The sequence below is a fragment of the Oryctolagus cuniculus genome, chromosome 11 (genome assembly GCF_051225735.1).
Source record: "Oryctolagus cuniculus isolate XC-2025 breed Fujian yellow rabbit chromosome 11, ASM5122573v1, whole genome shotgun sequence".
NCBI lineage: Eukaryota > Metazoa > Chordata > Mammalia > Lagomorpha > Leporidae > Oryctolagus > Oryctolagus cuniculus.
Window position 1 is genome coordinate 49885972 of NC_142877.1, and position 144179 is coordinate 50030150.

The 144179-nt window shown below is 44.0% G+C and overlaps 1 protein-coding gene and 1 long non-coding RNA gene across 4 annotated transcripts; one reads left to right on the forward strand and one right to left on the reverse strand.

The window, feature by feature from the left end:
* Positions 1-311: 311 nt before the first annotated feature.
* NANP (N-acetylneuraminic acid phosphatase) lies at positions 312-6032 on the reverse strand. Its single transcript, XM_002721544.6, has 2 exons — positions 5787-6032; positions 312-2966 (listed from the first exon to the last, which is right to left on the reverse strand). Exons 1-2 carry the CDS (start codon positions 5874-5876, stop codon positions 2310-2312), a joined length of 747 nt encoding a protein of 248 aa, XP_002721590.1. The 5' UTR covers positions 5877-6032; the 3' UTR covers positions 312-2309.
* Positions 5962-87378, forward strand: LOC138844342 (uncharacterized). Of its 3 annotated transcripts, none has more exons than XR_011380036.2 (3): positions 5962-6086; positions 22562-22682; positions 87221-87378. It is a non-coding gene; the product is annotated as an uncharacterized LOC138844342 (long non-coding RNA). The 3 variants fall into 3 exon arrangements; XR_016216080.1 differs by lacking the exon at positions 87221-87378 and adding an exon at positions 85045-85246; XR_016216079.1 differs by lacking the exon at positions 87221-87378 and adding an exon at positions 50299-50785.
* The last annotated feature ends 56801 nt before the right edge of the window (positions 87379-144179 follow it).

Here is a 144179-nt window from a genome sequence, read left to right on the forward strand (position 1 = left end):
CTGTAAGTGCATTTAAGGGGTTATGTTGGAAAATGTATCTTTTTGCGGATTGCAAAGAAGTCCGAAAAGCAGTAAACTCCTGTGAGCCCAACACCCTGCTCTCCCACAGCAGCGAGCACCGCCAGATCTAGGTCATCCGTGTGCCGGTGCGTGGACATGGAACCAGGACACATCCATCTCCATCAGTTTCCCACACAGTGCTCCCTATGCCCACTCTAGGTCTTCTAGAAGAGTGATGCTTGGGAGAGGATTGCTGGCTCTGTACCAGCCACTATGGAGGAAGCTATGAAAAAATACAGATGACAAAACACTGCAGTTACATACTTTTTTAATTTTAAGGAATAAGATTCTAAGCCAAAACATTATTAATAAAATCACAAATCTATCTCAAATATTTTAAAATATCTTCTGTAACATTCCACTCAGAAGGTAGAAAACCACAAAGTTCTTCCTGAAGGAAGGTGCAAATGGAATGTAAGATTGCATTACTGTACTATACAGAATATAAACTGTGAAGACAGGGAAAGTCAATTATTCCCTATTCTCCCCCCAATCACTGTTGCTGAAGAACAGCTCACCCTAGGAGCTATCTTGTTGAGGTCTGTCACCATGATGTAAGAGTTAGTGTAACAAAGGTGATGCGGCCTGCACCCACCCTGTAGCTGAAAGGACAAGCACTCAGCATCACACATCAGAGAAATCATGCTCAATCTTTGCCCAAATCTTCCAACCGAATGATTTTTAAATAGTTAAAGGACAACCAAGGTCACATGGACACCAGAGCTGGAACTATAAACATACTCTGTTCAGACATTCAGTTTTACAGCAATAGCACCCAGGCAAGGATACAATCATATTTTTAAAAATTGAGACAAATAAACACAAAAGGGCATTTGTATAAGAAAGAGAATTTTGTTCATGGTACAAGAGAGGGAACAACTGGCTAAAGAAATAGGTTCTCAGACGGGCATCATCTAGAATTTGATTCTGAATATCAATCTTGGAGCCACACTTAGGCATATCCCAAAATACTTTAAATTAGCACTTGTCTCAAATAAGTCTTAAAAATCTACACCCTCCAAAAACAACCACAACAACAAAAAACACACAAAAACCCACTCACCCAAGTGAAATCATGTTTCCTACTTTAATAACCACTTTTTCCCTTTATTTTTTAACCACTTTACTCCAAGTTTGGTGAGTAGAATCACAGACAGTTTAGGGCAAATTTTACAGAGCTGTTAATTATTAAGCTCAACATGAACCCTGAATTGGATATAGAAATTTGTGAAGTGATGTATTCACAAAAGAGTTAAGGCAGAACGGAACTCCAGGAAGAGTCACTGAAGTATTAAAATAGCACTCGGGAAATGATTCATAGCAAAGCCTAATCTTCTGTTAGTTTCATGATGGGGTGAAACCATTCAGCCAATGGGAGAGATGAGCCTGCCCGGTTAGGCCACATAGGGTAAATTATCCTCTTATGGATCCATACAGGGAAAATAACTTCTGGTGCCATGGCTTGCATTTATCCCCAGCAAAATAGCCCAGCTTGCTGAACCCTACTGTGTGCCTGGGAAAGAAGTAAAAATATCTCCTCAAAAAGTAAAGGCTACAAGGAAGTTACCAGCTCCCTCTGGAAAGGTGTGGAAAAGGAGCACCACAAGTTGATTGATTATAACACTTTCCCATGGAGGAATGTATCAGTCATGTACACAGCATTGATAAACTGACCACCAGAAAAGGTCATGCAGAAATAGATTCAAAATACTATCCACCCAAAGTAGGTAAAAACTTTACACATTTAAAAGGGAAATATTCAAAATAGTTTCACTATGAAATGCCTGGATGACTTACTACTTATTTCGTATCAGCCATATTCAGTTGTTGTTTTGGTGATTCTCTATTTACATACAACCTAGAATATCTTTTTTTAATATCAATTTTAAACCATAAAACCTATACCTATGCAATCATGTGTAAGTTACCCTGCTTAGTATCACGGAATCAAGATACTAAAAGATTAATAAATTAATTCTCAAAAATTTAAAGTCACAGACTAACAAATAATAATATTTCCTCAAGTTTCCTGAGCTACACTAATAGTAACTTGTGTTAATGCAATCTGGATTTCCAGATACCAACACCAGGCAACAGTTGGCTGTCCAAAGCAGCAGGATTGGAAAGACACTCACAATAACGGCCATTGTATCGCAAGTGAAACTACTCTTAGAACTGCACCACAGTAACGGAACGCCTCAGCACTTAGTTCCAGTGCTAGGGATTCACAACTGTGGCCTGTGTGCGCCTCAGGCCGACTTACTGAGTTTACAGTCTATACTCGGCAAGAGAGCAGGCAACTCCAGCACCGATGAAACCATGTAATGGGGGACAGGGGATGACTTCATCGGCACTATTCCATTTTTATTTATCCAGACGGTGGCTTTCAGCCCTGCGTTGAGGCCTCCTTGTATGTCGGTTTCTAACGTGTCACCCACCATCACGCAGTCTCCAGGCTGGACTCCGAGGAGGTCACAGCAGTGGTAAAATATTGAAGGTGCCGGTTTCTCCTCTTTGTGCTCTCCACCTATAACGATGGCATCAAAGTAGGACTGACAGGCACAAGCCTCAATCTTCTCCCTCTGGGTCTGCCTGTCACCGTTTGTCAGTAAGAGCAGGCGGACCTCCTTTCGAAGTTCAGTAAGCATGGCCTTGACGTCTTCTGCTAGTGTCATGTGCTGTAAACGGGTAGACTTCCACAGGAAATAACATTCTTCAGCCAATTTCCTATTGTCCGTACCACCTTTTGTTTCCCGGATTGCTTCTTCCCAATGTGACGTCCTCAGGTCAGTAATGCATGTATTGTACGGATGAAAACACTCCTTGCTGAGTTTAACTTGAACTTTATCACAGATGATTTCAGCTTCTTCTTCATACTGGTATTTTGATTGTAAGAGCTTTATCACCTAAATAAAGGAGAATAGACCCATTAACACTTCGCACCTTGGGTAGCCACGCTCTGGAGGAGCTGTGCTCCTGCAGGTGGCTGAGGGAGTCTAGCTCCACTCTTCCGTCCTAGAGCTGGGCCACCCCCATGCCCTTTTTGGTGGGATTTGGTGGTATTCTGAGAGACACCAAAATCAAGATCTTCCATTCGCTCTAGATGACTAATTTATGTGTGTGTGTGGGTATTTTTTTTTAACCAATTTCTCTCCTAAGAAGATTCTTCATTCATACTCAGTAACCACTCTTCATTTATTTATTTTTTATTATTTATTTATTTGACAGGCAGAGTGGACAGTGAGAGAGAGAGACAGAGAGAAAGGTCTTCCTTTTTCCATTGGTTCACCTCCCCCAATGGCCGCTGCAGCCAGCGCACCATACTGATATGAAGCCAGGTGCTTCTCTTGGTCTCCCATGCGGCTGCAGGGCCCAAGCACTTGGGCCATCCTCCACTGCACTCCCAGGCCACAGCAGAGAGCTGGACAGGAAGAGGAGCGACCGGGACAGAATCCGGCACCCCGACTGGGACTAGAACCCGGTGTGCCGGCACTGCAGGTGGAGGATTAGCCTATTGAGCCGCAGCACTGGCCCCATTCTTCATTTATTTGGCATACTCAGTAACCACTCCATTTAGTAAAATTTGTGCTTACACTCAATATAACTGTAAATTTCTGACAATCATTACTTAGGTTCTTCTCAGAGAAACTAATGCTACTTCATCTTTTTTTTTTTTTAAAGATGTATTTGTTTATTTTGAAAGAGTAACAGAGAGGGACAGATGGAAATCTTCCATCCACTGGTCCACTCCCCAGACGGCCACAATGAAGCCAAGGGCTTCACCTTAGGTCTCCTACATGGGTGGCACATGAGCGCTGGTTGGAGTCCTGGCTGTTCCACTTCCAATCCAATTCCCTGTTGATACACCAGGGAAAGCAGCAGATTATGACCCAAATCCTTGGGCCGTGCACCCACACAGGAGACCCAGATGAAGCTCCTGGCTTTGGCCTAGCCCAGCACCAGCCACTATGGCCATCTGTGGGGTAAACCAGAGGATGGAAGATCTCCCTTTCTGTCTCTCCCTCTCTGTAACTGCCTTTCAACCTGATAATTTAAAAGAAACCTGAACTCTTGGTCTATGGTTATGGTTAAGAATTGGCCTAAAAAACTTTAATTGCAACACACTGAGGTTATCTTGCTAATAAACCTCTTCATCACTCCATCATCCACATTTCTAAAACTAATCACCTCTACTTCATCATAGCCTGACATTCATATAATCATTAACCCCGTTAACAAGGCAAATATGTACTTCAGCACAGGGCAGTGCCCAATGCCAAGGTCCAGAGTAAGAAGATGGAAGGTGCACCTCAGTAGACATTCAGACAGACTGAAAATGTCCACTGACTCGGGTACTTTGGAAGGGACGGGCTGACCAGGCAAATTTATTTCATTCTAGGAAGCAACACTGCAATGAGTTTAGGAATAAAGGAGGTAATGGTAAGGATTTCTTTTCCACAAAGAAAGGTATTATCTACAGCAGGAAGATCCCAGGAAGATGTTATTTTAAAATGCTTTTAGGGGCTGGCTTGTGGGATAGCGGTTAAGTCACAGCCTAGGGCACTGGCATCCCACATCAGCTCTGGTTTGAGACCCTGCTGCTCTACTTCTACTCCAGCTTTCTGCTAATGTGCCTGGGAGAGCAGCACAAGACGGCCCAAATACCTGAGCCCCTGCATCCACGCAGGGGACGCCACAAGAAGCTCCTGGCTCCTCCTGGCCCAGCCCCGGCCACTGTGGTTATTTGGGGAGTGAATCAGTCGAAGACCTCTATCTCTTGCTCTGTGAATTCCGCTTTTCAAATAAACAAATAAATCTTTTTAAAAAATAATTAATACAATGTTTTAGAAGTATGAGACGGGGCAGACATTTGGTGCAGCAGCTCTGGGACACCTGGTATCAGTGCCCGGGTTTGACTCCCAGTTCTGCTCCTGGTTAGTATCCTGCTCATGGGCATCCTGGCCGGCGATGGCTCAACTGGCAGAGGGAGACCTGGATGGGGTTCCCAGTTCCTGGCTTTGCTACGTTCCAGTCCCAGCTGTTCTGGGCACCTGAGGAGTGACCCAATTGATGGGAGCTCTCTCCCTCTCTCCACAACAAATACAATAATACAAATTTAAAGCACGGGGCAGAGTGAACATGCAGCAAGAGTGAAATGCAGGAAAGAACAGGATGAAAAGGCTGTAGATCAGGAAGAGAAAAAGACACTCAGGGTTGAAAGACTTTGTTTTGAAAAGTTTTTTTCACACGTGCTGATCTTTGACTCTCTTGGAAGCCAAAGGCAGAGGGAGAAAGCAGAGGGGGATCAGAGCTGGAGGAGCAGGAGGAAGGCCTGGGCACGAAGCGATGCCCGCACGCAGCAACGCCCCGCACCACGCGTCCAGAGCAACTCCTGCGGAGAAAGCGCCGAGGCAAAGCTCAGCCCGGTGCACCTCGGCCAGCGGTGTGCCTCGGGGGTCGAGCGTGCGGCCGCCCCCGCCGCCGCGTCCGCCCTGCCGCCGTGGCACTTACGGACATTCTTCCGGGCCCTGACCCCGCTCCGCGGAGCCTCCCGGAACGCGGCGTGCCCAAACCCCGACCCTCGCCCGCTCACCCCTGGGCCACGCTCTCCAGCTCCAGGACGGCAGCAGGGTCTCGAACGCGGAACGCGACCCGCGCCAACAGGCCGGGGTGCCGAGCGGACCCGAGTGCGCGCGGAGCCCGCCCGGAGGGGCCGGGGACGTTACCTCCAACATGCCTAGCCTGCTCGCGCCGGCGGTGTCGATGAGCGTGTTGTCCAGGTCGAAGAAAACGGCCTGCACGCGACTCAGCCCCATACCGCCGGCCGCCACAGAACACCAAAGCGCCAACTCGCCGCGGCCACAGCAGCCGCCCGCGCATGCGTGAAGCGGCGGCCCGGTCTGGGCGATGTGGGCCGACCCCTGAGGTCACCTGACTGTCGTGCGCCGCTCGAGAGTCCCCGCGGGCGCGCCGGAGTCTCACCGGGAATCCCGCGAGATGTCTCACACCCGAACGTCTGGGAACCGGTAGGTGTCGCGAGACTCCCGGGTCTGGGTAGGGAAGCGCGCGAGGCGGGCATCTGTCCCGCAGTGGCTGGTGGCGGAAGTGGTTTATTCTTCCCGTTTAGCCGCTTCCCGCAGCTGGCTATAGTCCCTCTTTCCCCTCCCGGCGTGAGTAGGGTTTGGAATGCGGATCTTGAAACTAATGTGCTGCTTTAGTGGGTAACTTTACTGAGATTTAGCTACCTGGTTATCATCGGTGACAGGAAATGATGTATCACAGGCCAGTTTGGGCTTGTCACCTGATTTTGTGGAGCTATGAGCTACAGTACATTATTGAATGGCTGATTAAAAAAAGCATTTTGTGACATACAAAAATTATATGAAATTCAAATGTTGGTCTCCAGTTTTATTGTGTCCAATGTGGCCTAAAACTGTGTGTGTGGTAGTGGCTTCTGTCCCAAAGTGGCCTCCCAGCTCCATGGGAACTGAGTCCTAGCTGGGTGTGTGAATAAATTGTAGCCAAGCAACTTAGCCAATGAAACGCGACAGGAAAGTCGGACTGCAGCCTATCAGTGGTTTCTATAGGTTACTTCCCTGTCCATGGCCGAGAACAGCTTGCACACGAGGTGTGATGGTGCATTCTGAACCAGCTTTTGTCTGGAATGCTGCCTGATCCTAGAACCTTTTCCTTGCCCAAACAAATTAGCCCAAATTAACTCAGCTCAGGTTTTTCTTTAACAACTGGAACACAACATAGTCATTTATGTCTGTGCTGTCTTGCTGCTTTTACAGTACAGTGGGAGGCTTGAGTGGTTACAAGTGAGTGTGACCACAAAAGATTACAGTATTTGTTATCTAGACCTTTACAGAAAATATTTGCCAACCCTTGAGGCATATGATTAACAATAGGGCTTTTTTTTAAAAAAAGATTTATTTATTGTTTGAAAGGCAGAGAGAGAGAGAGAGAGAGAGAGAGAGAGAGAAAGCGAGAGAGAGAGAGGTCTTCCATCTGCTGGTTCACTCCCTACATGGTGGCAACATCTGGAGCTGTGCCCATCTGAAGCCAAGAGCTAGGAAATTCTTCCAGGTCTCCCACGCAGGTGCAGGGGCCCAAGGAGTTGGGCCATCTTCTACTGCTTTCTCAGGACACAGCAGAGAGCTTGATCAGAAGTGGAGCAGCTGGGACTTGAACTGGTGCCCATATGGGATGCTGGCACTGCATGTGGCAGCTTTACCCACTGTGCCACAGTGTCAGCCTCTGGGCTTTTTTTAAAAAGTTATTTATTTATTTACTTAAAAGAGTTTTATATTATAAGAGGTTTATGTTATATTATTTATTTAAAAGAGTTGGAAGGAGAGCAAGTGCAAACTTCTGCTGGTTCACTCTCCAAATGGCTGCAACAGCTGGAGTTGGGCCAGGTCAAAGCCAGGAGCCAGGAACTCCATCCAGGTCTCCCATGTGGATAGCAGGGGCCCAAGTACATGGTACATCGCATGTACCAAGTATATGGTACACTGCTTTCCCAGGCATATTAGCAGAGAGCTGGGTTGGAAGTGGAGCAGCTGGGACCAGAACCAGTGCTCATATGGGATGGTGGTGTTGCCGATGGTGGCCTATCCCACTACACCACAATGTCGTCCCCTCAGCTGGCTTCTTTCTCTGTTAGTAGAGCTTTCTTCTGTAATGGCAGACTACCTTGTATTTCTGTCATGCAGCAGAATCATGATTGACATATTGCTACTTTGGTGCTATGGTTTGGGTGGTGCCCAGGACTCCACTGTGACACATGATCCTCAGGGTGGTGCTGAACCTTTGGAAGGTGGAGCCTGTTGGGAGGGCCTTAGGATAAGGTGGTTCTCATGCGACTCCTCTGGAGCTCTTGCAGTAGGGTGTTTATGAAAGCATGAAGTCTGGCTCCAACTTAACTCTGTTTGCTCCTGGTTGGAGATGTAATTTCCCACACTCATTTCATTGCCATCTGTGATTTGCCATGAGATGATACAGCCATTTGGTGGCTGTTGAGCCTGCTCTATGCTGTTTGGACTTTGAACCTGCAAAACTGTGAGCTAAATAAATCTCAGGCCACCAATTATGGCCATTTGGATTAGCAATCAGGCAAATTGGGGAGGCATTATTTGGAGTTGCTTATTTTTAGTTACCTGGAATGTCAGAAAAAATTTAGCATAAATCTGCTTATAGGCATGAAGCTTATAGATTGGAGCAGTGTCTTTTTTTCTGATGTGTACATAGAATGTATTGATTTAGGCACAAATCTTAGCTTAAATGAGGTACAGACGAATATATCAGCAATCCTATTAGTGGGTTGAGTTATTTGACATGTTTCCCTTTGTGACAATACGTCTAATGGCATTTCATGACCCGTCCGCTCTTCTACTTAAAGGGCTATCACAGCCAGATGGGGTACATCCTAGCAGCCTTAATGTTTCCTAAATGTAAGTGTTTTAAGGTTTCCGATGCTACTGGTAGTTTTTGTGGACTAATGAGTTTTCCTGTGACCAGATTCCTCATTATAGATGGAACTATAGTAGTTAAACTAGTTACTAAGTAGTTAAACTAGTTGTCTTGACAGTTACTAGTAGTTACAGGAGATCTTTACATTTTTGGGAAGTAAAGTCTAAGTGAAAGATGTGTAGTTGATCCAAGAACAAATAAAATGGAGACTAAACGGTAGCACTTGCTTCTCTGAACTCTGCACTCTGCAGAACTGCACCATTGCTTCAGGATGCTGATAGCAACACTGAGCCTATCCTTGCCTACCTTAGGGAAAGTCTCTCCCTGCCCTTCCTACCTTCCTGTTTGTGTAAGTTCAGTACAATTCCATGACCTTCAGAATTTTTCCCTCGAGTTTAACATTGTCTGAGACATTACTAGGTGGATAGGGATGAGCTGGAAATAACCAGAAGAGTATTTCAGGTTCCCATATCTGCCCAGTAACTATCAGTCAGTCACTAATTCACCTGCTTTGTATTCTTAAATGAACTTCCTCTATTACTTCTTTTTTTTTTAAGATTTTATTTATTTGAAAGTCAAAGTTACACAGAGAGAGGAGAGAGAGAGAGAGAGAGAGAGAGAGAGAGAGAGAGAGGTCTTCCATCTGCTGGTTCACTCCCCAATTGGCTGCAACGACCGGAGCTGAGTCGATCTGAAGCCAGGAGCCAGGAGCTTCCTCTGGGTCTCCCATGCAGGTACAGGGGCCTAAGTACTTGGGCCATCTTCTACTGCTTTCCTAGGCCATATCAGAGAGCCGGATCGGAAGTGGAGCAGCTAGTCTTGAACCGGCGCCCATATGGGATGCCGGTGCTTCAGCCCAAGGCATTAACCCACTGAGCCACAGCGCTGGCCCCCCTCTATTACTTTCTGTGGCCAGCGTTTTCTGCTGTTCACTGGATTCCCACTCTTACTTTGCGAGCTCTTTTCAGCAATTCTTCACTTCACTCTTGCATTTTCAGCATTTTCCCATCTGTTGAATCTGCTCTAATCAGCCTTTTACTCACATCATTCCACTAAAACGACATCTGTCAAGCCACCAGGGACCTCCTCTGTGCAATCCAACAGCTGTTCTCTGGCTTCATCTCACTGTTTTAAAGCAGTGATCAGTCCAACTTGTCATTCTTTTCTCCTAGATGTACTTTCTTTACTTGGCTTTTGGAATATCACCCTTTCTTAATTTTCTTCCTTGCTCACTGGCTGATATTCATGGTCTCTGCTGGTTCCTCCTCCCTCTGATTTTCTGATTTTGGGGTGTCCCAGGTCTGCCTCACTATGCTTACTCCCTTGGGAATCTCATTCACTTTTTGAGGCTTTAAATATCATACATGAGGGTACTTCAGAAAGTTCATGGAAATAGAATTAAAAACAAGCTTAATTTGATATAAAGTTTTGAAAAGCCATATTTATGGGCTTTTGCACCTAAATTAAATTTATTTTTAATTCCATTTTTATCAACTTTTTTTTTTTTTTTGACAGGCTGAGTGGACAGTGAGAGAGAGAGATAGAGAGAAAGGTCTTCCTTTGCTGTTGGTTCACCCTCCAATGGCTGCCGCGACTGGCGCGCTGCGGCCGGTGCACTGCGCTGAGCCAATGGCAGGAGCCAGGTACTCATCCTGGTTTCCCATGGGGTGCAGGGCCCAAGGACTTGGGCCATCCTCCACTGCACTCCCTGGCCACAGCAGAGAGCTGGCCTGGAAGAGGGGCAACCAGGACAGAATCCGGTGCCCCGACCGGGACTAGAACCCGGTGTGCCGGCGCCGCAAGGCAGAGGATTAGCCTAGTGAGCCGCGGTGCCGGCCCATTTTTATCAACTTTTTGAAGTATATCGTATATACAAGGGTGTGTGTGTGTGTGTATACTGATACTCAAAGTGACATCATCTCTTAATTCCTAACAGCTTGGCCAGAGGATAGGAAAATAAATACAACTAATGAATATCTGAAATGTGGTTAATCACAGTCATATTTTAAGAAAGACAAATTCAGGGTATAATAATATACCATTTTCACATGTGGTGTAAGCAAACATTAAATGTTTGAGAGCCAGACAAGGTGACTATGTAGGAAAATAAGCACTTGCATTCTGGCTCAAGAAGTATAAATTGTTGCAATTTCCTTTGAAAAGAATTCATGTCCATCTTTTGGCCAATCGTTCCCATTGCTAGGAATTTACCCTTGGACATTTTTTAAAAAAATTTTTATTTTATTTTATTTTATTTGAGAGTTAGAGTTACAGACAGTGAGAGGGAGAGACAGAGAAAAAGGTCTTCCTTCCATTGGTTCATTCTCCAAATGGCTGCAACAGCTGGAGCTGCACCAATCCGAAGCCAGGAGCCAGGCGCTTCTTCCCGGTCTCCTGTGTAGGTGCAGGGGCCCAAGGACTTGGGCCATCTTCCGCTGCTTTCCCAGACCATAGCAGAGAGCTGGACTGGAAGTGGAGCAGCCTGGGCTAGAACTGGCGCCCATATGGGATGCTGGCACCACAGGTGGAGTATTAACCTATTGTGCCACAGCGCCGGCCCCATGGACAGTTTTTTTTTTTTTTGAAGATCTGTACAAGATATAGATACTGGAGTGTTCTCAGAGGCAATGGAACTGCAAACACCCTAAACACAATACTTGGGGACCTTGGGACTGGGACTGCTGTGGTTTGGATGTGGTTTGCACATTGAATGTGGTTCATTCGTTGTGTGCTAGAAGTTTGGTTACCAGTATGACCCGGGTGAGATAGTGGGACCTGTAAGCAGTGGGGCATAGTGGTAGGTGCTTAAGTCACGGGGACTCCATCCTCATAAGTGGACTAATGCTGTCTTGTGTGAGTAGTTCCTGTCTCATGGATCTGGATCTCCTCTCAGTTGCTATAGGCAATCCTGGTACCTCCCCTGAATCCCTCTTCTGCGTGCACTGCTCACCTCTTCTGCATGTGATTCTGCCATCGTGATGCCATCTCTCATCAGAGATGACCAGATCCTGGCACCTTGCTTTGGAATCTCTAAAACTGTGAAGCTAAATTGGGGTGGATATTTGCTGCAGGGGTAAGAAGTCTGCATCCTGTTTTGGAGTGCCTGAGTTTGACTCTTTGTTTCACTTAAGCTTCCTGCTATTGCTCACGCCACCCCCCACCCCCCCAAGCAACAGGTGACAGCTCAAGTACTTGAGTTCCTGCCATCCACATGGAAGCCCTGGATTGAGTTCTAGGCTCCTGACTTTGGTCTGGTCCAGCCCTGGCTATTGCCGGTATATAGGAAGTAAAACAGTGGATGGAAGATACAATTTACTTAAATTTTAAAAGTAAATAATTTTTCAGAAAACATCTTTTATTTATGAAGTTCCCAGCCTCTGGCATTTGCTTAATTTTTTTTTTAAGATTTATTTATTTGAAAGGTGGAGTTACAGAGAGGCAGAGGCAGAGGCAGAGAGAGAGGGAGAGAGATCTTCCATCTGCTGGTTCATTCCCCAAATGGCAGCAACAGCCAGTGCTGAGCTGATCTGAAGTCAGAGCCTGGGGCTTCTTCTGGGTTTCCCATGTGGGTGTAGGGGCCCCAGGACTTGGGCCATCTTCCACTGCCAGGCCATAGCAGAGAGCTGGATCAGAAGTGGAGCAGCTGGATCTCAAAACAGCACCTATTTGGGATGCTAGCATTGTAGAAGGTGGCTTTACCTGCCCTCCCACAGTGCTGGCCTGTGGTATTCGGTTATAACAATAGAAAACAGATGAAGACAGGGACTGTCCATTGAAACTGGCCTGGATGGAACACCATGTAGACTTGAAAATGTAAATAATGGGGTTTCCTCTGAAAGTTGGGATTCACAGGATTCACAATGATTTATTGAAATTGCTAACCAAAGATTTCCTGGGGGTAATTTCTCCAGAAATAGGATGAAAATGCCTTGCTTTCTTCTTCTCATTTTAGTCTTCTCCTTGTTATGCATGGGTGAGTGAGGGAGAACAAAATACAGAGGCTGGTTTTCTTAGTCACTAGTCTGGCCATGGGCAGTCTTGAGGCACAGCTTCAGTGTGCTCTCCTCCAAGAAGTATCCATTCCATAATCCTACTCTGCCATCTCCAGCATTACCAGTCTACATATATCACCCTCCGATTCCGATGACAGGTTTTTGAGAGCACGAATCTTAGAGATCTGTGACAAATACAGAATAAGTTTCCAGATAGGTTTTGAAGTCAGAGGTGAAAATTAGAAGATACTAAGTGGTTCACAAAGAGGCCAGAACACATCTAGGTTAATAGCAGTCCCCCAACAGTGTTACCCAAGGATTAAGACACGCTGATAATCATCTCTCAAGCTTACGTGCCCACAGAGTTTTAGTATGTGTGCATAATCTCTGTACCCTGGGGGCTGCCGCTGTAGCCTAGTAGGCTAAGCCTCTGCCTGCGGGTGCCAGCATCCTACATGGGTGTCCTGGCTGTTCCTCTTCTGGTCCTGCTCTCTGCTATGGCTTGTGAAAGCAGTGGAGGAAGGCCCAAGTGCTTAGGCCCCTTCCCCCATAATGAAGACCTGGAAGAAAGTCCTGGCTCCTGGCTTCAAATCAACCCAGTTCCGGCCATTGCAACCATCTGGGGAGTGAACCGGTAGATGGAAAACTTATCTCGCTGTCTCTCCTTCTCTCTGTCTATAACTTTTTTGTTTTTAAAGATTTATTTATTTTACTTGAAAATCATAGTTATACAATGAGAGAAGGAGAGGTAGAGAGGGAGGAAGGGAGGAAGGGAGGAAGGAAGAGAGAGAGGTCTTCTATCCTCTGGTTCACTCCCCAGTTGGCCACAATGGCCGGAGCTGCACTGATCCAAAGCAGGAGCCAGGAGCTTCTTCCTGTTCTCCCACGCGGATGCAGGGGCCCAAGCACTTGGGCCATCTTCTACTGCTTTCCAAGGCCATAGCAGAGAGCTGGATTGGAAGTGGAGCAGTTGGGTCTCGAACTGGCACCCATATAGGATGCTGGCACTGCAGGCAGTGGCTTTACCTGCTATGCCACAGTGCCGTCCCCCACCCCCTTTTTTTAAGATTTATTTATTTATTTGAGAGACAGAGAGAGAGAGAGAGAGAGAGAGAGAAAGCTAGGGCACTGCAGGCAGTGGCTTTACCTGCTATGCCACAGTGCCACCCCCTCCCCCTTTTTTTTAAGATTTATTTATTTATTTGAGAGAGAGAGAGAGAGAGAGAGAGAGAGAGAGAGAGAGAAAGCTAGTTTCCATCTACTGGTTCATTCCCTAACTGGCCACAATATCCAGGGCTAGGCCAGGCCAAAGCCAGGATCCAGGAGCTTCTTCCAGGTCTCCCATGTGGGTGAAGGGGTCCAAGCACTTGGGCCATCTTCTGCTTCTCTCCCAGGCCATTAGCAGAGAGCTGGATCTGAAGTGGAGCAGCTGGGAAACAAACTGGTGCCCATATAGGATGCCAGTGCTGCAGGTGGAGGCTTAATCTCCTACCACCACAGTGCTGGACCCCTGTCTGTAATTCTACATCTCAAATAAATAAATAAAATCTTAAAAAAAACTCTCTACCCTGCCTTCCCTATACTTCAACTATCTAATTAAATTGCAAGCAATGATAGAAGTATCTTTAGTGAAGATTATTTTAAAGGCCTGGAGTTGTATTACTATAACCACTGTTCATTTTATTCTTTAGATTGATCCTTGGGTTGATGCCTTCACTTTTTTTTTTTTTTGGCAGGCAGAGTGGACAGTGAGAGAGAGAGAGACAGAGAGAAAGGTCTTCCTTTGCCGTTGGTTCACCCTCCAATGGCCGCCGTGGCTGGTGCGCTGCGGCCAGCGCACCACGCTGATCCGATGGCAGGAGCCAGATACTTCTTCTGGTCTCCCATGGGGTGCAGGGCCCAAGCACTTGGGCCATCCTCCACTGCACTCCCTGGCCACAGCAGAGAGCTGGCCTGGAAGAGGGGCAACGGGGACAGAATCCAGCGCCCCGACTGGGACTAGAACCCGGTGTGTGGCGCCGCAAGGCAGAGGATTAGCCTAGTGAGCTGCAGCACCGGCCTGCCTTCACTTTTTTTTTTTTTTAAAAGATGTATGACTGATTGCTATGTTCTTTATCAAACATAACTGTCCTTACAAATAGGCAGATCACATCAAGAGGGTACTTCAAAACATTCTCTAAGTGTGTGTGTCTCTGCCACTCCACATTTTAACTATATAAATACATATTAACCAATATGGAAGTTTAAATTAAGGGGCCAGTGCTGTGGCATAGCAGATAAAGCTGCTGCCTGCAGTGCCAGCATTCCATATGGGTGCTGGTTCGAGTCCCAGCTGCTCCACTTCTGATCCAGCTCTCTACTGTGATCTGGGAAACCAGTAGAAGATGGCCCAAGTCCTGGGGCCCCTGTGTGCACATGGGAGACGCAGAAGAAGCTTCTATCTCCTGGCTTTGGATCAGCCCAGCTCCAGCTGTTGAGGCCATCTGGGGAGTGAACCAGTAGATGGAAGACTCTCTCTCTGCCTCTGCCTCTCTGTAACTCTGCTTTTCAAATAAATAAATAAATCTTCAAAAAATTGAATTAATAGATATGCTTGTTTTGGTGCAAAAATATTGAAATACATACATAGTTTTTTCATAATATACATTTTCATGAACTTTTTGAAGACCTTTCATGCATGTGCATTTAAAACATTTTTAAATCAAAATAAAATTTTTGAAATATTTATTTAAGAGGCAGGCAAAGTTACAGAAATAATTAACAAGGAGAGTTTCCACTCACTGGTGCCTGTGATGGCTGGAGCTGAACTGGGCTGGAATTGCAATCTGGGAACTCAATCCAGGTCTCCCAAGTGTGCAGCAGGAACTCAGCCACTTGAGCTATCACCTACTGCCTCCTGGGGTGCCCATTAGCAGGAAGCTCCAATTGTTAAATGGAGTTGAGAATTTAACCCTGATGTGGGATGTGGGCATCTTAACTGCTAGACCAAACACCTGCCCAGTAAACTTATTTTTAATCCATTTCCCATGGACTTTTTGAAGTACCTGCATATTTGGATTACAAGTGACAGAAGGTTCTTGATATTATATGATACTTTGCATTACTTATTTCTAATAAAATTATATAATTAATTTTATTATTTTCTTTGAAGGGAGAGATAGAGATAGAGAAATAGATGGGGGGAGGGAGGGAGGGGGGAAGGGAAAGAGAGGGGGGGGAGAGAGAGAGAGAGAGAATATGAGAATGAATCTCCTATCTGCTGGTTCACTACCCCAATGCCTATAACAGCCAGGAGTCAGGAACTTCATTTAGGTCTTCCACATAAGGGAGTCAAGTACTTGAGCCTTCAACTGCTGCCTCTCAGGGTACCCGTTTGCAGGAAGCTGGAATAGAGAGTGGAGCAGGAACTTGTACCTAGGCACTCCAGTATGGAATGCAGATGTCCTAAGAAGTGGCTTACCTGCTTTGTCAAATGCCTGCCCCATAACCAGTCAATTTTAAGTTGACAAATGACAGTGTTTTTAGCTGTTACGTAAACATGATGTTTTGAAATATGTTTAAATTTTGTTATGGTGAAGTCAAGCTAGTAGACATGTATAACTTAAGTACTTATATTTTTTGGATAACATTTAAGTATATTCTTACTGATTTTCAAGAATACAGTATGTTGTAAACTGTAGCCACTAGGCTGTATAATGATCTCTTGAGACTTTTCCTTGTATTTAATGGAAATTTTGTATCCTTTGACCAAAATCTCAGCAGCTGCTTCCCCTCCCCATGTGCACACCATTCTACTCTACTTCTGTGAGTTCAACTTCTTTTTAAAAATATTTATTTATTTATTTGAAAGGCAGATTTACAGAGAGAGAGAGAGACAGAGAGAGACAGAGAGACAGAGACATATTTAACCCACTGGTTTACTCCCCAAATGGTCACAATGGCCAGAGCTGGGCCAGTTCGAAGCCAGGATCCAGGGGTTTCTTCTGGGTCTCCCACATGGGTACAGGAGCCCAAGCACTTGGGCTGTCTTCTGCTGCTTTCCCAGGCACATTGGCAGGGAGCTGCACTGGAAGTGGACCACTAGGGATCGAGCCAGAGCCCATATGGGATGCCGGCGTTGCAGGTGTCAGCTTTGACCGCTAGACCAAAATGCTAGCCCCTGCCATATTTTTTTTTTTAACTTTTATTTAATGAATATAAATTTCCAAAGTACGATTTATGGATTACAATGGCTTCCCCCACATACCGCCCCTCCCACCCACTACCCTCCCTTCTCCCACTCCCTCTCCCCCTCCATTCACATCAAGATTCATTTTCGATTATCTTAATATACAGAAGATCAGCTTAGTATACATTAAGTAAAGATTTCAACAGTTTGCTCCCACACAGAAACATAAAGTGAAAAATAATAGATGATTTTTTTTAAATGATGATGAAATCAGATCAGACCTATTGTCATGTTTAATCCCAGTGAGAATCAAGTTGGGAGTTGATAATTTCTTTTCTTTTTTTTTTTTTTTTTGCAGAGGATCAGTTTAGTATACATTAAGTAAAGATTTCAACAGTTTGCACCCCCATCGAAACACAAAGTGAAATATATTGTTTGAGTACTCGTTATAGCATTAAATCTCAATACACAGCACATTAAGGACAGAGATCCTACATGAGGAGCAAGTGCACAGTGACTCCTGCTGTTGACTTTACCAATTGACACTCCTGTCTATGGCATCAGTAGTCTCCCTATGCTCCAGTCATGAGTTTCCAAGGCTATGGAAGCCCTCTGAGTTCTCCGATTCTTATCTTGTTTAGACAAGGTCATAGTCAAAGTGGAGGTTCTCTCCTCCCTTCAGAGAAAGGTACCTCCTTCTTTGAAGACCTGTTCTTTCCACTGGGATCTCACTCGCAGAGATCTTTTCCTGCCATATTTTCTTTAAGCATTGATCCATCAAAGGATGCCTAGGTTGTTTCCGTTTCTTGGCTGTTGTGATACTGCTGCTACATCAGAGTGCAGATACCTCCTTGGCATAATGTTCTAATTTGCTTGGATGTTGTCTTAGGCCATTTTGTATTGCTGTAACAAAATCCCCCCAGACTGCACTGTCTAAAGAAAAGGGAGTTATTTTGGCTCAAGTGGTGGAAGGTGGAAAGTCTGAGATCCCTTGTCCCCTCTGGTGAGGACCACATGCTGCATCAGTTCATGGTGGAGAAGCAGAAAGAAGAAACAGCTGCAGAAGAAGAGGAGTACATGTGTAAGGGAGGCGGGAACAACAGGACCAGCCCTGTCTTTTGGAAAGGAATCCTGCCAGGGTGAGAACTGGCTCCCAGGAGAGCACTGATCTACTACTCATGAGGCCTCCAGCGCCGGAATCTGAACACCTTGCATTGGGCTCCACCTATTACTAATACTGCCTCATGGAGAGATTCAGCCTCTGCCTGGTTTTGGTTAGGACAAACCATACTCACACCACAGCAGACAGACTTCAGTAGGAGGGTTCCTGGGTCGTACGGTAGATCTACTTTAAATTTTTTGAGGACCGTCCATACTGCTTTCCATAATCATTAAATTAATGTGCATATCTTTTTTTCTTTCTCTTGCCTCATTGCTCTTACTGGGACATTTAGTGCTGGATTGAATACAAGTGTTAGAAGGGTTCATCCTTTTCTTGTTCCTGATCTTAGAGTAAAAGCTTTCAGCTTTTCACTGAATGTTATGTTAGGTGTGGGATCGTTATATAACCTGCATTGTTTTGAGGGATTTTCCTTGTCTAGTTTGTTGAGATTTTCTTATGAAAGCGTACTGGCTTTTGTAAAATTGTAAAATACTTTCTATGGGTCCTTTGAGGAGAGCATATGGTTTTTGACCTTAAGTCTGGTAGTGTTGTATACCACATTTATTTTCCACATGCCAATTTTCATTCTGTTAATGTGGTGGATGAATTGTATTTATTGACTTTTCATATGTTGAGTCATAGGTATGCTGTTGAATTTTGCTGGATGATATTTTTTAAGGATTTTTTAATCTATGCTCAGTATGAATATTGACCTGTAATCTTTTCTTTGGCATCCTTGTCTAGTTTTAGAATCAGAGTAGGGGAAGGCGCCATGGCTCATTTGGTTAACCCTCCGCCTGCAGCTCTGGCATCAAATATGGGTGCTGGGTTCTAGTCCTGGTTACTCCTCTTCCAGTCCAGCTCTCTGCCATGGCCCGGGAGGGTAGTGGAGAATAGCACAAGTGCTTGGGCCCTGCACTCCCACAGGAGACCAGGAAGAAACTCCTGGCTCCTGGCTTCAGTTCGGCACAGCGCCGGCAGTAACAGCTGTTTGGGGAGTGAACCAATGGAAGGAAGAAATTTAGCTCTTTCTCTGTCTATAACTACCTGTCAAATTAAAAAAAAAAGAATCAGAGTGATGTTGACCATGTAAACTGAGTTTTGGAGTGCTGTTCCTTCCTCAAATTTTTGGAAGAATTTGGGAAAAATCTGTATCAGTTTTCAAATGGTTGACAGAATTCTACAATGAAATCATCACATCTTGCACTTTTCTTTGACAGTGGAATTTATTAGTGATTCAGTCCCCTTACTTGTGGTTCAGTGGTGTGTGCATTCTTATTCGTCTGAAGACATTTTAAAATCACCATTTCTTTTGTCTTTGACTCACTGATTGTTCAGGGTCAGTTACCTTTATTTCCCTGTTGTGCGTTTTCCAGTATTCCTTCTGTTATTGATTGTGGCCTAGAACTTGTGTACGCAGGGTTGGGCCCTGGAGCACTGGTGCGTAGTGACTGACTCAGCACTAAAATCTTCCGTGCTGGCCCTGGGTCCTGGGTCTGTAAGACCAGACGTGGACATAGGTTACTGGCAACTGTGGTCACAGGTGCTGGGGCAGGCATGGAGCTTGAGCTTGTGCTAACCAGTGTAAGGTCTGTGGTCACAGGTGTGGCCGGCTGCCTGGGCCACGAGGGGTGATCTGCAATCTGGGGAAATGGGGAGAGGCCCGGATCCTGGATCCACAGGGGTCATTTTGGAGGCTGGGCCCATGAGAGTGGGTTTAAACCTTGGGGCTTTGAGGAACTGTGTAGAAGCAGAATGCATATGGGGTGGAGTGTCCTGGAGCCTGAGTGCAGCAGGTTGGAGGAAGGGTTCTACTAGGAGGTCTTCTATCTAGGTTCTCTTGAAGCAGGCACACACCCTTGGTCTCTTGAGCATGGGACCTTGGGTCAGCCTGGAGGTTGGGGTTACAGGGCAGGCCGGGAGGCTGCTCCTGTGGGTGCTGGGCTGATGTCCGGTGTGTGGGTGCTGTTCTGATGTCTGGTTTGTGGGAGCTGGGCTGATGTCTGGTCTGTGGGGCAGGGCTGATGTCTGCTCTGTGGGTGCTGGGCTGATATCTGATCTGTTAATGCTGTGCTGATGTCTGGTTTGTGGGAGCTGGGATGATGTCTGGACCATTGGGTCTGGGCTGATGTCTGCTGTGTGGTCCTAGGCTGATGTCTGGTGTGTGAGTGCTGGGCTGACGTCTGTCTGTGGGTGCTGGGCTGATGCTGAGGTATGTTTGAAGCCTGGACTGTGAGATCTGGTCTGGTGCTTTTTCCCCTCTCTTCATCTATTCTTATTTTTTTGCACTAAATAGGTATTTTATGATTTTAATTTTCATGTTGCCTCTTTCAGTATAAGTAGTGTTTGTTAATGATTGTCTTGCATATTAGCACTAATAACTTTCTAACAATCTAGTTTGGATTAATAACACATAATATTACGTAAAATATATAAAATATATAATAACAAACAAAAACATGGTTCCTGTACAACTCATATTCCTTCTCCTACTTGGTGCTGTCATTTTGATTGACATTGCATCTTTATAAATTATAAGCCCGTTTAGCACATCTTTATGATTGTCGTTTGTTCTTTATAATTGATATGGTAGTCTGGTTTTCCCAGGAAGCAGAGGCAGTGGGACGCGGGGACCTCTGAGATATGTGCTGGGGAACTAGAGGAGACTCTGACTAGGAGGCACTGACTGTAGACTCAAGTCTGAAGGACTCCAGGAAGAATCCCCCCTTCCGACCGACACTGCAGTCCGCAGCCTCCTAAGGGCTGACCTGACTGTGTAGGGCTCCCGTGGATTCCGAGGGGCCGTCCCCGATGAAGGCAGGAGAGGGACACACAGCAAGGACTGGGGGACACTGGCTCAGTGAGTGAATGAGTGAAGCAAGCCGTGCTCCTTTCCTGGTGGGTGGAGGTCTGGGGTCCCTGTACAGGCCCTGCCCAGAGGCACAGAGCACGTCTGCCTGTCCTGCTGAGCCCCCTGACCTGGGACAGACTGTGGCTCTCGACCTGCTTCACTGCTCCTCAGTGATGCTGACGGCCTGGTGGCCAGGCTGCAGGAGCAGCCACATGCGAGGTGCTTCCCAGACCCTGTGCCCTGCCAGCAGGCAGCCCCTAAGGGGCCCCACTTCAGGGAGAGGATCCCATCAGCCCCATCTCAGGGAGGTCTTCTGACAACCCACCAGGCAGGTCTGCATCTTTCTTGTTCCCTGGATGGGAACTGAGGCCCAGAGCTTATCTGCGGTCATAGCTACAAAGCGATTAGTAAGACAAGGACCCTCGTCTCTGACTTCCAGCCTGGGCTCTGTCCTACTTGACTTCCCCCAGAGAGGCCTCTCCAGAGTCAGGGGTCCCAGCGTGCTCTGACCTTCAGAGAACTGGGGTCAGAGCCTGCCCCTCATGCTGAGTGAAGTGTGGCAGCCGGGGAAGGGCCAGTGCAGGCCTGGCTGTCCTGGTAGCAAGACCAGCTCCTGTGTGTGCAGGACGAGGTTTCTCTCTGGGACCAAAGATTCTCAGCACCGCAGGGTGCAGAGCTCCCTCGTGGTGTGTCTGGGTGCAGCCTCTTTGTCAGGCCTGTGTGCCAGAATCTGGCAGGCTCTGGGTTAAAAATCCAACTCTGCCACTCTGTGGGACATGGGAGCAGGTTCTGGGAGCCTCAGTTTCCTCCTGAGCACAGCGGGTGGTCAGCCATCATTTGGACACCAGTTTCTCAGACTCCAAACCCCAGTGTTAACGGCTTGGTAGCAGACGGTGCAGGGGGAAGAGGCTGGAGGCTTCGTCCAGTGGATGATCCAGAGGTAGACTTTGTGAGGTCCAGGGTCACCATGGCAGAGGCATTAGGAGCTCATACCCAGGAGAAGGCTCCTCGTAAAAATTGCAGGGGTACAGGATCCCTGTGACCTGGGTGCAAATGTGGTCCTGCCTCTACTCCTGTGTGCCGACCCCTGCCTCGTCAGGCCCCAGCCCATGGGGTGGTCCCACCAAGGACTGCAAACTGCAGGACCAGGAAGTACAGAGCTTTCCTCCCACATCTGAAGGCTGCTCTTGGTATTTACAGAGAGCAGTGTGAAACGGCTCCCATGAGACGACCACCCCCGCCATCCCATCCCCGAGTGCCCAGGAGGAGGCAGTGGGAGACCACAGGGAGGACAGAAGGCCCTGCAGGGACTCAGACACCCCCAGCTGTTGACACTGACCTCACACCTGCAGCCTGCAGCTGCCTTCACCATGAGCCACTGTCTACTCTGTCCCCTCACCGTGCAGGCCGACTCACTCCACCTGCTCTGGTCCTTGGGTGACCCAATGTGCACCCCAGTCGGGGGTTCACTAGCCTGAGCTACCATTGCTCCAACCTGACCCCTTAGTTCTTTGGCAGGAAATGATCCCTGGTTCTGTCTGTGTGTCTGCAGACATGAACCATCCTGAGTGCTCCACAGCATGGGCCAGATGTCAGGGTGATCTTTTGGGTGGGCTCCCTGCCCCCTACAATGGCCAAATGGAGCTGCCCTGTGTCCCCAAGACAGGTGCACCCTCCCAGACCTCGGGCACAGGTGGCAGAGCCTGGGGACCTGGCGGGGGGTGGGTGGGAAGAGATCCCTGGTTTTTCCCAGAGATAGTCCTGTGTGGGTGGGGACGCCATGGTGTGGCCCAGGAACTCCCACAAAGCACGCACCTGCCCAATTCCCACTGTCTCCACTGTTTGCTCCATAGGCCACTGCGAAGCCTTGTGAAAAGTTCAGATTCCATGAAGAACCTCTCCACAGCTTTCACCATCTTCAGAAAGACAAAAACCCCTGGCCGTTGACCTCCCTGAGCCTTCAGGCTCTGAACTGTGAGTTTGCATGCAATTTGCTAAGTGCAGCAGGGAGAGGGGAACCACCCCTGAGTTGCTAGACCCATGGTGGGCAGGGGCTCCTCTCAGAGCTGTTTGCACATCTGTAAAGTGTAGGTGTCCACGGCCACTCTCAGGCGAGGGGGGGCCCAATGCTCGGCCAGGTGTCAGGCACAGAGCAGCAGTCCATGCAGGGAGTCGTCCCCCCAGTCAGGGACACTGCACAGACTCCCATTTGCAGCCACAGTGCGTCTCGGCCTGGATCCTGTGCGGTCTGTCAGTGGGGGTGGTTCCTGGCCTGGCCTGGTGTCTCTCCTGTGCTGTGGACACCACTGCCTGCACCATCCAGGCCAAACACTCCTGGGCTCCTCCTGTCACAGCCCCATCCGTGGGCACGGGGATATGGGCTGTCAGAGCTCAGATCACAGTGACAGATGGTGACGTGGTTCCCCAGACGACGAGGCTTACCCCGGCTGGGAGAAAGGCCGCCCTGTCCATGCGGAACCTGTGTGAGTCCTCACCCAGGAGCCAGGAGCTGAGGAGCTGGGAGCTCGTGGAGTGCGCAGGGAGCCTCAGTGAATCTCGTTCTACCTGGCTGCATGGGGCCCTGTGGGGAGGGCTGTGAGCCCATGTCACAGATGAGAACACTGAGGCTCCAGTGAGGACACCAGCCACTCTGCCTACCCTCAGAACCCGTGTCCCTAGCCATGAGGGAGCACTGACCCAGCCCATGGTCGCGCCCATGGTTCCCCTGGATTTCTCACTCTCTGGGCAGTCAGTGAACCCTGGACACACAGGGGCTTCCTCCTCCCTGCCCCAGGACAGCGGCGGGTGCCCCCCAGGTCCCCGTGTGCTCAGCGTGGGGCTCCCTTGTGCAGCAGGGAGAAGGTGGCTGCACAGCACAGGTGGGGACTCAATGCACTGGCATCCACACAGGAGCATGAAGAGAGCTATATTGGACTACATACAGAGGGGGACTTAAATAAACTGTCTGAGAGAGCAGGAGAGGGAGCTATAAGTAAACTGATGGTGAGGGGAACAATGGCTCTGACTGGAGGTGGCCCTGGGAGGACCCAGGAGCTGAGCTGTGCAGAGCCAGGTTTCCTGCCACCACAGATGTTTCACTCGTGGCTGGGGCCAGAGCGGGGCCCCGATGAGCGGATGGGGAAACAGCTTAGAAGGGTGCGCACCCAGCTGGGTGAACGACGGTGGGGACGGTCCTGATTGGAGATTGTGCGCTGCCCACGCCGGCGGCCCCAGGGCCAGCGCCGCTTCGTGAACCAGGGCTGGGGATGCTCTGGCTCTGGTTTGGCTTCTGGAGATGCAGGGGGCTCCAGGGCCTCCACAGCTGGCACAGTTGCCAGGGACAGACAGGCTTCAGGTGGCTCTGGCTGGGGAGCAGATGCCGGGGTTGCCACCAAATCTGACCCCAGAAGTGCAGCAGCCGCTGGGAGAGGCGCCTCCAGGTCTCCTCCTGGTGCTGGAGCTACAGGAGGAGAACATGTCATGAACACCACTGCCCCTTCCTGCTGTCCTTGCCAAGAGGGAGATGTCCCTGGCTTCCAGAAGAGCCCCAGCCCTGTGCCCACAGCAGAGCCCTGGGCGGAACGTGCTGCAGCCCTGGGACTCTGAGCCTGGTCTTCACTCCAGCCAACACCAGCCTTGGAGCCTCCTCCCAGTGTGGGGCAGCCCCGAGACCCTCTCAGGCTCCCACGCACACACCCCAGTCGTCCTCACCCTCGGGCTCCGCTTCAGCCTCAGCCTCCTGGGGCTCTGGATCCTCCAGCTGCATCAGGAGCAGCTGGGCTCGGCATGCCAGGTCTGAGCTGGGCATCTGGAGCTGGACGTAGGCCAGCAGCTGATTCAGGCTGGCCAGGTCCTGAGGCTGACAGAAGTGCTCCGGGTAGCGGTCCCGCCAGGTACCGAGGAAGGAGCAGAGGGCACTAGGGGTAGCAGGAGGTCAGCAGAGTCAGACACCTTCTGCCCACAGCCTCCCTCACCCCTGTGACTCTGGGTTCTGGGCTGAGGATACACGGCCTTGTTTGCAGGTGGGCATTGAGTGGTGGCGCATGTGTGAGCCGGCTGCTGCCTGCCTCCAGGCAGGCCCCTGAAATGGGAAGGGGTGGGCCAGCCTGGCTTGAGTTGTGCTGTGGATGAATTCTCACCGTTCCCCAGATGCCCAGGAACCCAGACAATTCTGTTCCCTGCTGTAGGCAACGTCATGGACCTCAGCCCTATAGCATTAATTACAGAAATGTAGGAGATGGGATCACGGTCAGTCCCCTAGTGGCAGGCACCCCCGTGTCCCTGCTGGGGAGAATGGAACCTCCCTCCTGACCCAAAGCCCACTCACTCCTTAGTGCGGTCGTCCTCTTCGCAGTGAGGCTGAAAGGATGCATACCTAGAGGAGGACAGGAGGTGTCACCTGTGGTGTCCTGGGTGCCACCTGCCAGGAGGTCTGGGGGAGGGGCTGACTTCCTGACTACAGGGGAAGCAAAGCAGGGTAGAGACAGTGGTCTGTGTTGTGCACTGAATTTTATTAAGCTCCTGGACATGTGGCTGCACACAGTGGGCACTTCATAGTGTTTGCAGTGTGAGCTTGTGAAGTCAGCCTGCTTGTCCCCAGGGTCTACGTGGGCCTGGGCCCCTTTATCACCCTCTGGTGTCTCAGTTTGGGTCACTACCAGGACAGAGAACCACACATAGGATCTGGAAGGTTCTTTGTGAATAGGAAGGCTGCTTTGCCTGAGGCCATGGGTGGTGAGGCCTGAGGGCGCAGAGCCTCATTGGTGGGTGAACATAATGCTAAATGAGACCCCTGTCCTTGGCAGCCCACTCCTCAGGGAAGCACTTTCTGGAGCTCATCCCATTGGTCCCGAAATCACCAAGGGGCTTTTCCTCTGAGCACCAAAACTCTGTGTGAATAATTTATACCACAGGCAGGGTCTGGGACATCACCAAGACCCAGTCGAGAGGTACTGAGTCATCCCATTCTTGTAGGTTCCGGCCCTCACCTTTGGAACAGCAGGTGCAGCACCTGTTGGGTGGTGGTGAACCTTTGATAGATGTTCAGGAATGTGGGGACGAAGAAGGGGTCCCCTCTCTGCTGGGCAGGCACCAGCTGATTCACCAGCTTCTCCACCATGCCTGTGTCCAGGGTCCCGACCCTGCTGGCAGCCGACAAGGAGGGCACCGTTCCCACGTCTTGTTCCTGGTGGGGTCCTGCCCTTGGTTCAGCTGCTGGACCCTCAGGGGCCTCCAGCGCCTCTGCAGCTGAAAGATGGACTGCCCGGGGCAGCGGTGGTTCAGCCGACTCTGGTTGGGGTGCTGCTGCTGTGGTTGGCGCTATATCTAAGCACAGAAATGCAGGAGCAAATGCAGAGGGGAAAATATCAACACCACAGCCTTTCCTGCTCCTTGTGGTCAACCAGGAGTTTCCCTGCCTTCCAGGGAAGCCCCAGCCCTGCCCACAACAGGACCCTGCCCAGATGTGGTGAGCCCTGAGGGCTCTGAGCCTGGTCTTTGCTCCCAGACAACGCCAGGCTTGGAGCCTCGTCCCAGTGTAGCTCTGCCCCAGTGCCCTCCCAATCACCCACGTACCCAAGCCCTCCTCACCTTTGGGCTCAGCCTCAGCCTCCTTGGGCTCGGGGTCCTCCAGCTGGGTCAGGAGCCGTTGGGCACGGAGTGCCAGGTCCGAGAAGGGCATATGGAGCTGGACGTAGGCCAGCAGCTGATGCAGACAGGTCAGGTCCTGAGGCTGACAGAAGTGCTCGGGATAACGGTCCAGCCAGGTTCCCAGGAGGGAGCACAGGGCACTGGGGACAGGCAGGCGGGCAGCAGAGTCAGACGTCTCCTGTCCACACCCACCCTCGCCCCTGTGACTCTGAGATCTGGGCAGAGGATGCTCAGCCCTTGTGCAGGTGGACAGAGAGGGGTCATGTGTAGCCCGATGCTCCCACCTCCTCTCGGGTTCTTGAGATGGGAAGGATTGGGCCAGCCCTTCTGAGAAGGGTTGTGGTAGGGACAGATTCCCACTGCTCTCAGGATGCCTAGGAACCTCGTGTGTCTCTCAGGTTCTTCAGGTAACACCCCTGACCTCAGACTTCAAGTGGAAAACACAGGAAGGGTGCAATCCTGGGTCAAGGTCAGTCCCCCAGTTGCACCCCATGTCCCTGCTGTGGATATTAGAAACCTCCCTCCTGACCCAAAGCCCACTCACTCCTTAGTGCGGTCGTCCTCTTCGCAGTGAGGCTGAAAGGATGCATACCTAGAGGAGGACAGGAGGTGTCACCTGTGGTGTCCTGGGTGCCACCTGCCAGGAGGACTGGGGGAGGGGCTGACACCCTGACTACAGGGGAAGCAAAGCAGGGCAGATAGGGTGGTCTGTGCTGTGGGCTGTCTCTTGCTAAGTTCCTGGGTATGTGCCTGCACACAGTGGGTGCTTTCTTATGTTTGCTCTGTGGGTGAATTGAGCTCCTTCTACGGTGTCTAGAGGTCTGAGTCCCCTCTACCAGCCCCTAGGGGTCCTATTCAGGCCATGATCAGGACAGGGACCCCCAGAGGGATCTGGACGGTTCTTTGTGAACAGCAAAGCAGCTTTGCCTACGGCTATGAGAGATGAAGCCTTAGGTCCAAGGCTGTTTCATGAGCCATGGGAGGAAATCTCTAAATCAGACCTGCTGGGCAGCCTATTATCACCCTCAGAGACACTCCCCTGATCACCAAGATGGTGCAAGAACACACTGAGGCCCTGAAGGGGAGCAGGGTGTCACCAAGTTCCAGCCAAGGGTGGCGCGTCCCCCCTGCGCCTGCAGGTGCAAGCCCTCACCTTTGGAACAGCAGATGCAGCACCTGCTGGGTGGTGGTGAACTTGTGATAGATGAGCAGGAATGCAGGGACGATGAAGCGGTCCCCTCTCTGCTGGGCAGGCACCAGCTGACTCACCAGCTTCTCCACCTTGCCTGCCTCCTGGGTCCCCACGCTGCTGGCAGGTGACGGGGATGGCACAGGTTCCACTGTTGCTGGTTCCTCAGGTTCCAGGATTGGTCCTGGCCCCATCTTAGCTGCTGCCATCTCGGCTGGGGCCGGCTCCACTGGAGCTGAATCAGCTGCTCTTGGCGAGGGCTCCCCCTCCAGCCTGCCTGCCACCATGGTCCCCACTCTGCTGGTGTCCTCCAGGGGTGTGGCAATGTCACTGTCATTCTGGGGTGAGACAAGGAGGGTGGTTGTAATCCTGGCCCTGATGTTCTGCCCCCACCCTCCTGCGGTTGTCATGGGACCACCAGGTCCCCATCCCACCCCCCGTCCCTTCCCATGGGCCACTACCTCCCCAAACTACCCCCTCCACACCACCCAAGATGGATGCAGGGCCACCCAGGAGGATCAGAGGGGAGGTCTGCCCAGGGGTCCTGGCCTGGCTGTCTGAGATCACCTTGGTTTCCCTCTGAGAGAATTGCCAGAGCTGCTGTGGGCGAGGGCTGACCCAATGTCTGTAGCTCTGGAGAATATCCGCAGCCTGGGGCTGGCCCTGCCCTGGGCCTTGGGATGTTGGGAGACAACACGAGAACATGTCTGCTCGATGGCCTCTGACCAACTGAACTGGCTGGGTCACCAGCACCACATTGTGGGTGCCTGGTAACCGGGGTTCCAGGTTCTGTTGTGGCCATCGTCAAGGAAGTGAGGTCACTTCTTGAAGTCCACTTAGCTGACCTCCCCTAAGGTTCTGTGGGCTGCTGACTGCCACCCTCCCTCCCCGTCCCCCGTCCCTCCTTCCCGGGACAGATGCCGTGTGCACACCTGCACACGGTTATGCCAGTATCACCCATCAGCTCCCTGAGGGAGGCCTGGGCCAGCCAGAGCCCACCACTGGGAAGTCATAGACCTGTTGCAAAGTACAGGGTTTTTTTTTAAAGCTGAGTAGTATTCCACAGTGTAAATACACCAGAATTTCTTTGTCCAGTTAGCAGTTGATGGACATCTGGGTTGAGTCTATATCTTAGCCATTGTGCATTGAGCCGCAGTGAACATTGGAGTGCAGATAACTCTTTCATGTTCTGAATTCCTTTTCCTTTGGATAAACTCCCAGGAGTGGGATGGCTGGGCCATATGGTAGGTATATATTCAGATTTCTGAGGTATGTGTCTTCAACAGTGGCTGCACCAAGTTACATTTTCGCAAATAATGGATTAGGGTACCCTTTCAGCCACATCCTTGCCAGCATTTTTGTTGGTTGATTTCTGTATGAAAGCTATTCTAACTGGGATGAGGTGAAACCCAATGATGGGTTTGATTTGCAGTTGCCTATGGCTAGTGATCCTAAGCATTTTGTATGTGTCTGTTGGCCATTTGCTGTCCGTCTCTTGAAAAATGTCTGTTCAGATTTTTGCCCATTTCGTAAGTGAATTGTTTTGTTGTTTCTGAGTTTCTTGAGTTCTCTAGCCATTCTAGAAATTAATCTTTTATCAGTTGCATAGTTTGCAAACCATTTCTCCCACTCTATAGGTTGCCTCTTCACTTTGCTGAGCATCTTTTTGCAGTGCAGAAGCTTCTCAATTTGGTATAATCCCATTTGTTAATTTTGGCTTTGCTTGCCTGTGTCTCTGGGTCTTTTTCAAGCACTCTTTTGACTATATCAATGTGCTGCAGGGTTTCCCCAATATTTCTAGTAATCTGAAGGTACTGGGTCATAGTTTTAGGTCTTTGATCCACTTTGAGTGGATTTTGTGTAAGGTGTAAAGAAGGGGTCTTGCTTCCTACTTCTGCATGTGGAGATCCAGTATTCCCAGCACCACTTTTTGAAGAGATTGTGTTTGCTTCCTTCAGGGATTGATTTTAGCTCCTTTTTCAAAGATCCGTTGGTTATAGATGCATGGATTGATTTCTGGAGTTTCTTTTCTGTTTCATTGGTCTGCACATCTGATTTTGTGCCATTACAGGGTGTTTTGATAATTATTGCCCTGTGGTATGTCTTGAGCACTGGTATTATGGTGCCTCCAGCTTTGTTTGTGTTGTTTCAGATTGCTTTAGCTCTTTGGAGTCTCTTGTGCTTCCATATGAATTTGTGCATCATTTTTTTCTAGATCTGAGAAGAATGTTGTTGCTGTTTTGTTTGGAATTGCATTTAGTCTACACTTCACTTTTGAAAAAAGATTTATATATTTATTTGAAAGGCAGAGACAGAAAGAGAGAGAGAGAGATGGAGAGAGAGAGAGAGAGAGATCGTCCATCTGCTGGTTCGCTCCCCAGATGGCTGCAATGGCTGGAGTAGGGCTGAAGGAAAACCAGGATCCAGGAGCTTCTTCCAGATCTCCCATGTGAGTGCAGGGACCCAAGGATTTAGGCCATCTTGTATTGCTTTCCCAGGCCATATCAGAGAGCTGGATCGCAAGTAGAGCAGCTGGGCCTTGAACTGGCATCAGTATGGGATGCAAGCACTGCAGGCAGTGACTTTACCTGCTACCCCACATCGCCTGCCCCTCTTTCAGTCGAATGGACATTTTGATGTTATTTATTCTTCTAATTCATGAATATGAAAGATTTCCCACTTTTTAATGCCTTCTTCTATTTCTTTCTTTTATGTTTTGTAATTTTCATCGTAAAGTTCTTTGATGTCCTTGTTTAATTTATTCTATGGTATTTAGCTTTTTTTTTTTTTGTAGCTAATGTGAGTAGGATTGATCTTAGAAGTTCTGTCTCAGCAATGGTATCGTTTGTGTATACAAAGGATATTGGTTTTTCTAACGATTTACTTATTTATTTGAAAGGCAGTTACTGAGAGAGAGAGAGAGAGAGAGAGAGAGAGAGAGAGAGAGAGACAGGTATTCCATCCAATGGTTCACTCCCTAGATGGTCACAATGGCCGGAGGTGTACCGATCTGAAGACAAGAGCCAGGAACTTCTTTCTGTTCTTGACATGTGGGTGCCTGGGCCCAAGGACTTGGGCCACCTTCCACTGCTTTCCCAGGCACATTGGCAGGGAGCTGCACTGGAAGTGGAGCCCTAGGGATCGAGCCAGAGCCCATATGGGATGCCGGCATTGCAGGTGTCAGCTTTGACAGCTAGACCAAAATGGTAGCACCTGCCATATTTTCTTTAAGCATTGATCCATCAAAGGATGCCTAGGTTGTTTCCGTTTCTTGGCTGTTGTGATACTGCTGCTACATCAGAGTGCAGATACCTCCTTGGCATAATGTTCTAATTTGCTTGGATGTTGTCTTAGGCCATTTTGTATTGCTGTAACAAAATCCCCCCAGACTGCACTGTCTAAAGAAAAGGGAGTTATTTTGGCTCAAGTGGTGGAAGGTGGAAAGTCTGAGATCCCTTGTCCCCTCTGGTGAGGACCACATGCTGCATCAGTTCATGGTGGAGAAGCAGAAAGAAGAAACAGCTGCAGAAGAAGAGGAGTACATGTGTAAGGGAGGCGGGAACAACAGGACCAGCCCTGTCTTTTGGAAAGGAATCCTGCCAGGGTGAGAACTGGCTCCCAGGAGAGCACTGATCTACTACTCATGAGGCCTCCAGCGCCGGAATCTGAACACCTTGCATTGGGCTCCACCTATTACTAATACTGCCTCATGGAGAGATTCAGCCTCTGCCTGGTTTTGGTTAGGACAAACCATACTCACACCACAGCAGACAGACTTCAGTAGGAGGGTTCCTGGGTCGTACGGTAGATCTACTTTAAATTTTTTGAGGACCGTCCATACTGCTTTCCATAATCATTATACGAATTTGCATTCCCACCAACAGGGAGGGAGTGTTCCCTTCTCTCTACATCCTCACCAGTACTTGTTCCTTTTTGTCTTGGTTTGCAAACTGGCCGTTCTAACATGAGTGTGGCACTATTTCATTGTGTGTGTATGTGTGTTTTCAAGATTTATTTATTTATTTGAATGAGTTACACAGATGGAGAGGGAGAGGGAGAGGGAGAGGGGAAAGAGGGAGCGGGAGAGGGAGAGGGAGGGGGAAAGAGGGAAAGAGGGAAAGAAGGAAAGAAGGAAAGAGGGAAAGAGAGAGGTCTTCCATCCACTGATTCACTCCCCAGTTAGTTGCAATGGCTGGAGCTGCGCTGATCCCAAGGCAGGAGCCAGGAGCTTCTTCTGGGTCTCCCACAGGGGTGCAGGGGTCCTAGGACCTGGGCCATCTTGTACTGCTCTTTAGGCCATAGCAGAGAACTGCATGGGAAGTGGAGCAGCCGGGACTCAAAGTGGCACCCATAAGGGATGCCGGCACTTCAGGTGACAGCTTTACCCTCTACACCAGAGACACAGGCCCCTCACTGTGGTTTTAATTTGCATTATGATGAGAAGTGATGTTGGGCATTTGTTCACATATCTCTTGACCATATGCATGTCTTTTTTGTTTGTTTGTTTGTTTGTTTGGAGAAATGTCTATTCAGGTCCTTTGTCTAGTTTTTAACCAGGTTAATTGGTTTTTGCTATTGAATTGGTTTCAGGTCCTTATATATTGTGGATATTTACTCTTATTTGAGAGATGATTTACACATATTTTTCCCAATCCATTTATTGTTTGTTCCATGTGTTGACTGTTTTCTTAGCTATTTTATATTATTTTTAGCTTGAGGTAAATCCCACTTTTCTTTTCATATTTTTCTTCCTGTGCTTTTGGGGCCATATTAAAAACTCATTGCCCTGATCAATGAATGTCATGAACCCTTCTTCTAGTAGTTTTATATTTCCAGGTGTGTTAAATTGAATTTTTTAAATGGTTCATTCTCTTGATGTAGTTTTACTGATCCAACGACAGGAGGCAGGAACTTCTTTCCAGTCTGCCATTTGGGTAAATGTGCCCCAGGACTTGGGCCACCTTTACTGCTTTTCCAGGCTACAGCAGAGAGCTGGATCAGACGTGGAGCAGCCGGGACTTGAACCGGCGCCCATATTGGATGCTGGCACTGCAGGCAGCAGCTTCATCTGCTACTCCACCATTCTGTCCCAGGTCATTAATTTTTTTTATAAGAAGATTTACTTATTTATTTGAAAGTCAGAGTTGCACAGAGCGTGAAGGAGAGGCAGAGAGAGAAAGAGATCTTCCATGCACTGGTTCACTCCCTAGATGGTCGCAATGGCCGGAACTGTGGTGATCCACGCCAGAAACTAGGAGCTTCTTCTAGGTCTCCCACGTGAGTGAAGGGGCCCAAGGACTTGTGCCATCTTCCACTGCTTTCCCAGGCCACAGCAGAGAGCTGGATAAGAAGTAGTGCAGCTGGGACTCAAAGCAGTACCCATATGGGATGCTGGCACTGCAGGTGTCAGTTTTACCTGCTACACCTCAGTGCTGGCCCTGGCTATTGATTTTTTTTTGACAGGCAGAGTGGACAGTGAGAGATACAGAGAGAAAGGTCTTCCTTTTCCTTTTGTTCACCCCCCAGTGGCTGCTGTGGCCAGCACACCACACTGATCTGAAGCCAGGAGCCAGGTGCTTCTCCTGGTCTCACAAGCAGGTTGCAGGCCCAAGCACTTGTACCATCCTCCACTGCACTCCCAGGCCACAGCAGAGACCTGGACTGGAAGAGGAGTAACCGGGACAGAATCCGGCGCCCCGACTGGGACTAGAACCTGGGGTCCCATAATTTTTGATATGCTGTGTTGACATCTTCATTTGTTTCCAGAATTTTTTTGATTTCTCTTTTGATTTTTTTCCATTACTTACTGTTTATTCAGGAGCATGTTGTTCAGTCTCAATGTGTTTGCATATGATCTCGAGATTCCTGATTTCCAGCTTTATTCCGTTGTGGTCAGAGAAGATGCATGGTATGATTTTGATTATTTTGAATTTTCTGGGGACTTTCTTTATAGCCTAGCATGTGGTTTATCTTAGAGAAAGTTCCATGCATTGATGAGAAGAATGTGTAGGTTGCAACTGTGGGGTGAAAAGTTCTGTAGATACCTGTTAGGTCCATTTGGTATATAGTTTTGATTAGCCCTGATGTTTGTTTTTTTCTTTCTGTTTGAATTATCCATTGATGAAAGTGGGGTGTTGAATTCTCCCATTATTATTTTATTGGAATTTTTGTCTCTCTTTAGGTCTGTTAACATTTCTTTTAAATAGCCAAATGCCCTGTAATTGTGTGCATATACATTTATTATAGTCATCTCTTCCTGTTGAATTGATCCCTTAACCATTCTATAGTGCCGTTCCCAGTCTCCTTTAACAGTTTTTGTGTTAAAGTATATTTTGTCTGATTTTAGGATAGCTATGCCAGCTCTTTTGTGCTTTCTGTTCACATGGAATATCTTTTTCCATCTTTTCACTTTCAGTCTGTATGTATCTTTATTGTAGGCAGAAAATAAATGGGTTTAGATTTTTTTTTTAATCCTTTCAGCCAGTCTGTATCTTTTAACTGGAGAGTTGAGGCCCTTCACATTGAAGGTGAGTATTGATATGTCGTGATTCGACCCTGTCATTTTGCCATAAATATTCCTATTGTTTATTTTGGATTTCCTTAGTACTTTTACTGAAGTATTTTCTGCCTTTGTCTATTTTCATAGTGATGACCATGTTTCTGTGTCTCTGTCTGTAGCACGTCCTTAGGTGTGTAAGGCTGGACAAGTGGTGACAAATTCAATTTCTGTTTGTTATGGAAGGTCTTTATTTCACCTTCCTTTGTGAATGAGAGCTTTGCAGGGTAGTGTTCAAGGTTGACAGTTTTTTTCTCTTTTGTTAAAGATTTATTTTATTTATTTGAAAGACAGAGTTACAGAGAGAGAGGTCTTTCATCCACTGGTTCACTCCCCATATGGCTGCAATGGCTGGAGCTGAGCCGATCTGAAGCCATGAGCCAGGAGCTTCTTCCGGGTCTCTCTCATGGGTACAGGGGCCTAAGGAGTTGGGCCATCTTCTACTGCTATCCCAGGTCATAGCAGAGAGCTGGATCAGAAGAGGAGTGGCCAGGAATAGAACTGGCACCCATATGGGATGCTGGCACTTCAGGCCAGGTCTTTAAATTGCTGTACCACAGCCCCAACCCCAGTTTTTTCCCTTAGACTTGGAATATATCTCGCCATTCTCTCCTAGCCTATAGAGTTTCTGATGGGAAGTCAGCTGTGATTCTAATTGGGAATCATTTGAAAGTAATATGGCTTTTTTCTTGTGCACATTTTAGAATCATTTTTTTATGTTTTATTGTGGAGAGTTTGACTACAGTGTGTCATGGTGAAGATCTTTCCTGTTCATGTCTATTAGGAGTTCTATGTGTTTCCTGTACTTGAATGTCTCTTTCTCCAAATTGGGTAAGTTTGCTGTGATTATTTCACTAAATAGGCCTTCTAATCCATTCCCTCTTTCCACACCTTCAGGAACTCCTAAGACCCCTGTGTTGGATCATTTGATAGCATTCCAGAAATCTCTAAATAGTATTTTTAATTTTTCTAATTTCTTCTTTTTTTTGGACTGACTGAAAAATTTCTAAAGATTTGTATTTTAGCTCAGATATTCATTCTCTGCCTCACTGATTCTGTTTTTAAGGCTTTCCAACTTTTGATTTGATCTATTGAGTTCTTCATTTCTAATAATTCAGCTTGAATTCTCTTTAAAATCTCAATTTTATGGGAAAAGATTTTCATTCATGTCATGTATGTTTTTTTAACTCATGAATTTGCTTCTGGTAACTCCAGAGTGATCATAATATTAATTTTTTGAACTTAGTTTCGGGAATTTCACCAATGTCTTCATCTTTGCATTCTAATGTTGAAGTGTTGTGTTTCTTGAAGGTTTCATGTTGTTTTCCTTAATCTTGTTGCTTGAGTTTCTGTATTTATTTTGGGCATTTGAGAAGATGCTTGTATACTTTTTCCTCTGTTGGTTTGTATCTTTGAACTATGCCTGTGTTGTTTTGTGGAATGTGTGCTCTTACAGTCAATACCCAGAGGTGTGTTCTGGGTGTGGCCAGGGAGCTCTGGTCAGTGCTCCAGGGTGGGGTAAGTATGGAGGGTGACACCCAAGTAAGTTGTGGTAGATCTCTTGCTAATAGAAGAGGGGGTATGGTCATCTCTTTGGCTTCACCATACCTCACCTTCTCTCTTTCAGGGTAATTAGTGCCTGGATGTTAGCCCTCAGTGGGTGTAGTATTCATCCATATTTAGCATGGACTGCACCAAGGATCTGTACAGTCCTCAGTGTAAGCCCAGATCCTGTTGAAGTGAACAACCCTAGGCAATCAGGGAGCTCTGTGAATGTGAGTCACTTAACATTGATTGCCCAGAGACCCAGCCACACCCTGCACTCTCTCACTCCATCAAAGTGTTTCCCTAGTCTCAGCACCCAGGCTAGCACAGTCAAGAAGTGCAAGAGGATCCACTCTGCCCCACTAGTCTGTCCCATCTACAGAGACTGAGGTGTTCTCAGAGCTGCTGCCCATGTGTGTTCTGCTCCTGTGGACTGAGCCTGATCCTCCCCGCCAGCCTCAAAGTCAGTGGGGAATATGGATTTTTCCCTCTGGTAAAATCCCTGGATCGCAGGTGTGCACAGTACCCACCATCCACAGCCCCACTTTGTCGCTCCTAGCTTTCATATCTGAGTCACGGCACCATTATGTCGCTCCCCCTCTTCGCGGAGGAACGACACTAAACCCTGCGCTGTTCTTTTGTCTGCTCGGCCCTCCCCGGGTTTTCTGCTGGTCCTTCCCGGGTTGGCTGCCGATCCTTCCACCTCCGTGGAAGGGCGGCTCCCCCTGCCACTTTCCCCACTTCTGTGGGGGAGCGGCACACCACCGGCCGGCTCTCTCGGGGGCTGCTCAGATGTTATCTGGATGTTTCCCTTAGATGTTCCTGGTGCATGTTGTCTCTCTCCTCCTTTATAGTCCTCTTCCACCAATCCCAACTCTGCTACCCACACGCCGAGTACGCTGCTCTCCTCCAATCAGGAGCAGGATCAGCTCCTGCAGGTTATTGGTCGAACTGGAGGCAGCTGTGTAGAAGTTGTTTACTCCTCTCCCAGCGCCATATTGTGGGAGAGCAGATGCATAGAATAAGTCTTAATTCCAGTAACTTAGTCTAGTCCGAGTTGCTCCCCACACACTTGTTCACAGTTGTGATGGGTGCCTGCAAGTGTTCCTGCATCAGGATGGCTCCCCCTCCCCACATGTTGCCTGATGTGTGCAGTAGAGCTGTGGCTGTTGCCCAGCTGACAAGGTGGAGACCATCCCCACCTACCTCACTCCAGCTGATGTGGTTGCCCTGCCGACAGGATGGAGATTGTCCTCACTAGTTACTGGGTGTGCACCCAAGAGCTGGAGCGGCTGCTACTTGTTTATGTCCAAGTAGCACCAGCACACCCACAGCTGGCCACAGGGTGCTGATGTGCAGGTAGGAGATGGGGAGAGAGAGAGAGAGAGGTGCTGCTTTTATTTCGCCTTCTGAGTGAGCAGTTGCCCTGTTTCCCTCAGGGTTCTGGGCTGGACTCAAGGACAGTGTAGTCCACTAGGCTCTTCCTCCAGCTGTATCAACTCGGCATGGGCTCGTGTGTTCTGACTGCACCTTGCTCTCCAGAGCAGGTGCTCTGGGCTGCAGGGTCCTTTGTTTTGCCTGTGCTTGTTGCTATGCATCTGCACCTTCCAGGTCCAGGCCATTTCCTCTGCTTCCACAGGTCCTCCCACAGCAGCTTTCCCTCAACTTTCCCCCAAACATGTACTTTATTTTTTATCTTTTTTTAAACTTTTATTTAATGAATATAAATTTCCAAAGTACGATTTATGGATTACAATGGCTTCCCCCACATAACGTCCCTCCCACCCGCAACCCTCCCCTTTCCCACTCCCTCTCCCCTTCCATTCACATCAAGATTCATTTTCGATTCTCTTAATATACAGAAGATCAGTTTAGTATACATTAAGTAAAGATTTCAACAGTTTGCTCCCACACAGAAACATAAAGTGAAAAATAATAGATGATTTTTAAAATGATGATGAAATCAGATCAGACCTATTGTCATGTTTAATCCCAGTGAGAGTCAAGTTGGGAATTGATAATTTCTTTTTTTTTTTTTTTACAGAAGATCAGTTTAGTATACATTAAGTAAAGATTTCAACAGTTTGCACCCCCATAGAAACACAAAGTGAAATATACTGTTTGAGCACTCGTTATAGCATTAAATCTCAATGTACAGCACATTAAGGACAGAGATCCTACATGAGGAGTAAGTGCACAATGACTCCTGTTGTTGACTTTGCAAATTGACACTCCTGTCTATGGCATCAGTAATCTCCCTATGCTCCAGTCATGAGTTTCCAAGGCTATGGAAGCCCTCTGAGTTCTCCGACTCTTACCTTGTTTTGACAAGGTCATAGTCAAAGTGGAGGTTCTCTCCTCCCTTCAGAGAAAGGTACCTCCTTCTTTGAAGACCTGTTCTTTCCACTGGGATCTCACTCACAGAGATCTTTCATTTAGGTCTTTTTTTTTTTTTGCCAGAGTGTCTTGGCTTTCCATGCCTGAAATACTCTCATGGGCTTTTTAGCCAGATTGGAATGCCTTTAGGGCTGATTCTGAGGCCAGAGTGCTATTTAGGACATCTGCCATTCTATGAATCTGCTAAGTATCTCACTTCCCATGTTGGATCACTCTCCCCTTTATTTATTCTATCGGTTAGTATTAGCAGGTACTAGACTTGTTTATGTGCTCCCTTTGACTCTTAGTCCTTTCATTATGATCAATTGTGAACTGAAATTGATCTCTTGGACTAGTGAGATGGCATTGGTACATGCCACCTTGATGGGATTGAATTGGAGTCCCCTGGTATGTTTTTAACTCTACCATTTGGGGCAAGTCAGCTTGAGCATGTCCCAAATTGTACATCTCTTCTCTCTCTTATTCCCACTCTTATGTTTAACAGGGATCACATTTCAGTTAAATTTCAACACTTAAGAATAGCTGTGTATTAATTACAGAATTAAACTAGTCATATTAAGTAGTACAGACAAAAAAAACTACTAAGAGGGATAATGTATTAAGTTGTTCATTAACAGTCAGGGCTATGCTGATCAAGTCACCGTTTCTCATAGTGTCCATTTCACTTCAGGAGGTTTCCTTTTTGGTGTTCAGTCAGTTGTCACCAATCAGGGAGAACATATGGTATTTGTCCCTTTGGGACTGGCTTACTTCACTCAGCATGATGTGTTCCAGATTCCTCCATTTTGTTGCAAATGACTGGATTTCATTGTTTCTTACTGCGGTATAGTATTCTAAAGAGTACATATCCCATAATTTCTTTTTTTTTTGAAGGTCAAGCTAAACACACTTTATTGATACTCTAGGCGACTAGGAGGAGAGATCACTCAAGCCTACTCCTGCAGGCACTAGGCATTATGGACCAGGAGCTTCTCCCCACAGGCACTAGGCACTATGGACCAGGGAGAGAGGCTGAGCAACCTCTGGTTTACAGTGTCTGAGGGTCCCCTTATATACAGTTTCTAGAGGCTAGCCCCGCCCACTTTCAGACCCCCCCAGTCGACAGTTTGTGGTTAGGCCATCTAGTTAGGCCCTCCGTTTTCAAATCTTACCAGCTAGGGTGGTTACCACTCTACTTTTCTTTCAAGCTGTGCGCTACTGCGCAGTTACTTTCCTTCTTTTTTTTTTTATCTTTTATTTAATGAATATAAATTTCCAAAGTACGACTCATGGGTTACAATGGCTTCCCCCCCCATACCGTCCCTCCCACCCACAACCCTCCCCTTTCCCACTCCCTCTCCCCTTCCATTCACATCAAGATTCATTTTCGATTATCTTAATATACAGAAGATCAGCTTAGTATACCTTAAGTAAGGATTTCAACAGTTTGCTCCCACACAGAAACATAAAGTGAAAAATAATAGATGATTTTTTTTTAAATGATGATGAAATCAGATCAGACCTATTGTCATGTTTAATCCCAGTGAGAGTCAAGTTGGGAATTGATAATTTTTTTTTTTTTACAGAAGATCAGTTTAGTGTACATTAAGTAAAGATTTCAATCGTTTGCACCCCCATAGAAACACAAAGTGAAATATACTGTTTGAGTACCAGTTATAGCATTAAGCCTCAGTGTACAGCACATTAAGGACAGAGATCCTACATGAGGAGTAAGTGCACAGTGACTCCTGTTGTTGACTTTACCAATTGACACTCCTGTTTATGGCATCAGTAATCTCCCTATGCTCCAGTCATGAGTTTCCAAGGCTATGGAAGCCCCTTGAGTTCTCCGACTCTTATCTTGTTTAGACAAGGTCATAGTCAAAGTGGAGGTTCTCTCCTCCCTTCAGAGAAAGGCACCTCCCTCTTTGAAGACCTGTTCTTTCCACTGGGATCTCACTCACAGAGATCTTTTTGCCAGAGTGTCTTGGCTTTCCATGCCTGAAATACTCTCATGGGCTTTTCAGCCAGATCCGAGTGCCTTTAGGGCTGATTCTGAGGCCAGAGTGCTATTTAGGACATCTGCCATTCTATGAATCTGCTGAGTATCTCACTTCCCATGTTGGATCACTCTCCCCTTTATTTATTCTATCGGTTAGTGTTAGCAGATACTAGACTTGTTTATGTGCTCCCTTTGACTCTTAGTCCTTTCAATATGATCAATTGTGAACTGAAATTGATCACTTGGAATAGTGAGATGGCATTGGCACATGCCACCTTGATGGGATTGAATTGGAATCCCCTGGTATGTTTCCAACTCTACCATTTGGGGCAAGTCAGCCCGAGCATGCCCCAAATTATACATCTCTTCCCTCTCTTATTCCCACTCTTATGTTTAACAGGGATCACATTTCAGTTAATTTTCAACACTTAAGAATAACTGTGATAATTACAGAATTAAACCAGTCATATTAAGTAGAACAGACAAAAAAATACTAAGAGGGATAATGTATTAAGTTGTTCATTAACAGTCAGGGCTATGCTGATCAAGTCACCATTTCTCATAGTGTCCATTTCACTTCAGGAGGTTTCCTTTTTGGTGTTCAGTCAGTTGTCACCGATCAGGGAGAACATATGGTATTTGTCCCTTTGGGACTGGCTTACTTCACTCAGCATGATGTGTTCCAGATTCCTCCATTTTGTTGCAAATGACTGGATTTCATTGTTTCTTACTGCGGTATAGTATTCTAAAGAGTACATATCCCATAATTTCTTTATCCAGTCTACCATTGATGGGCATTTAGGTTGGTTCCAGGTCTTGGCTATTGTGAATTGAGCTGCAATAAACATTAGGGTGCAGACCGCTTTTTTGTTTGTCAATTTAAACTCCTTTGGGTAAATTCCAAGGAGTGGGATGGCTGGGTCGAACGGTAGGGTTATCTTCAGGTTTCTGAGGAATCTCCAGACTGACTTCCATAGTGGCTTGACCAGTTTGCATTCCCACCAACAGTGGGTTAGTGTCCCTTTTTCCCCACATCCTCGCAAGCATCTGTTGTTGGTAGATTTCTGTATGTGAGCCATTCTAACCGGGGTGAGGTGGAACCTCATTGTGGTTTTGATTTGCATTTCCCTGATTGCTAGCGACCTTGAACATTTTTTTCATGTGCCTGTTGGCCATTTGGATTTCCTCTTTTGAAAAATGTCTATTGAGGTCCTTGGCCCATCTCTTAAGTGGGTTGTTGGTTTTGTTTTTGTGGAGTTTCTTGATCTCTTTGTAGATTCTGGTTATTAACCCTTTATCTGTTGCATAGTTTGCAAATATTTTTTCCCATTCTGTCGGTTGTCTCTTCAACTCTCCTGACTGTTTCTTTTGCAGTACAGAAACTTCTCAATTTGATGCAATCCCAATAGTTGATTTTGCCTTTGACTGCCTGTGCCTCCCAGGTCTTTTCCAGAAACTCTTTGCCTGTGCCAATATCTTGAAGGGTTTCTCCAATGTTCTCTAGTAACTTGATGGTGTCAGGTCGTAGAATTTAGGTCTTTAATCCATGTTGAGTGGATTTTTGTGTAAGGTGGAAGGTAGGGGTCTTGCTTCATGCTTCTGCACGTGGAAATCCAGTTTTCCCAGCACCATTTATTGAATAGCCTGTCCTTGCTCCAGGAATTGGTTTTAGATCCTTGATCAAAGATAAGTTGGCTGTAGATGTTTGGGTTGATTTCTGGTGTTTCAATTCTGTTCCATTGGTCTATCCATCTGTTTCTGTACCAGTACCATGCTGTTTTGATTACAACTTCCCTGTAGTATGTCTTGAAATCTGGTATTGTGATGCCTCCGGCTTTGTTTTTGTTGTACAAGATTGCTTTAGCTATTCGAGGTCTCTTTTGCCTCCATATGAATTTCGGCATCATTTTTTCTACATCTGCGAAGAATGTCTTTGGTATCTTGATTGGGATTGCATTGAATCTATAAATTGCTTTTGGGAGAATGGACATTTTGATGATGTTGATTCTTCCAATCCATGAGCATGGAAGATTTTTCCATTTTTTGGTATCCTCTTCTATTTCTTTCTTTAAGATTTTGTAATTCTCATCGTAGAGATCTTTAACGTCCTTGGTTAAGTTTATTCCAAGGTATTTGTTTTTGTAGCTATTGTGAATGAGTTGATCTTAGCAGTTTTTCCTCAGCCGTGGCATTGCTTGTGTATACAAAGGCTGTTGATTTTTGTGCATTGATTTTATATCCTGCCACTTTGCCAAACTCCTCTATGAGTTCCAGTAGTCTCTTAGTAGAGTTCTTTGGATCCTCTAAGTAAAGAATCATATCGTTGCAAAGAGGGATAGTTTGACTTCTTCCTTCTTGATTTGTATTCCTTTGATTTCTTTTTCTTGTCTGATGGCTCTGGCTAAAACTTCCAGAACTATGTTAAATAGCAGTGGTGAGAGTGGACATCCCTGCCTGGTGCCAGATCTCAGTGGAAACGCTTCCAACTTTTCCCCATTCAATAGGATGCTGGCTGTGGGTTTTTCATAAATTGCTTTGATTATATTGAGGAATGTTCCTTCTATACCCAATTTGCTTAGAGTTTTCATCATGAACGGGTGTTGAATTTTATCGAATGCTTTCTCTGCATCTATTGAGATAATCATATGGTTTTTCTTTTGCAGTCTGTTAATGTGGTGAATCACATTGATTGATTTGCGAATGTTGAACAATCCCTGCATACCAGGGATGAATCCCACTTGGTCTGAGTGGATGATTTTCCTGATGTGTTGTTGTATTCTATTGGCGAGAATTTTGTTGAGGATTTTTGCGTCTATGATCATCAGGGATATTGGTCTGTAATTTTCTTTCAGTGCTGCATCTTTCTCTGGCTTAGGGATTAAGGTGATGCTGGCTTCATAGAAAGAATTTGGGAGGATTCCTGTCGCTCCCCCTCTTCGTGGAGGAACGACACAGGACCCTGCGCTGTTCTTTTCGTCTGCTCGGCCCTCCCCGGGTTTGCTGCTGGTTCTTCCCGGGTTGGCTACTATCCCTTCCACCTCCGTGGAAGGGCAGTTCCCCCTGGCCGCATTCCCCACTTCCGCAGGGGAGCGGCACACCGCCGGCCGGCTTTCTCGGGGGCTGCACGGGTGTTCCCTCAGATGTTCCCCTTAGATGTTCCCCATAGATGTTCCTGGTGCATGCTGTCTCTCTCCTCCTTTATAGTCCTCCTCCGCCAGTCCCAACTCGGCTGCCCACACGCCGAGTACGCTGCTCTCCAATGAGGAGCAAGTCCTACAGTTTATTGGTTGAACTGGAGGCAGCTGTGCGGAAGCTGTTTACTTCTCTCCCAGCGCCATATTGTGGGAGAGCAGCTGCATAGAATAAGTCTTAATTCCAGTAACTTAGTCTAGTCCGGGCTGCTCCCCACAGATTCCCTCTTTTTCGATTGTTCTGAATAGTTTGAGAAGAATTGGAGTCAGTTCTTCTTTAAATGTCTGGTAGAATTCAGCAGTGAATCCATCTGGTCCTGGGCTTTTCTTTGTTGGGAGGGCCTTTATTACGGTTTCAATTTCTGTCTCAGTTATGGGTCTATTTAGTTTTTCTATGTCTTCATGGTTCAATTTTGGTAGATTGCATGTGTCCAGGAATCTGTCCATTTCTGATAGATTTTCCTGTTTGCTGGCATACAAGTCCTTGTAGTAATTTCTGATGATTCTTTTTATTTCTGTGGTGTCTGTTGTTACATTTCCTTTTTCATCTCTGATTTTATTGATTTGGGTCTTTTCTCTTCTTTTTTTAGTTAGTTGTGCCAATGGGGTGTCAATTTTGTTTATTTTTTCAAAAAAACAGATTCTTGCTTGGCTGATTTTTTGTAATTTTTTTTTTTTGGATTCAATCCTGTTAATTTCTTCTCTGATTTTAATTATTTCTCTTCTCTTACTAGATTTGGGTTTGGTTTGCTGCAGTTTTTCTAGGTCCTTGAGATGCGCTGAAAGCTCATCTATTTGGTGCCTTTCCAATTTCTTGATATAGGCACCTATTGCTATAAACTTGCCTCTCAGTACTGCTTTTTCTGTATCCCATAAGTTTTGATATGTTGTGTTGTTATCTTCATTTACTTCCAGAAAGTTTTTGATTTCTCTTTTGATTTCTTGAATGACCCAGTGTTCATTCAGGAGCATGTTGTTCAGTCTCCATGTGTTTGCATACTTTCTAGGGTTTCCTGAGTTACCAATTTCCAGCTTCATTCCGCTGTGGTCTGAGAAGCTGCATGCTATGATTCTAATTCTTTTAAATTTGCTGAGAGTTGCTTTATGGCCTAGTATGTGATCAATCCTAGAGAAGGTTCCATGCACTGCTGAGAAGAATGTGAAGTCTGTAGATGTAGGGTTGAAAGTTCTGTAGATATCTGTTAGATCCATTTGGGCAATAGTGTCAATTAAATCTGCTGTTTCCTTGTTGATCTTCTGTTCGGATGACCTGTCTATTTCTGAGAGTGGAGTATTGAAGTCCCCCAGTACTATTGTATTGGAATCTAAGTCTCCCTTTAAGTCCCTTAACATATCTTTTAAATAGACCGGTGCCCTGTAATTAGGTGCATATACATTTATAATAGTTACATCTTCCTGTTGAACTGAACCCTTAATCATTATATAGTGTCCCTCTTTGTCTCTCTTAACAGTTTTTGTATTAAAGTTTATTTTGTCTGATATTAATATGGCTACACCTGCTTTTTTTTGGTTTCTGTTGGCATGGAATATCTTTTTCCAACCTTTCACTTTCAGTCTGCATGCCTCTTTGTTAGAGAGATGTGTTTCTTGTAGGCAACAAATAGTTGGGTTGTGTTCTTTGAGCGAATCAGCCAATCGGTGTCTTTTAACTGAAGAGTTAAGAGCATTAATGTTTAATGTGACTATTGATACGTAGTGACTTTGTCCTGCCATTTTCCCGGATATTTTCTAGTATATGCTTTGAGCTTCCCATGCTCTTTTACTGGTAGGTTTTCTTCCTTTCCCTTCTTTCATATTGATGGCCGTGTTTCTGTGTTTCTGAGTGTAGCACATCTTTAAGTATCTTTTGCAGGGCCGGACGAGTGGCCACAAAGTCTTTCAATTTCTGTTTGCTATGAAAGGTCTTTATTTCACCTTCATTCACAAATGAGAGCTTGGCAGGATATAATATTCTGGGCTGGCAATTTTTCTCTCTTAGCACCTGTGCTATGTCGCCATTCCCTCCTAGCCTGTAGTGTTTCTGATGAGAAGTCTGCTGTGAGTCTGATTGGAGATCCTCTGAGAGTAATCTGACGTTTCTCTCTTGCACATTTTAGGATCTTTTCTTTATATTTCACTGTGGTAAGTTTAATTACCACGTGTCGTGGTGAGGATCTCTTTTGGTCATGTTTATTGGGGGTTCTATGAGCTTCCTGTACTAGGATATCTCTGTCCTTCTCCAAACCTGGAAAGTTCTCTGCTAGTATCTCACTAAAAAGGCCTTCTAATCCTTTCTCTCTCTCCATGCCTTCAGGAACTCCTAGAACTCGAATGTTGGTTTTTTTAATAGTATCCTGTAGATTCCCAACAATATTTTTTAGATTTCTAATTTCCTCTTCTTTTCTTTGGTTTGACTGTATGTTTTCCTGTGCTCTGTCTTCTAAGTCCGATATTCTCTCTTCTGCTTCACCCATTCTGTTTTTAAGGCTTTCTTGTGTGTTTGTCATTTGATCTATTGAGCTCTTCATTTCATTTTGATTTCTCTTCACTATCACACTTTCCTGTTCTACTAGTTTCTGCGTTTCATTTTGATTCTTCCTTAAAATTTCATTTTCACGAGAGAGATTTTCAATCCTGTCCAATAAGGATTTCTGTAGTTCAAGGATTTGCTTTTGAAAACTTCTAAATGATCTTATCATAAATTTTTTGAAATCTGTATCTTGCATTTCTTCTATCTCATCGTCTTCATAATCTTGGCTTGGGGTGTTTTGTTTATTTGGAGGCATCATAGTGTCATCGTTGATCTTGTTCCCTCGATTTCTGTGTTTGTTGCTTGGCATAGTTAATTCTTCTTTCGTCACTGTGTGTGTTTTTTTTTTCATTTTTTATTTTATACTATGTCTGTTGTAAGTGGACTGCCTGCTGTTGGAGGAGCCTTGGAGGCTTGAGATGGGTGTGGCCTGAGAGCTCTGCTTGGGTCTTCTGGGTTATGGGTGTGCAAAGGTGACACCCTCAGGTTATGCATGGTAAATCTCTCTCTCTCTCTATTTATTTATTTATTTATTTAATTTATTTATTCAGGAGGTAAGTAATACCGCACCGCACGGCTGTGCAGAATTGATGGTATTTAGCTTCTGATCTCTGGCTTCTACCCCAAGAGTCTGTGCAGGCTCTGTTTCTCCTCTGGACTCCCACTGGGTTGCCTAGGCTACTGAATTGTAGTGACTCAGTTCCTTAGCTTTCCCCTGTTGTTATGTAAATCCAGAGTGGGGGCCTGCTCTTTGTCTCTTGAAAACCTTGCAAACTCTTGCAAACCTTGCAGCCTTGCAACCTTTGCAAGGTTGGCAGAGAGAGAAACCCCCCACCTTTTTTCCTTCTCTCCTGTAATCAGTCTGGTGCACTTTCCCGCTCCCCTCTAGATTCTGTCCGCCGTTTCCCCGCCAATGTCTCGGGTTACTGAGATCACCTCCCCTTCCAGCGCCGATGTGTGGACTTGGAGCCCTGGGCGTCCCAACTCTCCCCGCTGGTGTCTGTGACATCCACTCCCCTTCCTGCACTGGCGCGCAGACCCTGCAGCTGCCGCGGCTCGGCTTCCGCGCAGTGGGCGACCTTGTTCTCCCAGTAGGTCCTCCGAATCACAGCCACTAAATCCAGAAGAGTTTCCTCTGCAATTTTTTCCTGATCCTTTTTCTGAGGCTATCGTAACTGCACTTTTATTAAAGTAAATTTTCTCGGACTATTGGTGCGGGCCCTCACTATTCTGCCATCTTGGCTCCGCCCCAAACATTTACTTTAGAAACCAACACCTAGGGCCACTGAGACATGGTGGGCAAAGCCGCTGCCTTCAGTGCCAGCATCCCATGTGGGCGCCAGATTGAGACCTTGTTGCTCCACTTCTGACAAGCTCCCTGCTAATATTTGCTGGGAAAGCAGTGGAAGATGGGCCAAGGGCCAGGTTGTTAGTCCCCTGCACCCAGGTGGGAGACCTGGAAGAAGTTCTTCGCACTTGGTTCCTTATTGACCCAGCTCTGGCCATTGTGGCCATCTGGGGAGTGAACCAGACAATGGAATATATTCTCTCTCTCTCAAATAAATAAGTCTTTAAAAAAAGAAACCAGCACATATATAAGAGGGCAGTATAAGGTTTGTAAAGGACACTATAGGAAGATGTAGGCTGAAGCATCAAGAGGGTACATTATATATTGAGATAATCCAAGTAAAAAATTTACACGGAAAAGAAATGTAGGCAGGACACTATGGGAGCCTGCCTATCAGAAGACATTTAAAGTAATCGTGGACGAGAAATATGGTGATTATTCCTTGTGATATGTACTCGTTTTTTGCATAGTTGCAGTCATTTGTGGAGTAAACCAGGGAATGGAAGATCTCTCTCTCTTTCTGTCTCTCTATCCTACTCTCTGCCACTCAAATAAATGAAACAAATCTTTAAAGAAAATCTATGACTCAGAAATTGGGCATCCACATTCAAAAAATGGCATGATAGAGCAAAATCTTACGATTAATTATTGCAGACTTTGTGTTTTGTGGCAAAACAGGAAATGAGAAAAAAAGGAGCCATGAAAATAAACAAGAAACTTAGCCATCCATCTCCATGCAGGAGTCTCCAAAAATAACAGTGGATAGGCGACATGGGTACAGATCAGCCCATCCTGGCTGACAGCTCCAGCTCAGACAGAAGAGGGCTGGGACTCTGTGCCTGTTCAGCTGCGGTGCATCGTTTGTGTGATTTTATCAGTGTGCATGAGCGTGTTGACCACATGAACTTGGAGAGATTTACAAGAGCCGTGTGATGCTGGGGCGTGTTTACAAGCCAAAGGAGGAAAAAGGAGGGGAAGCAGACACAAAAAGGAAGTGAAAATGAACAGAGATTGCAGTTAAAAAGCCTGGCAGTAGGTGGTGGGCATTTGGCATAGAAGTTAAGATGATGCTTGGGATACCCTCATCATATATCATAGTGTCTGGGTTCAATTCCCAGCTCTGTCTCCTTCTTCAGTCTCCTTCTGTGTGCACCTGGGAGGCAGCAGATGATGGCTCAAGCAGATTATGTCTCTTCTGTCCATGTGGGAGACCCAGATTGAGTCCTCAGCTCCTGGCTTGAGTCTGGTCCAACCCTGGGTGTGGAAAGCACATGGAGGGTGGATCAGCAAATGGGAGCTCTCTGCCTGTCTGTCTCCAGCTCTTTCTGCCTCTCCAAACCAGTCAAATAATCAATAACTGACTAGCACTTTGACTTCACGCACTTAAGTAAATTATGAGTGCATAAAATTGTGATCGCTGTCCCCAGTCACTAATGGGAGTGTATGTGACACACTGATACATGAGAAAAGCAGTGCAGCCACAGTGAGACACTACGATCTGTTCAGTTACAAACCACTGGGTAGCTGAATAGCCCAGATTCATAGTTGAACAGACCACATTGAGAAAACTCATCCTTACCGATTTCATCACATACTAAAAACTGTCTCAATCAAAACAGGGAGGAGCTGGCAGGAGGACTGACTCAGCAGAATAGAGGAGAGGCCCAGCAATGAGCCTTTACTCACACAGTGCACTGATGTCCAGCAAGGGCTCCAACAGCTCCCACTGGGGAAAGGCCAGCCTTTTCTGCAACGGCTGCTGGAACACTGGATAATCCACAGCAAAGGAATGAGGGGTTGCTTTATATTATTTTTAAAAATTAACTAAAAATGGAGCAAATACCCAAATACGAGAGTTAAAACAATAAATGTCAGGGGGAAACATACGGGCAAAGCTTCCTGAGGAGGGCAGGAGTTGTGGGTAAGCCATTAAACTGCCATTTGGGGAGCTGGCATTCTATTCAGGCTTTCTCTGTAACCTCAGGGTCAGATTTTATAAAGACTATTTACCCTCATCCCCTTCTGCTTAGTTGTCCATGATTCTGTGCCTCTATTCTTCCAATCTGAAGATTTCTTCATGTATTGTACAAAGATATTGCCATGTATATTTTCATGTAATTTCATTTTGTGCTTCCAAAATATGATTGTTCCAATAACTGTCATGTTGTTTTTTCTTGTAGTGAAGGGTTATAATACTGAGTGCCAGAAATAGTTTAGAAAATTATCAGGTCGATTTCTCAAACAGCCAGCTCGATACTTGACTATCCCCTGGCCATGGAGGTAGATGAGTTTTTTCTGTTTCTAGGATTACAAATTATAGGGAAATGTTTTACTCACTGGTGCATGGATTCTGAAAGTGACATGGCATACCTGGAATTAATTACTGTTTGACCATATTTCATGTCAAGAGTTTCTAGAACAATTCCAGAAATGCTAAAATGAATATGAACAAGATAAAGATAGTCCAGATGTCCTCTCTGGTGTGGGTTGAGAGTGGATGTAGCATCTGGGAGTAAGGAAGACAGCTGTAGGTAGTACCAGCAGGAGCATGAAGTTTGGGAGAATCAGTGAGAACTGGTGCTTCTGATCCCTGTGGTTTGCAGAAATTCTGTGGCAGAAGAGTGAAAAAGACACTGCCAGTAGCTCAGAATTTTGCCAGCGTTGAGTGTGGTTTTCACACAGAACTGAAACAGTTGAGGATGCAGTCATACAGAGTGATACTTAGCAGATTGATATTTCTGAGTCTAAAGCTTTGTAAAATCCCAGAAACACTATTAAAAGCCACAACTGTGTGGTGACCATGAAAATTATTTGATTTGATTCATGGAAGCCTTATTTTATTCAAGAACTTTGATCACGACCTCTTTTCACCAAACACTGTAAAAACTGTTGCCCCAGGATGCCAGCAACACACAGCTATGAAGGGCTCGAAGGCAATCCCTTTCCCTCTTAAACAAGAAATTGTGCACAGGGTGGTGGCCTGCAGCAAAATGGAGTTCACGTTCTTATCTCCTATTGCTATGGTTTTTCCAGTCGTCTGGAATCTGAGTTTTCAGCAAATAGCAAATGACTTAGCAACTCAATGACAATTATGTTTAAAATGCAGAGATTTTGATAGAAGCATGTGTTTCTTTAGGATGGATCTAGGGGACGGAAAGGGAGTCCCAGGGATGGGTGCCTCTGCTCATGTTCTTTTCTGCTCAGGTCCTGACTTGGCTACAGACTGAAATATACGCCTTGGACCATCTTCTGCTCCTTTCCCAGGCACATTAGCAGGGAGCTGGATTGCAAGTGGAGTAGCTGGGTGTTAAATCGGTGTTCATAAGCATCGCCGGCTTTGCAGGCGGTGGCTTAATCAGCGATGCCACAACAGGGCCCTGTAATATTTTCATTTTATTTGCTCACTCACCCTCTGTCATTCTGCCCACTTTGGGTCACATGCTCTGCATCTTTGCCTTTCTGGTCGCCAGTTGGTGGGATTACCTTTGTCACACAGCCAATTCCCACAGCTTAGGAATTCAACATGAAATTACTTTATTCCTGATTTTTATTATTTGTGTGATTTTCTGATTGTATTGAATCATGTAAGTTATATCGTGATGTGGACTGTACTGTGAAGCAACTCTATCATATGTTAAGCCCTCTATAAATCAGTAAGTTATGACAAAATAAAATATCTATGTAAACCGAAGTTACTTTCAGTTTCAGTTTAATTGATGCAACGGCCTGCTGGCTGGGTACTACACCAAGCCCACTGTGCCATTATAATGTTTGTTCTAACATCCATGGTTAAGAGGTAAGAGGCTGCAAAAGCACTGCTACTTGTTGTGTGGCAACAATGTATGTATTATGGACTGGAAGTGATGGCCAATGTATTGTCTTCCACCGAAGATACAATCTCCAGGACTGTGACATTTCTGCCAAAAATAAGTACAACTTGGAGAATCCCTTTCCCTGGCTGGTTAGAAAGTTCACTGGAGACCCTAACTTGGAGTTTGTTGCCATGTCTACTCTAGCCCCACCAGAGGTGGTTGTGAACCCGCACTGTCCGTGCAGTGTAAGCACAACTTAGCCATTGCTCAGACAACTGCTTGAGGTGACAACGGGTAAGTGCAGCCAGAGGCAGGAATCAGAAGCGTAGGTTCATATGGAACTGTCCTGTGATATTCCCATATTCCCAGTGCATGTGTGTGCCACTCTTTGTATCTAGCTCAGCAGAGGGTGTGCTCCATCTGTGGGACACTGAAGAAGAGGTATGGCTTCCGCATGAATGTGGCTGTAGAAAAAATACCTTCTTTTGGACCTGCATATTGAGCTGTTTTGGAATGCATTTTTTTCTTCTCAAATTTCAAATATAATGCTACAGTCACTCACTGCACAGTATTCAGTGGTAAAATCATGTTTGTTACTTTTGTTCCCATTCCTTTTTGTTTAGAATGAGAATAAAGTGGTATTTTATTTTATTTTTTTTCTTTTTATTTATTTATTTTTTTGATAGGCAGAGTGGACAGTGAGAGAGAGAGAGAGACAGAGAGAAAGGTCTTCGTTGGTTCACCCCCCAATGGCCGCTGCAGCCAGTGCGCTGCAGCCAGTGCACCGCGCTGATCCAAAGCCAAGAGCCAGGTGCTTCTCCTGGTCTCCCATGCGGGTGCAGGGCCCACGTACTTGGGCCATCCTCCACCGCACTCCCGGGCCATAGCAGAGAGCTGGCCTGGAAGAGGAGCAACCAGGACAGAATCTGGCGCCCTGATAGGGACTAGAACCCGGTGTGCCGGCGCCGCAGGCAGAGGATTAGCCTGTTGAGCCGCGGCGCCAGCTAAAGTGGTATTTTGAATAAAAATAAGAATAAGAAGCAATACAAGTTGTCAACAAATCCATGAAAAATTCTCAGTGTCACAGCCTTCAGGGAAATCAGTTCCACAGTGTGGTGACATCTCACTCTAGTCATAAAGGCTCTTTGAAAAGACCAAAAGTAGAAAGAGAAAATGCAGGTGAGGATTGACTGAAAGAGGGTCTTATACACGGTTCAGGGGAATGCACATTAGGAAAGCCATTATGGAGAATAGCATGATGGTTCCTCAACATCTGAAAGTGAGATCTTCCACATGACCCAGAGGGAGACTAACAAGTGTAAGCAGAGACACCAACTAATTAGGCTATTTAGATTATTTTAAAGGTGCTGTCAAGATGTAAAATTGGGCCGGCGCCGTGGCTCAATAGGTGGCTAATCCTCTGCCTGCGGTGCCGGCACACCCGGTTCTAGTCCCGGTCGGGGTGCCGGATTCTGTCCTGGTTGCGCCTCTTCCAGGCCAGCTCTCTGCTGTGGCCTGGGAGTGCAGTGGAGGATGGCCCAAGTTCTTGGGCCCTGTACCCGCATGGGAGACCAGGAGAAGCACCTGGCTGCTGGCTTTGGATCAGCGTGATGCGCCTGCCGCAGCGGCCACTGGAGGGTGAACCAATGATAAAGGAAGACCTTTCTCTCTCTCTCTCTCTCTCTCTCACTGTCCACTCTGCCTGTCAAAAAATAAAAAAATAAAAAATAGTTCAAAAAATGGCACTAAACTTCAAATTATGCTAATATAAAAATTACTGATACAAATATCCAAAATTATGAAAGTCTAATGATTTTGTCATGTTGTTATCAGTCATAATAGCTGTCTTAATTAAAAAGACCGCAGGCTAAAAGACAAACATTTTATAAAATCCTACAGGTGCCTTCTTAAAATACTGTGTAGAGTAAATAGGTGCTTGGTGTTGATTAATGAATTTTATAATTTTAAGCATGGATATTTAAAATCTTTTGCCTTCCACAGCTTTATATTCTCTCTCTCTCTCTCTCTCTCTCTCTCTCTTTTTTTTTGGACAGGCAGAGTTAGACAGTGAGAGAGAGAGAGAGAAAGGACTTCCTTCCCTTGGTTCACCCCCCAAATGGCTGCTATGGCCTGTGCGCTACGCCGATCCGAAGCCAGGAGCCAGGTGTTTCCTCCTGGTCTCCCACGTGGGTGCAGGGCCCAAGGACTTGGGCCATCCTCCACTGCCTTCCTGGGCCACAGCAGAGAGCTGGACTGGAAGAGGGGCAACCGGGACAGAATCTGTGCCCCGACCAGGACTAGAACCCAGTGTGCCGGTGCCTCAAGGTGGAGGATTAGCCTATTGAGCCGCGGCGCCGGCCTTTATATTCTCTTTTTTTTTAAACTTTTATTTAATAAATATAAATTTCCAAAGTACGACTTATGGATTACAATGGCTTCCCCCCCATACCGTCCCTTCCACCCACAACCCTCCCCTTTCCCACTCCCTCTCCCCTTCCATTCACATCAAGATTCATTTTCGATTATCTTAATATACAGAAGATCAGCTTAGTATACCTTAAGTAAGGATTTCAACAGTTTGCTCCCACACAGAAACATAAAGTGAAAAATAATAGATGATTTTCTTTAAATGATGATGAAATCAGATCAGACCTATTGTCATGTTTAATCCCAGTGAGAGTCAAGTTGGGAATTGATAATTTCTTTTTTTTTCTTTTTTTTTTTTTACAGAAGATCAGTTTAGTATACATTAAGTAAAGATTTCAACAGTTTGCACCCCCATAGAAACACAAAGTGAAATATATTGTTTGAGTACTCGTCTCTTAATAAGAGGTTTCAAGACTCCAAAACAAGCCAGAAACTGAATTCATGTCTCTCAAATTGGTGGTTGAGAGCCAAGTACTTACTTGAGGCTTCAACTTCTGCCTCTCAGGGTGCACATTAGCAAGAAGCTGGACTGGAAGCAGAGCTGGGACTCGAACTCAGGAACTCTGATATGGGATGCAGGTGTCTTAGCTGCTGCACCAAATGCTCACTGCAGCACATTTTTTAAAATGAGCAAAGGGGTGGGCATTTGGTTAAGTGGCTAAGGCGCTGGTTGAGATCCTGCTTGCCATCCCAGAGCCTCTGATTTTGAGTACCAGCTCTACTTCTGATTCTAGCTTCCTGCTAATGTGCACGCTGGAAGGCAGAGGTTATGGATCTAGTAGCTGCATCCCTCCACCCACTTGGGGGCCTGGATTAAGTTCCCAGCTCCTGGTTTTGGCCTGGTTTAGCTCTAGACATTGAGGGCAGATGAGAAGTGAACCAGGGGATGGGAGCTCTGTCTGTCTCTCAAATTAAAAAAAGGAGAGAGAGAGAGCAATGGACTTGACTAACATTCATCTAAAGAACATATACAGGGGCAGGCACCATAGCTCAGCGGGTTAAAGTCCTGGCCTATAGCACTGTCATCCCATATGGTTGTTGGTTAGAGACCCAGCTGCTCCACTTCCTATCCAGCTCTCTACTAATGTGCCTCAGAAAGCAGTGGAGGATGGCCCCATTCTTTGGGCCCATGCACTCAAGTGAGAGACCTTGAAGAAGCTCATGGATCCGGGCTTCTGATCAGCCCAGCTCTGGCCATTGCCACCATTTGGGGAGTGAACCAGTGAATGGAAGATCTCTCTGTCTCTGTCTATACCTCTCTCTCTCTCTCTCTCTTACTGCCTTTCAAAGAAATAAAATAAATGCTTTTTAAAAAAGATGATATACAAATGACCAATAAGCAAATGAAAAAATGTTCAACATTACTAATCATGAGGAAAATACAAGTCAGAATTAGTGAAAAGAAAAAAAGAGGGGAAGGAGGGATATTGTAGGAAGGAAGGAGAGGTGAGGGAGGGAAGTATGGTTCTCTTCTTAGGACTGTATCTATGAAATATGTTCTCTTTATATTAATAAAAATAAGAAAAAAGAAAAACCCACGATTTTATACTTCTTTAGAATGAATATGTTTAGGTGCCACATGGTGGTGCACTGGGTTAAGTTGCTGCTTGCAACGTTGTCTTTCCTCACTGAAGAGCCAGTTCAAGTCCTGACTGCTTTGCTGCTGATCCAGTTCCCTGCTAACACATCTGGGAAAGCAGTGGAAGATGATCAACCCATGGGGAAGACCCAGATGGAGTTCCTGGCACCTGGCTTTGACCTGGACCATCGCTGGCCCCTGTGGACATTAGGTTGGAGTGAACCAGTAGCTGAAAGATCTGTCTCTCCATCCTCTTTATAAATTTGCTATTCAAATACATCAGTAAACCTTTTTTTTTTATTACATAAAATGTCTATATTTAAAAAAAACAATAGGTTGATGACCCTTGAAATAGTTGGAACCTTTGGGCTTCTGTGAAATTACAAAACAGTGCACTGTTATAGAAAAGGGTATGGGGATGCATTTTAAAAATTGGAGGTATAACCTCATTGTGATCCAGCAATATCACACCTGGGCATGTATACCGTGGAAACAAAGGCAGGGTCTTGAAGAGTTATTTGGAATTCCATCTTCATAGCAGCAAAGCAACCAATTGTCAGAAGCAATTCAGAGGTCTACCAAGCAGAGGCACAGATCAACAAAATTTGATACACACATACATTGTGATATTATTCACCTTTAAAGGGAATAAAATTTTCAAACAAGCTACAACATGAAAGAATCTAGAAGATATTAAGCTGAAGGAAATAAGTCAGCAATGAAAAGAAAAAGTTTTAAAACAATACATACAGTGTATTGTTTTAAAAATTTAAAAATTGCAAACAGAAATAGATAGATGGATTGATAGGCAAACCTGAAAACACATCAGGAATGCATATACCAAGATGCTCATGGTGTTTCTCTGTGGGTTAAAAATTTGGGCTACATTCTTTCTAAACTATTCTTTCTTTTAATTGCCTACAGTAATAATGGATAACTTGCATTATGAGGTACTAAAGAGACAAATCGTCATGTATGACCTTCATTGAAGGTGACAGAAACATCTCAGAGAATCATCAGATAAGATCCCACTAGTAAAATAGTATTTTATAAGAATTGACTACAGTTTGCTATAAAATCAGTCACTCTTGCTACCCTCAGGACCAAATTCTTAGAACCCCACCTATATGTGGTGCAGTCTCTATTACAAAGGGAGTCAAGGAAATTTTTCTTGATTAAATTCTCTGAGTGTTCCTCTGAAACACATTAGGTGATGAGGCCACTCTGGTAATGAAAATAACAACAGTGGCACTGAGCACCCCTGCTGTGCTGGGGCCACCCTGTGGGGCTGCCTCAAACAAATGACCTGGGAAGGAAGGAAAGGATGACACAGACACACCCAAGAGAAGACATCTACCCTGGACTTGGGGAGTCAGAGAAGACTGGAGTCTGGTCGGAGAGTGGAAGTTGGCCAGATTTGAGGGTCAAATGCCCCTGGCAGGGTGGAGCACAGACTCACAAACTCAGTGAGGAGGGAGCCAAGAGACTTTGGGCATCTCAGAGAAGATGGTGAGAGTCTTGTTATCACTGGTCCAGAGAATGGACTCCATGGCCAGGTTGCATGGATTGCAATCCCAGCTCTGCTTTGCAAGTGCTCTGTGATCCTGGACATGGGCTTGGCCTCTGTGTGCCTTGGTTTCTGCATCTGTAAAATGCAGATTTGCAAGTGATGTTTTGAGGGTGGGCATGTGGCACAGCAGATCAGATGCCCCCTGGACTCCTGCCTCCAATGTCGAGGTTCCTGGTTTGACTCCTGGTTCCACTTCTGATTGCTGCTTCCTGAGAATGCACACCCTCAGAAGGCAGAAGATAATGTATTAAGTACTTGTGTTTCTACCACCCACATGAAGACCTTTATTGAGTTCCAGGAATCTGGCTTCAGTCTGGCCCAGCCTTGGCTTTTGCAAGCATTTGGAGAGTGCATCAGTGGGTGGAAGATTTCTCTCTCTCTCTCTCCTTTCTGAAATTTTGAATCATATTTCTCTGTCATATATTTGCAAAATTTGCTTTTCCTCCAAATCCCATTCATGCAGTTGTGTCTTCATGAGATTACTAAGAAAGTATATGAAAACCCCACATTATGCAAAACATGTCAGAAGCAGCTGCTTATTTAAATCCACTGTCTTTTTTAATTTTTTAATTTAAAACATTTGCTTTGTGCCAGCATCTTGGCATAGTGGGTTGCCTGCAATGCTAGCACCCCATATGGGTGCCAGTTCGAGTCCCTGTTACTCCATTTACAATCCAGCTCCCTGCTAATGTGCCTGGGAATGCAGCAGTGAAGGATGACCCAGGTGTTTGAGTTCCTGAGTCCACTTGCCAGACATAGAGAAAACTCCTGGGTCTTGGCTTTTGCTTGGGTCAGCTATGGCCATTGTGGCCATCTGGGGAGTGATCTAGTGCGTAGAAGATCTCTCTCTCTTTCTTGCTCTCATTCTCTCTCTCAGCCTCTCTGTAAATCTGTTTTTCAGATAAATAAATAAATCATCTTTTTAAAAAATGATTGACTTTTTTGAAAGTCATAGTTACTGAAATAGAGGAAAAGAAAGAGAGATCTTCCATCCAATGGTTCATTCCCCAAGAGACCTCAACAACCAGGGCTGGCCCAAGTCAATGCCAGGAGATTCATTCAGGTCTCCCACATGGGTATCAGGGGGCCCAAGCACTTGGGCCATCTTCTGCTGCTTTTTCCAGGTTTGGATTGGAAGTGAAGTAGCCAGGGCTTGAACCAGCGCCCACATGGGATGTAAACATCACAGGGTCAGCCTTATTCTGAATGTTAAAATGCTGGTCCATGGTATCAGTTCTTTTAAAATTGGCACAATTAATCAGTGAAATAATCATTTTTACTCATTCTTTGTTTTTTTTTTAATAGAAATCTTTTATTAAATAAATATAAATTTTAATAAGTACAGCTTTTGGATTATAGTGGTTCTTCCTGCCATACCAGCCCTCCCACCCACAAACCATCCCACCTCCTACTCCCTCCCACATCCTGTTCTTGATTAAGATTCATTTTTAATTATCTTTATATACAGAAGATCACCTCTATATTAAGTAAAGATTTCAAGAGTTTGCACCCACACAGACATACAAAGTATGAAGTACTGTTTTAAGACCAATTTTACCGTTAATTCTTATAGTACAACACATTAAGGACAGAGGTCCTAAATGGGGAACAAGTACACAGTGACTCCTGTTGTTGATATAACAATTGACACTCTTATTTATGATGTCAGTAATCACCTGAGGCTCTTGTCATGAGCTTCCAAGGCTATGGAACCCTCTTGAGTTCACAAACTCCAACCTTATTTAGACCAAGCCATAATCAAAGTGGAAGTCCTCTCTTCCCTTCAGAAAAAGGTACCTCTTTCTTTAATGCCCCCTCCTTTCCACCAAGATCTCACTCACAGATCTTTCCTTTAGGTTATTTATTGCCACACATGGGTCAGAACACACATTCCCAGAAGGCTCAATTTGCTTGTCATGACAAGTTACCTACATTCTTCTCTCTTGGTCTGTGTCGACTATTGGGAGTCCTGGGCCAAGCGGTGTCAGAGCACTCCTAACCGCAGCCCTAGGCTACACATGCCAATCCTAGGCTACACCAGAGCAGGTGACACCTCAGGGATGCCACACCCCCTCCTTCGAGTCTGGCCCACTTGCACAAGAATCATCCCTGGCAGTCTGGCAAAGTGCAGGCCGGGGAATACTGAAAGCTTTGAGCTACCTTGGACCAGGTTCATGGTTTATGTCCTTGAGACAGGTGCAAGCTACCACCCCAGGGAGGCTGTGCTGACAGAGAAGCCACAAGACAGCCACTCGAGCAAGGCCAGAGGCCAAAGCCTAAAGATCCAGGGCCTGGTCCAGAGCCTCCTGGGCTGGGAGGGAAGTCTTGGGGCCTCGGGTCCTCCTGAACCTGTGCTGGGTCAAAATGTGGTGATTGGGGGGTGGGGTGGGGTAGAAACCACATACCTTGCTGTACCTGCAAGCACTTTGGGGTAGGGTTGGCTCAGGCTTGAAGATGCAGGGCAGTTCTGGGGCTGCTGACTGGCTGCAGAGTGAGGAAGAACACCTGGATAGGAGGATAGGATGAAAGGTCTAGTCCAACATGGGATCTGGCTGCCTTTTAGCACTGCAAATGTCCAGACACAGGCTGACCCTGGTGGCAGGCTCTAGGACCCAGCATGGTGGGAGCCATAAGACCCAGAGCTGGCTAAAACTCTTACCCACTTTGACTTTGCTTGTGTGACCAAATCCAGAAACTGTATGAGGGAACTTCTCGCACAGGTGCACTTGTTCCCCTCCACCTTGCATAGTATCTGCTTCCCTTATTTGTAGGGCCCTCTTCCATGGGCTTATCCCGTGAGCCCAACCTGACCAGAGGTATACACCACTCTGTGTCTGAGACCAAACATCAGAGTCAGCCTAGATGTGGACTTTTCACTGTGCCAATGGCAGCTGGAACCTATGCCTCTCTAGGCCCTGCTGTTCTGTCCATGTGCTTTTTCTTTGTCCTGGAGCTGCTGTGTGGCCTCAGGCTTTACTGTTCCCATCATAAGTGTTTGTGGGTGCAGCTCTGGGTCCTGTGTTGTGGTAGCTCCCCAACACCCTTCTCTCAATCTAGGACATGCTCCCCCCACTTCTGAACCTAGGACAGTATCTGTTCCTCCCACTATCTGAACCTAGGACAGTGTCTGTTCCTCCCACTATCTGAACCTAGGACAGTGTCTGTTCCCCCCACTATCTGCACCTAGGACAGTGTCTGTTCCTCCCACTATCTGAACCTAGGACAGTGTCTGTTCCCCCCACTATCTGCACCTAGGACAGTGTCTGTTCCTCCCACTATCTGAACCTAGGACAGTGTCTGTTCCCCCCACTATCTGCACCTAGGACAGTGTCTGTTCCTCCCACTATCTGCACCTAGGACAGTGTCTGTTCCCCCCACTATCTGAACCTAGGACAGTATCTGTTCCTCCCACTATCTGAACCTAGGACAGTGTCTGTTTCCCCCACTATCAGAACCCAGGACAGTGTCTGTTCCCCCCACTATCTGCACCTAGGACAGTGTCTGTTCCCCCCACTATCTGAACCTAGGACAGTGTCTGTTCCCCCCACTATCTGCACCTAGGACAGTGTCTGTTCCCCCCACTATCTGAACCCAGGACAGTGTCTGTTCCTCCCACTATCTGAACCCAGGACAGTGTTTGTTCCCCTCACTATCTGAACCTAGGACAGTGTCTGTTCCCCCCACTATCAGAACCCAGGACAGTGTCTGTTCCCCCCACTATCTGCACCTAGGACAGTGTCTGTTCCTCCCACTATCTGAACCTAGGACAGTGTCTGTTCCCCCCACTATCTGCACCTAGGACAGTGTCTGTTCCCCCCACTATCTGAACCTAGGACAGTATCTGTTCCTCCCACTATCTGAACCTAGGACAGTGTCTGTTCCCCCCACTATCTGAACCTAGGACAGTGTCTGTTCCCCCCACTATCCGAACCCAGGACAGTGTCTGTTCCCCCCACTATCCGAACCTAGGACAGTATCTGTTCCCCCCACTATCTGAACCTAGGACAGACTCTTCTCCCCCCATCCCCCGGGTCCCCAGTGCTTCCTTAGAAGTTCAGGAAACTGTGGCCCAGACCCCGGATCTTTAGGCCTTGGTGTTGGGCCTGGATCCTGCCCCTACCTTATGGCTTCTGTGGCAGCACAGCCTCCTTGGGGGTGGTCACTGTACCTGTTAATGGAGCTGAACTGTGAACTTGTCCCAGGTCTCCCAATAGACCCATAATTGTCCTGGGTCTTCAGTTTTCCAGACTGGCATGGAATCATTCTTGTGGAGTTTGGGCCAGAATCCAAAGGCGGGAATGTGGCATCCCTTAGGTGTCACCTGCCTAGCTCCCCTGGGGCTTGTGTGTGTACCCTAGGGCTGGGGTTATGAGGTCCCTGAGCTGGGCTCAAGGTTCATACACATGACACAAAGCAGGAGAGTAGAACACAGAGAACTGGTTGCTGCCATGAAAAAAAGTCACAACTCTGCAACTCTACCTATCCAGACAGGCTTGAGTGATGGCACAGGCTGTTTGTGTATCCCATTGTGTAGCCTAGAAGCCTCCAGGCCAAGGTGCTGCAAGCCTGGTATGTGAACGGCTGTTTACTTCTGATCAGGAGGGGGTCACAGGAGTAGCACATAGGTGAATGCCCCCTCTGAGAGGGAACCAGATACAGCACTTGTGCAAACCAGACAAGTTCACGTGTGCCCTGGAGTTCTCTTATGCAAAGTTTCTGGGGCTGGTGACTCCAGCAGGGCCCATGGCAGGTTATAGCTTTTAGCCAAGCACTGCGAGCCTGTAGTGCCTAAGGTGCTGGGTCTGTGAATCTGCCACCACGGTCAGCCCGGGGCTGGACATTCATAGTGCCAAATGGCAGCCAGACACCATGTTGGGCTAGTCCTGGCTGTCCAGTACACCTCATTTTCCTTATTCTGCAGCCAGTCAGCAGCCCTGGAGCTGTATTGCATCCTCAGTCCTGGGCTGTCCCCACCACAAAGTGTTTGCCAGTGCAGCCTGGTATGTGTGATTCTCGCCCCTTTCCCCACCACTCTCTGTTCCTAAGACAAGCTCTGGAACACCAGGGCTTCACGAACAGTTCTGCAGGCTGTGTCCCTGGTGTGAGATCTTTAGGCTTTTGTGTTGGGCCTGGCTCCCGCCCTGCATTATAGCTTCTTTGACAGCATAGCCTCCCTGGGGTGGTCACCCACATCGGTCTCACGCAGCTGCACCATGAACTTGGCCCAGGTCTCTTGATAGATCTACAATGCTCCCCACTCTTCAGTTTGCCAGATTAGCAGGCAACCATTCTTGTGGGTTTAGGCTGGATTCTAAAGGGGGGGGATGTGGCATCCCCAAGGGGCCCAAGATCCTGTCACCAGGGTCAGCCTGGGTCTGGGCATTCTCAGTGTCCAATAGCAGCCAGAACCTGAGTAGGGCTAGGCCTGGCTGTCCTGTCCACATGCTTTTCCTTACTCCACAGCCAGTCAGCAGCCATGGAGTTGCCAGCTGGCCTCAGTCTTGGGCCATCCTCAGCATTAAATGATTGTGGTTGCACTGCGGTGTGTGTTTCCTGCCCACCCCTATCACTCTCTGAACCTAGGCACTGTGCTGAACACCCAGGCCCCCGTGGCTTCTCTTACAGTTCAGGAGGTTGTGGCTCAGGCCCCAGCGCTTTTCTTTTTCTTTTTTTAATTTTTTAAGGAATACAGATTTCATAAGTATAACTTTAGGAATATAAAGATTCTTCCCATCATACCCGCTCTCCCTCCCATACTCCCACCCCTCCCCCTCATCCCTCTCCCCTTCCCAATCCCATTCTCCATTAAGATTTATTTTCAATTAACTTTGTACACAGAAGACCAACTGGAAAGATTTCAACAATGTGCATACACACCCACAGACAAACTGATAACTAATTTTACAGCTATTCTCATAATACAACTCATTGAGGATAGAGATCCTGCATAGGGAGTTAGTGTACAGTGACTTCTGTTGTCAGTTTAACAATTGACACTCTTTTTTTTTTTGCCAGGCATAGTTAGACAGTGAGTGAGACAGAGAGAAAGGTCTTCCTTCCCTTGGTTCACCCCCCAAATGGCCACTACGACCAGCACGCTGTGCTGATCCAAAGCCAGGAGCCAGGTGCTTCCTCCTGGTCTCGCATACGGGTGCAGGGCCCAAGTATTTGGGCCATCCTCCACTGCCCTCCTGGGCCACAGCAGAGAGCTGGACTGGAAGAGGAGCAACTGGGACAGAATCCGGCACCCTGCCGGGACTAGAACTCAGAGTGCCGGCACCGCAGGCGGAGGATTAGCCTAGTGAGCCGCGGCGCCAGACAACAATTAACACTCTTATGTATGACCTCAGTGACCACCGAGACTCTTGACATGAGCTACCTAGACTACTTCAGTATTTGGACAAGGCCATAGCAATGTGGAAGTTCTCTCCTCCCTTCAGAGAAAAGTACATCATTTGATGGCCACTTCTTTCCATTGGGGTCTCACTCACAGAGATTCTTCATGTAGAACATTTTTTTTTTGCCACAGTGTCTTGGCTTTCCAAGCCTGAAATGCTCTCACAGACTTTTCAGCCATACAGGAAGCCTTAAGGGCTGATTCTGAAGTCAGTGTTACTTAACGTGATTGTCATTTTTGAGTCTGATGTGTGGTCTGCTTCCCATGTTGAACAATCTCTCCTTTTTAATTCTATCTATTACTATTACCAAGCAATTGATCCTATTTTTATGATCACTTTAACACTTAATCCTATCTATATGTTCACTTTCACACTTAATATGATCACTTTAACAACTAAGATGACATTTTACCACCAAGCTTAATGGGATTTGGAGTCCCATGGCAAGTTTTTTTTTTAACTGTAGCTTTAGAAGTAAGTCTGGAGGAATGTATGCAGAACTATACAGCTTTACAGTTATAAACTTCCTTCTCCCTCTCTTATTCCCATTCTTATTTTTTACTGAGATCTATTTTCAATTGATTATATACACATATGATTAACTCTTTGTTAAGTAAAGAGTTCAATAATTAGTATGAAAAAAAGAAAAAACAAAAAAGAAATTGTTCTTCAACAATCAAGATAATCCAGACCCTGGATCTTAATAGGTTTTGGGGTTGGGCCTGGTTCACAGCCTCTCTGGGGTGGTCACCATACCTGTCTCTTGGAGCTAAACCATGACCTCAGCTGAGGTCTCATGACAGATCTGCAATGCTCTGCAGTTTTCCTTTTGCCAGACTGGCACCCACTCTTCTTGTGGAGTTTGGGCCAGAATCCAAAGGATTGGATGTGGCATCTCTTACATGTTCTCTGCCGTGGTTCCCTATGGCTGTGGTGTATAGTCCACAGCTGGGATTTCACATAACCTGACCTGTGGTTGGTTTTTTTTTATTTATTTAATGAGCATAAATTTCCAAAGTACAGCTTATGGACCACAATAGCCTCCCCCCCCCCCCGTGTCTTCCCTCCCATCCACAACGCTCCCCTCTCCCACTCCCTCTCCCCTTCCCCTTCACATCACAATTAATTTTCAATTATGTTTATATACAGAAGATCAATTAGCGTATGTTAAGTAAAGATTACCACATTTTGCTCCCACACAGAAACATAAAGTGTAAAATACTATTTGAGTTATATGCTACTAGTTATAGCATTGATTAAACACCTAAGAGTTATATGCCACTAGTTATAGCATTGATTAAACACCTAAGAGTAATTGTGTATTAATTACAGAGCTCAACCAATAGTTTTAAGTAGAATATAAAATGCATCTTTTGTATTGTTGTGGCTTCCCCCCGACCTCCCTCCCTCCCGTGGCCCTCCCCTCACCCACTTCCTCTCCCATCCGCCCCTTCATCACGTTTCATTTTTGGTTACCTTCATATACCGAAGATCATTTTAGTATATACTAAGCAGGGATTTCAACAGGTTGCACTCACACAACCGAACCAGGTATAGGGTATTGTTCGACTAGTAGTGTTGTTTTTGAGTTTCATAGATAAACATATTAAGGACAGAGATCCTGCGAGGGGAGCATGAACCCAGTGACTCCCATTGTTGATTTAACAATTGGCACTCTTATTTATGACGTCAGCAATCACCCGAGACTCTTGCTATGAGCTGTCTAGGCTATGGAAGCCCCTTGAGTTCACCAACTCTGAATTTGTTTAGTCAAGGCCATATCACAGTGGAGGTTCCTTCCTCCCTTCAGAGAAAGGCGCCTCTCTCCTTGATGGCCTGATCCAGGATCACCAGGATCCTTCATTTAGATTGTTTTTTGCCACCGTGTCATGGCTTTCCATGCCTGCGAGACTCTCATGGACCTTTTAGTCAGATCCGAATGTCCCAAGGGTTGATTCTGAGGCAGGAGTGCTGTTTTGGGCATTTGCCATTCTATGAGTCTGCTGTGTGACCTGCTTCCCCGCAGGATCATTCTCAACCCTTTTGATTCTATCTTTCATTATTTGCTTACACTGGTCTTATTTGTGTAATCTCTTCGACACTTACCCTATCTTTTGGATCAGTTGTGTATTTATATTTGTCTCTTTACCAAGTGTGCTGGCATTGGTACCTGCCTCCTTGGTAAGATTGAGTTGAAATCTTCTGGCACATTTCCAGTTCCACCATTGGAGGTAGGTCTGAGTGAGTATGTGCCGTCCTATATATCTCCTCCCTCTCTTATTCCCACTCCCATGTTCCACAGAGATCAATTTCCTATTAATTTTTAAATGCTTAAGAATGGTTGTGCATTGATTGCAGAGTTCAACCAGTGGTCTTGTGTAGAGCATACCGAGCAACAACAACAACAACAAAAATACTAAAGGAACAAAATAGTAAGTTTTTCCTCAACAGTCTAGACAAGGGCTGCTCATGTCATTGTCTCTCATAGTGTCCATTTCACTTCAATGGGTATCATTTTAGGTGCTCGTTTAGTTGCCATCGATCAGGGAGAACATGTGATATTTATCCCTTTTGGACTGGCTTATTTCACTCAGCATGATGTTTTCCAGCTTCCTCCATTTTGTTGTGAATGCCCGGATTTCGTTGATTTTTACCGCTGTATAGTGTTCCATACAGTACATATCCCATAGTTTCTTTATCCAGTCATCCGTTGATGGACATTTAGGTTGATTCCATGTCTTAGCTATTGTGAATTGAGCTGCAACAAATATTGAGGTGCAAATGGCTTTTTTCACCCCTTTAATTCCATTTGGGTATATTCCAAGGAGTGGGATGGCTGGGTCCTGTGGTAGTGCTATATTCAGGTTTCTGAGGACTCTCCAGACTGTCTTCCATAGTGGCTTTACCAGCTTGCATTCCCACCAACAGTGGATTAGTGTCCCCTTTTCTCCACATCCTCGCCAGCATCTGTTGTTGGTTGATTTCTGTATGTAAGCCAATCTAACCGGAGTGAGGTGGTATCTCATTGTGGTTTTGATCTGCATTTCCCTGATGGCTAGGGATCCTGAGCATTTTTTCATGTGCCTGTTGGCCATTTGGATTTCCTCTTTTGAAAAATGCCTGTTAAGGTCCTTGGCCCATTTTTTTATTGGGTTGTTTGTTTTGATTCTGTGGTGTTTTTTGATCATTGTGTAGATTCTAGTTGTTAATCCTTTATCTGTTGTGTGGTTTGCGAATAACATCTCTGTGGGGAGCAATCCGGACTGGACTAAGTTACTGGAATTAGGACTTATTCTATGCATCTGCTCTCCCACAATATGGCGCTGGGAGAGGAGAAAACAGCTTCTACGCAGCTGCCTCTTGCCAACTTGAGTGATGACCTCCAGGAGCTGATCCTGCTCCTGATTGGAGGAGAGCAGCGTACTCGGCGTGTGGGTAGCAGAGTTGGGATTGGTGGAAGAGGACTATAAAGGAGGAGAGAGACAACATGCACCAGGAACATCTAAGGGGAACATCTGAAGGAACACCTGTGCAGCCCCCGAGAGAGCCGGCCGGCAGTGTGCTGCTCCCCCGCGGAAGTGGGGAATGTGGCAGGGGGAACCGCCCTTCCACGGAGGTGGAAGGGTCGGTAGCCAACCCGGGAAGAACCAGCAGCAAACCCGGGGAGGGCCGAGCAGACAAAAGAACAGCGCAGGGTCCTGTGTCGTTCCTCCACGAAGACGGGGAGCGACACATCTCCCATTCTGTTGGTTGCCTCTTCACTTTCCTGACTGTTTCCTTTGCTGTTAAGAAACTCTTCAATTTTAGGTAATCCCATTTGTTTATTTTATCTTTGATTACCCGTGCCTGTGGGGTCTTCTCCAGGAATTCTTCGCCTATTCTGATATCTTGAAGGGTTTCCCCTATGCTCTCAATTAGTTTCATGGTGTCGTGGTGCATCTCTAGTTCTTTGATCCATGTTGAGTGGATTTTTGTATAAGGTGTAAGGTAGGGGTCTTGCTTCATACTGCGGCATGTGGACATCCAGTTTTCCCAGCACCATTTGTTGAAGAGGCTGTCCTTGTTCCAGGGGTTGGTTTTAGGTCCTTTGTCAAATATGAGTTGGTTATAGATGTTTGGATTGATCTCCGGTGTTTCTATTCTGTTCCATTGGTCTATCCATCTGTTTTTGTACCAGTACCAGGCTGTTTTGATTATAACTGCCCTGTAGTATGCTTTGAAGTCTGGAATTGTGATGCCTCCGGCCTTGTTTTTATTGTAAAGGATTGCTTTAGCTATTCTGGGTCTCCTGTTTCTCCATATGAATTTCAGCATCGTTTTTTCTAGGTCTTTGAAGAATGACTTTGGTATTTTGATTGGTATTGCATTGAACTTGTAAATTGCTTTTGGGAGAATGGACATTTTGATGATATTGATTCTTCCAATCCATGAGCATGACAGGTTTTTCCATTTTTTTGTGTCGTCTTCTATTTCTTTCTTTAGTGTTTTGTAATTTTCATCATAGAGGTCTTTGACCTCCTTGGTTAAATTTATTCCAAGGTACTTTATTGTTTTTGTGGCTATTGTGAATGGGATTGATCTTAGAAGTTCTTCCTTGGCCCTGGCATTGTCTGTGTATACAAAGGCTGTTGATTTCTGAGCGTTGACTTTGTATCCTGCTACTTTACCAAACTCTTCTATGAGTTTCAGTAGCCTCTTATAGGAGTTTATTGGGTCCTCTATTTATAGTATCATGTCATCTGCAAACAGGGATAGTTTGACTTCCTCCTTTCCCATTTGTATCCCTTTAATTTCTTTTTCTTGCCTGATGGCTCTGGCTAAGACTTCTAGGACTATATTGAATAGCATTGGTGAGAGTGGGCATCCCTGTCTGGTGCCAGTTCTCAATGGAAATGCCTCCAACTTTTCCCCATTCAATATGATGCTGGCCTTTGGTTTATCATAGATTGCCTTAATTGTGTTGAGGAATGTTCCTTCTAACCCCAATTTGCTTAGGGTTTTCATCATGAAGGGGTGTTGTATTTTGCCAAATGCTTTCTCTGCATCTATTGAGATAACCATATGATTTTTGTTTCTCAGTTTGTTAATGTGCTGGATTACGTTGATTGACTTTCGAATATTGAACCATCCCTGCATGCCAGGGATAAATCCCACTTGGTCCGGGTGAATGATCTTTCTGATGTGTAGTTGGATTCGGTTTGCCAGAATTTTATTGAGTATTTTTGCATCTATGTTCATCAGGGAGATAGGTCTGTAGTTTTCTTTCTCTGCTGTGTCTTTTCCGGGTTTAGGAATTAAGGTGATATTGGCTTCGTAGAGGGAATTTGGGAGGATTCCCTCTGTTTCAATCGTTTGGAATAATTTGAGAAGAACTGGGGTTAGTTGTTCTCTAAATGCCTGGTAAAATTCGGCAGTGAAGCCATCCGGTCCTGGGCTCTTCTTTTTCGGTAGTGCGTTTATTACTGATTCAATTTCTTCCATGGTTATGGGTCTGTTTAGATTTTCTATATCTTCACGGCTCAGTTTAGGAAGGTTGTATTTGTCCAGGAATCTATCCATTTCTTCCAGGTTCCCCAATTTGTTAGCATACATCTCTTTGTAGTAGTTTCTGATGATTCTTTTTATTTCTATTGTGTCAGTTGTTACATTTCTATTACTATCTTTGATTTTACAGATTTGGGTCTTCTCTCTCCTTTTTTTGGTTAGTTGGGCCAATGGTGTGTCCATTTTGTTTATTTTTTCAAAGAACCAGCTCCTGGTTTTGTTGATCTTTTGTATTTTTTTTTTTTTTGGTTTCAATTCTGCTTATTTCTTCTCTGATCTTTAGTATTTCTTTCCTCCTTTTGGATTTGGGCTTGATTTGCTGCTGTTTTTCTAGTTCCTTGAGGTGCATGGAGAGTTCATTTGTTTGGTTCCTTTCCAGCTTCTTGATGTAGGCACTAATTGCTATAAACTTTCCTCTTAGCACTGCTTTTGCTGTGTCCCACAGGTTTTGATAGGTTGTGTTATCATTTTCATTTGTTTCTAGAAATCTTTTGATTTCTCTTTTAATTTCTTCGATGACCCACTGTTCATTTAGGATCATGTTGTCCATTCTCCATATATTTGTATATGGTGTAGAGATTCTTGGGTTGTTGATTTCAAGTTTCACTGCACTATGGTCTGAGAAGCTGCATGGTATAGTTTCAATTTTTTTGAACTTGTTGAGGCTCCCTTTATGGCCTAGTATATGGTCAATCCTAGAGAATGTTCCATGTACTGGGGAGAAATACGTGAACTCTGTGTCTGTGGGGTGGAGGGTTCTGAAGATATCTATTAGGTCTATTTGGTCTATGGCGTCAATTAGCTCAGTTGTTTCCTTGTTGAATTTCTGTCTGGTTGATCTGTCCATTGGTGAGAGTGGGGTGTTGAAGTCCCCTGTTACTATTGTATTTGAGTCTATATCTCCCTTTAAATCCTTTAGTAATTCTTTCAGGTAGCCAGGCGCCCTGTAATTAGGTGCGTATACATTTATAATAGTAATGTCTTCCTGTTGGATAGATCCTTTAATCATTATATAGTGCCCTTCTCTGTCTCTTTTAATAGTTTTTATGTTAAAGTCTATTTTGTATGATATTAGGATGGCCACACCAGCTCTTTTTTGATTTCCATTAGCTTGGAGTATCTTTTTCCATCCTTTCACTTTCAGTCTGCGTGCATCTTTGCTGATGAGGTGTGTCTCCTGAAGGCAGCATATAGTTGGATCCTCTTGTTTTATCCAATCCGCTAGTCTGTGTCTCTTTGTCGTGGAATTAAGACCATTCACATTCAATGTGATTACTGTTAAGTACTGTCTTTTTCCCTTCATGTTTCCTGAAACGAGCTGTTTATGTATTTTGAACTTTGTTTGTCGGTTACTCTACATTCGCTTTTTTTTTGCAGTGAAGTTCTTGTTTTTTGTATTTCTGTGTGCAGCACGTCTTTGAGCAAGTGTTGTAGGGTTGGACACGTGGATACAAATTCTTTCAGTTTCTGTTTGTCGTGGAAGATCTTTATTTCCCCTTCATTCATAAATGATAGCTTTGCAGGATATAGTATTCTAGGTTGGCATTGTTTGTCTTTTAAAACTTGAAATATATCATGCCATTGTCTCCTTGCCTGTAGTGTTTGTGATGAGAAGTCTGAGGTGAGTCTGATTGACTTACCCCTGAATGTGATTTGTCGCTTTTCTCTGGCACATTTTAGGATTTGTTCTTTGTGTGTCACTGAACTGAGTGTTGCCACAATGTGTCGTGGTGAATTTCTCTTCTGGTCTACTCTGTTTGGAGTCCTGGCTATCTGTTGTATTTGTGTGTTGTTATCCAGCTGCCTTTGTTTAAAGTTTTCTGATATTATTTCGTTGAAGACACCTTCTAATCCATTCTCTCTTTCCACCCCCTCAGGGACTCCTATTATCTGAACATTACACCATTTGATTGAATCTTGTAGGTCTCCGACCGTGTTTTTTAATTTTTTAATTTCTTCTTCCTGCGATTGAACTGACTGTATTATTTCTGGAAGTTTGTCTTCGAATTCTGATATTCGGTCTTCTATTTCATCTGTTCGATTTCCGAGGGATTCCACGGTGTTTTTTATATGGTCAATTGAGTTTTTCAGTTCTAGTATCTCATTCTGGCTTCTCTTTAAGATCTCTAATCCTTGGGCTTGTTTTTCACTCAGCTCTTGACACTGTTTCTCATTATTTCTAAGTATTCTGATTATTAATTTTCTGAATTCTTTTTCTGGCATGTTTTCAACTTCTTCTTCTTCTGCCTCTGTTATGGTTGGGTTAGCCTGCTCCATTGGCAAATTTATATTATCTTCTATATTTTTTTGGTTTTTGGTTTTGTTTTTTGGCATTCCGTCTGGGTGATTTTTCGGGTTGATTTCCCTCTACTATAGGCTGCTGTGAGTCTCTACCAATATCCAGTGTAACCAGGTTGCTCTACACAGCCCACAGGTAAACAGGATGGCTGCTCTCTGCCCACTGCAGCTCTAGATCCTGTGCTTTTTCCCCACCAGGAGGCGCTATTCAGTAACTTGAGTAGTCGGGTCTCAGGGCTTTGGGCTGCCCTCCCTCGAGTACCCTCAGCTCCACCTTTGGGCTCCGCCTCCGAAGGTTAGTGTGGAGGCAAAGATAGTTCTCCTTTAAGCCCGAATGTAAACAAACAAAATGGCTGCTTCCCGCCTGCTGGAGCTCCAGGGAGGTGCCAAGAGATACTGGCTTACTCAGTCTCTCAATTAGTGTCCCTGAATCGTGCACTCTCTCCGCCGGTGCCACTCACTCTGTTCCGTTTTCTATTTCCTCCCCCACTCAGTCGTGCATGTCTCAGTGTCCGTCCCAGGGTGTGTTGGGGGAGGGGCGGCGGCAGCTGTGCTGCGGTGCTGGGCGAGCGCCCCGTCTCACCTCGGCTTCCAGCGCTGGTGCGTACACGCTCCTGCTGGTGTCCTGAGTCTCAGGCATCCGCGTCCTCCTCGCGTGTCCACCCTATCACCCCAGTTTCAGGAAGGGCTTAAAAACTACAAATTTTCATCCCTCTTTGAACCTTCCCTTAGTGGAACTTCGCTGTGCTCCCTCCCTCTCTATTCCGCCATCTTCCGGTCCTCTCTGGTTGGGTTTTGAGCACTCAGAGCAAAGCATGAGAGCACAATGCAGAGAGCTAGTCGCTCCCCGCAAGACAAGTTCTGTGCAGAAGGTGTGGTCTGATTCGTGTTCCTGGAAAAGAAACCACACATCTGGCCACTCTATCTAACCTGAAACACTTGACTGATGGCACAGGATGTCCAGCTATCCCAGAGCCTCCAGAGATGTTGATGCTCACAGGGGACACAGGCTCTGGTTTCTTCCTGTGAGGAAGAGGCCACAGGTCTAGCTGGAGGGAATTGGCCGCACCCCTGGAGGGAAACTGAAACTGCACAAGCACAAGCCACACAAACTGCACATGTGCTGTTGCATTGGTCCTGTCAATAGGGCCCTAGACAGAACATGGCTTTAGCCAGGCCCTGCCTGGAAAAGAATCCCCACGTTTGTGCCACTCTAGCTATCCTGCATGTCTTGAGTGATGGAACAGGTTGTCACTTATTTCATGGTGCTGTCTTAGGGCCTCTGGGCAAGGGGATGTACACTCAGTATGTACAGAAGATGTGTACTTCAGGCCATGATAGGGACACAGGACCAGCCCAAGGGAGTGGGCCCCACCCCCCCTTAGAGAAGCAGGTGCTACACATATGCATCTCAAACACTTGCATATGTGCCTTGGGTTCCCTTTTTCCAGGTTGCTGACAATTGATCCTGCCACCAGGGCTCAGGGTGGAGATTGGCTTTGAGCAGGCCCTGTGCGCTTGTAGCTTGCAGCATGCCCTCAGCCTGAGAGCCTGCCATCTGGGGCTATCATATTTGCTTTGTCCAATGGCAGCCAGAACTCTTGTTGGGCCTGAAGTCTCACCTGAAGGCCCGGGGCAGCAGCTTGCTCTTGAAAGGCCCAGACTTCATAAAGCAGGAGATGGGGAGTTTCCAAAGTGCTAGAACTGAGTCCTGTCTTTGTCGTCCTTGACATTGCTGCAAGGACTGGGTGGCCTTGATTCTCTCCATCAATAGTCAGGGCCTTCATTTTCTTCTTTTTTAAAGATTTATTTATGTGAAAGTCAGAGTACACAGAGAGAGGAGAGGCAGAGAGAGAGGTCTTCCATCCAATGTTTCACTCCCCAATTGGCTGCAAACGGCTGGAACTGCGCTGATCCGAAGCCAAGAGCCAGGAGCCAGGAGCCAGGAGCTTCTTCCGGGTCTCCTACTTGGGTGCAGATGTGGGTGGGCCATCTTCTACTGCTTTCCCAGGCCATAGCAGAGAACTGGATCGGAAGAGGAGCAGCCAGGATTAGAACTGGCACCCATATAGGATGCCGGCACTTCAGGCCAGGGCGTTAACCTGCTGAGCCACAGCGCTGGCCTCTCATTTTCTTCTTGACATCCACAGATGGGGAATGGCTTGAGAGCCCAGCATGTCCACCTTTCCCACCTCTCCTCCTGGATTTTCCCTCAGCCTCTAGGACAGTCATAGAAGTCTTGGCCTGAAGAATATACAAGAGCTGCCATCTTGTTCCAAACCTGGCTGCAACCATTATTTAGGGGGCCAATAGGGATCTGGAAGTGGTGGTATCCCACTGATGCCAGGGCAGGCAGGGCTAGGCCTGCCCATATGTCGATCTTCCTTTCCTTACTCCTCAGCCCTTCAGCAGTCCTGGAGCCAATGTTGACTCAGGCCTGGGTTTTCCCTAACAGAATGTGTTTTCAGGTGAAGCTCAGTGTGTTTCCCATCCACACCCCCAACCACTCTCCGAATCTAGGGCATGTTGTGGAGCATCAGGGATGCCCAAGTCTTCCATCCACATTCAGGAAGCTGTGCCCTCATCCCTGGCTTTTCATGGGTTGGGGTGTGGCCTGGCTCTTGTCTGTGCCTTACATTTTCTGTTGAGCAAGGTTTCTCCTGGGTCTGTTCCTATTGTCAGAGTTGGTGGGTGTGCACATGTTTTTCCAAGGTCTGTTCCCCGTGGAACTGTTTCTGAGTATATGAAAACTCAGGTACGGCAAATAAGGCCCAATTGTTTTTTAGAGGGATTTCACAGTTCATATTCCCACAACGTCTTACAAGTCCTGTTGATTCATATCCTAACCCTTGAAGTTGTTCATTGAGCAGTTCATGTGGTAGATTTCACTGTGTCTCTTCCAGTATTCCCCTCATTTTTGCTGATGCTGACCACATCAATTGCATCATGAGTTAATTAGGTGAAACATTTGCTCATGTGCTTAGCCCATTTTCTTCCCATTGTTTGTGCCAAACTCTTTTTTGTGTGAATCGCACACAGAGACTGATCAGGTACAGCCCAATGCTATGTCTAATCTAACATGCCATGTCATGAAGCAAAACAATAAGCTATCAACATGGTTGAATTTATGCAACAGATAATTTATTATTGGTTAATAAATCTGTCCACCAAAATATTTGAAAGTTGCTCATGCATCCTTTATACCAAGAGTTTTTGGCTTAGGATTTTGAAGGTTGAATCCTTGATTTGAGTGTTTGATGTTAGAGTGACCCAACTTTATCTCTTCCTCAACTGATTATCCCATCAGGAGCCCTGACCATTTCCCTTGATCTGTTTCCTCCCAGGGCTAACTTAATAAGGCCTCCCCCAGGTTCCACAGCTTAGTCCACTGAGTCTGTTCCCTTCCCTCTTAGGCTGAGCACATCTTGTCTCTACACTGATATAGGTGCCAGAGAGAATATCAACATTCTTGTCATTGCATTACAAATGAATATATAGGACTTGGTGTGGTGAAGTGATTGCCCCTATCCCAATGCTATCATGAACTCTCGTTGATACATTGGACCATTTAGCAGGATAACAGATATTACATATTCTGTTTCTTGTATTTCTATAGATTCTACAAAGTCATTTACATAGTCATGAACAAGAAACAAAACAGTACATTCAAGAAAACAGAACTAAAAGTGAAGGCTTAGCTTTAGGTAAAGTATATTTTGCAGTTTTCAGCATGTTGAGATACATCTAACTGATTCTCTAAAGAGTAAAATATTTTTAAAAACACAAATGAACAATCACCAGTGGAAAGGGGAGGCTAGGATGTTTGTCATGTACTTGTCTCTGAATGCAAGTAGTGACCTCAGAATGTTTCTCATTGGGTCCATCTTCAGAAGTAGCACATTGCAAATGACCTATGAAAAATTTGATTTAGGTTTACTATTTTCTACACAGAAGACACTGTATACATCATAGTCTGATTATTTTATACTTACCTCAATGTCTTTGCTAATGATGACCTTTCCCAATTTTGCTCATCTAGGAACTTTCAAAATTTATGGATACCCTCAATTCTAACATGTTTGCTGAAAACATAAAAAACTCCTTACTCTAACCTATCCTTATTCTCTGCAAAAAAGTAACTGACTAAAACAGAACGATGTGGGGTGATTCACAGAATATAATAGAAACTAGGAGACTTGGAATCTTGGAAGCACTCACTGCTATGCTGGAGAGCTTTGACATCAGATGCTTGGATGCAAAGCAGCTTGCAACTTCCAGTCTCACCATGGCAGGGCAGTTGAGTGCACGTGGCCTGAACTGTGATCTGCTATCTGATCACTCCTGCTACCTCTTCTGGCTGGAGGAGATTATGGGGAGCAGAGTCAGTCTCCCGCAACATGGCGGGGCGCCTGGGAGACAAATAAGTACTGAGACTGTGGACTGAAACTAACTCTATGCGTCTGATTTCCCACCATATGGCACCGAGAGAGAGTAAACAAATCTTACACAGCTGCTTCGTTAATTAGCTGATTCCTGACCCAACCCCTGTTTGGAAGAAAGTGGCGTGTTCAGCATGTGGGCAGCAGAGCATGGATTGGTGGGAGAGGACTTTAAAAGAGGGAGAGAGACAACATGTGCGGCCCCCCTGAGAGAGTCGCAGAGGCGGGGGAGTGGCAGCAAATCTGGGAAGGACTGGGGAAAGAAAACAGCGTCCAGTGTCATTCCTCCGCAAGTGGGGGAGCGACAGAGATGAGACGGGATTGAGTCTGACATGAGACTTGAGCACTTGTGAAGCATCATGAGTTCTTCAGCATGCCAAGGCCATCAGGCACACCTGCCTGCAGAAGGCAGATAGGGGATAATAGAGACATTATATAATTTTTTTAATTTTTTGACAGGCAGAGTTAGACAGTGAGAGAGCAAGACAGAGAGAGAGTTACAGACAGTGAGAGAGACAGAGAGAAAGGTCTTCCTTCTGTTGGTTCACTCCCCTAATGGCTGCCATGGCCGGTGCTGCACTGATCTGAAGCCAGGAGCCAGGTACTTCTCCTGGTCTCCCATGCGGGTGCAGGGACCCAAGCACTCGAGCCATCCTCCACTGCCCTCCTGGGCCATAGCAGAGAGCTGGACTGGAAGAGGAGCAACTGGGACTAGTACCCGGTGCCCCAACCGGGACTAGAACCTGGGGTGCCAGCGCCATAGGCGGAGGATTAGCCAAGTTAGCCACAGTGCCAGCCGCCCGATATTACATTTTTTAAATGATGGCAGATTTAAAGTGAATTTCAAGAATCATAAAACATAGATGGTATTAATTAGGGCCGGCGCGGCTCACTAGGCTAATCCTCCGCCTAGCGGCGCCGGCACACCGGGTTCTAGTCCCGGTTGGGGCGCCGGATTCTGTCCCGGTTGCCCCTCTTCCAGGCCAGCTCTCTGTTGTGGCCAGGGAGTGCAGTGGAGGATGGCCCAGGTGCTTGGGCCCTGCACCCCATGGGAGACCAGGAAAAGCACCTGGCTCCTGGCTCCTGCCACTGGATCAGCGCGGTGCGCCGGCCGCAGCACGCCGGCTGCAGCGGCCATTGGAGGGTGAAACAACGGCAAAGGAAGACCTAAAAAAAAAAAAAATAGATGGTATTAATTAAAAACAGAGAGAAAGGAAAAAAATAGGTAAATGAACCTGGAGGCCACAGACTTTCGTCATAAGGCAGGTCAGTTACTAGGGGTTGGTCAAAGTTCTGAAAACAGATGAACATTTTGCATTCCTCTGGGTGTATGTGCATGCACACATGTGTGTGTCTGCATTGTTTGCATGTGTATGTATGCTTGCATACCTCTACTTGTGAACATATGTGCATGTGTTTGTATGTCCATCTGAATGTTGGCATTGCTAGGGACATCCATGAACTGGCAAGAAAAGGAGTTATGAGGCCAGAGGACTTGGGCATGGAAGTCCAGAGAGAAATGCAGTGGCTCTACAGATGGCCTTTGTGAATGACCAAGATGGGAAGTCAGTACTCACAATAAGCCCTTAATGGCTCTGCTTTCTTTATGGTGAGTTTAGTGGCTATGACTTTGTTGCAGTGGGTGATGGACCCATTCCTCCCACTCAGAGTGATGTGGAACAGTAAACTGACTCACTCTCACACTCTCCTGGGCTTGGTAGTAGGTGGGTGATCACAAATCCCCCCGCGGTCTAGCGCCAAGTGCATGGCCAGGTGCCAGTCAGAATTACTTCTGAGGAATTGATCTTCATCTCAGGCCCACAAAGCTTCTCACAAATAAAGCTACAAAGAAGCAAGCTGCTTCTGCATGGGGCTAAGGTGATTCCCACAGTGACTATATTGGGAACAGATTCAGCAAGACTTGGATGTGGGATGTAGCATCCAACATATAACTACAGTTGTTCAGTTTAAAGACAGAAAAAAATGAAGTGTCAAATATATGAAAAGGACATATAATTTTTATAATTACCAATTCATTGAAAAACACCAAGTAAGCCTTAACAAAAATGAAAAGTATCACTGAGAATAAAATAATTGATTGGTGGACATATTAGACACAATTGAAAAATGGATTAGGGATCTAAAATGCAGAGTTGAAGTTATTACTCATATCAACACAAACCATGAAGAAATAACACTTGTGAAAGAACGTGAATGAGGACACTGTTTGAAGTGTATAATACATTTAATTAGAGTCAAAAAAATACAAAAGAAAATTAAAAGCTAATATTTTAAAAAGATGGTTTACCAACAATGCCATAGACAACTCACAAAATTCTAAAGCCCAGAAAATCCAAGAAAGGTCAATAACATTCTAGACAGGAAATAATTAAACTGGTACATGTTTGACACAATTTTTTTAATATCCAATCATAAAAAGCAGGTTGTTTCCTAAAGAGTTAGTTGACTTACTTAATACCATTACAAGCGAAAACAAAGTTGAATTGCGTTTAATATGCTGAGGGGAAGCCAGTCCAGGCTAATGCATGTGTTAAAGTGAAAATGAGATGGTGACTCGGCTACTGGCCTCCTGTGTTTGCATCAAGCTTGCCAGTGGCTTTGCTCCAGCTGTGGGTCTGACTCCAGCTTTTTGCACCAACCCACTGTGGGAAGAAGCAGGTGGCAAGCAGAGGCAGAGCAGTGAAAAATATCAAACGCATGCTATCCATCTCCAGATGGTCATGAGGCATGGCTTCCAGCCTATGCTATTAGATGATGTGACCAGTCCTCTGGGCCACAGGAGACAATCTTTTCCCAGTCCACCTCTGAACGCCATAGGACTGACAGCAAGAGAATACCCACAAACAGCCCTACACCATATGCTAACTTGAAGAAAATGCAGAATATAGATCTTCACTCATTCTACCCCCAAAATGATTATGGCTACTTCTCTTAATGGAGAATGTTAAGTAGCAAGATAAGGAAGTGAAAACTTGTTCCAGTTGAACTCATTGAGATCAGATATCAAGTCCTGAAAACACTGAAACACACTTGGACTTTGAGAGCTTTTCCCCAGTGTCATTAGAGAAGCCCACCCAAATGGGAAGGCAAAAACAGGGAGACAGCAATCACCTTTCTATTCCATCATCAGATGACTCACCAGTGAATAACAGGAAACAAGAGACAGAGACTTCATCCTATCCTTTCTGTATAGTTTGTCTTAAGAATCAAATACCAGGGACAGTTGAGCTCAGGAGACAGGCAAGATGTGAGCCATTTCCCAGTCAAACTCAAAGTGGCTAGAGGCCAACGAGCACCAGCAATTCCTCTATGGTCCAGTTTTACTCATATCCAATTCCAAATATAAGAGAACTTTGAAGATCAAATTTGAAAAAGCACTGAGTGCCCTGTGGGTGGCAGCTAAGCTCATGAGACTGACAGGCAAAATAAAAGGAAAAACCCACATCACTGCAGCATGTCCAGCATCCACTCTTGATCCATTGCCCAGTGAAACAGAGTGGCTGGAGGACAAAGAACACCAGGCATTTCTTTAAAGCAATACGTTGCTTGTACCTAATTCCACAGAAGATGACTTTTGAGATCAGCTATAGCCCTGAGTGCCCTGGGATGGAATGTGTTGTAGACAATGTGGGGGAAGGCAACACCCATTCCAAGTGCTCCTTTCTCTTGGGATGGCACATGTTGAATTTTGAGGCCACATTCTCTTCCGAGTTCAAGGAGAGATGGCATCATTTCCTTCAAAGGTCCATCAGTCTAACCAAAAAGAAGGATGGCCCACAAAGTATTCCCCTACAAATTATCACAAAGAACATCAGCAACATTTCCTATGTGTCTGTGTGTGCGTCTTTCTGAAGGCAGTTACCTGCACTGTGCCCCTTTCTCCTTGAATACCCAGATATTTGTAAAAGTCAAGATAGATTCTTGTATAACCACCATACGTTCCTCACCCAGAAATTGAACGCTGTTATTAGTACTGTCATATACTATTCACGTTCCAGTCCACTGTTTACTCCTGTAATACTCCCTTTAGGGGACAAGATCTACTCCTGTTACATCCAATACAAGGACTTTGTTGGGATTGAATTGAGCTTGAGGATAGGAAGCTTTTAAGAGATCCATATGTGTCTGCTCATTTTTTTCTATGCTGTTGGGGAGAACAGCTTTCAGGTGGATCAGATTAGATTCTGAATTTGTGGTGCCTTAGCCACAGTGTTCATAGCAGTGATCAGAATATCACAGATTCTAAGTGACTGTGTCCTTTCCATCCACTCTAGAGCATACAAAACAGGCTTTTCAGTGGAAAAAGGGGTTGCCCACAAAAGGTATTTCCCAGCAAATATTTGTAGCCAGGCAAATTTTATGAGCAGTTTTCAATGACCAGAGGAACTGCCTGAATGAGGTGAGAATCTAGTTTTCCTGTGAGGAGGAACAGCCTTCTCTGCCTGCTTCAGTTTCAGTCATGGAAAATGCCTGCCTTTAGAAGTTTAAATAACCTTGGAATTTTTCAAGTTATTCAGTTATAATTTACGTAAAGTATCTAATGTTATTCATGCATACCTAAAAATTTGATTTTCCCTGCAATGCTCTTTTATTACAGAAATTTACCATTTTCTGTAGTAAAGCTCTGGTGCCAAGAGATTGTCTAATTGTCTTTTATCTGAAAGTGTCTATATCTCAACTTCACTCTTGAAATAGTTTTTTGAATATAGGAAAGTGTTTCAGATAATATTTTGCTTTCTACAGAATACAGATATTACACTGTCTTTTGAGCTCCATGTTTTCTGATGACTAGTCTTTTCATTCCATATTGAGCATCTATATGTGCCTTTTCATTTTTCTGTCAGTGATTTCTGGAATTTCTCTATGTCTGACTGCAGTAATTTGATTCTAATGTGCAAAGCATGGTTTTATTTTAGCTGATTCTGTGTGGGATCTTCTGAGCTTCTTAAATTTATAAATTTTTATCTTTGCTAAACTTGAAACTGCAATTTTTTTCCTTCACCATTTTGTACCTTTTCTCATTTTGGGTGCAACATACCATGAAAATCCACTATCTTACAAGCCACATAAATTCGAAAATGATTAGCAGTTCAAAGGAGTTTTTAAAAACTATGTAAAAGGATTTATAGTAGAGTTTTGAAATTCTGTGGAAGGGCTTTCAGATTTCTTGGGGCAGAGCATTATGGCTGATGTATGAGTTAAGTGGCATGTCTGTGGTCATGCCAATGGCTATTACTAAAATAAGTCGGGAAAGGAGTCATGGGCACACATCAAAACTACTCCTCCAAGTAGCATGGCAATCAAGGAATACGGTATTTCAAATAAGTGTTGTAGATTGAATAGTTAAGAAAATTTGTGGAAACAGAGCACATCTACGTGGTCCCACTCAAAATAATGGGAAGTAAAATGCAGATTGTTTGTCAAAGAGAAAATGCAGATTTTGAAGAACATACAGCCAATGTCTGTCAACTGTTTCCCACCAGTTGCTGGGATGTGATTTCAGCAAAGGATTTTCCCACCCACATTACATTTTCTGTGTTTACTCTCTGCAATTTTGCTGACATTTTTGAAGTTTGCCTTATAATAAAGGTTTCTCTACTTCCACTACATTTAAAGGGTTTTTCATTGCTCACTTCTCCAGTAGTGAGAGATGTCTTAGGGTAGAAGGTTCTCATATATGTGCATGTTTTCTCATCCCTTTATTCCCTTATTGTGTGCTGAAGATTGACTTCAGGCAAACATATTTTTCACATTCTTTTTTCATAGATAAGGTTTTTATTACACTTTGTGTGCCTTCTCTGTTATCTACTGAAGTCTAACTTCTGGCAAAAGATTTGTTTTTTTCACATTGACTGCATAGAAAAGGTTTCTCTTCTTTGTGTGTTCTATGCTTCTTGAGGCTTGGATTTCAGGAAAATGATTTTCCATATTCATTACATTGCTTCTCAAGAAATTCTCTAATGTGTAATGAGGATTTACCTATGCCAAAAGGCTTTTCCATATTCACTATATCCATAAGATTTCTCCCCATGTGAATTTTCCATGTAGTATTGAGGATTGATATAGTGCAAAAAACTTTTCCACATTTGTTACATTCATGAAGTTTCTGCTGTATGAATTCTTTGATTTTTAATAAGGTCTGTTTCATTTAAGTGCTTCTTCCACATTCATACACATGGGGTTTTTCCCTTGTGAGTTTTGTGATGAATGGCAGGATTTACAGCTGGAAGATTTCCAATGAGTTTATGGAAGTATTTTTTCCCTTGCCTGTGTTCTTTGATTTCCTGCAAGATCTGATTTGTACACGAGATTCCTCATATTCATTAGACCCATAGAGTTTATCTCCTGTGTGGGTTTGCTGATGCTTACTAAGATATGAATTTTTATGTAAAGGCTGCCTCTCATCAGGTGCAACTATGGAGATGTGCATTGTGAAATACACATCAGGTTTCTTTCTTGAACAATTTCCCTTTTTGATATTAGTTTTGTTATACAGTTTGAGCTTACATTGTTAAATTGTTTTTTCTTAATTCAACTCTCTTATGAGTTGATGTGCTGCTGTTTGCTATTATATCTTGTCTTAAATTAATGTCTTGATTTCCTGTTGGGTCCCAATCAAGTCATCCTTTTTCTGGGCAACTGAGATGAGAAAAACTTCACCATTTCCATGAGCCACATTGAAGTATTTCTTCTGGAATGTTCCTATAAAGACAATGGAGATATTTGTTAACCTAGTTTCATAAGATTTAACGTATCTGGGGATGGCATTGTGGCATAGTTGGTAAAGCTACAATATGGGTGCCAGTTCATATTCCAGCTGGTCCACTTCTGATCCAGCTCACTGCTAATGACCTGGGAAAGGTATCAGTAGATGATCAAAGTGCTTGGGCCCCTGCCAACTATAAGGGAGTCCCAGATGGAACTCCTGGCTCCTGACTATAGCATGGTCCAGCACTGGCTATTGGAGCCATCTGGGGAGTGGATGGAAAATCTCTTTGTGTGCTGTGTCTGTCCCTCTCTCTCTGTAGCTCTTTCAAATCAATAAATATTTTAAAAACAATTCTAACTTATCAGTAAAAGATAGTCATTCTTGAACATTTTCCAGTTTTTCTCCTTCATAGATTAATATAATAAATTGTAGGAAAAGATTTCCAAATGATCAATTTTTTTTGACAGGCAGAGTGGACAGAGAGAGAGAGAGAGAAAGGTCTTCCTTTTACCATTGGTTCACCCTCCAATGGCCGCTGCAGCCAGTGTGCTGCAGCTGGCGCACAGCACTGATCTGAAGGCAGGAGCCAGGTGCTTCTCCTGGTCTCCCATGCAGGTGCAGGGCCCAAGCACTTGGGCCATCCTCCACTGCACTCCCGGGCCACAGCAGAGAGCTGGCCTAGAAGAGGGGCAACCGGGACAGAATCCGGCGCCCCGACCGGGACTAGAACCCGGTGTGCCGGTGCCGCAGGTAGAGGATTAGCCTATTGAGCCACGGTGCAGGCCAGATCAATCACTTTTTAAAACCTTAAATGTTCTCCTGAGTGTGATAGAGGTGTAAGGTGGGGTAAGCCATGCTTGGGATGCCTGCATCACATACCAATCCCAACTTGAGTCCTGACTACACTGCTTCCAATACAGCTTTCTGCCAATGTATCCTAGGTGACAACAGATAATGGTTCAAGTGCCTGAGCTCCTGGCACAGTCTGGAGTAGAGATTGAAGCTTTTGGGTTTTGCCTGGTCCAGTCCTGCTTCAGGCATTAGAGAGTGAGCTAGTGAATAGAAGATCTCTCTCTGTCTCCCTGTGCCACTGTCACTCTGCCTTCCAAGATGAAAACTGTATTATTTTAAACAATGGTGAAATATTTAGTAAAAATATTGGTCTCATTGTCTTGCTGGAGTAAAATTGTGAGTCCTTTCTAGTAGTCATTTGTTGTCCCTGTCCCTTTTCTCTATTTTTCTCATAAAGACTTTGTTTTGTGTTTTTGTTTTAACAATGGGAAGGTTGCATGGGATCATTTACTCATAGGTAGATGGGAGGGACATATGTCCGTCCCCTAAGCAGGGCATTTTTAGAACATGATTTGATGCTATGGTTGTCGCATCGTCAGTCTTCCCAAGGGAATTGTATTGGTGGAGTTTTCAAATAAAAAAAGCAGTTTTCCCCATATTCCTAAGGAAACCTGACCTCTTCAGTTCCTCAGACAATAACAGGTACAGAAAAGGAAAGAAAGTACCAGTACACAATGTTTCTCCCTATCAGGTTATGGGATTTACTCCTGCAACCCACAGTGCGTTCACTTTCTTTGAGAAGTGTGTTTTAGCTCATCCTGGGATCAAAAGTCCCAGATTTCTCCTCTCCACTCTTCGTGTGTAAACACCCTTGCTTGATACTTCAACTTTCTGAAAGTGTTGGATTTCTGGGTTGGAGGTCAGTTTTCTCCTATTTGCACATAAAACAGAGTTTCCTATGCAATTGTCTTTTTGTGGTTTTCAATTATGTTTAAAAAAGGAGAATTCGAACTTCAAACTCCACTCTCAACCAAATCCAAACCATCTAACATGAAGCCATGTTAGGATGCGGAATCTCCTGATTCTCTTGGTGAGTCTAGGACCACCTATTTTCATGTCCTTATGCTACGTTCTGCTTAGCTTTATAATTCTGCTGCTGGGGCTGGTGCCATGGGTCACTTGGTTAATCCTCCGCCTGCAGTGCTGGCATCCCATATGGGCACTGGGTTCTAGTCCCAGTTGCTCCTCTTCCAGTCCAGCTCTCTGCTGTGGCCCGGGAGTGCAGTGGAGGATGGCCCAAGTCCTTGGGCCCCTACACCCACATGGGCGACCCAGAAGAAGCTCCTGGCTCCGGATATGCACAGTGCCGACCGTAGTGGCCACTTGGGGAGAGAACCAACGGAAGGAAGACCTTTCTCTCTGTCTCTCTCTGTCTATAACTCTACCTGTCAAATACATAAGAAAAAATAATTCTGATGTCACAAGCACAGCGTGTTGCTCTTGAACATCTTGTGTCACTTCCTTATTTACTTGACAGACAGAACAAGGATTAGGCAAAGAGACAGACTTCCCCTCCACTCACTCCTCAGATGCTTGAAGCAGCTCATATATATATATATATATATATATATATTTAATTTATTGTGGAGAAAGCAAAAGAGAGAAGAGGGTCAAAGGGAGATCTCCAATTGATTGATTCAGACCTGGAATAATTGCAACAGCCAATTTTGTGTCCAGCTAAAACGGGGAGTGGGAACTCAATCTGGGCAACTAGTAAGAAACCGGCAAATATGAGATTCCCAATTAACAAGTATTAAAAGAACAAATACAAGAAGAATGAATGAAGGAAAACAGTATAAGAGAGAACAAAGTAAGTTAGAATTTAGGAAATGTAAATGAACTAGATAAAAGCCTTAGGAAACAGAAAGGGATTGAAATTTTAAAATCAAAAACATATTCACCAACAGCAGAAACGGTGGAAGGCTAACCCCATGAAAGCCCTTCCTGGAGACTGCAGAAGGCCTGTACCTGATGCAGGAAACCAGTGAGTCCTCATGGCAGAGACCTAGGGAAAATTATTGAAAAGAGCTCTAGTCAACATCTGCTTCATTCTTTCTGGCATGGCCTCCTGCCCAGTATGTGCTGGATGACCTGAGAGGCTCTCATTTGGGTTTACTTGCATCATCCCTGGCTCTGATCCTTTCTGCAACTTGAAGAGGCAGTCAAGTTTGGTCATGCAGTGTCCTGTTAATGGGAAATAATGTAAGATCTTGTCCAATCACTAACTTAGGTTATTTAAAGGAAAACCACATGATCAAGGAGCTGTACAACAAAAGTTATGATTTTAATCCTTTTTTACAGGGTACATATTCAGATTCTTCATGGATCCAAATTCTTTATCTACCTGGAAAAACCTCACAAAATGTGCCATTCATTTGTCACATGGGAATAACAGGTGAATGTGTCAGGAGAGTGTCACTCATCCATGGGCAGTAGGCTGCTATAGTCTGCAGCACCACATATTGTATTTATATGGCAAAATAAAGCAAAATCACATGGGAAATGTCTTATTCTATATTAATTTCATAATTACAATCAATTTTCCATTACTTAGCTGGAGCTCATCTCTCTTCTAATGATTCTGAAAGGATCTCAGAATGTACTCTGTAGACAAAAGTATGAACACATGACTGAGTTAATGTTAGGTGAAATAGAGACATATGTTCAATATTTTATTAACAGAACAGATTTCATGTATTCATATGAATTTATAGATTGATAGATACAATTCTTTTTCGAAAGATTTATTTATTTTAGAGTCAGAGAGAGAGAGAGAGCAAGAGAGATTTCTTCCATTTGCTGGTTCAAAATTGGCTTCTAAACATACAATGGTGGATGCTTAGGCACAGATTAGATTAGATTACGCTCTGCACATTTTAAAGCTACTGCATATTTATGCGCAGTCAAAGCTACTATTGTTCAGAGCACCTTGCTGTTTTTAAGCTTATCTCTGAGGTACTAATTTGGACGGATGCATTGGTCTATCTTGATCTTTTTTCTTTTTTCCATTGTGGACCCACCATCCAAGGTATAAACATGAGGTAGAAGTTTCTAGAAGATATTTCTCTCAAGGAGCAGACATTTTCCCTGATGATTAAGATAGTAGTTAAGATACCCATATCCAGGGGCAGTCCTTGTGTGGCTGGTTAACCGACTGCTTAGAATGTCACTTTCCATCTTGGGGTGCTTGGGGTAGAGTCCAAGCTCCTCTGCTTCTGATTCAGTTTCCTGCTAATGCATCCTGGGAGACAGCAGATGATGAGTTTCTGCTATCCAGGTGACTACCAAGGTAGAGTTACAAGTTTCCTGGTTTCAACTTTCCCCAGCCCCAGCTTTTACAGATATTTTGGGGATTGAATCAGTAGATAAGATTCTTTATTTTTAAGGCAGGCAGGCAGAGAAGAAATTAAGCAGATAAGCATTTTAAAAAGAAGTGCATATCCCATTATCAGATTGCCCCTGACTCCAGTTTCTGGCCAATGCAGACCTTAGGGAGCAGCAGTGATCACTCACAAGACTTTGTTTCTGTCACCCACATGGGAGATTCAGTTGAGTTCTCGGCTCCTGGTTTCTGCTCATTTGGGGAACAAACAAGCAGATGGGAGGTCTCCTGTCTCTTTAAAATAACAAATCCAGCCCACTCTCCCACCCTCCCTCCTCCTTCCTTTTTTATCTTTCAATTTTTACAATGACATATTTTTGGTTTATTTTATAATCATAAGCTTAACCCTCCACTAAGTAAAGCATTCAACAAAAAGAAGAAAAAAAAAAACCTTGTTCCTTTTGAGACTGGAAAAATGACTTAAAATTTGTGCTTGCATGATCACTTCCATAAAGGAAGAAAACTTAAGCACATATCTCTCAGGGTCACCGTGAAAGTTAAAGGATAGGCTGTTTGCAGAGCCCAGAGAGCACTGGTTGACACATAGCAAGTGCTCAACAAAGGAGCCTTGTTATCAATACTGACTTCCTACATCCATTGAAGGGGGTCAGCATTTTTCAGAAGTATTCTATATGTTACTGCTTTCCTATCAGTCCATTTTCACACAATTCTGCATCTCACCTTTACTATGATCAACACAATTCAAATATGACTTTCAAGATTTCTGGTTGTTTACACAAGGTCACCATCTAAATCAGTTTAAAATGGAAAACAAATTTGACTCCTAGTAGAAAATGGTGAATCTACCCTCTGACCTCACTTTATCCCCAAGCACATCATTCATCTTTCAAATGCCTTTTGCAACTGGAATTCTCTTTTGGTAATGCAGACAATTATAATTCATTTTAAATCTCCTTAGAGATTGATTTTGACTTGGGTTTTTATCCTAACCTGATGTAATCCACATAAGGTACTCAGCAAAGGATCTGTTCAATGCTTAAAATGTTAGTTGTTAATAGGGTTTGTGGGAGACATTGTGACCTCACTGTGCAAATGACAACTGCATACTTTGTCTTTCTCTGCATGGGTGTTTAGGTCCACACTGGAGTTCTGCTTCCCTTCTTCTGATTATTATGCCCAGATCTTCACTAAGAAGAAACTATAACCTCAGGCATCCAAGTATCCTTTTCCAATTATGATATGGTAGAACACAGAGAAGTATGGAGAATAATAAAATGCACACTTGTATCTACCACTTAACGGCCAAGTTCTAGCTTCCTCATATTTTATTTCAGTAGAAACAAAAGAAGCACGGTTAGAGCCACCATTGTAAGTCTGTGTACATCCATTCTAGATTTCATTTCTTTTCTTTACTGTTTCTGTAGAGGAAACTTTCAATGAGTTAGTTTATAATGTTAACATGAGAAATACAAAATTGTTTGATTAAATGTATGATTTATACTGTTACCATATAAGAATGCATTGCTACAGGGGCACAAGTTTAGTGCAGCAGTTTGCTTGCAGCCCACAGCTCATGTCAGGCCTCCAGATTTCAAGTTCTGGTTCTGTTTCTGATCCATTTTCCTGCTAATGCACACCTTGGGAGGCTGCAGGTATAACTCAACCTGTTGGTCATCCACACAGGAGACCCAGATGGAGTTCCAGGCTCCTGACTGTGGCCTGGTCTAGCTTTGGCTATTGTGGCCACATGGGAAGTGAACTAGCAGATGAAAGATTCTCTCTCCCTCTCCCTCTCCTTCTCTGTCTCCCTCTCCCTTTCCCTCAACCCTCTTCCTCTCTCAACTTCATTGTTTCCTCCCTCTCTATTTGTCTCTCTGACATTCAAATAAAATAAAAATTATACCCATACAGATTTAAAGTTACATATTTTAAGCTCCAGACTTTACATTTATCATACTGAATGTATCCTTGCACATTTCACCTTTTTTCTTAAAACAGCGATTTTGAACTATATCCATGTTTTTTCCAATTCATGTATTTTAATTGTTTCATTTAGTATGCAAATGTATTTTACCAAGTTTTTCCATTCTCTGGATTATGGATCTTTGGGATGAATTTTTCCTTGTTGTGTATTGTTTATTATTACATGTCTGTATATTTCTGCTGTGCACTAACATTTCTGTGGAACACAAAGCTAGAGGTGGAGTCACTGCATCCAATGACATACATTACTAAGCTGCTCTCAAACTATTCTCTAGAGCAGTATTACCTCCTTGCATTCTCACTCATAAGTATGAGAGTCTCCACCGCTTGGGATCTTAGCCAGCACTTAGTAATCTCAGGCTTTTATTCTCTGAACATCAGCACATATTTGATCACATATGTTATAGTTTTAGCTTGCATTTACCTGATTACTGCTCATTTTTTCTTCCATTTAAATTGAGGAAACTGGTATCAGTAGTTAAGTAATCAATATCCAGTGACTGTTACACAGGTTTCTTCAAAAAGTTTATGGAAAATACGTATTGTGCTTCAATCTCAACTCCAAGTGTCATCAAAAAGTTCACAGAAAATACGTATTATGAAAAACTTCTCATGGATTTCAAAACATTTTGATACCAAAACAAATGTCTTTTAATTCCATTTCCCATGAACATTTTGAAGTTTCCTTGTATTCTGTCTTTAAACAACTATCTGGTTTGTTTGTTAATCTCTTTACTTCATAAATACCAGTTGCCACTATTGTTACTTTGTTACATCATTTAGCATTTCTTTTCAACATCTATTTTTCTATAATTGTTCCTGTTCCTTTGCACTTACCATCCCATAAATATGTAAACCGATTCCCAGGTTTAAGTTTTCTTTTGTTTCTTTCTGGAAAAATTTACTTATTTACTCTGTTAAGGACTGTTTTCAGAGTTTTTAAACATTTTATTTTTTCCCAAAGAAACTTTTTGAGGAGTACAAATTTCATAAGGATAACTTTAGGAATATAGTGATTCTTCCCACCATACCCGCCCTTCCACCCATACTCCTACCCCACCTCTTTCTCTCTCTCTCCCATTCCCAGTCCCATTCTCCATTAAGATTCATTTTCAATTAACTTTATACACAGAAGACCAACTCTATACTAAGTAAAGATTTCAACAATAGGCACACACACACACACACACACACAGCTTTCTGAGAGCACTGGAGAAGTAACATTAGTACATTTTTCACTAGCTATGTCTCTTTTTAGTAAAGAAGCAGTGACTATTAGATGTTAGGAACATTGAAAAAAGTTTGAGCACTTTGTATACTTTGTTATACATGTTGTCATCATTACAGTCAGCTTTCAAGGGATGCCTTGAGAATTCTATACTGGAAAAGATCATGTGTGATGCAGAGACTTGTAAGGCTATGCCTAGAAGAGGCATGTGTCATTCCTTTTCCATTAACTTAGTCATGTGATCAGAACTATAAGGGAGGTAGATAGATAATGCAGTACAATACACGGATGGGTAAGTCACTAACAGTTTCTACTCTATTGACAAATGACACACTGTGTAGTCCCATCATCCACAGTATGCAGTGACAATAATAAAATGATATACTACATTATAGTTGTAGGAACAGACTCTGGAGACACTGTATGTTCATGGAATCTGTCACATAGCAGACACATTATTTAAGGATGGATAAATATACACCAAACATGAACTGAATCTGTTGCTTATCTTAAATTTCCCAACAAAGTTGAGTTTACAGAGATGATCTACAGCATAAACAAAAGATACCATTTCTACGTGGCACCCAAAGCAAGGGCCACTGCTTCTTTCCTCTGTGTGCTTCTTCTCCTGCATCTTATCTGAAGAAAAGCTCACTGGGACAGGGAGAGACTCTTATAGAGGAAGCAGAAGGGGTGCCAGGATCTAGGCATTTAGCACAGAGGTGAGCGGAATGATATTGCTCATCAGTTTACACAAGTCTTCCGTGTCAAAACAAAACAAAAAACTCAAAATGCTTGTCAGTTCTCCAATACTATCATGAAATCCATGAATTTGTAATAAGAGGTTTGTTTTGACTCATGACTCTGGAGATGTGAAGTCTAGGGGCCTTGTCTGGTGATGACTGGAATGTGGGCCAAGAGTCCCAAGATGATGGAGAAAATCAGATATTAAGAGACAGGCAGGGGCTGGTGCCGTGGCTCATTTGGTTAATCCTCCACCTGCGGCGCTGGCATCCCATATAGGCACCAGGTTCTAGTCCCGGTTAATCCTCTTCCAGTCCAGCTCATTGCTGTGGCCCAGGAAGGCAGTGGAGGATGCTTGGACCCCTGCACCCCCATGGGAGGCCAGGAGGGACCACCTGGCTCCTGGCTTCGGATCGGCATAGCTCCGGCTGTGGCGGCCATTTGGGGAGTGAACCAATGGAAGGAAGACCTTTCTCTCTGTCTTTCTCACTGTCTAAATCTGTCTGTCAAATAATTTAAAAAGAGACAGGCAAATAGAGATCAGAGTCAGCCCAGGGAGGCCGTGAGGCTCCTCCTCCTATATTTACTGCATCTCTTTTGTGAGCACACACACTGAGCCTGCCACCCACTGCTTCTGTGCCTCTGCATTTGCCGCCTGTGGGTCCCACATGCTGGGGACACTTTCTGCCCCCCCGCCCTGCTTTGCTCCCCATGTGTCCTGAAGAAAGAGAATGTGCTCCTGGGAGTTCCCATGGCAAATTTATTCATGAAGTTAGTTTAAAAAAATAGTGGATAGAGTGCAGTCTCAGGGAAGAGTTGGGGAGAAACAGAGGAAACTACACAAATTTGAGGAACACAGTGGACCTACATGGAGGGAGAGGAAGCACACAACTTAGGTCCCCAGTAGCTGAGCGCCTCCACACCAGCGTTGGAGAGTGAGGCGAGACTAGTCTGCAGCAGTCCAAGCCACTGACAAAAAAGCTGTGGGAACAACCTAGAGGAAATCCAGCTTGGATCCCTGATGGGGATAGTGTACTCACCAAACTAGAGGGAAAACAAAGGGGTGGGCATATTTTCTCCCTGATCATCCTGCAAAGGCGTCCTGGAACAGGTTGACAGCAGGCACTATTTTGGAAATATGTAACAGCTGCACCAGCTCATGTCCATGCCCAGCAGCAAGCCAAGCTGAGATTCCTAAGTCTGGTCGGGAGAACAGACTGGGGGCTAGGTGTTTGTGACTGTGGGAGGCTTGTGTGTAGGGACTGTGGAAGCACAGAGGCTGCATGGGAGAACTCAGGGTGTGACCAGGACATTGGGCAGTCACTGGGGGGCTCCACATGCTCAGGTCTTCCTGGTTTCAGGGTACCTGGTGAGGGACATTGATGGGGAATCTCGGCTTACACTGAGGACTGCACAGATCCTTTATGTGGTCCCTGTGGCAGAGCAGATGAATAATATACTCACTGGTGCTAGCACACAGGCACTGGTCTCCTTCAAGGAGAGGAGCTCAGCTGTCTGTGCCAACAGACAAGAAGAAACCTCTCCTCTGATGAAAATAAGGAGATTTACCATGTCAAACCTGGGTGTGTCACCTTAGACATACCTCCACCCTAGCGCACTGAACAGAACCCCCTGACCACATCCACTGCACCATTTTAGGTATTCCCTGAAACCAGACACTCCACTAATCCACTCTGATATAGTACAAAGATAAAATCCACCACACACACACACACACAAAAACTAAGAAACCAATGAGTATCGCCACAAATGTCAAAGAACAAACACATCAATTCAAGAAACAAGAATAAGGAAGACAACATGACACCCCCAAAAGAACACAGCACTTCAATTCTAGATTGTGAAGATGATGAGATTAAAGAAATGCCAGAAATGGAATTCAAAAATTGATCAGATTGCTTAGAATCAATCAGAAACAAATGCACAAACTAAATGAAATCCACATATGATATGAAAGAAAATTTCTCCCAAGGAATTGAGATCTTAAACAGAAAGTAAAATGAAATTAAAAAATGAATTAAATAGAACAAATAAAAAATACAGTGAAAGACCTTAACAGAATTGGTGAAGCATAAGAAAGAATATATTACTTAGAAGAAATGGCATGGGAAATCATACAGTTAGACCAAACACAAGAAGAAGAAATTATAAAACTAAAAAACACTGTTGGGAATTTCAGGATGCTATCAAAAACCCAACATATGGGTTCTAGGAGTTCCCAAAAGTGTGGGAAAAGAGAAAGATTAGGAGGCCTTTTTAGTGAAATAAAAGAAAATTTCCCCAATTTGGAGAAAGAAAGGGGGATCCAAGCACAGGAAACACACAGAACTCCTAATAGACATGACCAGAAAAGATCTTCACCACAACACATTGTAATCAAACTCTTCACGATAAAACAACAAAAGATTCTAAAATGTGCACGAAAGAAACACCAGATTACTTTCAGAGGATCTCCAATTAGACTCAGAGCAGACTTCTCATCAGAAGCCCTACAGGATAGGAGAGAATGGCGAGATACAGTCCAAGTCTTAAGAGAAAAAATCTGTCAGCCCAGAACTCTATAGCCTGCAAGTTCTCACTTGTGAATGAAGGTGAAATAAAGACATTCCATGACATACAGAAACCACCTGTCCAGGCTTGCAGAAGATGCTTAAGGATGTGCTGCACACAGACACACAAAAACATGGTTATCACTATGGAATAAGGTAAAGGAATGAAATCTCCCAGTAAAAGTACAAGAGAAATCCAAAGTAAAAAATACGAATATTTATAGAAAAAAGGGAGGACAAAGTTGTTACTTCTCAGTAGTCGCCTTGAATGTAAATGGCCATAACTCTCCAGCTAAAAGTCACAAATTGGCTGAAGAGCTGGCTTTTTGAAAAACAAAATTGACAAACCATTGGACCAACTAATCAAAAAAGGAGAGAGAAGACCCAAATCAATAAAATCAGAGATGAACAAAGAAATGTAATAACAGGCACTACAGAAACAAATAGAATCATCAGAAATTACCACAGAGAGTTGTATGGAAATCAACCAAGTAACCTAGAAGTGGAAAGATTCCTGAACACATACAACCTATCTAAATTGAGCCATGAAGACATTGAAAACCTGAACAGACCCATTACCAAGACAGAAATTGAATCAGGAATAGGGCCCTCATAACAAAGAAAAGCACAGGACTGGATGGCTTCACTATTGATTTCTACCAGACATTTAAAAAAGATCTAACTCCACTTCCTCTCAAGTTATTCAAAACAATTGAAAAGGAGGGAATCCTACCAAATTCTTTCGACAAAGCCAGTAATACCTTAATTTCTAAACTTGGAAAAGACACAACAGAGAAAGAGAACTACAGACCAAGTTCGCTGATGAACATAGACGCAGTAATCCTCAATAAAATTTTGGCCAATTGAATCCTACAACACATCAGAAAGATCATCTACCCAGATCAAATGGGATTTATCTTTGATAAGCAAGGATGTTTCAATATTTGCAAATCAATCAATGTGATATATCACATTAAAAGACTGAAGAAAAGCTATTTGATTATCTCAATACATGCAGAGAAAGCATTTGATAAAATACAATACCCTTTCATGATGAAAATGCTCACCAAATTGGGTATAGAAGAAGCATTCCTCAGCACAATCAAAGCAATTTATTTATTTATTTATTGACAGGCAGAGTTAGACAGTGAGAGAGAGAGAGAGAAAGGTCTTCCTTCCATTGGTTCACCCCGCAAATGGCTGCTACGGCCGGCACGCTGTGCTGATCCGAAGCTAGGAGTCAGGTGCTTCTTCCTGGTCTCCCATGCGGGTGCAGGGCCCAAGGACTTGGGCCATCCTCCACTGCCTTCCCTGGCCACAGCAGAGAGCTGGACTGGAAGAGGAGCAACCGGGACAGAATCTGGCACCCCAACGGGGACTAGAACCAGGGGTTCCAGTGCCGCAGGCAGAGGATTAGCCTAGTGAGCCGCAGCGCAGGCCAAATGAAAGCAATTTATGACAAACCCACGGCCAGTGTCCTGTTGAATGGGGAAAAGTTGTAAGCATTCCCACTGAGATCCAAAGCCAGATAAGGATGTCCACTCTCCCTATTGCTATTCAATATAGTCCTGGAAGTTTTAGCCAGAGCCATTAAGCAAGAAAAAGAAATCAAAGGGATTCAAATTGGGAAAGAGGAAATCAAATTATCCCTATTTTCAGATACATGATTCTCTAAATAGGGGATCCAGAAGACTCCACCAAGAGACTACTGGAACTCATAGAAGAGTTTGATAAAGTAGCAGAATATAGGGAGCTGGTGCTGTGGCATAGTGGGTAAAGTCACCGCCTGCAAGCCGGCATCCTATATGGGCACTGATTCGAGTTCTGGCTGCTCCACTTCCTATCCAGCTCTCTGCTATGGTCTGGGAAAGCAGTAGAGAATGGTCCACATACTTGGGACCCTGAACCTACCTGGGAGACCTGGAGGAAGCTTCTGGTTTCTGGCTTCGGATCAGCACAGCTCTGGCTGTTGCAGCCAATTTGGGAGTGAACCAGTGGATGGAAGACCTCCCTCTCTCCTATCTGCCTCTCCTTCTCTCTCTCTGTAACCCTGACTTTCAAATAAATAAGTCTTAAAAATGGAGGATATAAAGTCAATACACAAAAAGCAATAGTCTTTGCATACACAGACAATGCCATGGCTGAGAAAGAACATCTAAGATCAATTCCATTCACAATAGCTACAAAAATATTTTGGAATAAAGTTAACCAAGGATGTAAAAGATCTCTATGATAAGAATTACAAAGCATTAAAGAAAGAAATAGAAGATACCAAAAAAATGGAAAAATCTTCCATGATTATGGATTGGAAGAATCAATATCATCCAAATGTCCATTCTTCAAAGTAATTTATAGATTCAATGTGATAACAATCAAAATACCAAAGAGATTATTCTCATACATAGAAAAAATGATGCTGAAATTAATATGGATACATAGAACACCTGAAATATCTGAGGCAATCTTTAACTTTTATTTAATAAATATGCATTTCCAAAGTACAACTTTTGGATTATAGCGGCTTTTTCCACCATAACCTCCCTCCCACCCTCAACCATCCTATCTCCCACTCCCTCTACCATCCCATTCACATCAAGATTCATTTTCAATTATCTTTATATACAGAAGATCAACTTAGTATATACTAAGTAAAGATTTCAACAGACTGCACCCACAAAGACACACAAAGTATAGAGTACTGTTTGGGTAGTATTTTTACCATTAATTCACATAGTACACACACATTAAGGACAGAGGTCCTACATGGGGAGTAAGTGCACAGTGACTCCTGTTGTTGATTTAACAATTGACACTCCTATTTATGACATCAGTAATCACCCGAGGCTCTTGTCATGAGTTGCCAAGGCTATGGAAGCCTCTTGAGTTCACCTCCTCTGATCTTATTCAGGCAAGTCCATAGTCAAAGTGGAAGTTCTCTCCTCCCTTCAGAGAAAGGTACCTCATTCTTTGATGGCCCGTTCTTTCCACTGGGATCTCACTCACAGAGATCTTTCATTTAGGTCATGTTTGGTTTGTTTGTTTGTTTTGCCACAGTGTCTTGGCTTTCCATGCCTGAAATTCTCTCATTGGCTTTTTAGCCAGTTTGAATGCCTTAAGGGCTGATTCTGAGGCCGGAGTTGAGGCAATCTTTTATAATAAAAAATCCAGAGGCATCACAATACCAGATTTAAAGCCATATACAAGGCAGTTTTCATGAAAACAGCCTGGTATCTTACAGAAATAGATGGAGTGACTATGGGAACCAAATAGAAATGTCAGAAATCAATCCAAACATCTCCAACCAACTTATATTTGACCAAGGAGCTAAAAACCAATCCCTGGAGCCAGGACAGTCTCTTCAACAAGTGGTGCTGGGAAAACTGGATTTCCACATACAGAAATATGAAGCAACCCTCCCTTACACCTTACACAAAAATCCATTAACAATATATTAAAGAGCTAAATCTATGACCTGATACCATCAAATTATTAGAGAACATTGGGAAAACCCCGCAAGACATTGACACAGGCAAAGAGTTCTTGGAAAATACCACAGAGGCACAGGAAATTAAACCCAAAATTAACAAATGGGATTATATCAAATTGAGAAGCTTCTGTGCTACAAAAGAAACACTCAGGAAAGTGAAGAAGCAACTGACAGGATGGGAGAAATTACTTGCAAACAATGCAACTAATAAACAATTAATATACAGAATGTATAAAGAGATAAGAAACTCCATAACAGCAAACAGAGCCCATTGAAGAAATGGGCTAAGGACTTAAAGAAACATTGTTCAAAAGAGGAAATCCAAATGGCCAACAGACACAAGAAAAAACATCTCAGGATCACTAGGCATCATGGAAATGCAAATCTAAACCATAATGAGGTTTCACTTCATCCCTGTTAGAATGGATTTCACACAGAAATCAACTAATGACAAATGCTGGTGAGGATGTGGGTAAAAAGGTACCCTAATCCACACTGTTGGTGAGATTGTAATCTGGTAAAACCACTATGGAAGTCAGTTTGGAGATACCTCAAAAATTTGAACATAGACTTGCCATTTGGCCCAGCCATCCTGCTCCTCGGGATTTACCCAAGGGAAATGAAACCAGCACCTGAAAGAGTTATCTGCACCTCCATGTTTATTGCAGCTCAATTCACAAGAGCTAAGACATGGAATCAACCTAAATGCCCCTCAACCTAAGACTAATTAAAGAAATTATGGGAGATGTACTCTATGGAATACTACACAGCGATAAAAAATGAAATCTTGTCATTTGCAACAAAATGGATAAATCTAGAAAACATCATACTTAATGAAATAAGCCAGTCCCAAAGGGACAAATACTGTATGTTCTCCCTGATATCTGAGAACTAATAGAGCCTCTAAAAGGAAATCTGTAGAAGTGAAATTGACACTTTGAGAAGCATTGACTTGAACAGCCCTTGTCTTGACTGTTGAGGAATCATTTTTTGTTCTTAATGGAAAATGAGACTTGTAATGGAAGAGAGAGGAAGAGATGGGGTTAGAGTGGGGGTAGGAGGGCCAGTATGGTGGGAAGAATCACTATATTCCTAAAGTTGTACTTATGAAATTTGTACTCATTAAATAAAAGGTTTCTTTGGGGAAAAAAAGACTGGCAAATAACACATGGAAATGCATGAGTCTGTGTCTGTGTCCCTCTTATAAAACCACTAGAATTCATTCATTTGGGCACTACCCTACTGATCTGATCATTTCCTTAGACCCCACTTCTACACCCTGAAGTTGGATTGTTCCAATCCTCTTTTGCCTCAAAATGGCAATTAAATTTCATGACAGGAAGCTTTGGGGAATGCTCAAATGATACATAATGACAAACATTCTTCCATATTTTTTTAGTGTGAGTAGCAGTGCAAACAATACATTCCAAAGGGAAAACACTTAAGAAGCCTAAAGAAAAAGAGATCAGTGGAAAACTGGATTCTGCTGAAAAATAGTGGAAAGGGAGTAAGGGGATCATGGTATCCTCAGATTCCCAGAGGCAGTCTCTCAGTGTGAGTGAGAATAGGATATCACAGTGTCAGACCACTATGAAAACACAGCTTAAAATACACCCAATACAGTGCAGCCCCCAAGAAATAGACTTGAGACATAGTACAGAGGTACTATCCAAGAGAACACACACACACACACACTGTGAGGATCTCCCCCTTCGGGAACTGGCCAGGTTACCGCGAAGGAAGAGTCGAGGAGACTGAGGAAGGTCAAGCTAAACACACTTTATTGATACTCTAGGTGACGGACCAGGGAGAGAGGCTGAGCAACCTCTGGTTTACAGCGTCTTGAGTGTCCCCTTATATACAGTTTCTAGAGGCTAGCCCCACCCACATTCTGACCTCCCAGGGTCCCATAGTCATGGCAATGACAGTTTGTGGTTAGGCCGTCTAGTTAGGCCGTCATCCGTTTTCAAATTTTTTTTTTTTTTTTTTGACAGGCAGAGTGGACAGTGAGAGAGAGAGACAGAGAGAGAAAGGTCTTCCTTTTTGCCGTTGGTTCACCCTCCAATGGCCGCCGCTGCAGCCGGCGCACCGCGCTGATCCGATGGCAGGAGCCAGGATCCAGGTGCTTTTCCTGGTCTCCCATGGGGTGCAGGGCCCAAGCACCTGGGCCATCCTCCACTGCACTCCCTGGCCATAGCAGAGAGCTGGCCTGGAAGAGGGGCAACCGGGACAGAATCCGGCACCCCTACCGGGACTAGAACCCGGTGTGCCGGCGCCGCAAGGTGGAGGATTAGCCTATTGAGCCACGGCGCCGGCCCCGTTTTCAAATCTTACCAGCTAGGGTGGTTACCTTTCTACTTGTCCTTCAAGCTGCCCTACTGCAGTTACTTTCTTTCAAAGGGTGCTACAGTTACTTTGTTTCAAATGGCGCTACAATTACTTTATCCATGAATGATGGTTCCCTAACACACACAAATAAAAAACCTCAGGATGTGCCATTTACATAAATACATATGTCATTGAAACAAATAGATTTGAGTCAAATTAACACCCACAAACTTCACCTACCATTCCTACCCAAATAAAACTCACTGAAACATCTACAAATACTAATACCAAAATTAATTATATATTAAACTTGAACCCAATTTGAAACAGCATGTTATGCAGTTACACACACTAAGCATAAGGAATTCTCCACACAATTTTGTTGCAATGTGTGTATAATGAACAATCAGACATAGTCATAATAAGACAACTTGGTAATTGTAAGAGTTAAAATGACAAGTGTTGAGCTGTCTTAGCATTTAACAGCAAGAATGACATGATAAAATCATGAATACATACTTTTTAAAAAATTATTTCATTTGAGGTTGTGCACATCTAGACATGAGATGGAGAGAGTGAAAGAGTGAAAAGTGTCATGGAGAAAAAAAGAGGTGTCAGTCTTAGAAAAGGATTTTGGGTTCGAAAAGCCTGCAGTGCAGGATCCAGGAAGAAGTACAAACAAATGAAAGGCATCAGCCCCGTGGCTTGTTAAATAGAATTTGAGGGACAAAATGGCTTCCTGTTGGGGGAGGGGTGCTGTAGGGTTCAGTGAAGAGTACAGTGATGGAGAATGGAAGCAGCCATGTTTCTACAAGGAACACTACAGATTCCTCAGCAATATTTGTTCCCCTGAATATGGAATTGGGTTCCCACAAACAAAGGACTCAAGTGTGAGAGCATCAAGGCTGTACACAGGAGCTTTTGGAAGCACAGTAAGGGAAACTCAAGTTGATAGTTGCATTCCATCATAAATTCTGACACTACCAGAACCATATAGCTTTAGTGAATGGCATGGAATCCAACCCATATGTATGACATCTAATCCAGACTCCAACACTCAATGATAAGACAAATTCTTCTGTGCAAATGTGTCAGAGTTTTTAGGACATCTATATTATTTCTTGTAAACTCATAGGCCTCATGTTCTCAGAACCCAGAGCATGATCTTCAGAATATATATTTACTTGACAAATCAGCGAATCCAACAGAAACTGTATATCCATGACTTTTATTCAATTTTCTAAGAACTGCAAACATACATCAATGTAATTCACAACCTGGGTACTCTTTGGAAGGCAAGAAAGCTGGTCCTCAAATAAAAAGAATCAAGTGATGCATTGGAATGCTACATCTGTCAATATTCTTTGTCCATTGCCACTCATACTGATAACGGGAGGAGAGCTGAGCCTGGGCAGATGAAGGCAGTGGGAGAGGGAAAAAAAATCAACAGCTGTCACAGAAAACAAATGATCACAGAGTAGTGTTCTGAGGACAGAGAGCAGTCACAATCATAAAGAATGGGGTTCAATAAGAGTGTTTGAAGATAAAAATGATAGCAAAAGAAGTTGTAAAAGTATAGTAGTAGGAAAGTGCAATGTGGTCCTTGACTTCTTTCAGTATAGAAATAAGGAAAAAGTCCAATTTGAATTGAGAGTATTTTATTAGGTGAGCCAGAAAACAAAGGGAAATCAGAGAGCGCAACAGCAGAACTCTCTTGTTGTAAGACAAAGAGAGAGGGCCCCAGAGCTGGATGTCTGTTAGGGGCATATGATTCTTGGTCTTCAACAGATAATCTAAATTCCCTTTATCTACGTTACCTGGTGTGGCTGCCCAGACATGTGGTATGGAGTGTTACTGATTTGGCTGGGGTCTGTGAGCACTGCACAGGGGAAATGATTGGGCAGGTCCTGATGGGCATACAAAATGCTAAGTTTGTGAAACAATGGAGAAGAGGGAAATTCACCATCTTCCAAGAGCATGCTACCCTGGCCTGCATCTCCCTATCTCTACATTAGCAACACTAATGGAAACAGTCTATTTAAAAAAATTAAACTGAGAACAAAAGTGGCAACCAGGAACAAATTCTGACCTAAGATATTGGTGAGAATGTGATTGAATATAGAGAGGCTTTCTCAATTAAATTCTCAAGAGTAATCACTAATTCTAAACTGATACAGCAGGTATAATTAAAGAACTGAATGACAATAACACATCAGATAATGACTAGAAGCAGGAGTACTCTAAGCTCCTGCTATTGTTCAAAGTAGTATTCAAACCATTGACTCTGGCAAACAACACTGAACTCAGGAAACAGAATTTGGCAAGTAGGGCCCTCCCATGAGGTAGAGCCTATATTCAAACTTTGTTTGCTTATTCCCTGTTAACCACTGTTAAAAATTACCAGAAGGTTAGCAATCTAAAGCAACACACAATAAACTATTTGCTAATTGTCCTGGGTTGTGGGGGGGTTGGAAAATTCAATGTGTTATGAGGCTAACAATTAAGGTATTAGCAATACTGGTGTCTTCTGTTGGCTGCAATGGGGAATATTCTTGCCTCCTTTGGTTTCTTATGGCCCTAGGTTTGCACACCCTTCATCTTTTAGCTTCAACCTCTTGCAACATCTCTCCCCCTGCCTTTGACATTTCTGCCTTCCTCTTGTTAAGTATCCTTGGGATCTCTCCATCATACACCCTGGCTTAACAGTATCTGCAAAGTCTCCTTTGACATACTAAGTAACATTCACAGGCTCCAGCAGTTAATATATAAACATCTTTGGTGGGGAGCATTACTCATCCTTTCAAAACTATCATGGAATTGTTAAACACAATGAGAGATACAGAGTAGGTATATGAATACTAAACTATCTTACTTTATAGTTTCAAGACACACAGCAAAAGTGTCTCCATAAAGACTCTGTCTGTATGTAGTGTCCCTTTGGCCATCAACACTCAAATGAAACTGATAGCCGTTAGACTTTTGGGGAAAGCATTTTGGCATAGTGGATAAATCTGCCACCCATGACACTGGCATCCCATATGGGTGCCAATTTGAGCATCGGCTTCTCCACTTCCAACCCAGCTCCCTGCTAATGTGCCTGGGAAAGTAGCAGAAGATGGCCCAAGTTGTTAGGCCCCTGCATCTATGTGGGAGAACTAGAAAAAGCTCCTGTTACCTGGCTTCAATCTGGCCCAGTCCTGGCCACTGTGCCCATTTGGAAGAATGAACCAGCAGATGAAAGATTCTCTCTCTCTCTCTCTCTCTGTCTTTGTCTCTCCCCCTTCTCTGTATCTCTGCCTTTCAGACAAGTAAAATAAAAGTATTTGAAGATTTGTTTTGAATTTTTCACTAGGACATATTGTGGTCTGTATGAGTGTCTGGTGTGTAATGGACCATAGAATTCACTGAATGGTGAAGTCACCTTCATTCCTGTGAGCAAATCCCGTGAGTGGTCACATGCCTGAAACAACATAACCACCTAATTTGCTCTTGTTTTGCACAGATAATGTCTGGCCTCATGGTTGTTATTTTGTTCCACGGAATTCCACAAGCCTCAACAGAAACCTTCTGGGTCATATGTGGAGGCTCTAGAACTTTTAAGGCAGAAGTAGAGAGATCCTCTATCTGATGATGTCTACTTTGTTTCTTTTCTGAATGAGTCCATTCTTATTTAAGAAGATGGTAAGGCAGATGCAAAGGGAAGTCAGAGCTTAGATGAGAGACAGCTGAGTCACCTAGCTCAACCTCTGCTCACCCCATTTTCCCCACACAACAAGAAAGTGCTTCAGGGCACAGGAACTAGGCTGTGGACTCAGAGGGGGTTCACATAGTGGTTGTGGTTCCAAGAACAGGTCACAAGTCCTCAGCACCATGTATGGACCGTGTATGAGCCCTGGAAGAGTTACAGCTGAGGCCATGGGCAGTGCTAACACGAATGGAAATCTGATCAGAGCCTCTCCATACACACTGCACAAGCTCCTGCTCACATATTCACCTGTTCTGCCCTTCACTTGAGCTGTGGCCCCATTGTTCATTTCTATGATACTCTCAAATCCCTCCCCTTCAGAAGATTATTCCCGTACTCTAGTGGCATTTCACAGGGACATCCTCCCACCCTCATTATTGCACCACTTTTCCCTAACTAAACTCATGAACACTTCATGTCCCTTCACAAACTTAATCCATCTTAGCTCCCTATCTCTAGACCACACACCAGAACACTCCTACGTCTGAAGAGAATTCAGTTTCACAGGTAGGCAGGCAACCTTTCCTCTCACATGTCACTGCATCCACAATGCCTTCAGCCCTTCAACAGGAAGCATGTGCTGAGAGCATCTTCCAACACACTGTATCTATCTTATGGACTAACACACTCAAGAACCCCTCCACCACAACACACACACACACATTCTATACTGCAGATCATACACATCACGGAACATCACACCTACATATACACACACATACCACAAAACACACAAATCCAAAACCCCAGAATATGTCATTGACACATATACATATATGTGAAAGTAACACACAGATACAATCATTGACTCTTCCAACCTAACTCACTCATTGCAGTGTTCTCATTTGTTAACTCCAAATAAATTGCATATTAATCTCAAGCCCAATTTGAACCAATGTGTCATGAATTTACACACACTCAACACACAGCATTCACCATACTATTTCACTGTGATGTGGGCATGTGTTCTGAAAGCTCCTTCGTGTTTTCTCCAACATGCTATGTCTACCACCTCATGCACTAACAGTCATGAACCCCTCCATCACAGCACACAAATGCACACACACAAATTACTCCACAGAACATATACACAATCACCACAGAGTATAACATACCACAAAACACACATACACACAAGCCACATATATCCTGTACCACAGAACACACATGTAGCATAGTACACACCCCACAGAACACAAACCACTGACATCCCACACCACAAAACATACATACACCACATGCACATCACCTAACATACACATCACATAACATACACATACCCCACAACACAGAACACATATACCACACCACACAGACAACCCTACCACAAAGAGCACACACATAAAAAAACACACATACCCCATACAATAGCGCACCTGCCAATTATCATACCCTTGTCAGCCCCTACAAAAGAGAACATGGAGTAGCCACACTCTACTCAGGCATCCCCATTATCTCTAAACAGCCACAGGCTCTCATGCACACCCACCGCTATCATGGCCACTGAGATCTGGGGACCCCTTTGGTGGAATCCACTCTTCTCCAGAGGTAGAAGAGGGAAGACACCACACAGCAGAGCAACATGTCTAGCTGTCCATGCAGCAGGGCACACAGTGTGTCATTCTCACTACTAAAGTAGAAGGAGGAGACTCACAGGAAGTGAGAACTATGCATGCTCTTAACAGGTGAGGATCCACAGGCAGGAAGGCATCCCAAAGCACTTGTGAGTCAGGTGCTGATGGGGGGTCATAGAGGAACCTTCCCCTGAGACGCCTCCCAGGGATCCCAGTCACTGTGGTGAAGGAATTCCTTCAGAATTACATACGCATGGAGGTAAAGTACGTGCTTGATGACCAAGCTCTAGAATGTGTCCTGTCCATGCTTCAAGAAGGAATGGGGCAAAGTCCTGTCTAGCAGTTCAGCTGAAAAGAGAAAGCTGGGTCCTCCATTACACAAACCAAGAGGGACCTGAACAGCAACCACTCTAGGTTTAGTTCTTGGCCTGGCTCCCTTCCAAAGGGAGCAGTACAAGGTAGAGACAGGCCTTTGTCTTGGAGGCAGGGCTGGTGTGCAGACTAATTGTGGCCCTGCCCTTTCCTGGAATGTAAGATCTCAGTCTCTGTGTTTTGAGATGCACACCTAGAAAAATACTGAGGAACTTCAACCGTTCCTCCAACCACAGTGAGTGTGCACCTTTTCTTATTTCCCCCCTGGGAAAGTGCCACGAGGTACCTACTAGGAACTGGGAGTGAAGAGTCTTTCCTCAAAGATGTTAAGGATAACTGGGAAGGAGGGACAGAGTTATCCTACCAAGGATAATGCTGGCTATTTTCAATGTGATTTTATTCCTGGAGGATTCTTGTGCCCCTTTAGGAGCCTTCACAATTATCACATTTTTTCTTTATTTTTGTTATAGCATCAAACAAGTGACAACCCGTGAAGAGTTAAATGCAGCATACTTTTTGCAAGGTCAGGTTCGTATCACAGAGCATGTCTTGAAGTAATGGATGGATAAAGGGCTTGCCTTCCGTTCTCTGGAAGTCATCTATAGGATGGAACCTAGAATTTGAGTTTTCTAAAGGAATGGCTCAATGTTACACGCACAGTAAGAAAAGCTGCCTTTTTTCTGTTTGTTGGTTTTCTCAGAGCCACACAGGCCCATGGACTGAACACAGATATCTAGGGCACTTTCATAGTCTAACTGGGGAATAGCCATGGCTGGACTGAAGGTAGATGGAGAACATCCCCTCTATAACTCCCCAGTGTCCTGGTCAACATGTGCTGCCAGCTCTGGAGAAAACAGCTACAGAGCTGTGAGAAATCCAGGGAACCTTGGCTACACCACGCCCTGAGGAAGCCTCTTCCTGCTACTGCCAGCCCTACAGGAGGGAAGGGGACACCCAGAGTCTCCCTATGGTAGGCTTGTAGAGAAGAGGATGGGATAGGTACAGAGATGTTCTACAACTATGGGAAGCAATGTGACTCATCTAGAGCTATCAGCAGTGTTACAGCAGATAAATGACAAGTTGGCAGTACTGGAGGGCCACTTCTCAACTAACATAGGCCTTTGGATATTCTAGCTCTGCATTCTGAAGTCTCATTTCTTCTAGACTGAAACACCTGTCTCAATCTCCTGCTCCAACTAGATACTACACTTCATCTCATTCTATTTAATCCTTCCCCCACCTCCCCCTCACATATAATGACTATGAATATGTGCTTGAAACAAAAATATAGAACTCAAATCATGTTAATTCTAATATTCTTCTATCCTGCAGTCACCTCCACTTAGTCCCTCAATGTTGGTTATTAACAGTTTTATCTTTCTGTGTCATTGTCCATATAAGAACAGAGACCCTTTCCTATGCCACCCTCTAATACCATTTCTTGTGCATTATCTGGCTGGAGGCAGGCTTTTTAATGGAAGGAAGAAAATCAGGTAATTCCTGCATGAGGCAGAAAGCCACCCCTTGGCTTCTCTGAGCATGTGCATACTTTGGTGAACACATATTTCTTCAGTCATAGTAGTAAGGATGGGACATGTGATATATCAGGGATAAACATATGCATACATAGGTGTCCCCACAAAACCATAATGCCAGTGGAAGCTTAAAAACTAAAAAAGGCAAAAGCTACCAACACAATAAAAGCCATATATGAAAAATCTAAAGCAAACATCATTCTCAGCGGTGAAATACTGAAAGCTTTTCACCTAAGACCAAGAATAAGGTAAGAATTCTTTTTTTGGCTACTTCTCTTCAATATATAGCTCAGTATCCTGGACAAAGCAATTGGGCAAGAAAAAAATAAAACATCCAAGTTGTAAAGAAGTGTTTATCTGTTTGCATATAGTATGATCCTATGCTTTCTCATGTGTAGAAAACACTAAAGATTACACATGCACACACACAACCCTACTTGGACAAATAAATTCTGCAAAGTCATAGGCCACAAACTTAAGACACAAAAGTTGCCTACATATTAGCAACAAATAATCTAAGGTTTAATTTATGGAAATTATCAGTCTACTACCGTGGTTCAGGCAAGGCGCAGTACCGGGAATGGAGGTGCCCCAGAGTTCTGGGTGGAGGCTGTAACATGGCCTCCACATTCATGACTCCCCCTGCTTGGGTTGGAGCTTGCTTTGTCCATGGCCACTGACCCTTAACGTTGTCTTTGGACTTTGAAGGAGTATGCACTATCTGGTGCATGTGGTGACCACTTGGATTGCTGTAGTTGATGGATCCAAAGTAGAAGCTTCAGTGGTTCTTGGGAGCATCAAGATACCATACCAGAAACCTGCAATGTTCTTTGAGCCTAGTGATCTCTTGGGGTAATGGAACTCCTGGCCTCTCACTGAAATGCAAGGTTCTGTTCAGAATAAATCAATAGAAATGAAGACTGCACCAACATCCACATCAGCCAGAAGTAAAAAAAGAAAACCATGATAGCCCATGTTCAAGAAGCTATTCTGTGGTCACTGAAGAATTAGTAATTGTAAGCATGGTACCTGCATTGGAACATGTCAAACCTCCAACAAGTAATGACTTAGAAACTGCATCCACGAAAGTGGAAGAACAGATTGAAAGAGGTGAACATAACCAACCACAGTGTGAAGAAGAAATGAAGTTCAAAAGCAATGAAGTGCAAGTATCAGAAACCCTGTGTGAATGTGCTGCTTCTGCAGGTGACAGTGATGGTAGATTCATTCCACAAAGAAAGAATAGAAACCCCCACAACCTGTAATTTCTATCAAGAAGGATGAGGGGTATTTTAAAGAAGCAGTATAAATAAGCAATATCATGAAGATGCAGACATGCACCAACAACTTGAACCAGCACTTAGCACACTGAACTGGAAGATAGGACTTTCAAAAATGATTTTTAGCTAAACACCATCCAGAATCATCATTCTGGACAAGAGAGTACAAGAAAACCACAAGCTGAAATGCAGATGAGTAACCTTTGCCAATGAAAGGAGGTAGACATTGCTCCAAAGGAATCATGAGGAAATGGTGAGCAAACTTCATCAACAGGCTAATACCAAAAACCCACATCCTGTTATATCAGAGCAGTCACTGGAGACTATAAGTTACTGTTTTAAGATAGACAATGAAATAAAAAATCTGAAGAAGGCTTTAAGGGAAACCCAAAGACATTACCACGAATTGCAAGATCAATAAAAGGAGATGGTACAAAGTGCTGAGAAAACTCAAGATTATACATTCAAATTATCATGCAAAATAACCCAAGTCTTTCTAAAGTCCATTTGACATATACTATGAGAATTACAACAGTTTTGGTTATAAACACGTCAAAATGAAGCCAGAGACACTTTCAGTTTTAAACTATTTTGAAATGCATACTTTTTGCACATTATCCCTAAATATTGTGCATTATTCAAAAACAGAAATTATGGCTTGCGCCGTGGCTCACTAGGCCAATCCTCCACCTTGTGGCGCTGGCAACCAGGTTCTAGTCCTGGTCGGGGCGCCGGATTCTGTCCCGGTTGCCCCTCTTCCAGGCTAGCTCTCTGCTGTGGCCAGGGAGTGCAGTGGAGGATGGCCCAAGTGCTTGGGCCCTGCACCCCATGCGAGACCAAGATAAGTACCTGGCTCCTGCCATCGGATCAGTGCAGTGCGCCGGCCGCAGTGCACCAGCCGCAGCGGCCATTGGAGGGTGAACCAACGGCAAAGGAAGACCTTTCTCTCTGTCTCTCTCTCACTGTCCACTCTGCCTGTCAAAAAATAAAAAAGAAATGGAAATTCATGCTATGTTTCCAAGTAATTACTTGATATTTCTAGGAATTTACATGGTAACCCCTTCAGATGCTTATTCATAAATGTGTTTTCTTTTTTAGAAAACTTATTTAATAAATATAAATTTCCAAAGTACAACTTTTGGATTATAGCAGTTTTTCCCCCCATAACTACCGTCACACCCACAAACCATCCCATATCCTATTCCTTCTCCCATCCCATTCTTCATTGAGTCATTTTAATTATCTTTATATACAGAAGATCAGCTTAGCATATACTAAGTAAAGATTTCAATAGATTGAACCCACCCAGACACAGAAAGTATGAAATAGTTTGAGTATTAGTTTTACCATTTTTTTTTTTTGACAGGCAGAGTGGACAGTGAGAGACAGAGACAGGAAGGTCTTCCTTTTGCCGTTGGTTCACCCTCCAATGGCCGCCGCGGCCGGCGCACCGCGCTGATCCGATGGCAGGAGCCAGGAGTCAGGTGCTTTTCCTGGTCTCCCATGGGGTGCAGGGCCCAAGCACCTGGGCCATCCTCCACTGCACTCCCTGGCCACAGCAGAGAGCTGGCCTGGAAGAGGGGCAACCGGGACAGAATCCGGCGCCCCGACCGGAACTAGAACCCGGTGTGCCGGCGCCGCTAGGCGGAGGATTAGCCTAGTGAGCCGTGGCGCCGGCCAGTTTTACCATTAATTTGCATAGTATAACACATTAAGGACAGAGAGCCTACATGGAGAGTAAGCGCACAGTGACTCCTATGGTTGATTTAACAATTGACACTCTTATTTGTGACATCATTAATCACCGAAGGCTCTTGTGAGCTGCCAAGGCTATGGAAGTGTTTTGAGTTCACAAACTCTGACGTTATTAGACAAGGCCATAATCAAAGTGGAAGTTCTCTCCTACCTTCAGAGGAAGGAAACTCCTTTGATGGCCCCTTCTTTCCACTGGGATATCACATAGATCTTTCATTTAGGTAGTTTTTTATCACAGTGTCTTGGCCTTCCATGCCTGAGAAACTCTCATGGACTTTTTAGCCAGATCTGAATGCCTTAAGTGCTGATTCTGAGGCCAGAGTGCTGTTTAGGACATCTGCCATTCTACGAGTCTGCTGTGTATCCCGCTTCCCATGTTCGACCGTTCTCTCCTTTTTAATTCTATCAATTATTATTAGCAGACACTGGTCTTATTTATGTGATCCCTTTGACACTTAATCCTACCTTTATGATCAATTATGTACTTAACCTGATCACTATAACTAGTAAGATGGCATTGGTACATGCCAACTTAATGGGATTTGGAATCCCTGGCATGTTTCTAACTCTACCATTTGGGGCAAGTCCGATTGAGCATGTGCCAAACTGTAGATCTCCTCCCTCTTATTCCCACTCTTATTTTTAACAGGGATCAATTTTCAGTTAACTTTAAACACCTAAGAATAATTGTGTTAAAGAGTTCAACCAATGGTATTAAGTATAACAAAAAAATACCGAGGCCGGCACTGCGGCTCACTAGGCTAATCCTCTGCCTTGTGGCGCCGGCACACCGGGTTCTAGTCCCGGTCGGGGCGCCGGATTCTGTCCCGGTTGCCCCTCTTCCAGGCCAGCTCTCTGCTGTGGCCAGGGGGTGCAGTGGAGGATGGCCCAAGTGCTTGGGCCCTGCACCCCATGGGAGACCAGGAGAAGTACCTGGCTCCTGCCATCGGATCAGCGCGGTGCGCCGGCCGCGGCGGCCATTGGAGGGTGAACCAACGGCAAAAGGAAGACTTTTCTCTCTGTCTCTCACTGTCCACTCTGCCTGTCAAAAAAAAAAAATACCAAACAGAATAAAGTATTAAGTTGTTCCTTGACAGTCAGGACAAGGGCTGATCAAGTCCTTGTTTCTCACAGTGTCGGTTTCACTTTTAAAGGTTTCCTTTTAGGTGCTCAGTTGTCACAGATCAGGGAGAACATATGATATTTGTCTCTTGGGACTGGCTTATTTCACTCAGCATGATGTTTTCCAGATTCCTCCATTTTGTTGCAAATGATGGATTTCATAGCATTAAAAGCAATAAGTGCAGAAATAAATTTAGCCATAGAGTTTAAGACTTGTATAAAAAACCTACACGGTTAAAGAAGAGGAAAGTGTTTTGTCCTGGCAGTTGATGCTGCTTGGGATACCTGTCTCCTATTACGGAGTGTCCGGTTTGTCGTACCAACTCCCCTCCCAATTCTAGTTTCCTACCAATGCAGATCATGAGATGCAGTGGTGTTGACTCAAGTAGTTGGGTCTTTGCCACCATGTGAGAGATCTTGATTCAGTTCCCAACTCTTAGCTCCAGCATGGTCCAGCCTCAATCATGTTGGCTTTGGAGTAGTGAACTAGCTGATAGTACTATCTCTTTTTCAATATGTTTGCCTGCCTCTGAAAGAAACAAATATTGTAATAAAGATATAAATAGATACACATCTGTTGTTCATAGATTAGAAGATTAATAATATCAAGATATAACTATTACCCCAAACAAGCTACAGATTCATTCCAATCTATAAAATACCCATTTGTAGGCTTTGTAGAAATAAAAATTCTATTCTCAAATTCACATGAAATCTTGGAAAACAAGAATGAATATGGAGAACTCACACTTTTGATTTGAAAAGTTGTTACAAAACTACAGAAATCAAAAGAGTCTGATACTGATTTAAAGATAAACATACAGGGGCCAGTGCTGTGGTGTAGTAGGCTAAGTCTCTGCCTGGAGCACCGGCAACCCATGTGGTTGCTCCTCATCCTATCCAGCTCTCTGCTTATGGCCTAGAAAAGCAGTGGAAGATGGCCCAAGTGCTTGGGATCCTGCACCTCTGTGTAAGACTCAAAAGAAGCTTCTAGCTCCCGTCTTTGGATCGGCCCACCTCTGGCCGTTGTGGCCATTTGGGGAGTGAACCAGCAGATGGAAGACCTTTCTCTCTGTGTCTCTCCCTCTCTTTGTCTATAACTCTACCTCTCAAACAAAAATCTTAAAAAATGTGCATACAGACCAATAGAACACAGAGCATAGAGGAGCTGGCATTGTGGCCCAGTGAGTAAAAGTACTATCTGCAATGCTGGCATACCATATGAGTGCCAGTTTGAGTCCTGGCTGCTCTTCTTCTGATCCAGCTCCCTGCTAATGCACCTGGGAAAGCAGTGGAAGATGTTCCAAGTATCAGGGCCCCTATCACTCTTACAGGAGACATGGATGGAGTTCTAGTCTCCTGTTATCCTGTCCCAGTCCGGGTGGTTGTGGCCTCTTGGGGAGTGAGCCAACAGATGGAAGAATGATCTTGCCTTCTCTCTCTCTCTCATATATATATATATGTATATATATATATATATATATATATATATATGAACAGAGAGCAGGGAAAGCAACCACTACATATATGACCCAGTAATTTTTGATGCACGCTAAGATCATTTCAACAAATGGTGTGGAGAAAACTGGATATCCACATGCAGAACAATGACTTCTATCTAACATATACAAAATTAACTCAAGAGATCAAATCTAATTTAAGACCCAAAACTGAAAAAACTCTTGAGGTAATGCTGGAAACATTATCATGTTTTATGTTGTGGTCATACAGGTCTTGATCATTGTCAAAAGTCAACAACTTGAACATCTGTGCATTTTTTATATAAGCTGCAGCACAATTCATAAAAAAACATTAAAAATATATTTGCAGAGCAAAAAGCACACTGATATTTAAGTCTATTTATACAACATGCCCAGTGTCAAAGATTTGAAAGGTAAGAGTTTCTCCTGCAATCCTCATTGAAGTTACACAATTTATTTTATTTGCCTGCCTTTCATAATTACAACTTTAGGAACATAATAATTCATCCCACCGTTCCCAACCTTCCACCCACATTCCTCCTTCCACCCACATTCCTACCCCTCTTCCTCCTCCATCTCCTATTCCCAGTCTTTTTTTTTTACTATGATCTATTTTCAATTAACTTTATACACTGAAGATTAATTCTATTCTAGGAAAAAGAGTTCAACACTTTGTATGAGGAAAATAAGAAAAACTGTTCCTCAACAGTCCAGACAAGGGCTGTTCAAAGGCATTGCATTTTGATGTTAATTTCACTTTTCCTTCCCCTCTCTCTTTCACTCCATTTCTTTTTAGAAGTTTATTTTTAAAGAACCCAGAGTGATGTATCTTTTGTGAACATGTAGACACAACTATAACTTATGAGACATAAGAATATCCTCCACTTAAAATACTAAAATGAAGTAATTACATTTTGCTATTAACTCTCATAATACAACTCTTTCAGGATAGAGATACTGCATGGGAAGTTAGTGCACAGTGACTCCTGTTAATTTAACACCACCCTTATGTATGACATCAGTGATCACTCAAAGCTCTTGGCATGAGCTGCCTAGGCTATGGAAGCCTTTTGGATCCACAAACTCCTTAAGTATTTTGACAAGGCCATAAGCAAAGTGGAAGTTCTCTCCTTCCTTCAGAGAAAAGTACATCCTTCTTTGATGGCTGCTTCTTTCCACTGGTGTCTGTCTCACAGTGGTCCTTCATGTAGGACACTTTTTGTAACAATGTCTTGGCTTTCCATGCCTGAAATGCTCTCATGGGCTGTTCAGCCAGACCAGAATGACTTTCTTTCTGTGCCTTCAGGAACTCCTAAGGCCCGTATGTTGGGTCATTTGATAATATCTTGTAGATCTCCAGTCTTTTTTAGTTTTCTAATTTCTTCTTATTTTTGCTCTGACTGTAAAATTTCCAGAGCTTTGTCTTCTAGCTCTGATATCTTTCTTCTGCCTTAATGCTGTTGTTGGCTTTCCACTGAGTGAATTCTTCATTTCTAGTGTTTCATTTTGATTTCTATTTAAGATCTCAATTTCATGGGAATTTTCATATCATATATAGTTTTCTTTAGTTCGTGAATTTGCTTCTGAGTAATCCAATGATTAGTTTTTGGAATTTCTGGCATGTCCTCTATCTCTTCATCTTCACCTTGTAATATTGAGATGTTGTAATGTTCCTTTTGGGGGCTCATAGGTCTTCCTCATTTTTTTATTTTTTTGCCTTTATTTTTTGGCATTTGTAGAATTGTTTTTGTCTGATGGCTTTTATCCTTGGTCTGTGTCTCTGTGGCTTAGTGGGACACCTATAGTTTCAGTGAATACCAAGAGGTGTTTGCAGGGTGTGGCCCAGTTACTCAGTTCAGTATTCCAGGGTAGGGCGAATATCCAGAGTAAGACTCCAGTTGGGCCTGGTAGCTCTCCACTGGTTAACTGGCTGGAGAGGAATGGTCACCTCTGTTGGTGTGACCAGCACTTCTTACTGCTACATGATGCCCCGGTGTTAGTCCCCGGTATGCTCAGCACTCATTTGCACTATTTTTTTTAACTGACTTTTGATCTGTGGAGTCTTTCCTATGAAGATGGATCCTTCTGTTGTGAGCTACTGTAGGCAACTTAGGCACTCAGAGTGCAGGGAAGCTCTGATTGCCCAGGACCTAGCCACACCCTGTCTTCTCTTCTGCAGTCACTATTTTCTCAGACTCAGCTTCCAGGTCATGGATTGTTGGTGGGGTCACTCCACCCTGCTAGCCAGTCCTCTCTATAGGGAAACGAAGGTGATCCCAGAGCCATTGTCTGTGTGTAGTCCTACTAACCAAATTCAGTGTCAGTGTGTGGCGGGGTGGGATTCCCTCTCTGGTTAGGTCTGTGTTTGCAAGCGTGCAAAGTATCCACCTGCTGCAGCCCCACTCACTTCCTGGATGCAGGTCTCTAGTGTAACAGGGAAGGGGGAGGGAGAGAGGTACACCACCTCTTTTTTCCTCCCCCACCCACTTCTGGGTGCTTGTTTGCTTGCTGTCTTAGGGGGTCCACATGGAACTCTAAAAGCAGTTCACCAAGCCTTCCCTCCCACTGTTATCAGTAGTGCTGTGGGCCTGTGGATTCCCCTCTCACCTGGTTTGCTGGGGCAGGCATCTTCCTCCCTGGATAGGAGCTTTTGTTTTTGTTTTTTGTTGTTGTTGTTGTGTATTTGCTCTTTGGGCATGTGTCTGGAGCATTTGTGCTTTCCCAGGATCTCCTGCTGTGGTAATCCCCTAGCTTTATCCTAAGAGTGTACTTTCTCCCCTTTTTTTAAATGTTAATTTTGCCCCCTGTAAATCATACCATCCTGTTGCTATTTTGCCATCTTGGAACTTCCATATACATTCAAAAGCATTGTTTTTATGCACTTAAAAGCATTGTTTTAGTGAGATATATTGTTATAATTGTGAGGTTTTTAAAATATTTATTTTTTTGAGTTACAGAGAAGGTGAAGGAGAGGGAGAGAGCGAGAGCAAGCGAGCGAGAGAACTGAGATTCCATCCACTAGTTCATGGCCTCAGTGGCTGGAGCTGGGCTGATCTGAAGCCAGGAGTTTCTTCCAGGTCTCATGTGTGGGTTCAGGGGCCCAAATACTTGGGCCATCCTCCTCTGCTTTTTTGTTTCATTTTTTTTAACTTTTATTTAATGAATATAAATTTCCAAAGTACAGCTTATGGATTACAATGGCTCCCCCCTCCCCATAACTTCCCTCCCACCCGCAACCCTCCCCTTTCCCTATCCCTCCCCCCTTCCATTCACATCAAGATTCATTTCAATTCTCTTTATATACAGAAGATCAGTTTAGCATATATTAAGCAAAGATTAACAGTTTGCACCCACATAGAAACACAAAGTGAAAAATACTGTTTGAGTACTTGTTATAGCATTAAATCTCAATGTACAGCACATTGAGGACAGAGATCCTACATGTCCTCCTCTGCTTTAATCAGGCACATCAGCAGGGATTTGGATCAGAAGTGGAGCAGCCGGGACTTGAACTGTTGCCCATATGGGATGCCAGCACCACAAGTGACAGTTTTACCAGCTATGCCACAGAGCCAGATTCCCATTGTGAGTTAAATGTGCCAAAAATTGTAAGCTAAAGACAACTAAAGAGAATGCTGCCTGAGACTAGCTCTTTGTCACCAGGCTCCACATCACTATCTTGTGGTTCTCTTAACTGGATGCTGTTTTCTCTCTCAACTTCAAGGTCTAAAGGTGTGGTATGAGTTATTCTCCTAAATACTACTTCTGGAACACTCTTCCTGCTTCCCTTCTAAAGTCACCCAGTTTAAATTTCACATTGGAGATCTCTACTTCCCAGTACCTCCTACATATTATTACTACTATTTGTCTCTGCATCACACCCTTTCACTCCTTGAAGGTTTTTATTCTTGGTCCTCCGTCATCCCCTCCATTTCTCAGGCCATGAAGGTTCTGTGATTTTTGTACCCACATAGGTGACTTTTTCTGATATCTGATTTTTTTTTATTTTTTTATTTTTTTTTAACTTTTATTTAATGAATATACGTTTCCAAAGTACGAATAATGGATTACTATGGCTTCCCCCCCATACCGTCCCTCCCACCCACAACCCTCCCCTTTCCCACTCCCTCTCCCCTTCCATTCACATCAAGATTCATTTTCGATTATCTTAATATACAGAAGATCAGCTTAGTATACATTAAGTAAGGATTTCAACAGTTTGCTCCCACACAGAAACATAAAGTGAAAAATAATAGATGATTTTTTTTAAATGATGATGAAATCAGATCAGACCTATTGTCATGTTTAATCCCAGTGAGAGTCAAGTTGGGAGTTGATAGTTTCTTTTCTTTGTAAAAAAAAAAAAAAAAAAAAAAAAAAAAGAGGATCAGTTTAGTATGCATTAAGTAAAGATTTCAACAGTTTGCACCCCCATAGAAACACAAAGTGAAATATATTGTTTGAGTACTCGTTATAGCATTAAATCTCAATGCACAGCACATTAAGGACAGAGATCCTACATGAGGAGTAAGTGCACAGTGACTCCTGTTGTTGACTTTACCAATTGACGCTCCTGTCTATGGCATCAGTAATCTCCCTATGCTCCAGTCATGAGTTTCCAAGGCTATGGAAGCCCCTTGAGTTCTCCGACTCTTATCTTGTTTAGACAAGGTCATAGTCAAAGTGGAGGTTCTCTCCTCCCTTCAGAGAAAGGTACCTCCTTCTTTGAAGACCTGTTCTTTCCACTGAGATCTCACTCACAGAGATCTTTTGCCAGAGTGTCTTGGCTTTCCATGCCTGAAATACTCTCATGGGCTTTTCAGCCAGATCTGAATGCCTTTAGGGCTGATTCTGAGGCCAGAGTGCTATTTAGGGCATCTGCCATTCTATGAGTCTGCTGAGTATCTCACTTCCCATGTTGGATCACTCTCCCCTTTATTTATTCTATCGGTTAGTGTTAACAGGTACTAGACTTGCTTATGTGCTCCCTTTGACTCTTAGTCCTTTCATTATGATCCACTGCGAACTGAAATTGATCACTTGGACTAGTGAGATGGCATTGGTACATGCCACCTTGATGGGATTAAATTGGAGTCCCCTGGTATGTTTCTAACTCTACCATTTGGGGCAAGTCAGCTTGAGCATGTCCCAAATTATATATCTCTTCCCTCTCTTATTCCTACTCTTATGTTTAACAGGGATCACATTTCAGTTAAATTTCAACACTTAAGAATAACTGTGTATTAATTACAGAATTAAATCAGTCATATTAAGTAGAACAGACAAAAAAACTACTAAGAGGGATAATGTATTAAGTTGTTCATTAACAGTCAGGGCTATGCTGATCAAGTCACCGTTTCCCATAGTGTCCCTTTCACTTCAACAAGTTTCCTTTTTGGTGTTCAGTCAGTTGTCACCGATCAGGGAGAACATATGGTATTTGTCCCTTTGGGACTGGCTTATTTCACTCAGCATGATGTGTTCCAGATTCCTCCATTTTGTTGCAAATGACTGGATTTCGTTGTTTCTTACTGCAGTATAGTATTCTAAAGAGTACATATCCCATAATTTCTTTATCCAGTCTACCGTTGATGGGCATTTAGGTTGGTTCCAGGTCTTAGCTATTGTGAATTGTGCTGCAATAAACATTAGGCTGCAGACCGCTTGTTTGTTTGCCAATTTAAATTCCTTTGGGTAAATTCCAAGGAGTGGGATGGCTGGGTTGTATGGTAGGGTTATCTTCAGGTTTCTGAGGAATCTCCAGACTGATTTCCATAGTGGCTCGACCAGTTTGCATTCCCACCAACAGTGGGTTAGTGTCCCTTTTTCCCCACATCCTCGCCAGCATCTGTTGTTGGTAGATTTCTGAATGTGAGCCATTCTAACCGGGGTGAGGTGGAACCTCATTGTGGTTTTGATTTGCATTTCCCTGATTGCTAGTGATCTTGAACATTTTTTCATGTGCCTGTTGGCCATTTGGATTTCCTCTTTTGAAAAATGTCTATTGAGGTCCTTGGCCCATCTCTTAATTGGGTTGTTGGTTTTGTTTTTGTGGAGTTTCTTGATCTCTTTGTAGATTCTGGTTATTAACCCTTTATCTGTTGCATAGTTTGCAAATATTTTTTCCCATTCTGTCGGTTGTCTCTTCACTCTCCTGACTGTTTCTTTTGCAGTACAGAAACTTCTCAATTTGATGCAATCCCAATAGTTAATTTTGGCTTTGACTGCCTGTGCCTCCCGGGTCTTTTCCAGAAACTCTTTGCCTGTGCCAATATCTTGAAGGGTTTCTCCAATGTTCTCTAGTAACTTGATGGTGTCAGGTCGTAGATTTAGGTCTTTAATCCATGTTGAGTGGATTTTTGTGTAAGGTGTAAGGTAGGGGTCTTGCTTCATGATTCTGCACGTGGAAATCCAATTTTCCCAGCACCATTTATTGAATAGACTGTCCTTGCTCAAGGAATTAGTTTTAGATCCTTGATCAAATATAAGTTGGCTGTAGATGTTTGGGTTGATTTCTGGTATTTCAATTCTGTTCCATTGGTCTATCCTTCTGTTTCTGTACCAGTACCATGCTGTTTTGATTACAACTGCCCTGTAGTATGTCCTGAAATCTGGTATTGTGATGCCTCCGGCTTTGTTTTTGTTGTACAAGATTGCTTTAGCTATTCGAGGTCTCTTGTGCCTCCATATAAATTTCAGCACCAATTTTTCCAGATCTGAGAAGAAGGTCTTCGGTATCTTGATTGGTATTGCATTGAATCTATAAATTGCTTTTGGGAGAATGGACATTTTGATGATATTGATTCTTCCAATCCATGAGCATGGAAGATTTTTCCATTTCTTGGTATCCTCTTCTATTTCTTTAAGGTTTTGTAATTTTCATCGTAGAGATCTTTAACGTCCTTGGTTAAGTTTATTCCAAGGTATTTGATTGTTTTTGTAGCTATTGTGAATGGGATTGATCTTAGAAGTTCTTCCTCAGCCATGGCATTGTCTGTGTATACAAAGGCTGTTGATTTTTGTGCATTGATTTTATACCCTGCTACTTTGCCAAACTCTTCTATGAGTTCCAATAGTCTCTTGGTAGAGTTCTTTGGGTCCCCTAAATAAAGAATCATGTCATCTGCAAAGAGGGATAGTTTGAGTTCTTCCTTCCCAATTTGTATCCCTTTAATTTCTTTTTCTTGCCTAATAGCTCTGGCTAGAACCTCCAGAACTATATTGAATAGCAGTGGTGAGAGTGGACATCCCTGTCTGGTCCCAGATCTCAGTGGAAATGCTTCCAACTTTTCCCCATTCAATAGGATGTTGGCTGTGGGTTTTTCATAGATTGCTTTGATTGTATTGAGGAATGTTCCTTCCAAACCCAGTTTGCTTAGAGTTTTCATCATGAACGGGTGTTGTATTTTATCAAATGCTTTCTCGGCATCTATTGAGAGAATCATATGGTTTTTCTTCTGCAGTCTGTTAATGTGGTGAATCACATTGATTGATTTGTGAATGTTGAACCATCCCTGCATATCAGGGATGAATCCCACTTGGTCTGGGTGGATGATTTTCCTGATGTGTTGTTGTATTCTATTGGCCGGAATTTTATTGAGGATTTTTGCATCTATGTTCATCAGGGATATTGGTCTGTAATTTTCTTTCAGTGCTGCATCTTTCTCTGGCTTAGGGATTAAGGTGATGCTGGCTTCATAGAAAGAATTTGGGAGGATTCCCTCTTCTTCAATTGTTCTGAATAGTTTGAGAAGAATTGGAGTTAGTTCTTCTTTAAATGTCTGGTAGAATTCAGCAGTGAATCCATCTGGTCCTGGGCTTTTCTTTGTTGGGAGGGCCTTTATTACTGTTTCAATTTCTGTCTCAGTTATGGGTCTGTTTAGGTTTTCGATGTCTTCCTGGTTCAATTTAGGTAGGTTGCATGTGTCCAGGAATCTATCCATTTCTGATAGGTTTCCCTGTTTGCTGGCATACAAGTCCTTGTAGTAATTTCTGATGATTCTTTTTATTTCTGTGGTGTCTGTTGTTACGTTTCCTTTTTCATCTCTGATTTTATTGATTTGGGTCTTTTCTCTTCTTTCTTTAGTTAGTTGGGCCAATGGGGTGTCAATTTTGTTTATTTTTTCAAAAAACCAGCTCCTCGTTTGGCTGATTTTTTGTAATGTTTTTCTTGATTCAATCCTGTTGATTTCTTCTCTGATTTTAATTATTTCTCTTCTCCTACTAGATTTGGGTCTGGTTTGCTGTAGGTTTTCTAGATCCTTGAGGTGAATAGAAAGCTCATCTATTTGGTGCCTTTCCAATTTCTTGATGTAGGCACCTATTGATATAAACTTTCCTCTTAACACTGCTTTTGCTGCGTCCCATAAGTTTTGGTATGTTGTGCTGTTATCCTCATTTACTTCCAGAAAGTTTTTGATTTCTCTTTTGATTTCTTCTATGACCCATTGTTCATTCAGGAGCATGTTGTTCAATCTCCATGTGTTTGCGTATGCTCTAGGGATTCCTGAGTTGTTCATTTCCAACTTCATTCCTTTATGGTCTGAGAAGCTGCATGGTATGATTCTAATTCTTTTGAATTTGCTGAGACTTGCTTTATGGCCTAGTATGTGGTCAATCCTAGAGAAGGTTCCATGTACTGCTGAGAAGAATGTATAATCTTTAGCTGTAGGATTGAAAGTTCTGTAGATATCTGTTAGATCCATTTGGGCTATAGTGTCGTTTAAATCTACTGTATCCTTGTTGATCTTCTGTCCTATTGATCTGTCTATTTCTGAGAGTGGAGTATTGAAGTCCCCCAGTACTATTGTATTGGGGTCTAAGTCTCCCTTTAAGTCCGTTAACAAATCTTTTAGATAAACCGGTGCCCTGTAGTTAGGTGCATATACATTGATAATTGTTATATCTTCCTGTTGAATTGATCCCTTAATCATTATGTAGTGTCCCTCTTTGTCTCTTAATGGTTTTTGTGGTAAAGTTTATGGTGTCTGATATTAAGATGGCTACGCCTGCTCTTTTTTCATTTCTGTTGGCATGGTATATCTTTTTCCAGCCTTTCACTTTCAGTCTGTATGGATCTTTGTTGGAAAGATGTGTTTCTTGTAAGCAGCAAATAGATGGGTTTTGTTTTTTAACCCAATCAGCCAAACGGTGTCTTTTAACTGGACAGTTCAGGCCATTCACGTTCAATGTGACTAATGATAAGTGGTAACTTTGCCCTGCCATTTGCCAAAGATAAGTTCTAATATATGCTTTGAATTCCCTGTGATCTTTTGCTGTGAGCTTTCCTTCCTTGGTTTCCTTCCTTTACCTTCTTTCATATTGATGACCGTGTTTCTTTGTTTCTGTGTGTAACACATCTTTAAGCATCTTTTGCAGGGCTGGACGAGTGGCAACAAATTCTTTCAATTTCTGTTTGTTATGAAAAGTCTTTATTTCACCTTCATTCACAAATGATAGCTTTGCAGGATATAATATTCTGGGCTGGCAGTTGTTCTCTCTTAGTACCTGGGCTATATCTTGCCATTCCCTCCTAGCTTGTAGAGTTTCTGATGAGAAGTCAGCTGTGAGTCTGATTGGAGATCCTCTGAGAGTAATCTGACGTTTCTCTCTTGCACATTTTAGGATCTTTTCTTTATGTTTCACTGTGGAGAGTTTAATTACAACGTGCCGTGGTGAGGGTCTCTTTTGGTCGTGTTTATTAGGGGTTCTGTGAGCTTCCTGTACTAGGATGTCTCTGTCCTTCTCCAAACCTGGGAAATTTTCTGCTAATATCTCACTAAAAAGGCCTCCTAATCCTTTCTCCTTCTCCATGCCTTCAGGAACTCCTAGAACCCGAATGTTGGGTTTTTTAATAGTATCCTGAAGATTCCCGACAATATGTTTTAGATTCCTAATTTCCTCTTCTTTTCTTTGGTCTGACTGTATCCTTTCCTGTTCTCTGTCTTCTAAGTCCGATATTCTCTCTTCTGCTTCTCCCATTCTGTTTGTAAGGCTCTCTATTGTGTTTTTCATTTGATCTATTGAATTCTTCACTTCAGTCACTATCCCAGTTTCCTGTTGTACTAGTTGTTTCGTTTCATTTTGATTCCTCCTTAATATTTCATTTTCACGAGAGAGATTTTCTATCTTGTCCATTAAGGATTTCTGTAGTTCAAGAATTTGTTTTTGAGAACTTCTTAATGTTCTTATCAATTTTTTGAGATCTGCTTCTTGCATTTCTTCTATGTCATCATCCTCATAATCTTGAATTGGGGTGTCTTTTTCATTTGAGGGCTTCATGGTGACTTCCTTGTTTTTATTACCTTGGTTTTTGCGTTTGTTATTTGTCATATTGGAGATATTTGGTTTCTTCACTGTGGTGCTTTTTCTTGTTATACTATGACTCTAGATTAAGTGGACTATCTGTTTTTGATGGAGCCTTAGGGCTTGAGATGAGTGTGGCCTGAGAGCTCTGTTTGGTGTGCCAAAGGTGACACTCCCAGGTTAGGCGTGGTAAACCTCTCTCTCTCTCTCTCTTTTTTTTTTGGATTCAACAGGGAAGTTATTCTGCACAGCTGAACAAAGTTGGAGGTAGTTAGCAGGCAAATGATATACCCACAGGAGCCAGAGATCAGAAGCTCTTTCCCAAGGACCACACAGGGAATCTGTTCGGCCCTTAGAGTGGGCTCAAATTTTCCTTCAGTCTCCCACTGGGTTGCCAAAGTTACGGAATTGTAGCGTCTCTGGAGAGTGCTCACGTGAATTCCGTGAGTTCTCTCCCCCACCGTCTCTTTTTTCACAGTCTCAGTTCAGTAGCACCATAAATTTACTAAGTCCTAATCTCCTGTTAATTCGCCCCACCCAGAGTCAGGTTTTACTGCTAGGCTCAGGGCCGGTGCAGACCTGAGGTCGCTCTGCTTATGACGTATGTCCAAGATGGCGCCTGCTCTTTGTCTTGCTCGCCCTTGAGAGGTGAGCGGAGAGAGAGAAACCCGTGTCCATACCAGTCACCTTTTTTTTTTTTCCCTCTCTCTCTCTTCCAGTTAGCTTGGTGAAGTCCCCCCCGCCCCGGGGGTCGTTCCCTCTAGTCTCCTCTCTCCGCTTGCCTGCCGGTGTCTCGGGTTATTGAGGTTCGGCTCACCTCGCGTTCCAGCGCTGGTGTGTTGAGTCTGCCGCTGATGTCCCGAACTGTGGGCTCCCACGCTCTCCACGCAGGTCTGCTCCCCTTCCAGCGCCGATGTGTGGACTCGGAGCCCTGGACTTCCCAAGTCTCCCCGCTGTTGCACTCCCCTTCGAGCACTTGCGCGCAGACCCTGCAGCTTGCGCAGCTCAGTCCCGCGGCTCGGCTTCCGCGGCTCAGTCCCGCGGCTCGGTCCTCTGATATCTGATTTTTCAAGTGCCTTGACTCCATCCTGCAATCTTGTTTTCTGCCATTCCAAATTACAACTTATATGGTCATATTCCAAAATCTATAATTAGCTATGATATAATTACAGTATAATTATTCCAATTCATTAATATTTTTCCTCAGATAACCACTTCCTGTATTTCTTTTTAATCCCTTTTATGAACTCTTTTCAGCCTTTCAGCCCCACTAGGACTTCTGGTCTATGGATCCTACCACTTTTTCACAGCATTCTCATTTTCTTAGTTCTAAGAATGGAAAAAAAGCTTTGGGGATTATCTCAGTGGCTTAATAGCAAAAATGGTGAAATCCAGACAGGTAAAGCTGCTGCTTTCAATGCTGGCATCCCATATGAATGCTCATTCCCAGGTGCTCTACTTTTTTTTATCTTTTATTTAATGAATATAAATTTCCAAAGTACGACTCATGTGTTACAATGGCTTCCCCCCCCATACCGTCCCTCCCACCCACAACCCTCCCCTTTCCCACTCCCTCTCCCCTTTCATTCACATCAAGATTCATTTTCGATTATCTTAATATACAGAAGATCAGCTTAGTATACCTTAAGTATTTCAACAGTTTGCTCCCACACAGAAACATAAAGTGAAAAATAGATGATTTTTTTTAAATGATGATGAAATCAGATCAGACCTATTGTCATGTTTAATCCCAGTGAGAGTCAAGTTGGGAATTGATAATTTTTTTTTTTTTTTTACAGAAGATCAGTTTAGTGTACATTAAGTAAAGATTTCAATCGTTTGCACCCCCATAGAAACACAAAGTGAAATATACTGTTTGAGTACTCGTTATAGCATTAAGCCTCAGTGTACAGCACGTTAAGGACAGAGATCCTACATGAGGAGTAAGTGCACAGTGACTCCTGTTGTTGACTTTACAAATTGACACTCCTGTTTATGGCATCAGTAATCTCCCCATTCCCAGGTGCTCTACTTCTGTTCCAGCTCCCTGCTAATGGCCTGGGAAAGTAGAAGACAGCACAAGCATTTGAGCCCTACCATCTACATGGGAGACCTTTTGAAGCCCTTCGTTCTTAGCTTTGATCTGGCCCAGCCCTGGGCATTGCTATAATCTGGGGAATAAACCAGTGATTTATCCTCTGTTTATTCTTTCAAATAAATAAATCTTTAAAAAAGAAAAAATACATAAGAACTTTACTTTGATCAACAATGAAATCCAGTGTTTGGACTGCCAATTTAGATTCTAAGAACTGCCAAACTTGGGTTTGCAGTGCTATTGAGTAATTATCCATTTTATTTTAGTCTTATATATTGTATTGATTTATACTGCTATAAATTTTGTGAGAAGGAGAAAAATGTATTTCACAGGTCTGGAATATGTGTGTTATATTAACATTGATCATAAGATACTGAAGAAAAATACAATTAAGTTTTTATTTACATTAGTGTTCAGAAGGACAATTCACCTGCCTGGTTTTGGAGTCTCTGCAACTCCCATACTAAAGAAACAGTATGCCACTTTTTAAAAACTATTATTAATAAAGGTTTTTTCCCAAAGCCATACAAATTTAAGACAAAATGCATTTCAAGTCTCAGAAAACATTTCAGGGATAATCAGAAAAGCTTCATCAAGATCAAGGGAAAACTAGCCTTGTATCATAGTGGTATATGGCATGGCCAAGATTGTACTAATGTCAAATTGTCACAGCAGCAAGCTTTACTTTCACTTATTATTTGTAATACAGTATTTAAAAATTGTTTTTAAACATTTCACCTTGAATCTGAAGTTCATGCTTAATTTTAAGTTATACAGTTAATGACCATGCAAATTAGATAAGGAAGACACCAATATGATAATAGTAAAATTATAGAAATCTGTTATTTCAGTACAAATATTGTGATACCAGTCATAGAAGCCCAGTGTCATTATCTGGAATGACACGGTTTAGGTATCAATTTATTCTCAGGTAGAATTTACTATAAATTGTCTTTGATTAAGAGAAGGAAATGCAAATGTTCATGATTCATAGCATTTAGAGCATGTCTAGAAATTTTTGGAAAGTTTCATTTGCTTAAAGCCTTGTGACACAAACTACAGTTATGGGTAGAGTCTGTAAAATATCACATGCTAACTACAATGGGATGCATGTTATTGAATTTTTTAAAGCAACCCATAATGACAAATAATGAGCTAATAGTATAGTTAAGCTGACCAATTCATTAGCTTAATTTTAAAATAAAAGCGACTTGTAAAAGGAATTACATGTCCCTTAACAAATCCCAGGCATTAATGAACGCAAATTACAACCCACTCAAACAGGAAACACCAGTTTCCAAAAGGCAATAGAAACATTGGCTAAAAGATGGGGGGCAGGGGGCGTTAAGGAAAATTCTCAGCGCTAACACTGGCTTGCAGCTGTCATGAAAACTGCACCCTGCCTGCCACCCAAGCGAGAGAGAAAAAGCGAAGCGTTAATAAACACAGTGAATCCGAAATGGTCTGCTCCTTTCCTAAAGCTGTCTTTTCCCACCCACACAAAAAAAACCTCCCAGAGAGGGTGGAGCACAGGGATGCACCTATTGTCTGGGCAGAAGCCAGCTTGTCTGCTGGGGAAGCTGGGCTCTCCGTGTGGGTTTCTTCAGCTGATCCAGCTTGGGAGTACTGGACTCCCAAAGTGCCACTGGGGTGCCAGAAACTCAACCTTGCAAAGGAACGCTGGTCCAAGGCACGACTGGACAGGGTTTGCACAGATTTCTCGTGCCCCAAGAGTGAGCCTCAGGGTTTCCCAGCCGCCCATGCCCTGCGGTCTCACCTCTGCAGAGCTGGGGTTCCCTGAGGCCGAGAGCCAGGCAGCAACCTAATGTCACAGGATCCCATCTCCCGATGTGATACTTGGTGATAAGTATAACAAAGCACAACGAAGGACAGGACTCTGGCAGCGCCGCAAAGCAGCATTGGACGCTCCGGTGCTCGCATTTTCCTAAGCCAGCACTTGGAGAAGAGATGAGCAGAGCGGTGGTTGCAGAAAACGGTTGTCCTGCTAGCGGTCGTCCTGCCATTCGCGTGCCTTAGGCGCGGAGGCTACAGCCATCCCGCGCGGCTGGGTGCAGCGTGGAACCGCCATCTGGCTCGATTCTAACCGCCGCCACTGCTGGACTTCTGACTTGGAAAACGTTGAACTGTCAGCCAGAGAACAAGAGGCGCCCAGGAGCTCACTATATGTACAGAGGGCCTGCTTGTGCGCCCAGCCGCCGCCCCTCCCTCCAGATCTCTCCTCTTCTCTCTCTCCTCCACTTCCTTCTCACTTTCTGCTCCCGCCACCTCATTCCCTTCTGCTTGGACAGAAAAGGGGACCACCCCAGCCACACACTGGCGCCTGCCGCCCCCTCTAAAGTTCCTCTATTGCCTGGATCTTCACAGCCGCTAGAACTGAGTTAAGGGGGCAACTCTGACGTCGGAGTCTCTTGGTTTCTCTATAACCAAGAGAGGGACTCCCCTAAACTTCCTTTCTCAGCATAGCCAGCAAAATTAGGAGATTTTGAAGAGAGCTTCGGGAGAGGAAGAATCACACACAGTGAATTGTACCCGATTTCTCAGGAGATGCGACTCCCATCAGCCAGGCAGGCTGCTCTGCTGCATTGCAGTCCGGACTGTAGGGGTAGGCGGTGGGCTCATGTATTTACAGGGGGCACAGTGGAAGCCAGGACCACCCTCTCCTGAGCACACGGGAAATACTGGGGCGAACTCAGGGACACAGAAAGGAAAGCAGGAGGCGGAAGGCAAGGACAGATTGCTTGAATCATCACTCAGGTGGATCAGGTTCCACAGCTACCCACCAATACCGAGATAAGTGGACTGGTCTTTGCAGAGAGTGATGTAGCTCGCAGCTTACAATTGTGCTTTGCGTGTGTATAGTGTGCGCGTGCGCCCCCGTGTTGTTAAAATGGCAGCTTGAGGTACACAGACTTAATTATGGCAGTTGCAGGTACCACAATGAAACACAGCTCTTGTTATTTTTTTCCCCTTCTAAGAGGAAGGTAGGAAGAAACACAGAAATTGAAGCCTTCTTGAAGGCAAGAAGTTGAAAGGATAAATTACTAAGATAATGATCAATAATCATGGAACTTCATCAAACTGCCTCCTTGAATCCTTCAAGTTAAATTTCTGCCTTCTTTCTGGAGTTGAAGTGAAGGTGGAAAGCTGCCTGGGAAATAATTCTAAAGACCAGTAAGGAGTAGATGAGCTCTTGTATTCACGGGCGAACAAAGAAGCAACAATAGAAAAACCCTTTCAGAGCCAAATTTGTTCAAACCACATGTTGGGTGGTGGGTAAAAACACATCTTAAAAAACCACTTTGCAGCCGGTGCTGCAGCTCACTAGGCTAATCCTCCGCCTTGGCGGCGCCGGCACACCGGGTTCTAGTCCCGGTCGGGGCGCCGGATTCTGTCCCGGTTGCCCCTCTTCCAGGCCAGCTCTCTGCTGTGGCCAGGGAGTGCAGTGGAGGATGGTCCAAGTCCTTAGGCCCTGCACCCCATGGGAGACCAGGATAAGTACTTGGCTCCTGCCATCGGATCAGCGTGGTGCGCCGGCTGCAGCGCGCAGGCCGTGGCGGCCATTGGAGGGTGAACCAACGACAAAGAGGAAGACCTTTCTCTGTCTCACTGTCCACTCTGCCTGTCAAAAAAAAAATCACTTTGCTAAAGGAAAGGGAAACTCATTTATTTACTGTTTTAAATGATGGAATAAGATCTCTATCGAGTTGCAGTAAAGTAGTTTCAAACGAATTCCAACTTCCTGGTAAATCACTGTTACATTTGAGAGCATGCCTCAGTCATCTTGTGGCATCTTCATCAAAAAGGATTTAATATTTGAATGAGATGTGTAATATTAGTTTTATGATATTACTTCTACAGGATAATGCTAAATCTCAAATCTAGAAACCAGGGTCTCATGAGCTATGTAAGGAAAAATCCGGCTAAGAGTTTTAATTTCTCATTTTCTGTTTATTCCTACTATTCTGATAAGACATGGATCTTAATTATGTTAGGAAGTTAAATAACATTTGGTAATGGTGTATGCTATTAAACTATTTCAATTTAAAGAAAGACTTTTAGAAAAATCCCCAGAGGACATAAAACTAGTTTAATTATATTCTATGCCCAAATGTCTGGAACAGTGAGAGTAAACACCAATCTTTATTACCTAGTAGACAACTTGTGGAAGATGTTGCCAGTTCAGAATCCCCTCTATCGAAAATTGATACATTCTCCTAGATCTACAGCTGCATGTGCATTTATTCTCATTTTTCCTTGATAATGATCACCTAACAATCAGCCTTTCATTTTGAAGAGTGCAGGAATTTTTCCTAATTCAAATTTATAGGACTCATTTCACTCTTAGTGAACTTAATCTAACCTATTCCAAGGTGGATTTTAAGAAGGGTTAGAATACTACAGAAATCGAGATACAAAAATGACAAAAGCAAAAGGACAAAACCGTTATGAATCCTCTGCTTCATATACAATGGCAAACAGCCTTTGCTAATCACATATGGCCCAGTCTGTCATTCTATGGTTTTTCCAAATGTGTGTTTGAAGTACTGAAAATGAATCTATATCATTTTTCGATTTTTTTTCCTGCAGGCCTTCTTACCCACCCAAGTTCTTAATTTGTTTCTGGAAAATAAAATTTCACGGCCAAATAATTTTGGGAAACATCTCATATTAAAGCAGCCTGCTGAGAGATCCATGGTGAAGGGTACTATATTAAATACTCTGAAAGGCCCTATAAATTTTCCAAAGATGATTAATCCAGCATTTTGCAACCCCCCCCCACCTTTTTTACAAGATCTTCTGTCAGAGAGCACTCATTATCATATTGTAGATTCAATGTTTTAGATAAAATAACTTGGGAATGTCACATTAATATAAAACTGAATAAGTGGCAGTGATATAGCAAATGAACTGGAGAAACTTCTGGTTTTCACTATGCACTCAAGTTTCTGCCTCCCTCATATTGCTGTGTTGATGCCTAAATCCCCAATGTGATGCTACTGGGGAGTGGCTTCTTGAGGAAGCAATTAGGACATGGGAGTCGAGCCTCATGAGTAGCATTGGTGCTATTCTTAGAAAAGATGAAAGATGCTCTCTGCCATGTGGAGACTCAGAAAGAGGAAACTTGTAGAACTTAAATAAAATTTTAAAAAAATTTTAAAGAGTACCATGTTCATAGTTTTATGCTGTGGTAGTGCACAAAAAGCATATAGCCCAGAAGGGAGTGTACAGGGCTGATGGACAGTGATAATACTAAGTATTATCCAAAAATCCAAAAATAGTTTCCCTCAATAGTTGATTATTTCAATTCCTCTTCTCTTACTCCCATTAAATTCAATGGAATTAAAAAACTTTCAAATAAAGGAACAAATACTAAGCACAATATTTCTTATTACTACAATTATGGAGTGGTATTTACAAGTATACTAGTTAAAGAATCTGAGATTATTCAAATTACTCTATCATTTCATATTTTTGACTTTTGCACTTCAAAAACTTTGTCTTTAATATCAAAGTACCTATTAACTATAGCTTTATTTAGCCTCTGAAACAAAAAGCATAAAACCCATCCAAGACCATTTGGACTTCGGACCTGTAGAACTGTGAGTAAACTGGAGGTATTATAGACTGTGATGATTTGTTGTGCAATAGTAAAAGACTGACACTATTGTTATTCCATGCACAGAGAGGTTAATCAACCTTGGTTTCAAGTTAGTAGGTATTCAAGCCAAAACTTGAAATTGACTCAGTCTGCATCAATTGTTATGAAGAGTCCACCATGTAGTAGTGTAAATCACCTCATAGCTTTCTATTTAACTTTTATTTAATGAATATAAATTTCCAAAGTACAGCTTATGGATTACAATGGCTTCCCCCCCCCCATAACTTTCCTCCCACCCACAACCCTCCCCTTTCTCGTTCCTTCTCCCCTTCCATTAACATCGAGATTCATTTTCATTTCTCTTATATACAGAAGATGAGTTTAGTATATATTAAGTAAAGATTAACAGTTTGCACCCACATAGAAACACAAAGTGATAAATACTGTTTGAGTACTAGTTATAGCATTAAATCACAGTGTATGGCACATTAAGGACAGAGATCCTACATGAGGAGTAAGTGCACAGTGACTCCTGTTGTTGACTTAACAAATCGACACTCTTGTTTATGGCATCAGTAATCTCCCTGGGCTCCAGTCATGAGTTGCCAAGGCTATGGAAGCCTTTTGAGTTCACTGACTCTGATCATGTTTAGACAAGGTCATAGTCAAAGTGGAAGTTCTCCCTTCAGAGAAAGGTACCTCCTTCTTTGATGGCCCGTTCTTTCCACTGGGATCTCACTGGCAGAGATCTTTCATTTAGGTCTTTTTTTTTGCCAGAGTGTCTTGGCTTTCCATGCCTAAAATACTCTAATGGGCTCTAGAGCCAGATCCACATGCCTTCAGGGCTGATTCTGAGGCCAGAGTGCTGTTCAGGACATCTGCCATTCTATGAGTCTGCTGTGTGTCCCGCTTCCCATGTTGGATCGTTCTCTCCCTTTTTTGTTCTATCAGTTAGTATTAGCAGACACTAGTCTTGTTTGTGTGATCCCTTTGATTCTTAGTCCTATCATTATGATCAATCGTGAACTGAAATTGATCACTTGGACTAGTGAGATGGCATTGGTATATGCCTCCTTGATGGGATTGAGTTGGAATCCCCTGGCATGTTTCTAACTCTGCCCTTTGGGGCAAGTCAGTCTCAATAGCTTTCACAAGGAACATATGATCATTTCCAGTTAACAACTGAGGAAACCAAATATCCAAACATTTAAGAGCTTTGATCAATATCAGGGTGGCATTGAGGGGTGGAATCAGGAGCCAGGATCTGAATTCCAAGTTGACTCCAGAAGTTATCTTCACAGTCATGATATTACAATTCCTGTTTAGAAAGTATCTTTATTTACATTCTCCACTTCAGAGTTGATAGTTGTAACTGTCAGTTCTTTAGTACAGGCTTCATTCGCTCTGACCTGGACTTATCATTTTAGAAAACACACTGTGGGAATGTAGAGTTTCAAGCTTATTTTTAAGTATTTGTGGGACTCATAACATTAAAAATTTCTGCCCATAAGCACTAAGTTAATGCTCTTCTCACCTCTCTGCTCATGCTGTCATTCCCCCCAACACTCAAAAACTCTACAACTTGAATCTATGTCACCCCTTCACACCTACCCAAATTATTCCAGAACCACACAGAATCTTAGAATTACCAACACTTTTATTATTTTTTAATGTTTGCAATTGTGTTAGTTTTATGTTTCCAGAGAATCTTAAATGGTTCCTTTTATTTAAGTAAATGCTTACCTAAACTTCTTAAATTTCCCCAGGAATTCGAAAGAATATCAATTTAAGACTACAAAATTTTTTGACAGGCAGAGTTAAACAGTGAGAGAGAGGCAGAGAGAAAGGTCTTCCGTTTTCTGTTGGTTCACCCCCCGAATGGCTGCCACGGCTGGAGCACTGTGGCCAGAGTGCTGCGCCAATCCGAAGCCAGGAGCCAAGTGCTTCCTCCTGGTCTCCCATGTGGGTGCAGGGCACAAGCACTTGGGCCATCCTCCACTGCCTTCCAGTGCCACAACAGAAAGCTGGACTGGAAGAGGAGCAACCGGGACAGAATCCGGTGCCCCAACCTGGATTAGAACCCGGGGTGCTGGCACTGCAGGTGGAGGATTAGCCAAGTGAGCCGCGGCGCCGGCCTAGACTACAAATTTTCTACCAAATCCTTAGTTACCATGTTTTATGCTGGAGTCCCTGATGGATGCTATTTCCAAATAATTTTCAGGGTTATTAAGAAAGAGCGCACCTTGGCTTTCAGATTCCAACCCTAAAAGAGGAATTCCTGATATTTGTTTTTCCAGTAAACATATTTCAGTGATTTGTTTTTGGATTTATTGCATATTTTTGAATTAATGCATACACACAAATTTCAAAGGTACAAGAGGGTGTGCAGGGAAATAAAAGTTTCTGTCGTACTGACATTCCTTCCCTCCATAAGGTTGACTGCCAAGGGTCAACTGGTGGTGGCTTATAACTAATGCTTGCACATGCACACACTCACACACACAATGTGCACAGGTGTAGATGTGCATATAGTGTGTATACATGTCCATATTTTTTAAAAGCTTACTAAAAGATACATTCTGTAACTTCAAAGTTACAAAGTTAGAAAAGCATGCTGCAGAATATTTATATAACAAAAATATGTATTTCAGAAATTGTATCAAGAGCTACATTTTTCTTTTTTTTTTTTTAACAGGCAGAGTGGACAGTGAGGGAGAGAGAGACAGAGAGAAAGGTCTTCCTTTGTCGTTGGTTCACCCTCCAATGGCCACCATGGCGGGCGCGCTGCGGCCAGCACATCACGCTGTTCCGAAGGCAGGAACTAAGTGCTTCTCCTGGTCTCCCATGGGGTGCAGGGCCCAAAGACTTGGTCCATCCTCCATTGCACTCCCGGGCCATAGTAGAGAGCTGGCCTGGAAGAGGGGCAACCGGGACAGAATCTGGCGCCCCGACTGGGACTAGAACCTGGTGTGCCGGCGCTGCTAGGCGGAGGATTAGCCTATTGAGCCACAGCGCTGGCCGCATTATCTTTCTGTAACTCCATTTTGAAAGATGTTTAAACTGCTTCCAATATTTTGCTAGTGCAAGTAATACTGCAATGAACACACATTTTATACATGTGTGCAGAATAAACACATTTGGGTTGACTGAAGTGGCAGTATGAATGTATGTGCATTAAAAATGATAGATACCACCTGTGGGGAGCAACCCGGACTGGACTGAATTAAGACTTATTCTATGCATCTGCTCTCCCACAATATGGCGCTGGGAGAGGAGGCAACAGCTTCTACCCAGCTGCCTCTCACCAACTTGACAAGCTGCAGGAGCTGCTCCTGATTGGAGGAGAGTAGCGTACTCTGCGTGTGGGCAGCCGAGTTAGGATTGGCGCAGGAGGACTATAAAGGAGGAGAGAGACGGCATGCACCAGGAACATCTAAGGGGAACACCTGTGCAGCCCCCGAGAGAGCCGGCCGGCGGTGTGCCACTCCCCCGCGGAAGTGGGGAATGTGGCAGGGGGAACCGCCCTTCCACGGAGGTGGAAGGGTCGGTAGCCAACCCGGGAAGAACCAGCAGCAAACCCGGGGAGGGCCGAGCAGACGAAAGAACAGCGCAGGGTCCTGTGTGGTTCCTCCACGAAGAGGGGGAGCGACATAATGGTGCCGTGACTCGGATATGAAGCCTAGGCAGGGTTTAGTGTCGTTCCTCCACGAAGACGGGGAGCGACAACCACCTAAGTACCACTCATAAAAAATGCATGAGTCAATTATTTCACCTATTCTGCACCAGAGAGCTACTCACCATATAGCATGGCTAGTACAATGTCTTTTTTAAACTTTTATTTAATAGATATAAATTTTGAAAGTACAACTTTTGGATTATAGCGGCTTTTTCGCCCCATAACCACCCTCCCATCCACAACCATCACATTTCCCACTCCCTCTCCCATCCCATTCTTCATCAAGATTCATTTTCAATTATCTTTATATATACTAAATTGATCTTCTGTATATAAAGTAAAGATTTCAATAGTTTGCACCCACACAGAAACAAAGTCTAAAGTACTGTTTGAGGACTAGTTATACCATTAATTGACATAGTACAGCACATTAAGGACATAGATCCTTCATTGGAAGCAAGTTCACAGTGAATCCTGTTGCTGATTTAACAATTGACACTCCTATTTATGACGTCAGTAATCACCGGAGGCTCTTGTCATGCGCTGCCAAGGCTATGGAAGCCTCTTGAATTTGCCAACCTCGATCTTATTTAGACAAGGTCATAGTCCAAGTGGAAGTTCTCTCCTCCCTTCAGAGAAAGGTGCCTCCTTATTTGATGGCCATTCTTTCTGCTGGGATCTCACTCACAGAGATCTTTCATTTAGGTCATTTTTTTGTGCCACAGTGTCTTGGCTTTCCATGCCTGAAATATTCTCATGGGCTTTTAGCTGGATCCAAATGCCTTAAAGGCTGATTCTAGGGCAGAGTGCTGTTTAGGACATCTGCCATTCTAAGAGTCTGCTGTGTATCCTGCTTCCCATGTTGGATTGTTCTCTCCTGTTTAATTATATCAGTTAGTATTAGCAGACAGTAGTCTTGTTTATGTGATCCCTTTGAGAATCCTATCATTATGATTAATTATGAACTGAAACTGATCACTTTGACTAGTGAGATGGCATTGGTACATGCCACCTTGATGGGATTGAATTGGAATCCCCTGGCATGTTTCTAACTCTATTATTAGGGGTAAGTCAGATTGAGCATGTGTTGAACTGTAGTACAATGTCTTAGCATTTTTTTCCCATCATCTCAGATGAAAATGGTATCTTGAAATTTTGAATATCTATTATTATGACTGGGTTTGATCAACTTTGCAAATATACATAAATTATATATTTTGCCAAACTCTATGAGTTCCAATAGTCTCTTAGTAGAGTTCTTTGGGTCCCCTAAATAAAGAATCATAACATCTGCAAAGAGGGATACTTTGAGTTCTTCCTTCCCAATTTGTATCCCTTAATTTCTTTTTCTTGCCTAATAGCTCTGGCTAGAACCTCCAGAACTATATTGAATAGCAGTGGTGAGAGTGGGCATCCCTGTCTGGTACCAGATGTCAGTGGAAATGCTTTCAACTTTTCCCCATTCAATAGGATGTTGGCTGTGGGTTTTTCATAGATTGCTTTGATTGTATTGAAGAATGTCCCTTCCAAACCCAGTTTGCTTAGAGTTTTCATCATGAACGGGTGTTGTATTTTATCAAATGCTTTCTCTGCGTCTATTGAGATAATCATATGGTTTTTCTTCTGCAGTCTGTTAATGTGGTGCACCACATTGATTGTCTTGCGCACATTAAACCATCCCTGCATACCAGGGATAAATCCCACTTGGTCTGGGTGGATGATCTTTCTGATGTGTTGTTGCATACTATTGGCCAGAATTTTATTGAGGATTTTTGCATCTATGTTCATCAGGGATATTGGTCTGTAATTCTTTCAATGCTGCATCTTTTTCTGGGTTAGGAATTAAGGTGATGCTGGCTTCATAGAAAGAATTTGGGAGGATTCCCTCTTTGATTGTTCTGAATAGTTTAAGAATTGGAGTCAGTTCTTCTTTAAATGTCTGGTAGAATTCAGCAGTGAATCCATCTGGTCCTGGGCTTTTCTTTGTTGGGAGGGCCTTTATTACGGTTTCAATTTCTGTCTCAGTTATGGGTCTATTTAGGTTTTCGATGTCTTCCTGGTTCAATTTAGGTAGGTTGCATGTGTCCAGGAATCTATCCATTTCTGATAGGTTTCCCTGTTTGCTGGCATACAAGTCCTTGTAGTAATTTCTGATGATTCTTTTTATTTCTGTGGTGCCTATTGTTACATTTCCTTTTTCATCTCTGATTTTATTGATTTGGGTCTTTTTTTTTTTTAGTTAGTTGGGCCAATGTGGTGTCAATTTTATTTTTTCAAAAAACCAGCTCCTCGTTTGGCTGATTTTTTGTAATTTTTTTTGGATTCAATCCTATTGATTTCTTCTGATTTTAATTATTTCTCTTCTCCTACTAGATTTGGGTCTGGTTTGCTGCAGATTTTCTAGATCCTTGAGATGCATTGAAAGCTCATCCATTTGGTGCCTTTCCAATTTCTTGATGTAGGCACCTATTGATATAAACTTTCCTCTTAACACTGCTTTTGCTGCATCCCATAAATTTTGATATGTTGTGCTGTTATCCTCATTTACTTCCAGAAAGTTTTTGATTTCTCTTTTGATTTCTTCTATGTCCCAGTGTTCATTCAGGAGCATGTTGTTCAATCTCCATGTGTTTGCATATGTTCTAGGGGTTCCTGAGTTGCTAATTTCCAACTTCATTCCTTTATGGTCTGAGAAGCTGCATGGTATGATTCTAATTCCTTTGAATTTGCTGAGACTTGCTTTATGGCCTAGTATGTGGTCAATCCTAGAGAAGCTTCCATGTACTGCTGAGAAGAATGTAAATGCTTTCTGTGTAGGATGAAAAGTTCTGTATATATTTGTTAGATCCATTTGGGCTATAGTGTCGTTTAAATCTACTGTCTCCTTGTTGATCTTCTGTCCTGTTGATCTGTCTATTTCTGAGAGTGGAGTGTTGAAGTCCCTCAGTAGTATTGTATTGGAGTGCAAATCTCCCTTTAAGTCCTTTAACAAATCTTTTAAATAAAGCGGTGCCCTGTAATTACGTGCCTATACATTGATAATCATTATATCTTCCTGTTGAATTGATCCCTTAATCATTATATAGTGCCCCTCTTTGTCTCTTAACAGTTTTTGTGTTAAAGGTTATTTTGTCTGATATTAAGATGGATACACCCACTCTTTTCATTTCTGTTGGCATGGCATATCTTTTTCCAGCCTTTCACTTTCAATCTGTATGCATCTTTGTTGGAAATGTGTTTCTTGTAAGCAGCAAATAGATGGGTTTTGTTCCTTAACCCAATCAGTGAATCTGTGTCTTTTAACTGGAGAGCTGAGGCCATTAATATTCTATTTTAATTTTTTTATTTTATGAACATAAATTTCCAAAGTGCAACTTTTGGATTACAATAGCTTCCCCCCACCCTACTGCAGAAGTTCCCTCCCACCCACAACACTGCCCTCTCCTGCTCCCTCTCCCCTTCCATTCACATCAAGATTAATTTTCAATTATCTTTATATACAGAAGATCAATTTAGCATATATTAAATATTTCAACAGTTTGCACCCACACAGTAACCCAGAGTGTAAAATATATTTGAGTAGTAGTTATAGCATTAATTAAACACCTAAGAGTAATTGTGTATTAATTACAGAGTTCAACCAATAGTTTTAAGTAGAACATAAAATACTAAAAGGGACCAACGGCAAAAGGAAGACCTTTCTCTCAATGTCCACTCTGCCTGTCAAAAAAAAAAATTAAATACTAAAAGGGTAAAGTATTAAGTTCTTTTTTTGTTTGTTATATAGTTTTTATTTATTAAATGTGAATTTACAAAGTGCAACTTTTGTATTGTTGTGGCTCCCCCCCCCCAACCTCCCTCCCTCTCGTGGCCCTCCCCTCTCCCACTCCCTCTCCCATCCCGCCCTTCATCGAGTTTCATTTTCAATTACCTTCATATACTGAAGATCAACTTAGTATATACTAAGCAGGGATTTCAACAGGCTGCACTCACACAACCGCACAAGGTATAGGGTATTGTTCGACTAGTAGTGTTGTTTTTAAGTTTAAGAACAGAGATCCTACGTGGGGAGCATGTACCCAGTGACTCCTGTTGTTGATTTAACAATTGGCACTCTTATTTATGACGTCAGTAATCACCCTAGACTCTTTATGAGCTGTCTAGGCTATGGAAGCCCCTTGAATTCACTGACTGAATTTTAGTCAAGGCTGTATCACAGTGGAGGTTCCTTCCTCCCTTCAGAGAAAGGTGCCTCTCTCCTTGATGGCCTGTTCCTTCTGCTGGGGTCTTGTTCACCAGGATCTTTCATTTAGATTGTTTTTTGCCACCGTGTCATGGCTTTCCATGCCTGTGAGACTCCCGTGGACCTTTTAGCCAGATCCGAATGTCCCAAGGGTTGATTCTGAGGCAGGAGTGCTGCCATTCTGAGTCTGCTGTGTGTCCTGCTTCCCCCGCAGGATCATTCTCTCCCTTTTAATTCTATCCTTCATTAGTTGCTTACACTGGTCTTATTTGTGAAATCTCATCGACACATATCCTATCTTTTGGATCGGCTGTGTATTTATACTTATCATTTTACCAAGTGCGGTGGCATTGGTACCTGCCTCCTTGGTAAGATTGAGTTGAAATCCCCTGCCACATTTCTAGTTCCACCATTGGAGGTAAGTCCGAGTGAGCATGTGCCAACCTATATATCTCCTCCCTCTCTTATTCCCACTCCTATGTTTAACAGAGATCACTTTTCTGTTAATTTTAAATGCCTAAGAATGATTGTGCATTGATTACAGAGTTCAACCAGTGGTCTTATGTAGAACAAACAGAGCAACAACAACAACAACAACAAAAATACTAAAAGGTATAAAATAGTAAGTTTTTCCTCAACAGTCTAGACAAGGGCTGCTCATGTCATTGTCTCTCATAGTGTCCATTTCACTTCAATGGGTATCATTTTAGATACTTGTTTAGTTGCCATCGATCAGGGAGAACATATGATATTTGTCCCTTTTGGACTGGAGGCCGTTAATATTCAATGTGACTATTGATAAGTAGTAACTTTGCCCTGCCATTTCTCAAAGATATTTTTTTTTTTTTTTTGACAGGCAGAGTGGACAGTGAGAGAGAGACAGAGAGAAAGGTCTTCCTTTGCCGTTGGTTCACCCTCCAATGGCCGCCGCGGCCGGCGCGCTGCGGCCGGCACACCGCGCTGATCCGATGGCAGGAGCCAGGAGCCAGGTGCTTTTCCTGGTCTCCCATGGGGTGCAGGGCCCAAGCACCTGGGCCATCCTCCACTGCACTCCCTGGCCACAGCAGAGAGCTGGCCTGGAAGAGGGGCAACCGGGACAGAATCCGGCGCCCCAACCGGGACTAGAACCCGGTGTGCCGGCGCCGCTAGGCGGAGGATTAGCCTAGTGAGCCGCGGCGCCAGCCCAAAGATATTTTCTAATATATGCTTTGAACTTCCTGTGATCTTTTGCTGTGAAGTTTCCTTCCTTTACCCTCTTTCATACTGATGACTGTTTGTGTTTCTGTGTGTAACACATCTTTAAGCAAACAGAAATTGAAAGAATTTGTCGCCACTCGTCCAGCCCTGCAAAAGATGCTTAAAGGTCTTTATTTCACCTTCATTCACAAATGATACCTGCAGTATCTCCACTTTATTAAACTGTCTCTTCCCATACTATCAGTGTGCTCCCTTCCTATTCTGCCATCAACTATGAGTGGTTTAGTGTAGTGTCTGCTTTCAGGAAACACCTGAGGCATGTGGTGGGTGTGGCCAAGGAGCTCTGTTCAGTGCTCCAGGGTGAAGGGTGTGTCTGAGATGATACACCCAGCTTTGGCCTGGTAAATCTTTTTTTAATCAGTGGGTAGGTTTCTTCTTGTCTGTTGGCTTAGACTCTTCTGAGCTCCTTTCCTCAAAGGAGACCAGTGCCTGGGTACTAGCCCCAGTCGGTGTATTTTTAGTCTGCTCTGCCACACGGACCACCCAAAGGACCTGTTCTGTCCTCATTGTAAGTTCAGATTTCCCAGAAATTTGACAGGTAACCTGGGAGCCCTGATCATGTGGAGCCTCCCACAGTGACTCCCCAGAGTCCCAGCCACACCCTGAGTCCTCCCATGCAGCCTTAATGTTTTCACAGTCCCAGAGCACAAACCTCCCACAGTCACAAGCACCCAGCCCCATCTGTTCTCTCCAGATTCAGGAGAATCCACTTGGCTGGTTTTTGGATGTAGACACTGTCGCTCCCCCTCTTCATGGAGGAACGACACTAAACCCTGCCTAGGCTTCCTATCCGAGTCACGGCACCATTATGTCGCTCCCCCTTTTTGTGGAGGAACGACACAGGACTCTGCGTTGTTCTTTTGTCTGCTCGGCCCTCCCCAGGTTTGCTGCTGGTTCTTCCTGGGTTGGCTACCGACCCTTCCACCTCCGTGGAAGGGCGGTTCCCCCTGCCACTTTCCCCACTTCCGCGGGGGAGCGGCACACCGCCGGCCAGCTCTCTCGGGGGCTGCTCAGATGTTCCCCTTAGATGTTCCTGGTGCATGTTGTCTCTCTTCCTTTATAGTCCTCTTCCACCAACCCCAACTCTGCTACCCACACGCCGAGTATGCTGCTCTCCTCCAATCAGGAGCAGGTCCTGCTGTTTATTGGTTGAACTGGAGGCAGCTGTGTAGAAGCTGTTTCCTCCTCTCCCAGAGCCATATTGTGGGAGAGCAGATGCATAGAATAAGTCTTAATTCGAGTCTAATCTGAGTTGCTCCCCACAGACACAAGCTGGCAAGGCTTTTAGGTATGTCAAAAATGTCACCGGGGGCCGGCGCCGCAGCTCACTAGGCTAATCCTCCGCCTAGCGGTGCCAGCACACCGGGTTCTAGTCCCGGTTGGGGTGCCGGATTCTGTCCCGGTTGCCCCTCTTCCAGGCCAGCTCTCTGCTGTGGCCAGGGAGTGCAGTGGAGGATGGCCCAGGTGCTTGGGCCCTGCACCCCATGGGAGACCAGGAAAAGCACCTGGCTCCTGCCATCGGATCAGCGCGGTGCACCGGCCACAGCGCGCCGGCCACGGCGGCCATTGGAGGGTGAACCAATGGCAAAGGAAGACCTTTCTCTGTCTCTCACTGTCCACTCTGCCTGTCAAAAAAAAAATGTCACCTGGTTTTTATCAGGTTGTTACAGGACACCATTACAGAGTGGTTGGGGAAAGAGAAAGCATGCCTCCCCTTTGTTTTTTCTCCTCTAGTTTGGCAGGTATACTATCTCCCACAGGGTTCCAAGCCAGATTCCCTCTAGGCTCTTCCTGTAGTTTTGTCAGTGGCTTGGGCTGCTGCAGTCTGGTCTCACTTCACTCTCCAACGCTGGTGTAGAGGCTCTCAGCTGCCGTGGTCCTGAGTTGTGGGTGTCCTCGCCCTTCACGTAGGTACACTGTGTCCCTCCAATTTTCATAGAGTTTCTTCTGCTGTTTTCTTCCTAGCTCTTCCAAGACTACACTCTGTCCACTTTTTTAAAACTGTCTTCTCCTAGACTAGAGCAGGAAGCTCCCTCCCTACTCTACTATCTTCCACAATTAGTTCATATACTTTTTAAAACAGTGGTTATAGGGATGTAATCCTATTTGTAAAATGATTTTTCATCTAAATATATAGTTAAATGTTCAGTTTGAACTAAAGTGTTATAAATTGTGTACCCAAATTCCACTGAAACCTGGACCTTCACTCATGTAATCCTCAAAAAACTTGAAAATTTTTTATGTAACTGAATTATCACTTTCCTTGCATTATGAAAAATACCAGCCCTGAATGTTTTTCATAATATAATGGAAAAATAAATATGAACTTGAAAGGTTATAATTCCATTATAATAATTTTCTTTTAAAATGAATTTAGAGGATCCCTTCCGCATTCAAATTAGAGATGAGTAAATTAAAAATATATCAAAATGGAAAGCAAGGACTACTGGAAAAACCTTTTACAATTGCATGTTCTCTTTTATAAAACATTTTCCTCATCTATTGATGAGCAGGAAACAGCATAACAGTGGTAGGAGAAGAGTGGAAATGTTGACAATGTGACTCAGTATCAGCTGAGAATGAGCTTGTGTTTTCTTTTTCTAAAAATATCATTTATATGAAAGTCAGAGTTACAGAGAGAAAGGAGACAGATCTTCCATCCATTGGTTCACTCCCCAGATGGTCACAGATGGCAGTGCGAGCAGGCCAAAGCCATAAGCCAGGAGCTTCATCTGGGTCTCTCATGTGGGTGCAAGGGGCCCACACATTTGGGCCAGCCTCTTGCTTTTCACAGACCATCAGCAGAGAGCTGGTTCAGAAGTGGAGCAGCTGGGACACGAAACACCTCTCATAATGGATGCCAGTATCTCACGTGGCAGTTTTACCTGCTATGGCAAACATTGGCCCCAAGCTTGTGTTTAACATTTTATTTTCCCCTGCTAAAAATGTGCTATTCTCAGCTATAACATGAATCAGTGACAGATTTGTTCAATACTCACTTTTTTTAAACTTTTACTTAATAAATTTAAATTCCCAAAGTACAGCTTATAGATTACAATGGTTTTTTCCTCCCCATAACTTCCCTCCCACCTGCAACCCTCCCATCTCCCGCTCCCTCGCCCATTCCATTCACATCAAGATTCATTTTCAATTCTTAATATATACTAAATTGATCTTCTGTATATAAAGTAAAGACTTCAACAGTTCGCACCCACACCAAAACACAAAGTGTAAAATAGGAACCATCCCATATACAGTTCAGCATAACAGTCACAGTACCATTACTTTCTAATCTCTAGGTTCCTTTCATCTGTAGTCAATTGAAAAGTTAAAGATAATTCTATGAAATGACCAAATGCTCCATTCAGTTCACAGCAAGGAATGAAAGGGAATCACATATCATAATCCTTTTGTAGATATGCATCTAAAATAAGCATAGTTATAAAATGCTTTATAAGCTACAAATGTCCTACTAGAATTCCTATACTTTGAATTTTTTGACAGGCAGAGTGGACAGTGAGAGAGAGACAGAGAGAAAGATCTTCCTTTGCCATTGGTTCACCCTCCAATGGCCGCCGCGGCCGGCGCGCTGCGGCCGGTGCACTGCGCTGATCCGATGGCAGGAGCCAGGAGCCAGGTGCTTTTCCTGGTCTCCCATGGGGTGCAGGGCCCAAGCACCTGGGCCATCTTCCACTGCACTCCCTGGCCACAGCAGAGAGCTGGCCTGGAAGAGGGGCAACCAGGACAGAATCCGGCGCCCCAACCGGGACTAGAACCCGGTGTGCCGGCGCCGCTAGGCGGAGGATTAGCTTAGTGAGCCGCGGCGCCAGCTTACTTTGAATTTTTAAGTATTAAATTTGTATATGATTTCTTATTTTTCAGCCATTTATTTTTCCATGGCCAAATATTTAATAAGTTTACTGATTTAACATGTACATCTTTCAAATATTATTCTTGTACAAACTAGAGCTTTCCATACTGTTTTTTCTGTCCTTTCTAGTATCATAGATCACAGTTTTACTTTTTATTAATATCTAACACATTTTAATATCTAAAAGAGTATGAAACTGTTTCATAATTTAAGTGGGTCTGTTTAAGTCATTAATGTACTAGATGATATTCAGTACCTTTTTTTTAAAAAAAAGATTTGATAGAGTTATAGACAGTGAGAGGGAGAGACAGAGAGAAAGGTCTTCCTTCCGTTGGTTCACTCTCCCAATGGCCGCTATGGCCAGCACTGTGCAAATCCGAAGCCAGGAGCCAGGTGCTTCCTCCTGGTCTCCCATGTGGGTGCAGGGACCCAAGCACTTGGGCCATCCTCCGCTGCCCTCCTGGGCCACAGCAGAGAGCTGGACTGGAAGAGGAGCAACCAGTATTAGTACCTGGCGCCCCAACCTGGACCAGAACCTGGGGTGTCAGCACCACAGGTGGAGGATTAGCCAAGTGAGTGATGGTGCCAGTCCATATTTAGCTTTTATAATTTTGAGGATTGCTTCTATACCCAATTTTTGGGGAGTTCTTATGAAAGAGTGCTGAATCTTATCAAGTACTTTCTCTGTTCCTATTGAGAAAACCATATGGTTTCTGTTCATTATATTGGTGTGATTTATGATGTTTATTGATTAGCAAATGTTGAACCATCCTTCCATTTCTGAGATAAATCCCATTGATCATGATGTATTATCTTTTTAAATGTGGTTCTTGCTTTGATTTGCTAGTATCTTGTGAGAATATTTGCATCTAAATTCAGTAAGGATATAGGTCTGTAGTTTTTTGTTTCAAGTTTTTGGTTTTGGTATAAAAATAATGCTTTCCTTGGGGTTGGTGCTGTGGTACAGCAGGTTAAGCCGCCATCTGCAGTGCCAGCATTCTATATGGGCACAGATTCCATTCCCAGCTGCTCCAATTCTGGTCCAGCTCCCTGCAATTGTGCCTGGGAAAGCAGCAGAGTATGGCCCAAGTGCTTAGACTCCTCTACACATGTGCAAGACCCAGAAGAAGCTCCTGGTTCCTGGCTTCAGCCTGGCTCAGTCCCAGCTGTTGCAGTCAATTGGAGAGTGAATCAGCAGATGGAGAATCTCTTTCTCCCCCTCTCTGTTTCTCCCTCTCTGTAATTCTGACATGAATAAATGAAATACATTTTAAAAAATAAGAATACTGGCCTCATATAAAGAGTTTGGCAGAGTTCCATCCTGTTCAATATTTCAGAATATTTTGAAGAGTATTTGAGTTATTTCCTCTTTGATTATTTTGTAGAACTGAATATTAAAGTCATCAAATCCTGGACTTTTCCTTTATGGAAGACTTTCATTGCTTATTATGTATCTATTCATGCTGTCTAGGTCTTCTTGATTTAATCTTGGTAAGTTATATGAACACAGGAATTTATCCATTTCTTTGAAGTTTTCCAGTTTATTAGCATATAGTTCTTCATAATAGTTTCTGGTGAGCTTTGGTATTCCAGTGGTATCAATTGTAATGTCTCCTTTTTTACCTCTAATTTTATTTGGGTTTTTTGAGTCTAGCTAGAGATATATTTTATCTTCTCAAAATGCAACTTTTTGTTTCATCGATCTTTTGAGTTTAGTTTTAATTTATTTATGTTCTGATTCTTGTTATTTCTTATCTTCTCATTTTTGGTTTATTCTTGTTATTCTAAGTTTTCAAGATGCATCATTAAATCTTTCATTTTA

Bases quoted from the DNA above. Each gene is read 5' to 3' on its own strand.
- NANP (XM_002721544.6), bottom strand. From the start codon at position 5,876: ATGGGGCTGAGTCGCGTGCAGGCCGTTTTCTTCGACCTGGACAACACG. The intron at 2,967-5,786 runs GTAACGTCCCCG...TCCTTTATTTAG, and splicing joins GCAGGCTAGGCATGTTGGAG to GTGATAAAGCTCTTACAATC.